The sequence below is a fragment of the Rhopilema esculentum genome, chromosome 10 (genome assembly GCF_057945365.1).
Source record: "Rhopilema esculentum isolate cy_ngs chromosome 10, ASM5794536v1, whole genome shotgun sequence".
NCBI lineage: Eukaryota > Metazoa > Cnidaria > Scyphozoa > Rhizostomeae > Rhizostomatidae > Rhopilema > Rhopilema esculentum.
In genome coordinates, this window is record NC_142824.1 from 6,120,187 (window position 1) to 6,242,019 (window position 121,833).

General features: G+C 36.5%; 8 protein-coding genes and 1 long non-coding RNA gene across 13 annotated transcripts; 5 read left to right on the top strand and 4 right to left on the bottom strand.

The window, feature by feature from the left end:
* Positions 1-208: 208 nt before the first annotated feature.
* On the top strand, positions 209-17,809 carry LOC135690107 (tektin-1). The gene is made up of 8 exons (XM_065207582.2): positions 209-819; positions 4,486-4,556; positions 7,274-7,417; positions 7,864-8,086; positions 8,371-13,108; positions 16,666-16,743; positions 16,985-17,116; positions 17,517-17,809. Exons 1-5 carry the CDS (start codon positions 403-405, stop codon positions 8,863-8,865), a joined length of 1,350 nt encoding a protein of 449 aa, XP_065063654.1. The 5' UTR covers positions 209-402; the 3' UTR covers positions 8,866-13,108; positions 16,666-16,743; positions 16,985-17,116; positions 17,517-17,809.
* On the bottom strand, positions 9,386-12,905 carry LOC135690191 (zinc finger matrin-type protein 5). 2 transcript variants are annotated; one of them, XM_089110939.1, is made up of 4 exons: positions 12,771-12,905; positions 11,688-11,750; positions 11,153-11,239; positions 9,386-10,071 (listed from the first exon to the last, which is right to left on the bottom strand). In XM_089110939.1, the coding sequence occupies exons 1-4, from the start codon at positions 12,895-12,897 to the stop codon at positions 9,875-9,877; spliced, it is 474 nt and encodes a 157-aa protein (XP_088967065.1). In that variant the 5' UTR covers positions 12,898-12,905; the 3' UTR covers positions 9,386-9,874. The 2 variants fall into 2 exon arrangements, with proteins under 2 accessions (XP_088967065.1, XP_065063743.2); XM_065207671.2 differs by having other exon boundaries at positions 9,386-10,074.
* A 577-nt stretch (positions 17,810-18,386) lies between the features above and the next one.
* On the top strand, positions 18,387-19,959 carry LOC135690118 (protein arginine N-methyltransferase 2-like). Its single transcript, XM_065207591.2, has one exon. It carries the CDS (start codon positions 18,664-18,666, stop codon positions 19,957-19,959), a length of 1,296 nt encoding a protein of 431 aa, XP_065063663.2. The 5' UTR covers positions 18,387-18,663.
* A 436-nt stretch (positions 19,960-20,395) lies between these two features.
* On the bottom strand, positions 20,396-28,108 carry LOC135690100 (uncharacterized). Its single transcript, XM_065207569.2, has 9 exons — positions 27,859-28,108; positions 25,912-25,993; positions 25,023-25,154; positions 24,427-24,532; positions 24,188-24,245; positions 23,533-23,699; positions 22,860-23,023; positions 22,510-22,552; positions 20,396-22,260 (listed from the first exon to the last, which is right to left on the bottom strand). The coding sequence occupies exons 1-9, from the start codon at positions 27,993-27,995 to the stop codon at positions 21,671-21,673; spliced, it is 1,479 nt and encodes a 492-aa protein (XP_065063641.1). The 5' UTR covers positions 27,996-28,108; the 3' UTR covers positions 20,396-21,670.
* A 36-nt stretch (positions 28,109-28,144) lies between these two features.
* LOC135690150 (UBX domain-containing protein 1) lies at positions 28,145-39,574 on the top strand. The gene is made up of 13 exons (XM_065207632.2): positions 28,145-28,242; positions 29,393-29,451; positions 30,175-30,228; positions 30,497-30,573; positions 30,965-31,055; positions 31,788-31,824; positions 31,971-32,065; positions 32,501-32,555; positions 33,792-33,856; positions 34,234-34,305; positions 36,138-36,192; positions 38,645-38,761; positions 39,196-39,574. The coding sequence occupies exons 1-13, from the start codon at positions 28,171-28,173 to the stop codon at positions 39,415-39,417; spliced, it is 1,071 nt and encodes a 356-aa protein (XP_065063704.2). The 5' UTR covers positions 28,145-28,170; the 3' UTR covers positions 39,418-39,574.
* A 2,367-nt stretch (positions 39,575-41,941) lies between these two features.
* Positions 41,942-66,367, top strand: LOC135684590 (serine/threonine-protein phosphatase 2A 56 kDa regulatory subunit epsilon isoform). Of its 4 annotated transcripts, XM_065200233.2 has the most exons (15): positions 41,942-42,257; positions 47,069-47,141; positions 49,028-49,214; positions 54,738-54,934; positions 56,785-56,886; positions 57,459-57,551; positions 59,453-59,583; positions 60,244-60,303; positions 61,896-62,004; positions 62,921-62,974; positions 63,305-63,355; positions 63,912-64,031; positions 64,442-64,569; positions 64,978-65,079; positions 65,410-66,367. In XM_065200233.2, the coding sequence occupies exons 3-15, from the start codon at positions 49,049-49,051 to the stop codon at positions 65,567-65,569; spliced, it is 1,473 nt and encodes a 490-aa protein (XP_065056305.1). In that variant the 5' UTR covers positions 41,942-42,257; positions 47,069-47,141; positions 49,028-49,048; the 3' UTR covers positions 65,570-66,367. The 4 variants fall into 4 exon arrangements, with proteins under 4 accessions (XP_065056305.1, XP_065056297.1, XP_065056311.1 ...); XM_065200225.2 differs by lacking the exon at positions 47,069-47,141; XM_065200239.2 differs by lacking the exon at positions 47,069-47,141 and having other exon boundaries at positions 41,960-42,073.
* Positions 66,368-72,311: 5,944 nt separating this feature from the next.
* Positions 72,312-89,866, top strand: LOC135684582 (uncharacterized). The gene is made up of 13 exons (XM_065200212.2): positions 72,312-73,819; positions 78,888-79,209; positions 81,380-82,448; positions 82,697-83,295; positions 83,590-83,639; positions 84,851-84,937; positions 85,347-85,450; positions 85,620-85,695; positions 86,226-86,314; positions 86,778-86,888; positions 87,371-87,522; positions 87,953-88,141; positions 88,520-89,866. Exons 1-13 carry the CDS (start codon positions 72,577-72,579, stop codon positions 88,626-88,628), a joined length of 4,200 nt encoding a protein of 1,399 aa, XP_065056284.2. The 5' UTR covers positions 72,312-72,576; the 3' UTR covers positions 88,629-89,866.
* Positions 88,905-94,310, bottom strand: LOC148959255 (uncharacterized). The gene is made up of 2 exons (XR_016144118.1): positions 94,116-94,310; positions 88,905-93,249 (listed from the first exon to the last, which is right to left on the bottom strand). It is a non-coding gene; the product is annotated as an uncharacterized LOC148959255 (long non-coding RNA).
* Positions 94,311-110,684: 16,374 nt separating this feature from the next.
* LOC148959256 (uncharacterized) lies at positions 110,685-114,960 on the bottom strand. Its single transcript, XM_089110856.1, has 4 exons — positions 114,921-114,960; positions 114,543-114,620; positions 114,291-114,400; positions 110,685-113,905 (listed from the first exon to the last, which is right to left on the bottom strand). The coding sequence occupies exons 1-4, from the start codon at positions 114,958-114,960 to the stop codon at positions 112,973-112,975; spliced, it is 1,161 nt and encodes a 386-aa protein (XP_088966982.1). The 3' UTR covers positions 110,685-112,972.
* Between the last annotated feature and the right edge of the window lie 6,873 nt (positions 114,961-121,833).

Sequence of the window (121,833 nt, forward strand, 5' to 3'; positions counted from 1 at the left end):
TGTTGATACTTTGTGAAACTTTCATTACATCACTAATCCTGTGGGTGTTCATAAGGAATTCTATTACAAGTTGTCAGCTTTTCAAATAGTCTCGACATTTTATCTCCGTTTCTAAAACATGAAAAATTAATAAGCTACGCGGGATATTAAGCATGAATATTTCATAACTCACAACAGTTTCACCAGAAAGCCGAAACTTTTTGCTCCACCAAAAACAGTACAGCGGCGCGATGACGTTTAGTCGATTGTCTTACTAGTTGCTAGGTTACTCACTACAAAAGAACACGCATACAAGTGCCACAAAATCATGAGCCGAAACACAATCACATGTAAGGTGTTTGGGTAGAATATCTCTTGCGAGAGGTGATAAATGTTGACAAAGTTAATGTGTTTCTCGCGATAATGCAGACAGAAATTGTCCAAATTGGGACGAAATTAAACCCACAGGAATGGAAGGCCTCAAACTACGCGCACTATTTCAATTCTAAAAAGGAGCTCGAGCAGTCGAAGCTTCTTAGGGATGCGACCCTTCATCTGTGCGGGAAGGCAGCAGAAAGATCCCGAAGTAATCAACTGAATGTCACAAGGAAACTCGATTCAAGGCTTCAAAATGTTTCATCATGGAAGAGTAATGTTGACAAAGAGAAGCTTGCAGTTGCTAACGAGATGCAAGCGCTTCGGTATCACATCAGCCTTTTGAAAAATGCACTGAATGCCACAGAAATACCCCTGGAAATTCCGAAGAAGGCGCTGGCTGTCAGGAGAAAAAGAACAGGTAGCGATCTGGTCAGGGATCAAGTGGAAATCGAACTTTATAAGGTCAGATAACAATATTATTTGCTTGTTATTTTAGCTTGTGTTTTCTATTCACCCTGATAGTTTCAGTTGCTGGCCAGTTTTCTAACTCCATTGCTTGGTAATAATAGATTATTTCTATGTTGTTGGAACTGATTTTTTCTCAATGAGGTGTTGTTTTTTCTAGACTCCGTGTTAGACCTTACTTCATCTTGTCACCAGAGCCCTTATTATCCTACTACTTTGCTTTATTTTGGCTACTGGTTATTTTGGCTTTATTTTTTAGTTTAGAGTTTACTAACGCTAAAATTATAAGTACTTTGTCGAAGTGAAAAGTAGAATACATTTAAAACAAATTTTATAATGATTTGATCACTGAACACACAACTTCCTTCCAACTGTGAGCCATTTTTGATTAGAGATGGCCTGTTGTTAACAGACAATAAAGAGGTCGTTGTCAATGACGCGGTAACTAGGAGCATTCAATATGGCCGGGCAGTTGTATTCATCGAGACAATCAGCCGTAACCGGAAAACAAACAAAGTAATGCTTAGCCATTTCCCGCAATTTGTGGCATTATAAATATTTTCGTAAGGTTCCTGTTTACAAAAATACAAGGGCAACATTTCGTCGCGATGATTGCTTTCTAGTCTCAATGCTTGGGCCTATTTACAAATTTTCACAAGCGAAACTTAGATGACAATCGAGAATGTTTATTGCCTTTCCAAACTTTGTGAAAATTTCTTTACAAATTAGTATCAAAAAGCTGTTTTTTCGTGAACGTTTTGAAATCGGTTATTTTTTTCATCTAATGTTGCAATTGTGTCAAAACATTGCTGATCTGCGACTATCTTAGAAAAATTCATTTCTTAAAATCCTTTTGTCGTTCCAGTGAGCTAACAATGCTGTTCGAGACGGGGATTTAACAATTTAATTTTTTTGCTAGCTATAAGGTTACTGTCTATGCTTCAGTTAAAGAACTGTATCAAAGGGGAAGATGCAAGCAATGTCCTTGTGGTCTCTCAAGTATAAAAGTTGTTTCCCGTTTGCTCTAAAAATGAATGTGCTTAAAGAAATACTGGGCAAAAGCAAAATCAGTAGAGTTAAAAGGGCTCGGTTTAAGCTATCGAATTTAAGAAACATTAAATATTTAAGCTTGGAGTGGTTTAATTACCAAGGAATGAATTGCAGCTTTTGCCCCCTTATGAAAAAATTGCTGAAAGCCTTATGTTGACACATGAGTCAGATGTTGAAACAAAGCCCAAGTCATTCTGATTTCGCCCCCGCAAAGTTGACCTTTACCAAAAGCGAGTGTTTATCGCGCCCACTGTGGCTACATAATCACGTAAATTCCTGTTTCTCAAAGGAAACGGGTGTTTCTAGTGGCAATTCATCTTTTTGTGGTGGTCAATTTTACTTTAATCATGATTTTCGTGGTGATAGTTTCGTATAATCAGCTTTATGCTAAAAGCAAGATCAAGAAAAAACCTCGACTTGCAAGCACCACTCGTGTATACGATCAGATAGATACAGCGACTTTCATTAAACATTCATGGGCCATCATCCCATCATGTTGTTACTACAAAAATGTCAAAAGTTTGGATTTTTTAAGTCTTCATAACCTGTTGAATCGGTCTTTTTGTCGAAAAGTCTCGGACCGGACAATGTCAATTTTAGCAGCTATTAATCTTATATTTTTAGTAAAAACATAAGATTCGATTAATATAAATTAGAGCAGAATTAATTCATTTAATATAAAGCAAGGTGATAAACCAAAAAGAAAGTCTAAATAATTTTTTAATTCCTGGGACATTATTGAGTTTTGTTTCAGGATGTTCCAAGAAAATTCCCGTTATGGGACCAGCGATAGCTGAATTCCTCAAAACGGTTGAATAATTCTGCGTTAAAACCTCCGAAACTTTGCATTTGTTCTTCCTGACTGTGCTTTCATACCATTTTTCTTTTACAAAAACAATCTTAGAGGAACATGAACCTAGAAATTGCCCAAGCATATTAAGAGCAAGCTAAGGCCAGAAATAAATTTTCTTGAGCGCAATCATAAAAATTACAAAAACCGAATGTTTTGATGTCAGCCCAATAAATGGAAAAAGTTTCTGTTATAAGTTGCATATTTTTTTAACATTTTTTTAGTCATATTTCGTTGACGCTGGTTTGTTCGTTGGATGTCCGTGTTCGGTAGAACTATTGATTGGATCTCAGTGCTTGGTTGAGGAATAATCGTTGTCATGGATTCCCGACAACCATACGGTTGTGGATTAAAGATGACAGAGAAAGATGACTCTTTCTCGTTGTTACTTTGGTTCTTTTAATTTGTTGTAAAAACCTACAATGTAGTGCCCAGGACACGTCAGGCTCAAAGGCCGGGACGTTCGAAAGAAATATTTGATTGAAATTATGTAGAGCCAGTAAAAGCGTCAGTTCAGCCCACAGAGAACTCAATTTTTTGGATTTAGAGGGCTAAAGAGAGGAAACTGAAGATTGTATTGTGTTGTATTATATCGTTTTGTATCGTATTGTATTGTATTTTATTATATTGTACTGTATTGTATATTATTTAATGTCAGTTTTTACAAAAGTGAATATACACTAATTAAGACTAACATCAAGCAATTTCAAGGACTGCATAAGACAGAATATTTACTGCAAAACGAGCCTGCGCACTTGTTTTCAAGGAACCAAATTTTGATCAAGTTCTTAAATTGTCTAGTATTTTGTGTTGTCTTAAATGGATTCTGGGAGTGAATTCCAGATTTTAATACCATTATTGGTAGTTCTGGCTTTTGGAATGTCAAGGGAATTTTTGAGTTGAAGTTTTTGACCTGTTGTTTTGGGTACAAAATAGTCTTTCACGAAAACAGGATTAAGGTTGTTAGGTGTTTTATAAACTTCGAGCGCTAAAATTCTAACTGATTGGACATGTATGGTAGTTTCTTTTGAGTTAGCAAGTAAATCTTTGTATGAAGATGAGCTGGATGTCTTATTTGTTGATGACAAAGGAGACCGAGAAGTTAAAAATGGTTTTGTATTGGATGTATAGTAATACTCGAACAGTATCAATTAATTTTTATTGTTATTTTGAAAGTCCATTGGTTTTAAACGTTATTTTTCTAGCGTTTGAAATTTCGGTAAGGAAAAATTTCGCCTTCAAAAAAATCAGCAAGGAAAAATTGGATTAATTTTTGGTTGCCCTGCTTCACTGAAAATAAATCCCACCGAAATTTTTAGAACCTTATGTATGTCACTATCTCTCTCCTCGTTGAACTTTTCCTCTAACATATTCTTTATAAACAGCAGTGGTGGATTTAAGGGGGCAGCTAGGGGCAGTTGCCCCTCCCTGGCCGAGTTGAAGTCTGGCGCCCCTTTTAAGGAAATTTTGTGCCCCTTTTGAAGAATGAGAATCAGGTGCAAAAGTTTCTGAGACTTAAAGGTTAATTTACTTCAAGGATTATCTCAGAGTATGCAACAATTATTTTGAAAATTTCTTTACAGAGTGAATAGAGAGCCTTCTGTCAGTAGTTAGGGTCTGAAATTGTTGTATACGGTTTACACTCGTCACCAATCTCGGAAAATTTTCAACGCCCCCACTTCCAACTACCCCTCCTTCGAAATTGCTCTGGATCCGCCCCTGATAAACAGTATTCATTGATAAGTGCGTGTTTACTTCTTTAGGAGATCGAGTTGATAAGCAGTGTTCAAGAGTCATTAAGACGCACAATAGAGCAAGCAATGAATCAATTCAGGTAGGATTTCCTTTATCTAATAATTTGTTTAAATCAGATAACTCGTTGCATGAAATCACAATTCAAGTTGGTTTTTAAATGGATAAAAGAGGCTACTGTTTCTTCTCATCCATCAATAGCAACACAACGGCTTCTGTTTCTTTCTGCAATCCCCCTTTGAATGACGATTTAACATCGTGTTCTCACTCACCCAAATTGATCTAAAAGCATGTTTATTACATCAATACCGTAGAAGTTTGACATTGCTGGTAGGACATCAGCCCCCTCAACGATAGAAATGGTTCTGATGCCTTTTCTCTTTACAAAAATAAATTGGGCTATATCTCAGGCCCTCCTGCTTGAAAGTTCAAAGTCTTGCACATAAAATTCTTAAATGATATTTCATATCATTTTATGAAGTAGCTCCATACAACAGGCAGGCAGTCAAATGTCCCTTTTTCCTCTCTCAAGCTTTTTTCGAAGGTGGTGCGGCGAAATGTTTTCGCTGTGCTTCAAAATGTCTTTGCTAAAAGCAGTGGTTTCTAAAGGACTTAATTGCTTTTAAATGGGGAGTAAAGGTCAGGGGTTGTACCAATCAAAAATTTGCGGGGTAGAAAGTGGGGGATCAGGAGACTTGAAAAAAATTTTTTTAGTGGCAACGCCCTTATTAATTGCTGGAAATGCCTTTCTGTAAAGAAATCGCTATGAAGATTGCATTGAAACAGTTATTTCGTCCTAGGCTTTAAAATCAACACATCGTCTATCGAAAATCTAATTAAAGCATGATTTAATGCTTTTTGCGTGAAACTATGAATAAGCGATAGGTTGCATGACTCAGCAACACATTCCATTCCTAGCTATTTTTTCATCGATTATGAACGAATTTAAAAATCTGGCTGAAAAAAGTGGGATGAAATGTGCACTTGAGTGCCATCCTTCAGGCAGGGCGTTGCAAACGAAAGGTTCTCTATTTCCCACATGTCAAGATCCTGATTTTAACTTTTACTGAGAAGCAACAAATTGCAGGTTGCGAAGAGGGACTGCCCCTACTTCAGCACGCCCCTAAACATGAGGAATTATTTAGTTTTTGAAATGGGGTAAGAGCAAGGATCGCAGAGCATATTGCAGATCGAGAGGGGCTAAAACGTTTTGGGGGGGCTAAACATGCTAAAAACCAAGAGCAGGGCGATTTTTGGTATGATTTTAAGTACATTTTTGAGATTATTTGTGGGGGTTAAAGCCCCCGTAGCCTCCCCGCTTCCGCGGTCCCTGGGTAAGAGATTGTTAACCGAATTTTGCAGTGAACCTTAAATGAATGAATGCAATGAGAGTAAAACAGTCATTAGCGTTCTTGCAATGTGCATTAATATCTTTGCACGGTTATATCGATTATTTGACTTTCATGCAAACACTATGGTAGCAAGAAAGCTAAAAGGCAAATAGTATTCAAAACCTCAATTAGCAGGTAGCTTTATCGGTAATAAATGTTTGGCTAATGACGCCATTTTATTGGTTGACAGCGTTTGAAAAAGAAGATTTGTTGTGGCCTGAATCCGACATTTCTAGTAGCTAAGATTTACATAGCTTACTGGAAGGTTTGACATCCAAGAATACTCTTAACGAAAGCACATACCGTGAAAGCTCTATTAAGCCCCCCCTCTTATTTAAGCACCCTCCTTGTTAAGCCCCCTTATATAACAAAAACTTACAATAAGCTCCCCTCTCCAGTAAGCCCTCCTCTTAAGCCCCCGAACAAAGAAAGACAACATTTGCATTGATTGGATCTGTTGACGGGTGTGATGACGATGAATTGATCTTGGTGACTCCGAGGATAATAAGGAAATTATAATTGATTGATTTTATAAAAAATTTCGAAGCTGATAGCAAAGTTTTTGTGAACATTTGTATGACATTATCATAACAAGAACATAGGGGCATTTATAACATTTTTGCAATGAATTATTAATAAGCTCTCCCTCTCTAAAAGGTCCTCCTCTCCTTAAGCCCCCTCTAGGACTGAAAAAATAAATAAGCCCCCCTGGGGGCTTAATAGAGCTTTTATCGTAATCTTGCAGTCTGATGACAAGAACCCGATTTTCTTTGCATCTAATAATCTTCTGGAGATTGTTTTAATTTTCGGTTCTCACTGTTTGAAAGAAATAGAGAAACAATAAAACTGTCTCTTTATTCAGTCATTATTAGTTCAAAAATTGATTTGGTTTATTAATACTCGTTACAATGGTAGTACAGCTAAAGAGCAGGCCATGTAGGGCTACTTATCCAAACTACAATGTCTATTGTTAACTCTAAAGCTCCGGCTGTTTAAGAAGCCCAAATGTCCCACTTTTAATATGAGAGAGCCAAATTCTGATCATAATCTTAGTCCATGTTATGTTCATACTCTTGGTAATGTACCGAAAAGCTCCATTGCTGAGTTGCCATAATGCTGTTTTCGCTGACGCTTTGGACAGTCGATGGAAATAACAGGGCCGAAAATATTTGTGACGTCAGTCAGAAGTGATCCGATAGCGCGGTTGAAAAACAATTAAACTAAATGATAAATTTACAATTACTTACAATTACGGTAAGAGATATCAAAAAATAGTATATTCGTTCCCACGGGCTTGATAACATCGTACTCTGAAATTAATGATAATCTTTTAAGAATTCTGATAAGGTCAAGCCTTGTCAACCGTGTTCATCCTTTACCACGCATTCACTATATTCTGTTGTTTCAGGGACCTTGAATCTTGCCTGAAGCGCCTCCACAAGGACAGTACTGACAAGAGATCTGCTATGTACAAAGATAATACCGCTTACAACTTGACCAACATGTCTGAGTTCTTGGGATACCATAAACACGCAGTAGAGTATGACCCCAAGTGCGTTTGATATTTCATATTCTATTTACTTCAATTTGCTTAACTTATTCTTCATATGATGATAGCACCCACATTTGATGTTCTACCCAACAAAATGTGTACAAGACGAAGATCAAGACAAGAAGTTACAAATTTTGATTGTTGGGATGCATTTAATGAATTAAAAGCCTATGGGCGAATTCAAAACAATTTCATGTTAGTTTTTGATATCAGAACAATTTTAGAGCTATTGCCAGTGCATAGTTTTTGCCTGTATGCTGGTTGACAACATTGGTAAAACTCGGTTGCTCACGTCATAATTTCATGTTGACATCATCAATTAAATTCTGGCTTAATAATCTTATGGAAAATAAGCAGTTATAACTTTATCTGATTGTTAACAGTAACTGTTCATTTAACATGCTTTTGTTTCTGAAATATATAAACGTTCATTTTGTTGAAACAAGTGCTGTAAGTCCAACTGAATGGGAAGCATATTCGGAGAACAACATTGCAAAGGCCCGCAGTTCAAGATCATTATCAGAGAATTTGCGTAAGAAGATTCAAGATTTGCTTGGAAAAGCGTTTCAGCAATTGAATGACCAGAATGCCAAAGTTCAGCTTGCATTTGGAAAGAGGATAACTGAGACTACAAATGCTAAGAGGCAGCTTGAGATGCAGCACAGGAAGGCATGCTTTTCATATTTGAGCAATAATTTCGTTAATCTATTACTGAATTGAAATTTATAGGTTGTACTGAAGGCGCTCCTTCAGATATTCAAAGAAACTCTGATTTTTAATTAAGCGAGCTAGAGACCAAAGTCGAGCTGCAAAGTGCTAATCCAGTTTACAGTACCACAAAATTGGCCCTTTGCAAAAGTTCTTCTTTTAAGTATTGTGTATGAATAAGTTTTAACGTTGCTGAATGCTGTTGATATGTATTGTATTCTAAGGATACAATTGCACTTTTGTAGATACTTGGAGAAATTGAGAATATGCATGATAGCTTGGAAATGTTGGAGAAACAGATGGCCGATCTCCAGACACACATGAAGGTCAACAATACAAGGCTTGAGCACCGAACATGGCGTCCGAACATCGAGCTATGCAGGGATAACCCTAAACACACCCTCGTTTCTGAATATCATTACATTGCTGGTGACATCTCAGCAGTAAGAAGGAGGTTGAGTGATACACGTATGGCCCTTGAGCGCTTAAACAACCGCAAATGGGAGTTGGAGCAGGAAATAAACGTGAAAACGTTCACCTTGTTCATTGATAAAGATCAATGTGGGAAGCTTCGAAAGCAAATGGATTGGCGCCCTTTTATGCAGCGGCAGACAGGAACTTTGATGAGCATACAGGATAGACCATTGTCATCCCCAGTCAGGTATTCACCAAAAAAGCTTTCCATTGACAGCTTGCCTGCCTCACGGCTTAGTGCAAGGGGACCACTTCTTACCTATTGAACAACAACGTTACAACTGAAGTAGTTGGTTAGGTACTTGCATTAAAAAAGAAACGTTGCAATCTTAACCATTCAAATGACACAAAAAATATCTTATGATAAGCATCATTTTAGCATGTCAGCTTTGAATAATAGAAGAAGGCTGGAGAAAACAGTCTTGCTTTGGCATAGGGCAAGATTGTCTATCACTCTCCTTCTTGATCTCACATCATTGCGATCTTCTTCTTAACCCTAACCTTTCTAGTTGATCAACGTTAACTTTTCATAATTGTTTTACTTAACTTCTTATAATTCTTATGTCTTAATCAATATGCCCTTGAACGAGTACGAGTAAACCTTTGTCGAACCAACTGCTTGTCAGTTCCTTTTTTCTGCTCAATATAGCTGCAATTATAGACACTTAATCTATCGCTGTCACGTAGTTTGATTGTGTTATATATAGACGGGTCCAGCCGTCCTTAATCATCACTGCCGATGCAGTGATGTTACCATTCGATTGATAAACAGTAAATAACCAACTGTACAATTAAGACATTAAGTTTTATTTTCACGTTTTACATGGAATAAAATTTTTCATTTTAAGCATGATTTAGCCTTACAATCATTATTCATTTCAGTCCTGGTGTCTTCATTCGCTTTACATACTGCCTTCTGATTGTCACATTTCCTAATTGTCGTTTGAAAGCAGAACAGCAGAAACCCAGGATCTTGTAAACTCATAGACAAATACATAGACAAAAAATAGCTTGATTATTGTTAAAAGCTGACTTTATCAACAAAAGGGATATACCAGACGTGTTCTGCTTTTTACAATGTTTCAATCAAATAAGGAACATGGCCAAATTGATGCTCTACCATAGCTTTGATGAAGTCTCAGTAAGTCTTTGGACGTAATGAATCTGGGCGATTATTCATCTCAAGTATTGCCCTCTTCAAAAACACTAAGAGGTATTTGACTCAAGATGTCCTCTAAATAGCCAGTAACACAACCTCAAGGACAGTAATGACAGTTAGACACCCCATTCAGCAGCCCTCCTTCTTTCATTTGCTCCAGGTGGAGGTGGGCAAAGTGAGGGTGGCAACTGACTCTGTGGCGGGAATCCCCGTGGAAGCCAGTACTTGACAAACGTATTTGAGGCCTTTGTTTCTCTTTCCGGGTGCTTTTTTCGCCATTCAGAAAGCCATATCTCAACATCAAAGTTGCTTACTTCTAAAAGGAAAGGCAGGTTGTAAAGAATATTCCTGTCAGAAAAATGATACCATTATTCTTTAAAATGTCATTCAAATTTGAAAACATGAAAATGGACTTCATTCAATCATTTAGCTGAAAATGATGAATTGCAATCCTGATGAGACAAGGCGGGGGTATCTTAATTTTTTTTCTAATCTGTTGTTCAAGCAATAAGATAGATTTCAAAATCCAATATTTTATTACTACTTGACAGAGTATTGGTATCATTTCATCCAAAAATGGGCTTATCAAGAAAATAAAATGTTCATTCAAGTTTGTTTTAAAATTATAACTACACCTGTTCCAGATTCTTTAGCACAAGCTTAAAATCCAGGATTAATTTAAAAATCTTAATATTCAATTAGGTACCTAAACAGGAAAAGTTGGCAACTGTATTAATGTTTTATCGCAGTAAACATGATGGTTAACCCACCCTCAAATATCTCCCTTCTTTGTTTATGGAGTACATTCTATGAAAGGCCTTCAACCTTCGCTAAATGCAATTATAGGCAAAATGTGTATGTTTCTGTTTATAGATGTATGAGCTCAGTGGTAAGGGTCGCTGAATACAGATCCAAGGGTCTGTAGTTCAAGTCTCTGAGTTGACCAAACTTTCTCTCAGAAGGAGGAGAGTTGCCGGCTCTCTGAAGCCACATCGGGAGGTATGCGGGGTCACATCAAGAGAAAGGACCAGGACATTGCTTGATAAGCATACCTTTCGCTGTGTTCTAAAACTACCTTTAGAAGCTAGGTAGCAAACAATACAATTATGAGCTCTTTATTGCTAAAAAGTCAAACTTAAAGGCATTGAGGCATTATAAAGGAAAGGGTATACCCAGATACACTGAGTCATGATTTTTGTGCTGTAATGCTATTGGTGGGCCTGTCACTGATCACATGGAGTTGCCTTGTACTATTCTAAAAAGAGTTTTGGTCAAAAGTAAGTTATCAACATGGATGCTAACATCACAAGAAACCACAGTGACCATGCCAAAAGCAAATGATCCCTATAGAGAAGGACAAACGATGACATAATGCCTTTAAGATTAGTACTCACCTCTTTGGTTTTGACTTGGTGTATGTGCTTTCAAGAACTCTGGATTTACATGTGAAAACTGGCAACCATCACCAAACTTGCAATTTCCTGAAAAAACAACCTGTCAGTTAAGTGGAACACACAGCTATCAAAAGAATATTAACCTCAAAATTTAAAAATAAAGTTAAATATTTATTGAGAAAAACAACAGATTGGCAAAAGCATTTTGAGTGAGTGATGATTGTGTCAAATTTGTAGATTTTAGAATGGTGTGAATGATTTTAGAATGATTTTAGATTTAGTGCATTGGAGAGGAAACAGATAGTGGAAGCAGATGACATGAGGAAAAAACGATTTAGTTGATAATTATGTCAAAAAATAGCCAGTTTTTTGATATAAAAAATCATTGACAAATTATGGCTCATAGCAAAGCAAATATTATAAGACAACAAAAGCTGCCTCGGTAGGAAAAAATCCACTTTAAAATACTTTTGCAAGTGCATATGCATGGGTTCCACCTGTGTCTTAGAGAGACACGCAATAAATAATTACCTACCATATTGAAAAAAATTTTTGCATGGCTTTTTCAGAGCTTCTTCGGCTAAAAGAGTTGCTGCATCTAAAATAGAAAAATAAACATGTTAAAAGCAAAACAGATGACTATACACATTATTTACATAAAGATGACATAAAACTTTCATAAAGATGAGTAAATGGACAGCTTTTAGTGGCATTTCATAACTGATAAGAATTCAATAAATCGAAATGGTTTAACACTGATAGATTTAAATTGACTAATTAATGTCAGTTTGTCAATCTGAACAACAAGCCCATTGTGTATTCCATGTCAACTCTAGATCAAACATTTTTCGAAGCTTTTGCAACTCCATGCTAAGCCAGCCTTAAGTCTATACTCTGTTGAATGTTTCTGAATATGTTCCTTGTGGGGTTGTTAAAGAATTTTTTGCAATGTACACTCTGAATTTAGTGATATAGGTTAGATGCACTAAAAAAGACAATTCAGACCTTTCATTCTGACAATCTGCACACAAATCTCTATCCAGTTTTCACTAACATTTAATTAAATTTATCAGAGAACTTACTTCAAACATACACATACAGTCTTCCTGCTTGCTTTATATATTTTCATAGAAAACTAAACATTACAAGCCATATTTAAAATTCCTAGACTCAATAAAAAATATATAAATTCTGAAAAAACACTTGGGTTTTCTATTAAAAACATTTTCAAAAATTGACGAAAATATTACTGAAATTGTAATCAATATTGCATGAAGTCTGCTTAATTTCTCTTTTTGTAAGAAGTTGAAGATACTTTTGATCATTTATCTCAAAGTCTCAATTTTCTCAAAAAAAACCATATTTTTCCTTTCCCTGACTGCGAGATTAGGATCATTTGTCAATTTTTGGCACACCAGTTTGCTAAGGTTTGCGGTGAATTTTTGCCATCTTTATTAACAACTGTCAACAACGTAAATGGTTTGCTTCCTTCCACTGTTTTGAATGTGCAGAAGAAATAGTCTGCACTCTGTATGCAGTAAAAATTGAACTGAATTGATACCTTTCGTGCAGAGACATGAAAAATTGCCGAGAAATTTTTCAAATTAGGTCTGCTCACCTTTGAAAGAATCATAATGTAATTTTCTAAGCCGTTGATGTTGTATTGACTTGAGATGCCTCTTTCTTGTTGGTAAGGTGTCTGCAAATGCGCGATTGCAATATTCACAGAAATACCTCCTTCCCATTTTCTTCTTCTTTACAATAACCTCTCGAAATAAGAGATATCTCTCATTATTGTTTTTAACAAAAAAAAGCTATGTAGTGATCGTCATTTTAGAATGGCCTCCTTTGGGAAACTCTCGTTCGCGTCCAACCTCCATGTTAGAGGACTAGCTGATAAAACTTCGTCAAACAAGTTGGCTGTCTTCCTTCTAAAGTATCTAATTCAATTCAGAGGTTTGTATTAAAAATCAATGAGATTTTTCATATGCAATATTCTATCAGAAGTTCTGAAATTTGTTGTCGAGTTTCCACGACCATGGCATGCATGTAACACCAAATATGATAAGGCCAGCCTACTTTTTTTCTCAGTGTTGATTTCATTTCATTTTATCACCAATCAGCCCTAAATGCAGTAGACAATTTAAAAGACAGACATAAACGGCGTATTGTAATCAGCGAAACGCAATACTGCGAATTACAGCGAAATACTGCGAAACATAAAAAAATGTGGTAAAATAAAACAACAAAGTACGCCAAAATTCTCAAACTATATCATAAATATTCACTTCCACCAATCCAGTGCGGAAGACAGACCAGCCAGCAGCATGCAGAAAATGCACTACGGACTAACAACACAGAGGTGGCACCAGAAATCTTCCGACAGAGGGGCTGGAGCTTCCGACAGGGGGGCTAAAATGACTAAAATAAGCAGTTTTCGTACGTTATTTTGTCAAATTTGCTCCGACAACACCCTAAAATTTCCTCCGATGGGGGGGCTAGATGCTTCCGACGGAGGGGATGTAGCCCCCCTAGCCCTCCCCTGGCGCCACTACTGTAACAACATTTTGTTGATTATCACTTTTGTCCCGCCTAAAATTGAAAAGTGTACACAAAAAAAAATAAAACACCAGTTTGTTCACCTGTTGGGGGTTTCCGTACATTAGAATACCTTAAATTCATCACTACAAACTATTAAAGAGGACGGTCTCCGCATTCACAGAAGAATTATTTCAAAATTTTGCTGATTATCACTTTTTTCCAACCTAACATTGAAAAGTTTGAGAGAGAAAAAAATACCAGTGTGTTCACCCTTTTGGGTTTTTTGTACATTAGAATACCATATATGCGTCACTACAAACTATTAAAGAGGATGGTCTCCGTGTTCAGGGAAGAATTATTTCAAAGTTTTGCTAAAGCCTAGCTCAATGAATATAAGTTAAAAAAGTACCATTGCAGCTTTGAATGAAAATCTATAGTAGAACTAGTGACATGTATGAACAGTGAAGTGGTATTGTTCCAAGGGTCATTCCATTTCAAAGTGGGCAAATGTTCTCATTTTGTAACCCAAAGTCTCAGAGTTTGTTATTTTTGGTGGAGAAGTGGAAAATCATGCATTAAACACACATACAAAATTTTAGTTCAAAATATTTTGTCATTTTAAAAAAAGAGCACTTTAAATTTTTGCTGATTCTAAGCATTTTTTCCAATGTCTGCCATCTTGAATTTAAGCCTGATGCTAAATATTCTCGGACTTGAGCAATTTGTATCTTCACATTTGGCAAAAATGGATAACAGAATTGGAACCTTGATGTTGAAATTAGTCTGTGCCAAAAATTTCAAATTGGTTTCAATTGAATTTGTTGCTGTAGTGAAATTTTTTCACCACACCTGAGTTGCTGTAGTGACATTTTTTTTGCACCAAAGAACTGAAAAAACTTCTGCCACAAAGCTTTTGTGGCTATTGCAAACAATGCCAATCAACCCTTAAGACTGATGCAGTATACACTAAATTACCAATAGTTATTTACCACAGATATATTTACCACATAATAAATTGCAACAGATGTTTTGATCCATAGACCAAAGCGTTTGATTTTGCGTGCACATAGCGCCTTAGCCTTCCAGTATGGATCTCATGGCAGCTGCACTCCTGAGAAATTTTATAGAATTATGAAAGCACTCTTGCACACTTGAGTGATGAGCATGGTTTGGGTGTGGCTTGTTTCTGGGTTTGGCTCAGATTTTTAGGTTTTTAAAAGACCTCAAAATGGTTTTTTAAATTTGTTCACAAAAGAGACTGAAACAAGTATGTCATTCTAAATTGAGGGATCCTCTTGAGATAAGGGCTGCTTAGAAGTTTCTCAGCCCTAAGGCAAAACTGAAAGATGTGGCCCTGAGAGCGAAAGAGAGCAGAAAATTTTTGTGACTATTGCCTCAAATTTAGCTTAAAATACACTTCAGAATAATTCTTGCAGTCATTTCTTGCAACCCTTTATAACAATTTACCATTTTTAGGCCCTTTTGGCCTCCCTGTCCTCCTCTTGGTGACCCAGGTTGAGATTATCAAGGTTTTTGACTTATCATGTTTTTTGCCTTTTTAAAAATTATTTTGAAAAAAAACTAATGCTAAAATAAACTTAACAGCAACTAATGGTAGTTGTAAGAAAACTTAATTTCAACTTTCAATCATAGATTTTCCTTGTGTAGGAAAATTGATATAAACTGGGCAAATGCCAAAAGAAACATGGGCAGACTTGATTATCACTGGGAAGTTAGGTGCACACTCAAATGTGCACACTTATCACAAGTGGACCCTTGCTTTCCAGGATAATAGCTTATGCACTCTCTAGATCTCATCAAAAACCTTCGTGAAATCCAGAGCGGTTAGTCTGTTGAAGTTATAGCAAAAAGATCCTTCAGCCAAGGCCAAAGAGTAATTAAACAAGGGTGTAGCATGTTTTGTATGTTTTGATTTTAGAGGCAGGCAGTGAGTGTAATATAGCAAATCCAAGAGTGTTGGAAGATGTTAGGGGCCCTTTAGGTATTAGAAGGGAAAAAGTTGTTATCTTCCAGGTGGTGTCTCACTCTTCTATGCACCATAAAGGAAATTTATGTCAAGCGGGCCACCTCAGACAAAAAAATGGATGATGTGTTATTAGTCTTCATAGGCATGGAATGCAGCATAGATTAAAGAATTGGGGGTGTCACACCCTCACACCCCCTGCTGGCCACGCCTCTGGCTCTATGAATAGAAAATGTTTGCTTTCATTATATGGTCTTCTTTTTCTATTCTCCCACTTCAGATTTACAAATACATTGTTCCATTCATTTCAAATTTAAAGTAAGCATAAAATTCTACACCATATAATATTCAATATGATGAACTAATAGATGGAAGCCAATAGAAAGGACAGTAGCAGAAACTGACCTAAGTAGAATGCATTGTTAATTGTTAATAATGTCTATCCAATTGTTAATTGGATAAAAATAAGAAAATTTGTAGGCAGAGGTATTTATTTAGGAGGAGCACATGGTGGCAGCCTCATTGTGGCAGCCTCCTGGTGACTGCAACCTTGTGGCAGAAAAACATACAATTAACAGTCACCTCAATTAGATCCTAAAGTGGGCAAGAGCAATGCCTTAGAGACAATAAATCTTCTAGCAAAACTGTTGACTTCAAGACTCTGTAAAGATCTAAAAAACATTTCTTGGGTACCAGAGCTTTCGACTTATTCCAGGCCTGCTTGTGCCTTTGCAAGAAAGGTTAGGATAAGGCTTCAATTGTCAAATGCTCCTCAAAATTAATGCATCATTTGCAAGTGTTGTTTTCTTGCTTTTCTCACATGAATTTAAAGTCTGCATATTAAGGACCCATGTTATGTGCATAGTTTATAGTCTTATATTTTTTGGGATTTAAGGTCTTTTGTGATGCTTGGGAATATTAACAACTTACGTTTAATTATTTAGTGTGTTCATGCATGGAAATTTAATCTCTTTTTTATTTATGTCAGGGCACAATGTCTCACAAATACAGTGAAGTTTCCCAAAGAATTCAGACAACAGAAGCAGCCCAGATTACACATCCACATGTAATTTTTAGTTTTCCATGTAATTTTTTCCATGAATTTTATTTGTACAGTTTTGCATACTGAATAATCAATGATGCAAGTTAATGTTTTGTTTAATTCTGAGGATTGAAGATGTTTTTCATTGAAGAAGAGAATTAAAAATTGGAGCAATTTTTTATATAACATAATTATGTTGTTTCTTCTGCAGAATCTTTTTCATAAAATAGTTTATTCTAATGCAACATTTTGAATTTTTTTATAGAAGTCTACAACTACTGTTAAAGAGCCAAAAATAATCAAATATACAGGTGGAGTAACATCAGCTAGTGGCGAAAGAGGTGGACTTATCTTTGATAGGCCAAATGAAGTTAGACGATTTCAAAAAATCTTTCAGGTATGTAGAGCCTAAAGTTAGACAATTTACCTCCTTATTAAGGTTAAGGCTAAAATTGGAAAGGTCTGTCACTGATCTGATTCTTATATCTGGTAAATGCTTTCCCATCTTTGCATACTGATCGAAGAAATAATTTTGAGTGCCTTTACTAAAATGCCTTCTAACTTCTACAAACACTTGAATTTTAGGGCCCTTCAATCTTTCAATAAGGGTCCATCAGATTCACTTGAATGATGTTCTTCCTTCATCTCAGCACCCTTGCAGCTCCTAAAAGCCTCATTTGATTTAGCATTTCATGTAAATATGTTTCTATAATATTGCTCTTCATAATTCTATAATTTTGAGCAATCCATCAAATGATTAAAACATGAAATAGTCAGTGCTATTTGTCTTTTTGTAGGTGCCAAATTCATTGCCCGTGTTTCTAAAAAAAGGCAGAAGTGATGAGCTCATTTACAAAGGTCTCATGACATCATCATTGGTTGGATTAGTCATTGCATCTTTTGGATTCTACAAAATGGCGATGCCTTCAAAACCCAATTAAGTCTATTTATATTGGAGAAAATGTCTTCCCTTCAAGAGAATGTTTGAAAATGACTGGAAAACCCATTGCTTAATGACTTGTAGATAAATCATATGTGAATGCATGGAATTCGTTTGTTAGTACATGTTATTGGTTCTGCCTTGTTTTGATTTTGAGTTTTTGTCCAAACATGTGTCCTCCTAAATATCATAATTGCAAATGGCTTATTGTGTAACTAGCTTCAATACTGTTACACAATCAATAGTTCGGGAAGCCTGAAAAATAGTTAACTCTGAGAGAAAATCTAAATAAAACAAAGATTTTTAATCTAGGCTTTTAAAGGGGGTAGGATTCGACTAGGTAGGGTAGCAAGTGCCATAGAAGTTGAAAATCAAAATCAATATCTGCAGCCCAGCTACTTCTTCCACAAGGGGCACTTAGGTCATTAATTGATTGGTTGTTTTTGTTCATACTTTTGTTCCAAAATTTTAGATTTACTTGATTAGGTTAGCCATTTAATTTCAGATAGTAGAGGCAAAGTTGTTGAAGAGACCGCTAATTTTGCATATATAATGTGCCTCCATATCTTCAAAAGCATATATCCAGATCTTGGTTTTAAGATGCTAGCCAGAAAGACTATGTAAGGGAGGCTTCTTGTTACTTTGTTTTTTGAGACGCAATCAATAGTAGTTGCTCACAATTTTCGTTCCCCTTAAATTATTTTTCATAAGAGGTGTCATTTGTTAGATGTTTTCTTAAAATGGAAGTAAAAGTGCTGCGGAGGAGCAAGGGAGCGAACGATCGCAAGGTCACATGGTGGTTAGGTCCTGCCAGTTTCAGTTCAAGGAAAAGAGCAATTACCTGCTTTTAATTAGAAGAGGAAGTAAAATGGGCCTTCAAGTTCAGGTAACCTCAAACGTTTATTTTTCATTGCTCGATAATTCGCAATAAAAAGCATGGCTTTAGAACTTTGTAAAATTATGCTATGTGCGAATTATTTTCGATGACACACTTGGCATGAATAATGGAGGCCGGTGAAACGAATAAAGAAATTGAGCAAATTCTCCATCCAAAAAAAGTCATTCTTAATGGACAGACAGTAGAAGCATTGAATGACTGTTTCCAGGCTTGTGCAGTGTATGATTACAGTCCAAAATCTGATGTAGAATTGGACTTGATTCGTGGAGATGTTCTAAAGATCCACGAGAAGACGTCCGAAGACTGGTGGTGGGGTGAAAAAGATGGTGCCTTTGGTTACATACCCGTTAACCATATATCAACAAATTTTTGCAAAAGTGGTACCGAAGATTGGCAAGATGAACATTATTATGAAATTTATAGCAATATTCCACTTCAACTTGAAATGCTTTCTGATAAACCAAGAACATTATCTTATTTGAAGGCTATAGAGGAAAACAAAAACTTTATAAATGGAAAATCAGTGATGGATGTTGGGTGTGGAACAGGCATTCTGAGTCTATTTCTTGCAAAACATGGTAATGCTGCCAAGGTTTTTGCAGTGGAGGCAAGTGGTGCAAGTAGAATTGCAGAGAGCGTTGTTGAATTTAATGGGTATCATAATAAAATACAAGTACTAGGGAAAAGAGTAGAGGATATTGAAACTTCTGAAAAAATGGATTTGATAATTTCAGAATGGATGGGAACTCTGTTGTTGTCAGAGTTTATGATAGATTCCGTAATCAATGCCAGAGATAAGTTTCTGAAACCTGAAGGAAAGATTTGGCCATCAACAGCTTCATTATATTTTGCCCCATGCTCTTCAAATGAAGAATTCCAATCAAAAGTTACCTTTTGGAATGATGTCTATGGGTTTGACTTTTCAGAAGTAAAACAAATAGCATTAGAGCAACTTACAAAAAAACCTCTTCATAACAACATCACAAATAAACAAAATTTGTTAGCAAATCCTGAAAAAATTGCTGAATTGAACATGTACACTGTGGCAGTGGAAGATATAGAGAATATTGTGTCCCACTTCACTTTTAAAGTGGAAAGTCCAGGTTTATTTGACAGCTTTTGCACCTGGTTTTGTGTTGAATTTGAAAACTTTTCAAAACCTGGTGAAAAGAATATTGTTCTAGACACTAGTCCAGATGCTGAGATCACACATTGGAAACACCCTTTACTTCTTCTTGATGAAACAACTAATGTTGTTAATGGTGATGTGATATCTGGGACTATTCAACTGAAGAGAAATGAAAAACTGCGAAGACACATGTCTTTAAAATTGAATGTTGTGATAACAAGGTCTTCAGAAGTTTTAACCCAGTTTGAAAAAGAATTCAAATGCTGGGAATGAATTTAGGTTTTTCAAAATATTTGAATTATAACTGCATCCCCAGGTGGGATATAGCCAAAATTTTGACCGGTTTTGTGGTGCTTTACCCCATTACAACTCTGTCTGTTATTGGTACATAAATATTGCTACAAGTCGCTAATAAGGTTAGCAACTTTTAGAAGTGATTATTTTGCCCACACTTTATCTAAAATGTCACAATTTTACTCCGTTCAGCATGGCCTTTGATCCTCTTCTTGCAACTTAGATTCTAATTTTCATGACTTTTTCCGAGAAAGAAAGTCTAGTCCTTCAATACAAAACCTCAGATTCTGATTTGCATCTGTATTTCATTTTGTATCATTTTGTTTCAAAGCGGTCAAATTTTGTGTGTGGACTTTCGAGCTATGGATATTGATACGAATATGATTTTTAGCCACCGGTTTTTTTGCATAAAGGAAACTTATGGGCACTGGTTTTCACAGGTTTTCAGAAAACAATAGCCACAGGTTTCAATATTGGCGCATAGATAGCATACTCCAGACTGTCACTTCGAGTGGCCACTAATTTCCCCAATTTTGAATTCCTTGGATACTTTGGGATAAAAGATGAATTAGGAAGTTGGGAATTCTGTTGGAATCTTGTGGGGGTTCAATTCAGTATGTAAACAGAAGAACTGTAGTCAGTCAGGGAGAAATGCAGCAATTGTTGCAATTGAAAATTTAGATAAAAAATTCAAGATTTACAGAAAAACATAGCTCTTAAAACTTGACCGCTTTTTGGAACCTGTGCAACCGGTCTAGATCTCTAAAATCAAATGTTATCAAAAAGACAAGATAGACAAGGCAAATAGACAACCTTTTTTCTAAAGCAGCAAGTCATTGATAACATCAAATTGTCTACTGACTTTCTTTAAAATTTACTCTAGCAACAAAACAAAAGACTATAAGCTTGCATCATGTCCAAGCTTTTTTTAAGTAATACTAACATGGCATCTAAGAACATGTAGCATCAATATCCTTTGATTTACAAATATCTGTTTTTTGCTTAAGATGTTGATTAGATTTGTATTTTCCGTTTGTATTTGAGATATCTATACCACAATATAACTTTTAGATAGTTTCCCAGGTTTCATATGATTAACATTTTTGTTTTTAATCATTTTAAAAGATTCAAGAAGCTTTTGATTTAAAAAATCATTTTATTCAATTTTTATCTCTCAATGGTATACTTTTGGAGGGACATAATTTATATCTAACTTATATAAATTGCATGATTAATAGTTCAATCTAAATTTTGTTCAATTCGGAATGTGTTGTAGACTTTTCTAGCAAGTTTTGTCTCAGTACCTCAAAATAAACCTTCGCATATAAATATCATATTTATTGACATTGGTTCTCAGTTTTAATTACGAAACAAAAATTCACTTATTAAAAAAATTACAGAATTTAACTTAATGTTAATCATCCACCTTGAAAGAATTCCTTAAAAATCATAGCATTTCTTATAATACATAACATAATAACATATGGGAAAGTTCTGTGAAAGAGTCGGCCATTGGAATAGGAAAGAAAGCTCTTAAAATAAGCTACTCTTAAGCTCTATTTGTTAATGACTCCAAACAGCAGAATTATACTTGTTGTCATGTGTATAGCTTTTTGAAAGCAGAATCATTTTGAACTCAATTTTAATGTCAAATAAGAGCGAGCTTTATAAGACACAGAAAATGCTTGGCTCACTTCATCCAGCCAGGGCCTATTCCTGGCTGCTGTGTCTGCCATTGGTTTGCTGTTGGTAACTGTGTGGTCATATATGAGTGGAATTGCTGTTGTTGAGGTGGCTGTTGGGGCTGTGCCATGTTGTACGCATAATGTCCTTGATCAATTCCCATGGGAATCTGATCTCTAGGGGGCATTACTTGCCCATGTGGGGGTAATGCCTGACCAGGTGTCCCATGTGGATGAGGCTGTGAAGGGGGTACTCCCTGTGCTGATGGCATACCATGGTTATGTACTGGCATACCATGAGGATACAGGCTACTCAATGTCTGTGGATTTTGTATCATAGGGACAGGATTTAAAATTTGTTGACTGGTATTTGGCTGTTTTGGAGTGATGTCTGGTACCATTGGAACACCATCTTTCACCTGGGGTGCAACAGTTTCATATCCTTGTTGAAAAAAATGTCCATGACTTTGAACACTATTTACGGTTGGCACAATTGGCTTTGGGGTTGATTGTGGAGGCTGAGGAGGATTTGATAGAGCTTTGACAACCATAGGTGGGCTTACATTTTCCACTTGCAATGGCTTCATCATTGGGGAGTCTAGGCAAAGTAAGGAAATCATCAGCAGTTCCAAAGAAGGTTCATGAAATATGGACAAAATACAATTGTAACAATAACAAAAGAGAAGCAGTGCTTAGATTGGTGATATTACAAACCCCAATGCTTAAGTAGCAATCAAACTCAGAGAGTTTGAAACACCTACTCTCTTTAACTGTGGGCCTGAGCATTGGAATGTAGGTCTAGCACAATACAAATATCATGCAATGTCATAAGATTTATCAGATTTACCTTTAGCTTTTTGTCCATCACCCAGTGAAGAAGACTGGCTTCTCTGAATAGGGGAAATGAAGATATCATGAAAATAAACAAAAAGACATGACAGAAATATGTTTTATCAAAAGGCTGTTGCGTTGGAAGCAGCAGAAGTTACCAAAATTTCCTTTCATTTGTATTTTGATTTTTACTAGATAGGTTATGTATTAAAATTTCACGAAATTCATACAGTGAAAAGAAGCTCATAAAAATCAAATATAATCTTTGAATAGAAGAAGTATCTACAAAGCACACTTTCAAGATTTATCATGTTAAACTCTAAGGATCTGATTTATGTTAGAAATAAGCATAAATATGAACCATACTTTCTTTTTTGATGGTGGGCTGCCAGTAACTTGGGGACTTCCACTTGGGGTATAACCTGGGCTTTCTGTAACACTGCCATCTTTTGACCTAGCAACACTACCTTCCCTTGATTTTGACTTTTGCCGACTTGAATCATATAAGTCCATCATTTCATTGCAAATATCTAAAATGTATTCAGAATATAGATGAAAATTTTTTCACACATGAAGGAATTTTATTGCATCATATATCCTTTCACTAAAACTGAAGAAAATTGTAGTAATAACAATAAGTATAACCACAAAGCAATGATTAAGATAAAGAATAAATTTTCAATGTAGTTTTTATCATCAAATTTTAGTCTTTGGCAAGTTTACTCGAAGAATCTCAAATTTGCGCCACATTTATATCCCTGTCAAGATTATTTTTTCTAAATATGAGATCTCTTGTTTAACTGAAACTAGTTTTATTGTACTTTCTGTTGTTCCTTCTTTCACAAATGTGCAAATCATGAGAAACTTTGTAGGTCTGGAAGATATGTTCTGCTTCATTTTGAAGTAGTTTCTGTGCATGATAGCATGGCAGATTTTGATTAGCTCTGTAGAAAACTGTTTTGTTCGAAATGCATGATAAAATTGAAGTAGTCTAATATGGTGCTAAGCTTATCTGAATTTACAATTATGGAACTATTACCATCTAGCACTGACTGTTCAACATCTGGTAAAAAAAGTCTCCACCAATCTTGTCTTGGGACAGGAGTGAAATTCTGCATATTTTGTTTTGAGAGTTTTGCAGCTAAATGAAACATTGCTAATGCTACTACTGATGGTTTGTAATGCAAGCAGATGCAAGTTGACAGGCTAAAATAAAGAAAACAATACCTAAGTACAAGAGGGTCCTGTAATTAAACCAGGTCTCAATTTTACCCTTCCAACCTCAGGTGCAGTGATTCTAATCACACAGGATTTCACCTTTTACAGAGCTCAAATGCAATCTTTCAAAAGGCAAAAATTGGTCCCTAGAACACATATTTGTATGATTTTTGTTAAAAATTATAACACTAGCTTGCTTATAACACATAAATTAAAGTCACAAGAAGTTTTAATTAGCATCCTTGTTTAAATCTGACTTAACTTATACTTGCTAAAAAAATTCAAAATAAACAAAGACTTGAAATATTTGAAAAGATTAAATATTCAAAACACTAATTTCATGTAGTATAAGAAAATAGAGAGCAACTTATCAAGACTGTAGCCTCTTGTTTCATTAGATTCACTGGTTAAGACCACTTCATATAAGAATCTAAACAAACTATAACCAGCCAATAGAAAATAGCAAATGGATCAACCTGTCATTGATGAATATCCACGCCTTTTGAACAAGTTCATTTATCCTTTCTTTGTCACCTAGAGTAAGAATAGTGAATACTTTTTCAATAAATAAATATTAAAATACTAATGACACCAAAATGGAACAAATGGGGAATATTTTTAAATTCATATTGATGCAAAAATGAAACTCTTTGATACTTGATATATTTTCTAAAAAGTACTTAGATTAATAACAAGATTCAATACAATACAGTACCTTTTAAGTCCTTGCCATATTTAATCAGATATTGATAAGGATGATCCACTTGCAAATCAAATTTGATCGTTTGCAATAATATTCTCTCTAACATCATCACCTCTTCCTGGAAAAAGAATTCACTCATGTTGCTAAACTTTTACCAAAACCTGCATTCCATCATTTGTTTACAACCTTCCCATTTCTACTTGTGTAAGTATAAACACAAAATAGATGGTAGTACATAAACTTTCAAGGTGGAAATAGAGCAAAACAAAAAACTCATGCAATAATTTGCTTAAATTAACAAAATTCTCTAAAAATGGCTGAATATATGTGGATGCACCTAATCCATGCATCATTTAATTTTCATTTAAAGTTCCTAGATCATAAAAAATCCTAGAAGTATAAATTAGGCTTATTAAGAATGAAAATAAATGCTATCAAATCAAGGCAAGAGTTTATTGCAACTTTCACCTTTTTATGTGCTGATGAAATATTATTTGAATGTGATAAAGTATGTACAAAATATGAAAAATTGGTTTACATGAAATTGCCAAACATAAATAAATACTTCATAATAATTCCAATCTAAATATTTTTGGCTCGATACATACCCTGGGGTTCTCCCCGAAAGCTTCCCATTGTTGGTCTGCCAGCATAGCTCTGCACATCTTCAGTACATCTTTACACTTTTTAGGGGTTTCTTCAACTTTTCCCGCCAAAAACAAGCAAGCAGTGCCAGTGACCTTAAAAATTTTGACTTGCAATGTAAAAGAATTAAAAAAAAACAGCTTAAGAAAGTTTTTGAGAAAAAATTTGAATAAAGTCGTTTTTCTGATTGAACTGAAATTGCTCAACTCCTTTAATTGAGAATGCTTTTTGGTGCAGAGTTCTCAAATAGGTTCCAAAAGAGAACATTTGAGGATTTCATAAATATCTTTCTATCAGCAATAGAGCCCATTGTTATACCTTTGTCAAGGGTTGTTAAGAGGTATAGGGCTTGGGTGCACTAGCACTTGAAACATGACAAAAGCATGAAAAACGTTATCCCTGTTGTCTTCTAACAATAGGTGTTAATCTGCTATGTAACATTTCTAGTGCACCTGGCAAAATTGTTACCAAGCAAAAGTTGAAAAGTTTTTAAAAAAATTTTCTTTTCCTTGAAGAGAACATCACTGCCAAAAGTCCTAAAATACTACAGAAATATCAAATTTTCTCATTTCAAATAAGTATCCTAAAAATGTAGCTAGCATAATATAAGAACTACATCAATATTGCTTCAGAGAAAAGGGCAGAAGTGACAGTATCTAAGTAAAAGGAGTAAAGGTACAAAAGAAAACCACTATGTGTTCAAACAACTTTCAGAACTTAGGAATTTAACAACAGAAAGAAAGTGACTGTACTTTTTCAGATATTGAAGCCTAGAATTGATATGATATTAAATAATTTCATTAAAAATTGTCTTGATTTTTGACCATCTAGTTGAATCAAAATGAATCTTACCCATCTTGAAAAATTCTTAAAAGACTGATTCATATAGAATCTGTGGAAAAATACAATTCCAGTAGCCATTGTTAGATATCTCCTGTTCAGTGTGTCAAAGAAATAATACAGTCACAACAAATGAACTTTAAAGAGAATCAATAACCCTTGTGCACTGTTCTTTATCTTCTATCTTTCCATTTTGGGATCTATGTAACCCTTACAAAATATATATCAAGCAATTAAACAACAAAAATTGCTGGTCCATGCCAGAAATATCTGTCTTAACATACTGGTATCTCTCAGGGGGCTTCTCAAACTCATAAACACCCTTTATATACCCCTCCCTTTTGGCACAGGCCAGTCTGCTAAGTATGGCAGATGCATGTGTTGAGATAGCACAATAAATTTACAAAGGGTCTATTGTAAAAAAGGCTTGTACTTGCATGCCATAATTGGTATAAAGAGAACATGAAATAGATAATTGAATGACTTTAAATATGCAAGATTTCATCAAAAACTATCATACTTTCCCAAATTGTGGGGCACATAGGGACGACAAAGATAGAAACAGGGATAATTTCTAATAAAAAAAGGGTCATCTGCCAAAAAAGAAGCCAGTCTGCAATACTGTGAAACTGTATACACATCATTGTTCCGATTGTTAGACAATGCACATTTAAATAGAGGGCTTGGTTTTTACAAATGCTGTCTGAAAGGGCGTGGGACCAGTATTTGACAATTTATATACTGAAATATTTTAAGGTAACGGTAAACATTTTCTGGATAAAAACATCAATTCTTCGTTTATTTCACATTCAAGTAGCTGACCTTCCAAGGCACACAATGTTACCAAATTTGAAACAAACAGACATTTTGAAAATGGAAAAATCCCATGTAAACGAAGGTTTCCATAATTTCTTTATCAAAATTTTAAGTTGAGGTCTGAAAATCGCTTGACCTGTTAAGCTGTTTATCGTTGCTTTGTGATTGTGGTCCCATGTCTCCTTTAAAATATTGCATGGCACATCCATGTATCCCATGTAGGGCTGTGTTTATTTAAACAGGCTTATTGAGCTTAAAGCTTCAAGTGACTTGACTTGGATTACAATGTGGTTTACAAGTGTACCTTGCAAGTGCAATCAGTACAATCCCGTTTTCTCCGGACTTACAATTCCTCTACCTACAGATATGAAAAAGCTGTTTTGTACCCAAGGGACCAATCGAATGGCTCAAAAATTTGCACATGGCCAGGACAGATGTAGTGTGTCTCAAAACTTTTGTATTTGCGCTGGTCCATCTTTTATAGCCAAATACGGCTATGAGAGGGAAGAAAAATTGTTTGCCAATTTTTGGAAGGGTATAGTTTCAAGGGGATGAGGAATTTAACAAATTTGAGACACGATTTGGTAGCTTAGGATCTGTGCTTTCTGCTGATATAAGTCAGATTTTGATACCTCAAATGCAAGGGTACAAAATAGCTTTTGAAGGTGGTACACTAATTTAAGCAATAAATTTTGCCTGAAAATTATAATTTTACAATATTTGCCAATTATTTTGATATAGTTTGAGTCACTACATTCTTGTGCATCAAATGATGTATAGTTTAATCTGACTTCGTTAATAGTTTGGCTTTTAGGGAGAGAAAACCAAATATTGTGTCAAAAACGTTTACCGTAACCTTAACTTCAACACATCACACCACGCACCAATATCACAAAGTTTAGTGCACACAAACTCGATTTCCCCTTGAAAAGGCTATACTTTAAAGGCCAGGCAAGTTAGGAACAAAGAAGAATTAAGCTTATTAGAAAAAGGCTTTGGTGCCTCCAATTCCTCTAATCAGACTCAGAATAGTTGCTTGTTTATCGACAAAAAAAAGACGCACAGCTTAATTTTTCTCAGGATGGGTCCAAGTTGTCAGTTCACATGTGGAAAAAGTGCGGAAATGCTATTTTAAAAGGATACAGTCCCAGTTTGTTGCCAAGCTCCATTATAAAGCGCGCTCCTTCCTTTCTGTAGCGTAATTCCGTTTCGAATTCAACTCCATCTGCCCTAGACGGAGTTTTCGAATCAGTGAATTCTTTACTGTAATACCAATGCATTGTTTTCAATCCTAAAAGACCTAAAATTGATTTAATGTACGGCGATGCAACCGTCTATGGATGCAATGCAACCATTGCATGTGTACAATCACAATACAAAATAGTAGGGCCTAGGGCCATGATGTTATGATCTCGTAATGGTTCGGTATTGAGACTGAATTGAGGCTCTTCTAAAATGCTTTTCTGTTGGTGTTCCTTTTTTAGAGTGAAAGTACAAGTAGAAAGTGAGTTTTTGTCAAGACCAAAGGTGAGATTAAATAGTCACATTTCACAACAAGGCACGGCAGATCAGACCAAAAAATAGATGCAATTATAACCAGGGAATAACCTTTCAACATTGTGCATCATATATTGTTTCCAAAACTGCGATGTGTAATATTGCTATCAATTTGTTAATGCAAACATATATTTATTTTAGTCAGTGGCGGATTCAAAGGTGGGGGGGGGACAACTAGGGGCAGTTGCCCCTCCCTCAACGAGTTGAAGCAAGTCTGGCGCCCCATTTTTTTGGAAATTATGCGCCCCTTTTGAAGAACGAGGATCAAGTGAAAAAGTTTCTGAGACCGATAAGTTAATTTGCTTCAAGGATTACCTCAAAGTTATGTTGTTTATTCCGAAAATGGATCTGAAATTGTTGTATACAGCGAACTCTCGTCACCAACTTTTGCAAATTTTTTAGGTCCCCCACTACCAACTGCCCCTCCTTCAAATTTGCTCTGGATCCGCCCCTGATTTTAGTTTAAGTTTTGTTTTGGAAACATGAATTAAAATACCTCATTGTTAATTACAAGGTTATGCAAGCCATGTACCTTCAAAACGGTGTTTTCACTTGTTTGTTTGCATACAAAAAACTTAGCAAGGTCTTGATGGAATTTTTTTGTTTGCAAAAGATGTTCAAGCCATGTTGCTTTCATAATATAATCTAATCAAATAAATATATGTCAATGATTACATTTTATACAATAAGTGAATGTGCAAGGTTCAGTTTTCATCATTCATCAATCATTCCTAAATACAATTCTACATAATACACTACACCTAAATGCATACAGAAATACCACACTACACAAAAATAAATTAAAATTAAAGACTATAGTAAAAGAACTTTACATGATTGTATTTAAGATTGATTGATTTAGGAGGAGCTCTCTAAACAGGTTAACTAATCAAGAGAGAGCTCTTTCCTCAAGAATGCTCTTTCCTCAATGGTTTGCTTGTTAAAGAGAGAAGTGCAATATTTGATATCTTAACCCTAAAATTTTGGAATGTGGAAATTTTTCTATCAGCATCACCATCACAGTCTTTGGATTTAGTGAGATCCTCAATGCTTAAATTGATGAGGCATGAAGCTAAATGATAGGTTGTACCACATCTTAATGTTCATTTTTCTAATCTAGATGGCAGCGAGTGAAAATCTAAATTTTCTAATGGAAATGGGTTTTTCAAAAGAAAGAGCGTAAGTGTATAAATTCTGCAGTCTTTTGATGGATCTACCTCCATTTGTAATAAAAGAATGATTCAATCAATGGCTCATAGTTGCCAACTTTTGAAGTATGTTCAAGTGAGACTTGGGGTATCCAGTATCGACTCTGTGGCAAAATCCTACGCAGGAAATCTTTTTTCATTAGGCTTCTCAGATTTCCTTGAATTGAAGAGATTCTGGGTTTAAAGAACAAGTATAAATTACTATCCCCAGTACCTAATTGTTAACAAGTACCCCTCACCTTAAAGGAAAGGCTAACCTAGAAGCAAACTTTTGTTTCTAAAAGGAGAAAATCTAGCAAATTATTATACTTTGCTATAACATTGGCTGAAGGTGTAGACCTGTGAGATTTTGAACAGCATCTGTGAGAATGCAAGATGATTTTGAAATCTGTGAGTTTAGACCTGACACTCTGAATGGGAGAAACTAAAGTGACACACAAGAAGTTCTAGCAAGGAGACTCTTACATCATCTGTTTGAACTGCTCAGTTTTTTGAATATATCACAGGAAAATGTAGTAGTCACAATATATATATTCGGGGATAATAAAACACGTAAGTGTGGAAGGATGTTTAAAATATCTTTTACTGCAAAATTTTCAGATAATGTGAATTAAGTTAAACGATTTTGAGCACATCTATATAACAGTATTTTTCAGACTAGCATTCTTTACATGGAATCCAATTATGTTTTTAGAGAAGCAGCTGAAGCAGCAACTACAGGTCAAGGACTACAGGCTGCAATCAATTGGTAATAAGCATACACATAAACAACTTATTTTGCATATTTCTATCAAACTGCATTATTTGTGGGAACTTGTTTATAAAATTGTCTTTGATCTGTGAATGTTTAGCCGGCAATTGCAGAAAAACTGAGTTAGAATACTTCATGATCAAGATGTCAGAATTTAAGTTTTTTATCCATTTTAATCTTTGCCGTTTTTGGTATAGGGCTGCTTAAGAGATCTCTTTTGGCCTTGATGAAATTTTTTGTCAAATCTAACTTGCATTTATTCTAGGTTGCTGGCTAATCCAGAACAAGGATCAGCTGGACAAGCTGTTGGTGGTGACACTGATCAAATAGACAAAACTGAAGGTGAGTAGCTTCTGAAAAGTAGCGTTCTGAAAAGATTTGAATGTGATACTTAAAGGTAATGTGTCCAGCTTAAGCTAGCAACTCTTCAAGGGTTTTCAGAAACGTGATTTTTCATGTCATCGCCCCAGTTACTAGGATTGTTCTATTTATCTACACTGCTGCAAGCAAGGCTAGCTTTTTATGTGAGCAGTTTTGCATCACAAGAATACTGACCAATCGCAAGCCATTATTTTGATGTTGCTTGACAAGTTGGGTATACGCAGCCCTTTTATATGGACACATTACCTTTAATTGGGAAGGAGGTGTAACCATCCACATACCTGAATTCATCCCTAACTTAGATGAAAGCAATTTAATGATATTTTCAACATCAATTTTTATCATTTTATAGAGAACCAGAGTAGTAAGCCTAGCGACAGTTCTGAAGGAGCCACTGCTCAAATTGACGCCCCAATGCAAGCTTTGTCATTAGTTTGTGAAGAGTAAGTAAATAGTTCTTTTCAATTCATTGCATCATCAATGTATCAATCAATAAGCCTTCAGCATTGAATAGCATTGAACAGGATCATTTAATTTGTCAATATATAAGATTAGCTTAGATAGCTCCATACTAATGGTTTGTTTATATAAATTGGAGTATATTCATCACCTGCTTTTGCATCAAGCCTTAGCCAACTTTGCTTGATGCTTCAATTATTATTTCAGCTTGGTTTTTAGTGCTTTTCTCTTATGTTCTCATAAAGATGTAATCTTGTAATGAGTAAGGCTAAACAAGATTCTGCCAAGCCATGTCATAGAGACCATAAGATCTATGCTGCACAACTAACACAAAAATGGAGTGTTTATAGGATTAAGAGAAGCTCATCAATATTGTTTATCTTGAAAAATGGCTTTTTATATCTTATTACTGTGTTATCATATCTATATAGTTTAGGTAACTATCTGGCTCTGGCATTAGCTTTTATCGTTATAAAATTCTAGTTTTCTGAATGTGTCTAAATGTTTAGATTAGATGCTCATTTCCAGACTGCCAATGTAATGTTTATTTTCATTTCTAATCTGTGTTAATTCTAATGCCAAGACTTGATGAGCAATTTGTTAACAGAAACATGCACTTCTTCAGTAATATTATATGCAAAATGGCTTCAATAAGTAGGTCATCTTCTGATATTCTGTTTTATTTTATTGTATTTTAATCGATAAATTTGTTTTAGATGCGGAAAACAACTAAAATCTGAACTTGATGCCCAGGTTAGTAGCAAGCAGGAATGCTAAAAATTGCTTCTGCCCAATTTGCTGGCTTAATTCTCATTTGTACCTGTTTTTAGGCATCAGCTTTTTGCCATAGACGCTAGTCATTTTTTAATCAACAAAGTCTGTTCTATCTGTAAATGTAGGCACACGCAGCAAGGACTGGGCACCAGCAATTTGCTGAGTCATCTGAAGCAGTACGACCGCTTACAGAAGAAGAAAAGCAGCAGCAAGTTGAACAGTGAGTAATAGTCTCATGTGTGAAATACAGCTTTAATTTGAACGAACTCAGGCTAGCTGATAAGACCAAATTTGCTTCTCAGCAAATCACAAATTTGGTATCGATACCAAAAAGGGGAAACACCACCAATGAACTTTTATAAGAATTTTGAATATCAACAAACTGTTTCTAACTTGTAATTATATGCAAAATGAATTTAAATTGATCAACTTTCAAAGAAAAGATAGTCTTGACCTCTCTGCAATAAAGTTTTGCCGAGTAGCAAGAGCATGGTAGTTCTAGGCAATGTTCTAGGCTATGTAATTTTCATGAAATCTGTCAGTTTGCCCCCTTCACGTTTTCTTTTTATATAACAGTAGTTCCTACAACCCTCACTAAATCTCTTATTAACTAATTCAATGGGTACCCTTCGTGATAACTTTATCGTTTCTTTAGGTTACAAAAGAAATTGGCAGAAAGAAGAAGAGAAAGAGAGGAAGCTGAAAAGGAGGTATGGTTTGCGTTTTTCAAACTTTAAACAAAGTTAACAGTAGTGATGGCATTTCATATCATTTTTCCATTTTTCTTATCGCTTTTCATCTTCCACTTGTATGTACCTGTTACTTTTAAGTGCTTCATTTGTTAGACTTGATACACCAAAGTATTGAAACTGTTAAGCAGAGGCAGTTCACATCCAGTTTTCCTCCCTTAACTCTCGAACATTTCGCGCTGAAAGTGATTCTTTATTCTAGATAAAAAGACATTATAAAAATCTTTAGCTAAAATTTTTTTAACAAACCCCATTCTAATAAGCCTCCCTTTGTAACCTCAAAATAAAGAAAAGAAGGACATTTTTTGACCTTTGTCTTGATTCCTTAATTACCCCTTTTTCTAATAAGCCTGCTTTGCAGTCTCAAAAATTAAAAAAACGCTCCCAGAGGTTATCGAATCCGTTCGCAATTTTTTATACTCGTTTCTTTTTCTTGTAAAACTAGCCTAAAATTTTTTTGTTCATTTTGTTGCTAAATATTTCGTAATAATATTTCTTAAATACAATATGCTAAAAAGCCACTTTTTAGAGACACAAAAGTGTTACTGGAGATAACGTGAAATAGATCATCTTATAAGTCACAAAATGCTCTCCTTTCTAATAACCTACAATGCCTGCCAGAATTCTTGGTACAGTTTTCAAGGCAAAATTCTATTATTCCCCTCCCTCTTTTAAAAATGTTGGTTTACTACTAAACGATGTAGGAGATTAGGAAGCACGTTTTTCCTGTGACTTGTATGACGTATTAACTAGCAATATTGTTCAGGGGGAGGGGGGTGGTGAGGGGGTTGCGGAAGTTGAAATATTCGGGAAAAGAATTGAAAAAATGAAAATATGGCTCAAATTGTTTGGTGCTCTAAGTACTTTTGGCAGGCATGGTGTTGTTTGTCAGTTAAACAGGAAGTAGGTGCCTAGTCGTCGAGAAGAATCATGTTCAACCTATCTTTGAAAGAAGAAATTTCGAAGGGTGATCAGTTCTATGGTTTTTTAGTTTTTCGATCATCTCAGGGCTCAGTTTCTTATAGATAAAGGGTGTATATTGCTATGTTGCTTTGTATCCTAAACAAGACTATTAACTGTATTTGTCACTGTGGAGAGGATATTAGACAAATCTATGATAAGATGCATCAATTTTATGATTTTCAATCAAGACGTTATTTTCATTTGTTTATGTGATATTTATTTTGTTTCTTTAAGGAAGCCAAAAAACGTGAAAAAATCAGAAGAAAGATGGGAAAAGAAATTACAGAAGCAAAGCAAAAGTTAGTTTTATTGCAGGAGAAATTTCGAAATTTTCAAATTTTGATAGAGTGTTCTTTATGATCAGCTTTGTATTTCTTTCTAGTTAAAATTTTAGAGTCAACATTTTGCTCAAAAACCACGAGTCGCACCTTCCACATAAGTATCTTCAATCATCTGCTGATTATATCTTTGAATTGACCTTTATGCTATTGCCCTGTCTGTCTGCCAGAAAAATTATGCAGATAGATGAAGATATTGCATGTTGTATTCTATTTTTTCTCAGTATTTTACCAAATTTCCACATTGCTTGGGAAAAGAATATCAGAACTTTTATCTTCTATTTTGAACTTCTTAGTATCCTTTGCATTTAGTTTTAATTAGTTGATTTTGTTATTAGGCATGAATATCAAGAAATTCAAAAACTGGCAGATGAGCGCCGTCGTGAAAAGCAAGAAGATAGACTGTACCGGTATGGGATTTATACGTTACGCAGAAATTGTTCTTATTTATGTGGCCTGTGGCGTTTGGTATTTGTCGTTTCTCATAAGGTATTCTGGCTGAATAAGTTAGATTTAAACTTTTAAGTATCGTCATATGTCATTCAAAAGTGTAAGAAATATCAACTTCATTTCCCATTAAACTTTGATGTGAAGGGATGTCCTTGATAAGTTCTGGTTGACACCATCTATGTTGAAATTTCCAAATGAAAGCCTCGTAACTGATTGTTGCCCAAGCAACATAATCGATCTATCTTGTAGTCTTGTTTTGTATTTTTTTTCTTTTTTTCCGGTGTGTTTACCATCGATAAACACCAAGGTATAGCTTGAGAAATCTAAACTTTTATTTCCTTTATATTTTTAATCAACGAATGATGCTACTATTTGTGATCCTTTGCGATGCTTTGTAGATGATTTGTTTTTCCTTCACAAAATTTACAACGCCTGTTTTTCAAGGAAGAAATTCGATTTTTGATAAGAGCAAAACGCTTTATTGTCCATAAAGATATGCAACCTTGTTCCAACCATTATGTCACAGCCAATAGTATAGTTCTGAAGCGGTCAAATGAGGTGCTTTGTTGTCAAAAAGTTTTCAGTTGATTAAATATGCCACGTTGTCTTCGTTTTTGACCTAAGAATTGCATGCTGCTTTTCCTTTTTTCTTGGTTGTTATTGTACGTGATCTTTATCCTGGAAATATTTAATTTTTATGCGCTGTTAAACACATGGCTGCAATGCAAAATTTTAATTGAGGATTTTAATTTTCAAACAATCTTTTGGTGGTATAAAACTTGAAAATGGCTTTGAAAAAGCAAACATTTGAGTAAACTAAAGCTTTTCGTCTGACACTCTTCAGAGTTTAAAACGTCAGAACATAGATCGAAAATTCTACGCTAGGAAATATATATTCCCAGTTGTAGATCGAAATAGGTCAATCAGAAATGCGAGCACATGAATGTTGAGGTTGACCAATCAGTGCCGCTTGCTTATTGCGAATGTTTACTCAAGTGTTTGCTTTTTTCAAAGCGATTTTAATTTTAGAAATTTTTTATCATAATAAGCCGGACGTTATGTAATTTAAAACTCGACACGACCACCATCAAACGTATTTTTGTCTTACGAGAACAAGACAAACTGGAACACAAACATGTTGACACGTTACGCTACTTTTAAGAAGGCTTAGGCCAGGTCCAAAGTCGTGCGTCTAATGTTCGTAATTCGTGAATTTTCCAATTATATCAGCACGACAAGCTGCCTGATGATTGCATTAAGCGTGAAACTTGGAATAGCAACTTCGAAGCATCCTGTTCTTTACATCAGAGTGTTTACAGCTCTGTCTACACTGCATCAAGCACTTTATGATAGATCGGTTAGCAGCATCTCAACAGGCATTAAATTAGGTGTAAATCCACGTTCATATTAACTGAAAAAGATTATTTATATTTGAAAGCATTGCCTAATAATAGAAAGGCATTCAAAACTGTAAATTGAAACTTGCATACGAAGACATGATATGGTCTAATTTCATATATACTGGTTTTCAGATTTTAGCTTTTTGAAGTTTTTTACTTTCTCTGTGTGAATCATTGGGTGCACAGGTTTGAATGTAACCATCGTTATATAAATTTGAAAAAATAGCTGAAAATGTGTCAATTATTATGTTGTTTTAGATCTAAGAATCTAAGTCACTAAATTTGATGATTCTTTGTTCTGGTATACTTATAGTATTTTCCACTTCTTTCAAAAAAAAGGTGAATTTTTTCTATGAAGCTTGTGACTTGTTATCAATTCATTTGATCTTTAGGCAAAAATTAAAGCAGAAAATTGCACAAGATAGAGCAAATTTAAAAGCAGCACAGGTAAGGAAACATGAATATTTGTTACCAATATTGAAGAAAGAATCGAAAAAACACGAATTACCTTTCCCAAAGATTGTCTAGTTTTGTGCGACAAAGAACGGAGCCATTCACTTTGATATAGGAGACTTGTGAATAACAATGGGCTGCCACAATTTTGTGCTTTAACATTTTTTGAAATATATCACCTAAATTTTAATTTCGTCCATCATTTATAAAATTTGAAGATGGCACGAGGTAGCATTCGTTTCAACAAAATCTCAAAACTGGAAACAACGAAATGAATCGAAACAACAAAATATTTCCGCTATTTTGTGCCATCTTATATTTTGCGGTGCCAAAATCGTATTTATGAAATTATATGACCTTTTTATAAACAGAGATGAGAGCCAAAAAGTACCAGAAATTAAATCATGTTTGATAGCGTTGTTTAAGGAGACAAGATCTAACTAAGTTTATGGATTTGAAACAGTGGCGGAAATTGAGCATTTGGTCTGGGGGGCAAAGACACTTAATAAACCGAGAAAAACGTTGCTCACATTTCTAGCAGAGATGTAGTCGTAAAATTTAAACGGAGGGGGGGGGGGGTGGGGGGCTCTAAGAAATTTCTAAGTTGTTCATGTCATGTGATAATTGCAATTTGAACATGACGAGGGTCGATGTTTTTCCGATCATGGGTTGAGCAGCCTGGTACATTGATTGTTTGAGCGGACAGCTAAGATCAGAACATTGATACCATGGAAAGAGCTGGGGGAAACTTCATTGCAAGTGCCAAGGGAAATGTTTATATTGCTCAATGGTTTATTGAAAGCCGCCACCATGGTTGGCAGCGAGAAAATATTTGAAATATGACATTCTAAATATGGCCAGAAAATGCATGAATATTTATAGCATCGATAAGAAAGACCTTTTTTTAAAATTAATGACCCATCGGTTGGATTTTGAATTGACACATTTTTGGTTGTCATAGGCTCCTATCTGCTAAGCCTCCTCCCTGCTGAGCGTTTTGGCCATTCTTGGTGTAGAAAAAATCAATAGCAGGGATTGTTTTGATTGACATACTCACTTGTCTCCTCGCCAATAAGGGAAACGTGATTGTCAAATCAAAAGCTAAGAAGAGTTAGCCTGCATTCCAGACCCCTAACTTCGGGTTTGCCCGCGGGACTGCCAAGGTTTGCCGTCGAAAATTTTAGCCATAAGCAAAGAAAGATCGTTTCAACCAAAACCATATTAAATTTACCGACATAGTCGCAGATTTGCCGACAAATTCTTACCTTGGGGGCGATTGCCCCCCACACCCCCAAAAAATTCCGCCACTGATTTGAAATGCTGTTTGAAGTGAACTTCCTCCTTCTTACCACGGCAAGAAAAGCTAGTAATCATGCTACGAAATGAATAAATCATGTTTTGTCCATAGTGTCATTTTGCGAGAAGAAGGACAGCTTGTCAGTATTATCTAGACCTACCCCAAGTTATTTTTCATTGTATTTGAATTTGTTTCATGTTTCGGATATTTCGTGTTTCGGACATGTTTCGGATAATTGGCAGAGCCCGGTCGTCCTTCCATCTAGCAGTTTTGGAGTCAATCTACATAAAAACGAAAAAGCCGCCATTGTGTAGACAAAAGGAGTTCGTTTTCTCTCTTGGACTCCATTGGTAATTTTTCTTTAGGCTCGCGGCACTGATTGGTCAACTATACCGGTCTTGTGCTTGCGTTTTTCTGATTGGCTTATTTCGATCCACAACTGGGTATATATTTTTCCATCGTGTTTTTTTTCGGAACCTATTCTGACGTTTTTGCTCTGAGGAGTGTCAGACGAAAAAGCTTTTAGTATGTCGTAAAATGTTTGCTTTTTTCAAAGCCATTTTCAAATTCTGTACCGCAAAAAAATTGTTCGTATTTGAATTTATTTTTCCAAATTCCATTGAAGAAGCACTGGGACGAAACACGTACTCAAATAGCAACGCAGTCTCGCTATCCTTCCAGCGGAATCCCATCAACTGTCTCTCAGTTTTCAGGATTGTTTTCGCAATTTTATGCAATAGTTATGGAGAACACATTTATAACTGTACACAGCTTCGATCAGGTCATCAACAAATTTAATCTCGTGCATTTTACGTATGAGTTTATAAAAGCACACTGCATTGTGGACTAGAAAAGCAAAGATATGCAGGCGTATGAGCAAGCGGAGCGTCATAGTGTAACTGCTAGTGCTACCTCAAATATCACTCCGAAGTAAAAGTTACTCCGCTCCGATAGCAATCCGGTATACTGTAACTCTTGCCTAGGACATTAAAACGTTGTTTTAAAAGCATGCCTACAGCTGCCAAATTTCTTTTGACTGCTTATCAATTCTTTTAAATATAAAAACGGGAATAAAATTTATTCATTTTTTCAAAGCTTCTTAGCTGGTTGATATCCAAACACTGATAATTTTACTATATCAATTTCCAGGCGACGGGTGGATCTACGTCACAAGGCACAACTGCTCCTCCACAGGCTGTTGCTACCCCTCCTGTGCATGAAACAGTTGCGAACGAGGGCAAAGAATATGATACCTGCAGAATACAAGTAAATATATTCATTTTGTAAATTTCGTTATTGTAGATTTATTCATTATTGATATATTCTGGAACTCAGGCTATATAATTGTTGCTTAGAAGCTTTTGTTTAATTGCTCTTTTTCCGCTTTTATTTCGATGTCAATCCCTTTGTCCATTTGTTATATTGTAAACGTTTTATTAACCAAGGAAAGTTAAAGTTGAAGTTGACCAGGAAACAACCTACCATTCCCGAGCATTATAAATATTTTGCAGATTTTAAGTATGTATTTTTCCTGGAATTTCAAGCTTGTTTGTGTTTACTCCATATACTCATATCTGGAAATGTTAAGATTCTGTGTATTTTGAAAGTTGGATTTTTCTGTTTATGTTCTTAGTACCTCATAAAAACACCATATTTTTTCACAAATTGCTGTATTCATATGTCGCTTTTATCTTTATCAGTTTCGTTTCCCAAATGGCTCAACAAAGACTGCGAATTTCAAGCCAACAGACATGCTGTCGGAACTTTGTGAATATGCGAATGTCAATGGCTACCATGGTGATACTCCGTTGCTCCTGATGACAACTTTCCCAAGGAAAACTTTCGCCCCTTCCGAAATGTCGAAGACTTTGAAAGAGTTAGGGCTTGTCCCATCGTCAGTTATTGTTGTTGAAAAAAGCTAATTTCACATGTAATGTTAGCAGGTGAATTTTCAGGCTCATGCTTTGAACAATTGAGCCTTTTTGAAATATTTAACCGATTCTAAGTGCCTTCGTTCGGAAGTTCTTTTGCCTACTGTAAACGTGAACCATTTTGAAATAATTCGATAAAGAATGTTCCCACTTGCATTTTTCTTTTTGTCGCCTCTTTTTGTCCATTGTTGATGAGCTTGGTTTTCCCATGTTCTCTGTTTTTTCTAAGCACGGGAAATTGGTATTATTGGGTGGCTTTAATTTAAAATATTTGTTATTCCTCTCTTTTTAGAATGGTTTCTTGGACAGTCCTAAGTACTTTCCGTATGCTGATAATAGGGTCCTTTGCATAAGAACCCGATTAGCAACATACGCTATCTTGTTTCCTTCGATGTCCAGTAACATACGTTCGAAATAAGAACTAAGGGGAAAAACATTGTGGAAAATTCTAATTGATAGCCCTTTTATTTTGATACTAGAAGGTTTCGTTTCGTTATGGTTCTTTCTCAGCTCTGCACCAATATTCTAAGAAAGTAGGTACACGGGTGTAGAGAGTTAGACGAACTTAAAAGAATTCTAATCCGTATGAAATCTGAGCACTCTCTACCCTTGTACCTATTTTCTTTCAATATTGGTGCAGAGCTGAGCAATAGCCATTATGAAACTAAAATTTCTGGTATCAAAATATGTAGGACTATCTATTTTCAGTCAAAATTGTCCGCAATACAAGCAGAAAAAAACCACGAAAAATGGTTCTTCTAGCTTGGCCGATGAATTCAATTTGGGCCAATTGGGGGCCATGGGCGTCGTCGGGGGGAGCGTAAACATGTCAACCCTAGTTTCCCCAGATATAGAGTTTTTTAAGTTATGGAGATCCCTTTAAAGTTATGAAGAGGGGTGGGGCTGATTTAGGGGTGGTGTACCCATTTAGGGGTGGTGTACCCATTTAGTACTGTATTATCCAGACAAAACATTTTTACTGTTCGCACGGGCTCAAAAATTAATCAATTTTGTAGAGAAGTGTCAGGAAACTTACTGGTAAATTCTTTTGTGTGCACAGCACTCATGGGCACAGCACTCATGGGGCTCACAGACATTTTCCGAGGACAGTCATGACGAAATTTCTCAAAACTTGTAAAAAGATTCCTTATGCCAAAAGATAGCCAATGTTCAAGGTACCTACAGAAGATCGAAATGAAATGACAGATTCGAAGGAATTAGTAGAAGTTGAGAATTATCTTTCGAATGCCCTTTTACTCAAGCCTGCCCCCTTGCCCCTTGGTCGTTCCGGCGTCGCTGGTGTTTCTAACGAGTAGGTACTTCAGGTTTCTTTATAAGGGCCATACTGTTAGAACACGGTTCCCATTCATTGCAGGACATCACATGACAATTGCATCATTGTGCTGCGATTGCATCAGCTTCTGTAAACTGTATTATTCTTTAATTTATGTAAAGGGTGGTTTTATAGTTAGGTTTAGTCTTGCCGTATGATTGCCGAACTGTGTGTGTTTTTGACAAGAAAGTTAGGTCGGGCCTAATTTTCTCATGAAATAAGTTCGATGAAATATTTACTTCATTTTGATTCAGATGACATAGTCTTATAATCATTTTTTACTGTAGCATCTTTCACTTGTGTCATAGTGAATCCAAAGATATGTTAGAAATCGCATTTTCTAGCCTTAGGAGTAACTGGAATCCTCCACATATTGGCTAGAACCGACTCTTTCCATTATTTGTTACCCCGACACCCCCCTTATTTGCCCCCTGACTGTAAGTTGTACTATATGTATGTTTTGAGCTTGTTTAGTTGCCCCAAAGTACTGTAGAAGTTTAGCAAAACAAAGGAATATATTCTATCTGGCGCTTTGGATCCCCTTCCAAGGTGCCAAATGAACACAACAGTCACAAAGAGAACAAAACCCTCATTCTACCACATGGTAGGGGTAACTCTTGGAATTTCCCCAAACATGTTCTTGACACATTTTTATTTAGTTTATATGCTTGGATCGGCTTTGAAGAGTCAGTCAATTTCGTATGTGAGTCGGTCCAACTTGTCCTGACACCCTCATGAAAAATTGTTATATTTGGGGCCCTGTGCTCAAGTGGTGGTCAATCTATCCTTGACATACAAGGTTAAAAAATATAAGAGCATTACCAGACTGCCAATTTTTTTTCAGAAAAAGACAATAATGTTAGTTACGAAGGGCGCCATTTTGCTGCTGGCCCCTCCAGGCGAAAAAGGCCAGTCCCCACAGGACCTTGGAAACTGACGCCAGTGAAGACTTTTAACAGGGATTGTAGCTTCACTTATTCAATAAACCATCTGATTTGTTTTTTTAATCAATTAACAACTTGCTCAATTATTAGATTGTCTTATAAATGAATATTTAATATTTTCACACCTTGACAAACGTTCTTTGTAAATTGGCCAGTTTACCAAGGGCGTTTTCAGGGGTAAGACAATCTCGCCCCAGTCCTCTGATGGTGATCAGCCCAATTGTTCTGGGCATGCGTAGTTTTGTTACAATCGAGACTGGAGGAACCCGTTGATTTATTTGTATAATCGGGACAAATAATGTTAAAATATGAGTAGTTTTGCTTGCAATTTCCGGCCTCTGCATTGAGTAAGCAGAGATTTCGCTGCAAGGTAACGTGTTCATGACTTTCAACTAGCTACCTGACTAGAAATATTGTGGAAACGATGCTTGAGTTGCTATAAATTCAAAGTCATTTGAGAGCAGTTGGGCAGGAGATTGGCCTAGCAGTTCGGTGACCAGCTTGGCTACAAGTCGCCACAATAGTGAATACACCGGGTAATGGAACTTAAAGAGGTATTTAGCAATAGTTTATTACCAAATTTATGGAGTTAAGACAGCCACGGGGGATTCAGGATAGAAAAGGTCATTAAATATATGGCAAGGGTCACTGTTTGTATGTCGCTACCGCTACCACTTCAAGTTTCAACGTTTTGAACGAAATCTGATCTGGGCTTTCATGAGAGATACCGCTGGGAGGTTTTTCAAACCGCCCCTTACTTGTAATTCTGTAAGTTGCGTTTGATTTGTTTAGCAGTTCTCTTTCAATATTTGTCAATTTCATTAAAATATATCGTGTAGAATTATACACATATCGCGACCTCTACAAGGAGTAAAAGGCAATGCAATCTTTGTTTATATTTTCGATGGAATGAGATTTTCACAATGTCCTAGCGGAAACAACAGGCGGCTAGATCATCGTCCATTATTGTAGGAAAACAACGGCAGTTTAACCGTGAGTTATCGCCTTGCAGTGCGAGTGTATTCATTTGCACTTCCTATAGCTATCTATCGTTTAGTGATTGGTGAGGCGAGGCAACATGAGGCCCCTCTCTTGAGTAGAACCGTATTAACCTCTTCATAAGTAAATCCACAGTGCAAAAGTAAAATGCAGCACACTATATTTTAAAGCCAATGAAACATGTAGTTTACATCCTTTTCCTGAATACTTTTAAGGCTCCTCTCTTATTGCTCCTCTATAGCAAGATTGTTGTCTGACTCGTATTCTGTTGATAAATTAGGAGCTTGGTTGAAAATAATATAGTGATAGCATACAACTGATTCACATAATTTGGGAGAAGGCCGAGTAACAGTAGAATTCCTAAAGTATAGCAAATATTGGTATGCAGAACTCTGCACACTTATATGCAAAGGACAGTATGGTCCTAAGATGGTTCAAATGTATAAGCTCACAAGAGGATTAACTTTTTGTTATAAGAGTTGTTTAATTTTAACAGAAGCTTGATGTTCTTATTTTTTGGATAGTTTGGGGCTTGGGTGCTTTTAATATTGTACTTATTTCAACATTGATAGTTCATAGATTTTATATGTTTAAGTTTTCTGCAACTACTTATAATATTTGTTTGTATGACCACCAAATAACATTCATGACACACCATGGGTGATCAACTTTAACACAATAAAAAAGTTTCAACACACACTGTTATTTCTTCTAATTATGTAAAAATCTGAGGCTAGCATGTTCTAACTTTGTTCTTATTTTTGTCATGTCAAGGCCCAGTGTTCTTATATTGAGTGTTGTTATAAAAAAAGGGTAAATGTGAAACTGGAAGTTGCAACTAAAGACAGCCCTGTTGCGCACATCAAACAATTACTGACTTTTGTTGACCCTTAATGTAATTTGTAATTGTTTCCATGTAACTAATTCTATTCCCTTTATGCACTTTTTTACCTGAAGCTGAAATACTCAATTCTGAGGCTTCATTTTATACATCTACAATATTAGAGCTTGTTCTTTACATGGTTCTAAGGAGGTGAGCACTGTTGCCAAAGTTGTAAATTTTCCTACCATGCATAGTTTTTATCTTCAAAGCAACAATCTCCAAGATTTTCTTCTGTTTCATAATAGCAATCACTAAAAACTCAAATTCCTCTACTAAACTGTGTATGAATGTGAAACATGTCTCATTGTTTCTTTTTTGCCATGTTTTTCTTGCAAAAATTCCCATCATATTCTTCACCAGAGCTGCAAGAATCAGTAAAATAGATGGTAACAATGCAAAGTAATAAGGAACAATAAATGATGAATGCAATATAACTTGAAGAGCTAAAGAATTAAAAAAGTTATAAAATATGTAAAAAACTAATGTCTTATCCTGACATACAGGGCTTCATCAGAGTTTACAAAGATCAAATATGAATGATTTTCCAGATGGAGAACTATGTTTGTTTCTATTTTATTAATATACCTGCTCCATTCTGAGCAACCACACTTCCAGCTCCAGGTGTTTGTTTTCTTTAATTAATTCTAATATGCAGCATGATCCTTATCAATCACATTAGGCTACCAATTTGGAAGTGAATAGCTTATTTAGCTGCTGCTGATTTGTGAGTTTGTAGGTTTTCATCATGATCTGGTCAAAACCAGCCTTTTGCAGAAACCTCCCATTAAAATAGTAGATGCTGTCAATTGAAAGGTTAAATTTTTCATTGGACATCAGTGCAAAAATGGAAAAGTTTAGCATTTAGTCTACAGACAAAATACCAAAGTTTACATCAATTCTATTTATATTTGTAAGATTCAAAGAGAGTATTTAGCAGGTTGTGTCATTTGAGTCAGATAAGTCCTGGCACACCAGAGTTTCCTATACCTCATTTCAAAAAGTACTTGCCTTGTTTGAATGGTATGTCTGAAGTACTTGTCCTCTGCTAATGCCTAGATTGACATTTTGGCAAGGAATTCTTATTTTCAAGTGATTAGAAGCAAGCTATTGAAAGGACTTCCAGTTTGATAGCCTTGTTTTTTAGTAACTGGAAATGCAACTATGGGGAACTTGCTAGTTGTACTATGAAAACAAAGTGTGGAGGCAAAATTAATGAAGCAAAGTTTGAGCAAGCTAGATATATTTGAATTTGGCTTTGTAAAAGAAAACACTTCACAATATACTAAGGCTTGTCTTTTGAAACTCTGCAAAGTGTAAAAGACCAAATTACATAGATCTAAAACTTTAAGCTAAGAAATATTAAAGTATATATAAACCCAGATGGGGATCAAAATAGGCCAGTCAGAAGCTCAAGAAAGTGTCGCTAATGGTTACCCAATCAGTATATTTATTTACAAGAGAATTGCAAAATGCGCAAAAACAGAAACGGTGGCGGCTTGAAGGAAAATAAAATATGGATACGACCACCATGATGAGCTCTCCTGGGGTCTTCATTTTAGGCAAAATAGGCCACTATAGGCAAGTTTTAAGCAAAATAAGCAAATGGGACAACCTGTACATGCAACGTATGCAAAACTTAATGATTTTATTGTAAATTTGTGTTGAAAACTTATTAAAAATTGTTGATTTATGATGTATATTTTGTAAATAATCAACAAGTTATGGTATTGTAGCTTAAAATGATATATATTCGATTTAAAATAAGATTACAAACAAACAAACTATTACCAACAATGCCCAGCTATGAACTGCATGATAATGAATATTGTCAGTGCTGATGAGTACAAGTCAGACACTACTTCAGCCAAATAAAATTCCAGCATTAATTGATCAAATAGCACTTGCCTCATTCAGTCAGTGTGTGACTGTCAATAAAGAATGAAAGGAGAAGGGGTGTGATATTTTGAACAGGATAATCTTAGTAATAGTAATCTTGTATTTCATTATTTTATATTTTAAGTAGTCCTCAACTCATAGTGTAAAGAGAGGTGTTCAGTGCAAGAAGAAAGTGCTTTCTTCTAAAAATTTGGAGTTGAGTTAGCTTTTACCTTCCATTCAGCTTACAGTGTCTGTTTTATCACAGAGTCAATAATTTCTTAGGAACATTGTTAATTTAAGGTCAAAACAAACTTTTCCAAAGCAACCTTTGAACTTGCTGTCAATCTTCATATAAGTTCTTGATTCAGTGGTTGGCTGTTATTGATGAGCTATATTGTTGCAGAGTTTATGCTGCCCTTGAACATAGAATCACCAAAGATAGCATTTCTGGTTTGCACCATAAGCATTTTCCTATTTGTTTTCCATTGGGCATCAGCCAGTAGATCAGAAAGATATAAACAATTGGGGTTTCAAATGTGCAGATAGGCAGCTTCTGCTCACAAGTCTCCTAATACAGTCGCTTCTTCTTTCATTAGATGTGTAGCTTTGTGCCATCATATCTTAAAAAAGCTCTGCTTAGAATACAAAATTAAACTGAATTTATGCACTCAGTTGTGAAAACAAAGATCAATAGGAAAAGTGTAAAACAATTTGTAAAATTGGTTCTGTTTCCCAGAAATAGTTAGCAAACTTTGGTAGTGTAAACTTAGATATGGGCTTTACTGGTAGATTATGAACATGGTTTTGCTTAAGGTCCTAATCTTCTTCTGTTTGCGTAAAAGGAGTAAGTTTAAGTACTTGCTGCCTAGTCTTCCTTATCCATTGAACAAAGATATATTGGAGCTAAATGATAAGATTCCTTTTTGGCTGTACATCTGATAAGACAATGTTGAAGACTTTTAAATGCAACTGGTGTATGTGCCAGGTATTCAAGACATGTGTAAGAGCTGGTTTTTAAAGACTTTTTTCACATTCTTTTTGACATTGTTGATACGTGTGTTTTGAAACATCTGCTTGTTGAGCTCATAAAAGCAGCATATGCATGCCTTCTGTTGGAATTTCTGTGAAGAAAATTATTTTAAAAATGTTTGTGCTGTAGTATTTTTTAGAACTTTCACTTTGTGAACAGGTAAAATATTTATTTTGAAAAAATTACATGGCATAATTTTTGTGCAAGTTTTTCTGATTAAAAGCATAGCTACCTAAAGCTTTCGTTGAACTAGGTTTAAAAAGTGTTTTGGATGAATCTATACTTTGTTCTTGTTGGTCTCCTTTGTTTTCGACAATGATGTTTATGTTGTATATGTCCCCCATAATTTGCACAAAGAGATTGTGTCATTAATCTAAATGTATTTATTTCATTCTATTCAATTCTTGACACTATTCAGCAATAACATCAAGAATTGAAAGCACGTTCTCCTTTCATTAAAACAAATCAATCGAACATTTCCTGATAGAAAAAAGGGATCAATTTATTTTGCAAGGAATCTATGCCAGGATTCTCGTTACTACCAGGTGTCTTTAATTTACCTTCTACCTGTTTAGGCCCTTCAAAATCCCTAGAAGAGCAGCTGTTGGGAGTATTAGGACCTGCAGCCTTCTTGTTCAGGATTTTAAAGTACGTTTATACGAAATGCCATACGGAGTTGTGTTTAGTTAGGTGAATTAAGTTATATTTTATCATATAGAAGACAAGAAAAATTTTCTATCAGCAAACAATGTATAAAATGGAGGAAACTTGCATTAGTTCAACATTCTTTCCTAATTGCGTAGTACGATTGCACTGAAATGATTTCTAGGACATTAGTTTTGAGGGGTATATTTCTTACTTTGTTTTATTAAGTTCTTTGGCTATTTGATCCGCGTTGTATGCAGTAAGATGGTTTATGTTGTATGGTCATCCACCATTTTCGAACTTTTTCCCTTAAAAACTGTTCTTTGAAAGAACTTCTGCAGGAAAAATCAACCCCGATGACTGGGAATACATTAACAAACCGATGCTTTATCTTCAGACAACTATAAACTAATTCTTATGTCTTGGATTTTATCCGCTAAGCCAAATTGAATTTTTGTTCTATCTGTTGGTTTTAATTTGAAACAAAGGTGATATAGAATTCAGAAAAATTAAGACCGTCATTGTTTGAGTATTAGCCAAATATCTTTATAGTACGAATGTTGAGCTGCGGCTTTTACTGTTTGACTAACTGTCATGAAAATTGAATTATCGATTTCTTTATCATGCAGTAAAACCTTCTGTGACCCTGTCAGACATTGAAGTCAGGTTTGCAATCAAAAATCCACTGTTGCCCAATATCGATTAACAGTTCACTAGCAAATATTTGTACGATGAATTTCAATTCAGGCATGGAAAACCTCAAAGATCGATTTATGCACCTGCGTACATTGAGTCTTGCTTGGTTTAGATGTGCTGCTTGATTTGAAATGGTAACAGGGTCTTTACTCATGATAGAGAGCAGCAACATCTATAATGGACTGCCTCGCTAATTGCCAGGCTTTATCCTGTTAAGGTAGTGTAAAGTTGCTCAGGCGAAAGAAGTGGCTTGCTGTCGTAATGATATGTAGCTTAAGGACCATGCTAGATCAATCGAAGCAAATAACACGAAGGAAGACCCCCGTGGCTTTGACTATGTTAACCCAGATCATTAATGAGGAGTAGGAATAATAATTGCAATCAGCGTAAGTAGAATTTGAAGCTTTACATTGGCAAAATCGAAACGGTTAACCATTTTGATTTTCGTTCAGTCAGCATACTTAAATGTTCTGGTTCCTTTTTGTGTTTTACACGAATTAAAATTGCAAATTATTCTTTTTGAACATGCAGTTTGTCCAAAATTCGACCGATAACATAGGTATAACCTTTATGGCCAAATGTGTCATATTCTGATGAATGTTATGCGATAAAGATGTTGCAATCTGTTCTAAATTTGCTCCACTTTCGCATGCTATCTTGCAATTTACCAAACCCCAGGATTGCTCCCTTAAATCGTAGTTTATATAATTTATCATTTTCTTTGAATAGTCTTTGTTAATCCATGGCACTTTTGACCCTAGATCTGTGTTTTGAGGAAGAAATACTCGGTGTTTTTATTAGTTTGTATGTCCCTCAGTTTGCTAACTACACTGGTATTCGTCTACAGTTTAGGCCCGCCATACTTCCTACTCAATATGAGTTTGAAGATAATGGTTGATAGTAATGGGAAACTTTGATACTTGCCTCTTTTGTTCGTCCATGAAATTTTATGGAGACAGTGGCTCAGAAAGTGATTTAGTCAAGTTGGTCATGGAATTCGTGGACAGAATGCACCTCGCACACCTTTTACACGGAGGCACCGTCTATCTTACCACATGATTACAAGGGCCATTCTTGTGAAACGCATTATTCCATGATTAATAATACAAGGTTGTTCGTCTACGAACACTTACATACAAGGTTTGATAAAAGCTTTTTCATAGGTGCTGTAGCATTGGTATCTTTTCTTTTAGATTAAACATAAAGGAGGAATCATGCCAGCACACGGGGGATCTTCAGGCCAAACCAAGGATACTTTGGATCCTTTTACAAGGAAGACATCAGTTAAAAAGATAATGAAAGGACAGAAGAAGCAACAGGGTTCATCACGCTTCAGGACAAAAGGCACACAAGAACTCGTACCACTCTCACTGCTTAAAGGTTTGTGCCTTCTTTGTTCAAAGCGTACAGTAAGTCTTATTTAATTGATCAAAGTCATCTTGAGTTGTAATCTAGGCTCCTAGCCTTTATGGCACTAATGTTTCGATTAGTGGAAATAGCAATTGGTACCCTGGCCGGCAAAGTCATTTGATTGAGATATTCACGGTACCGAAGATGCGGGCTGGAACCTAATATTGGGAGACTCAGCTCTTGTCTGCCTAGCAGAAAATGAATATCCGGTAGCAACACTGATGATGCTTCATTCAGCAAAAAAAGTACATTTTTTACTCTACCCATCGCGTTGCTGGCCCCAGAGCACTGGCCTCGCACACAAACCCTTCATCTATTTACACCCCGCTTTTATCTTACCGATTTTAACGGCTTTTTGATAGCATGATTATTTGAAAGATGGCCATGACGTCCTTTCGAATTCGCAAACATAAGTTATGAGGTTTGGTCGTTATGAAGCAATGATTAACTTGTTTGTCGATCCAGATATCCTTTCTGAACTTAGTATATTTCCCTGGGAATATTCCATCTGTTTCTATCATTCACTTTCTTTGCTATGTGCTATGTTTCTAACCCGTCTGAACTTGAACCTAGTAAGGTGTCGTCTTTTTCCAAACTGCGTGAAAGGCTGACTGTATATAAATGGACTGTAGGGACATATAACGTAACGTCATCTTCGACAAATTTCGATGATCATTGGAATCCTCATCGATTGGATTATACCATAAACTTATGTTTTCCAATCGGTAACGTGAGAATAATTCTCAACGGTTGCCTGACGAGACACGAGAAAACCTATGCAGTTTTCCAGAATGCTTCACGTTATCCGAAATATTTACAAACTATGACAAGCCCACAGCCGAGAGTTTTAAGTGAGGTCTTAGGAAGTAGAAAGAATTCTTAGGCTCCATCTGCATACTTTTTTAGTTGAGGTGTTTGACTAACTATTGAAAAAATAATGAAGAAATTTCATTATAAAATGTCATTTTATGTAACTAAACATGTGTTACGTAATATTTACGTTTGATTAATCGGATTCACGGTTCTAGCTCGAAGCATTTGTTTACAATTGCACCTAGGTTATTTTGCTGTTTGCAGTTAAAAACATAATTTGTAACCTTGCTTAACCACTGACATATGCAACACCTGCATTTAGCCGTCAAGAGGTCTGAAACTCTTGTTGCTGATCTCACCGCAAAGCTGCTAATTTCCGTGCAATTTTCAATGAAAAACTCTTCAATGGAATATTCCATTTGAACTTTCATTATTTGGCTTACCAATTATCATCCAAATTTCTGTATAAGCCTGTATGTGTAAGCCTGTAATATGTAGGCAAAACGCAACCAGAATCTTGATTTAAAATACATTCTGTCAACTGAAAAAATACCAGTTTTGCGAATAAACGAGTTTTGGTAGCAACATAACTCGATACAGGACCCCTTATCTATCTTTTTTTTCTTTAATTTGAAATTGGCGTTGGCATACTTTGCGAGCTAATTAAGTCCAACTATTAACAAATTCAAACTGCAATAATACATAATTAAATAGTCTGAGTATACAATATTATGATACGTCAGTATATAAAAAGTTGATAAAACTATTCTGCAACAACATATAGTTTTGAAACTTTATTTATCCTGCATTTTGAATGAAGATTTTGCATACCCTACGTCGCAATCTCGGCAAATCCAATTTCGTTTTTCTCCTTTTAGAAGCTATCAATGTTTCAGCGTTTTTCAGGCCTTCTGGTAATGAGGACCATGCTTTTTTATCTATGTCCCTCTGTCCTAAGTGTGAATTGGTTTGAATTTTTCTTAAAAACAATTTTTCATAAAAACAGGAGTCAGGCTGTTTTTTGTCATATAGATTTTTTTTTCATTGGCGACTGTACGTTCTTCTGATAAATGGTAACGGAGCAAGCAATTTTCTTAATTCCTTTGTTCTGTTTTAGCATTTCCCAAATAATTTGTGACAGGCTCTTTATAGCCTCCAAATTTAAATAGATGACACTTATATTCGTTCATCTTTATGTGGTTTCTGGGGCTGATAAGATTTTTATAGGATGTTTTCAATCACGTTATTACATAATAAAAAGCTCTATCTTCTGCATAATTACATATCTCGGTACCATTCATCCGGAAGAGTAGATCGTTTATAAATGTGTCAAACAAAAGAGGTCCAAAGACCGATCCTTGTGATACTTCTATTTTTGTTTAATGTGCTGAAGGCCTCAAATTACTTTTACCCTTTGTCTTTGATGTGCCAGAAAGATATAAATTTTAAGTACAGCACGTAATTTTTTATCAGTATTTCATGAGCTTTTGATAGGTCTACCAATAGAGCATCGGCATATCCTCCTTGGTCTGAAGCTTTACGAACCGCACAGCTCTACGAACCGCACAGCTCTACGAACCGCATTAGGTCGTTTTGGGTAGTATATCTTCTCTGCTATATAAAGTTTCTTCCTTAAGAAATATTCTTTTTTCTTGATGTACACTGTTGTAGCTTTTTATACCATTTTCGTATGTTTTTAGTAATCAGATTCAGTGTCTTTTTCAGCCATTTAGCGTTGGCCTATTCAAATTTCACATATGTTTTCGGGGAACAGTTTTTGAAACCTATATGAGATCTAACAGTACTAGCAGCCCTGGACAGGATCCTTCACAAGGTCAAACATAATTCAGCATTCAATACAGATGGAAAACCGGCCCTTAGATTGTGTCACTGAACATACACACAGATCATCAAACTGTTTGCAATTTTTCTTTCAGAGGATTGTATTGTTGTTCCACGTCGCTAACGTCAATCGTCCCTGTTTTTACTTGTTTTATTGTGCAGTCTTTAATGTATGATTGGAATAATTTTGCATATTTTATGCCCCTGCTGGTGTCCATTCACCATGTGCAGCGTTTTTTCGATTGACGGTTAATTTCGTTGGCTTTGCGTTTCTTTAGATTTTTTGTGAAGACTATTTTACTTCATCAGGTTTCTGCTGAATTTTAATATTCCACCAACATACTGACTTTGAAATGCTCCAAACAAAGGGAAAACTTCCAAAACCTGCTCGAAATAGAATGAATCAAGAGTTTTATAATCTGATGTATCAAATGCAGCAATTTCCTTTTCCGAGTAGCTATAGGCGAGCTCATTTTTACCCTTTTATAATCGGGTTCTTAATCCCAGGCCTCGATACAAGTGTATTGTCAAAAGCTGTTGCAAATATTAAATTATCTTCTATAGCCTGCTTTTCAAAAAGTGGTTTAACTTTCCGCAACTTGAATCCTTTGAACAAGTGATTATGAAAATGGATAAACTGCATTAATATTGGGATTTTAAAGCAAGTCGAGGGGTTAAGGCAGTTTATTGCCTTTGTAGCGGTGTCCCCGCGAGTTCCTGCATATGCGTAAGCATTTTATGCTCCCCCCTCCCTTCCCCCCAAATGATAAACACGGATGAACCGAAAAAGTATCCTTGAATGAACCCTAAAATGTTCTTCTGTTAGCCTTGAATAATGTTTATAAAGCAGCATTATACACTGCCGCAAGGAAATAACTTCATTACATTTGTAGGAATCAGAGATGGACATCCAGCAGTCATTTTCATACGGATTGATCTTCCAATGTAACATAACTGTGGGTGTGGCTCAAAGCTTATAATATGCGAAACTGAAATCTTCTTTCCTAGTCACTTGGTTGCAGCAGACATCCACAGTTGCTTGTTGCCAGTCAGGCTTTGAGGCTTTTAATTATGAATAGGAGGTGGAGTTTTATCCCGGATCTGATGCATTTGTCTTTGTGGTTGAGGCGAAAACCACGTAGGGAAGCAGGCCAATGAATACAAAGCGTTTTCGCTAAATTCGTGTCACAAGGAAATTGTCCCCATAAGCTCAACGATGTTGTTATAGCAACCATCATCCTTGAAATATTTCTGTTTTTGTAACAGATGTACCGGCTGTTGAACATTTGCATAAATTCTGTGGCAATTTGTCATCTCAGATTCAGGGGTGCAGTAGGTTGCGGTAGGTTACTATAGCCCCCCCCCCCCCCCAAAGCAGCATATTTTTTGGAAAATTGTTCAACTTCATCGAAATTCGTAGAGAAATTTTTTCTTGACTCCTGTCCCCAGAAAAAATTAAAGTGGCGAATTCTACATATTAGCTCAATCTTATATATATAGTCCCTTCAGCCAAGACTCACTGAATCGACAGGGAGTGGTTTATGTTTAAAACTTAAGGAGTATTTAATCTTGCTTGTTTAGGGCAGGTACAATTATTTTTTTTGAATTCTTTGTTCTCGAGTTTATCGGGAACAAAATTTGGCAACACATGATGGTTAGCAGATGTTACCATACAGAAATAGTGGTTTGAGCCTGATTCGTCTTAGACGTTGTTAATAATTCGTGCAACAGTTTTCGTTCATTGCAAGAATGCAGGCTTTGCCATTCGCCTACTCTTCGACGCTTAGCCATGGACTAATCATTCTGTATTATGAACAAATTTTTGTCATGTAAATGCCTACAAAACTGTGAGTACCCTGCTCGGATAATCGTCCATTAGGCTTTACTGCCTGCCTTTGAATTATATATGTTTTCAATTTTCTTAGAAAGGTTTTAGGTACCTGCCGATGCCCTGTTGCATGATCCTCTCTATGCAGCACTTTGTAGGCAATTTTCAGGCAGATTTACTCATTTAGATGCATTTATTCTGTTCATATGAAATGAATGATTTGAATAGTTTTTTAGCTAAAGAGATGATCAATAAGGCGCTTTGCGAATAGTTTATTTTCGAGATATCCTCTATCTTTTTATATAGCTGTCCTATTCACCAGCAATTTTGTAAATTATATCTCGTGTATTTGTAGGTCTGTCTGTTTCATCTACAACCTGATCTGACTTTTTTATTCATCTGTTTTGGGCTGCTCCTCTCGCCAATTCCTCGAAGGCCGTAGTCGTCATTTATAGCTTAAAAGGATCGTTTGAATAACTGCCGTATTTGCTATTTTAAATGCTCATAGAATTCCCTATCGGTGGCTTAATGGTGAATTCACGTACAATTAGCTTTGCTATAATTAACAGTTCTCAAATCGTGTGTTTGTTAGCAGGTTGATCTCTTTGATAACCATTGGCCTTGACAGGCAGTAGCTTGTCGATCTGATCCCTTGATTTAAACATTCCGTCAGCTGTCTAATTCAAACATCTTTATCAATTGAAATCCAGTTGTTGTCAGTTCATCAGCAACCCCTCTTGGTTTGCCTTGCGTTCAGGTATGGCCTGTCACAATATCTTCTTTAGACATATCAGAATTTAGGCAAGCTGCCTTCCCACTACCAGGACGCTTCCATTTGTTTCGTAAGCACGTTTTGTTTTGTCTATAGAAACTTTAAATCAACCTTCAAATCCTTGGGCAAAATGCTATATTCTACTTTGTAGTTTCCAGGGATAGGGATGGTGTTGACATGTAGATTATTTGCCTTTTCCGTTCAACTTTCTTAACTTCATTTTCCTTACTGTTCTCAGATGCAAGTCCACAAGAGCAGCAGGAACTGTTTATCAAAAAACTCATACAATGTTCGACAGTCTTTGATTTTATGGATCCTATGAGTGACCTGAGAGGAAAGGAAGTAAAGAGAGCCACGTTGAATGAGCTCGTCGACTACATAACATCAGAAAGAGGCGTTCTAACAGAGGCTGCCTATCCAGAAGTTGTAAGAATGGTAAGTGAAGCAACCTTTTTAGTTTTGCGTTAACATCAATCCACTGAAAATTGTGGTTTTTGTGGAAGTTTTGATTGCCTCTTCTTTGCTTTCATCTTTCTGCCAGTGAAAGCCAGGCTGGCTGAATAAGGGGGGAAGGGGAGCTAATGGCTCTTGGGTCCAGCACCTTCGAGGGGGGGAGGGCGTATAAATGTGAAAGAATTGACCTACTTTAAATGAGGACATTAATTGTATGTGAGATGAAAAATATCTTTCTAGGTGTACTGTTTCTAAGTAGCTACAGTCTTTGCAGCCCCACCAAATTATGCTTTCAGTATGCTATGTTTCCTTCTTTTTCGCCAAATTTTGCGGCACAATAGGATTTTCTGACTTCGACTCATTTTCAAGCCAAATTTGAAGGTTCATCTGAGATAACTGGACAATATATGTTAAGAAAGGGCCCAGCACAAGGTCAAGTCATAGCAGTACCTTTAGCATCGCTGTCCACCACCAAGATGTAAATAAGACAATAGATTTTTTATTTGTTTGTTCTAATATCTTTTAGTAAAAGTTATTGAATGGACGACGAAAAAGTACACTTTGTAAGTTTTAAAAATGGAGGACGGGAAAGAGGTCGATTCCATTCTCTACAGCCTTTATGCATTGTTGATGCCCCACCCCTATTTCTACAAAGTCGTTCATATTGAAGTTTAGCCACCCATTCGCTCTTGGAATTTCTTTTCTTTGTTGCACACAATAGCTTTGTCAGTTTCCTAGCTTTAAGCACGATACCTCTAGAAGCCAGAGTTGCTCACGAAGTGTTCTTTAATGAGTTTTTCTTGCTTGGCGCTAAAACGTAGGTTGACCTTATCAGCTAATATCGTGTTTGTATTCGGCTCTCGCGAGTCAGGAACATTGTTAAGTGACGTAAGAGCATTGTTGGGTGAAGAACATAGAAGGAGTCAGTGCCCACCGCTATTAGAAATTGTGTTTCACCTACATCATATTTTAGAAATATTCGACATTTGAAGTTTGGTGCTTCAATTTTCTGTAATGGGGGGTCCTTGGGGGGGGACGGGGGTTCCTGGGGCTTTCATCCATACCGCCTCCCCAGCTGTTGCAATTTGATGCAAAGCAAAAATAGCATCCACAAAAAATTATCGCAGATTGATGTAAAAAATTATTTTCACTATACGTAAGAGGACTAAAATACCTTCTTAAAATGAAGACTTTTCAACTCGACTTGCAACAAAGCTGCTCCTCGTATGTTATTCATTCTCTTCATCTCAATGTTGTCGTTTTTGCTTCAAACCGTTTGAAAATATTTTTAGAAGCTGTGTAGGCCTTAGAATTAATCTGTCTAAAACCTTTAAGAAAATGTTAACAGAGAATTAAGCATTGCTACCCCAAAACTGTTCCTGTGTTCCCACCATCTCTATTGACCATCCTAAAAACCTAAAATTTTTATCATCTCTATGAGCCTCGTTATAGATGGGGCCATTATAGGTAAGTTCAGTGGTGCAGTGAAGAATTTAACTAGGAGCCTCTGTATTTTTTATATATGTCATAAAGGGTGGGGGGGCATTCAAGTATTTTTCATACGTATCTAAGTAGGTTTTAATTGTTTTTGAAGCGCTTGATGCCTTGCTGTTACACCTTAGCTCCCTCTTGTTAACAGCTGTCACTGACGTTGTGACAGAGTGTCTTTTTTATTCTGTCCTGTGCGAAAACATTAAAATTGAACTTCCGTATATTACGAAATTAGCGTCGTTTCTATATCAATATAGATGGATACATGCATGCATTTTTTGTTTTCATCAAACCATAGTCTGGGTGCTGCAACTGTACTAAAAGTCTTACTCTTTCCACAGGTACATAACAATATTTTCCGTACTTTACCCCCGTCTGACAATCCAGACTTTGACCCAGAAGAAGATGAGCCGGCATTAGAAGCATCATGGCCACATCTTCAAGTAAGTTTTTTCCTCTGCTGCAATTTCTTCTGCGTAAGATTTATTCTTTCACCTTTGTGATGTTTCAGTGGGGAAGTCCTAAGTTTTTAACAGATTCAGTGTCAATATGATATCAAGTTTCCTCTACCACACAAGGAAGAATACATGTTGTTATCTTGCTTCGATGTTGTTGCTTTGCTCTTAAACCAAAACTTTAATTGTCATGGGGACGTTTGTAGCCATACATGAAGGAAATGTTAGCCTTAAAATGTGTCAAGGCGCCTTAATGGACCGACACACGTCAGTTCTTATGGCCTTAAGGCTATCTATTGGTGAGTTATGTTTGAAGACAATTTGCTACTTACTTTACCTTGGGACTTTTAACTACGTCAGCAAGCATGATTTAGGATATATACCCATGACATTTTCTGTCCTTTTTTGGGAATGTTCCACAAATCATTGGCCACAAATCTAATCTAATTGAAAAGAGAGAATTTGCTTTGTCTTAGTAAGCAAAACGTAAGACTAGTCGCCTCTATATTGAGGTCCATCTGATATGAAATATATTTGATATTATCCCAATTTGATTTCAGTTGGTTTATGAGTTTTTCCTGCGAGTTCTGGAATCACCTGAATTTCAGCCGACCATTGCTAAAAAGTACATCGATCAAAAATTTGTTCTCCAGGTATGCCTGCTGTGTTTATGTTTATTATATGCTTAAAACTGTGCTAGATGACGATTGGGTACAATGACTTAATCCATCTTTGCACGATGCTTTTTAACCTCAGATCAGCCCGGCTTCAAGCCAACTTCAATTCAGAATTTAATTGGCCCCGTGTAAATCGAACTTGGGTCGGACCTGGGTTGAGATGGCGGACGTGTTTGCATTGAGAACCAACAAGACAGGATAGCGGGGTTATATGTAGAAAGTGTTTCTTTTGAGAATATCAGTACCCGAGGGGCAAATCACTCTACAAAAATATCGTACACCTTTTGTGAAAATCTTATTGTTTTAGCTGAAAATCCCCAGAAATCCTTTTGTTTTTGGGAAAATCTCGTACGCTATTTGCAAGAGTGAATTGCCCCTCGTCAGTACCTGTTGCCTTTGCATTCGTACAAAATGCTAGATTTTCATGAATAAACAAAACCTGCTGCGAAAAATTACTGCCAGAGAACGATTCCAACACTGTTTAACAGTGCGACGCAGAATTGTGAAGGCAACTTTGACGAATGTTGTTGTTAGGGCTCTTTGCCATCCCTTTCCTATCGAGAGGAGCATTTGGTGCAAAACAAGGAGCGTAAACTGGTGGGATAGTGATGTTTTGCTTAGTTTTGCTAATTCAAGACATAAATTTATGATCAAGACAGCAACTTTAAACTTCATTTGTAAATAGCTTGAGCCCTAGCTTGAGATGTTATATAAGGTTACTTTTTTCGCATTGACATGTAAATTATTGCCAGTATAAATGTGTGTATGTATGGCTTATAGCAGCGTCCAGAATCACAACCAATATGAAAGTAGGGTGCATGCGCTGAAGGTTGATGAAACCTCAGTTAACCCCAACTCGATTTACTCGACACGCAACCTAGGTTCAACCTGGGCTCAACTCCACCCTCAATTTGGATTGGGTTGGGGGATACAATAAAACAGCATGTCCCTTCCAGCATTAGAAACCATACTCTTCCCCCAAAGGAAACAGCTCCTTCGGTCTAACAGATAAAAAATAGCTAAAACATGCGATTCAGCTATCAGGCAGTATTTACTGGAAAACCCAAATTATGAAAAACTATAATGGCGACATGTTTCGAATTATTGATAAAACCAAATCAACTTTCCATCTAGCAGTTTTTAGAATCTTTATTCCTAAACATGACAAATCGCGATTGTGTAGACAGAAGGACTTTGTTTTCACCTTAGGACTTCATTTATAGTATTTTAAATAGGCAAGCGGCACTGATTGGGCAACCTCAGCAATCATTTGCCTCAACTGGGTATATATTTTTCCTAGCGTAGAGTTTTCGATCTATGTTCTGACGTCTTTTAGATTTATACTCTGAAAATTGTCAGACGAAAAGTTTTAGTGAGTTTCAAAATGTTTGCTTTTCCAAAGTCATTTTTAATTGTTTTCCCCCAAAAAGATGAGTTGGATTGTCCTAACCCAGGTTCAACCCAGGTTCAACCCAGGTTCAACCCAGATTCAACCCAGGTTAGACTTAGTTACATAAGGAAAATGGGTTGAGCCCGGGTTAAAAACTGACGTGTAAAAAGAGCTTTAGTTTTTTCTGCTCTGTCATGTTGCATAAGACTTGATAAGCTTTACTTTTCTTGGGTCGCCTATAACCCAAATTTAGCTGAAGGTTGCATTATTTAAGAATACATTGTTTTTGTTGGCAGCGCTTAGATGCAGCTACCAGGGCCCCAAAATTTTGATGGCTCGGTATGACACCAAGGTCACTGCATGCATATGTTGATAAAACTTATGATGCACGTGGCATCCTTGTGTCTATCCGTATCGAGCTTATTTGCATTCCAGTAACATGTAGGCAATGACATTTCTGCTCTCTAACATCTGATTTTTTTTACAGTTATTGGAGCTTTTCGACAGCGAAGATCCACGAGAACGAGAATTTCTCAAAACTGTCCTTCATAGAATCTATGGAAAGTTTCTTGGCCTAAGGGCTTACATCAGGAAGCAAATCAACCATATTTTTCTCAAGTGAGTATCAAACGAAAATCCTTTGTCGTCTTTTGTTTGTATTTTGTCTCGCGCGACGCTCGACCTGATACAAAGACGTACCAGTGGGGCCTGCCCGTCTTGAAAATGAATACTAGAAAAAAAGGGGAAAATGCATAATTATTAGGGTCGGGGGGCGTATGAATCCCACCTCGTTTAGTTCTAGGTATGGAAAATAATATACATCAAAACACGCCAAGGTTTAATTTTTCAATTATTTTCCATAACTAGAACCCAATTTTTTTCGATATTTATACGAGACTTCAAAGAGGCTCGTAATGTGTTGATTAAGAAGAACTGAACCGAGAAATGATCGATTGTACGTACACAAATGATCAATATTTAAAATCAAAATTGGCTGAAATGCTATTACCAAAGTTACTATCATAAATTGTCTTATAAAACGTCCTAAAGTGCGAGAAATTTGCCCATCCTGCAGCTTTGTTTATGGCTGTAAACGATAGACCAATGCTTCATGCCTTAATGGCTGTTAGCGAAAGACCAAACTGAAAGACGATTATTATCTACGTATAAGTGAAATTAGGCTACTTTTAGGAAAACTCGCTGACTTTTTTAGCAGTGTATTGGTAAATTGATTGACGTTTTCTCTTTTTTCGTTAATGTTCAATTACGTCACTCTAGGTTCATTTATGAAACAGAACACTTCAATGGAGTTGGAGAGTTACTCGAGATTCTTGGAAGGTAAACTTTTCACATTTAGAACGCAATTAAATCCGATGATAGGGTCATGATGTGATGCTACAGGTTTAGATCAATGCAATTCTGCATGATTTTCGCCCGTGGGACAGCGTCTTTTCCATTGAGGACTATTGATCAAAAGGGCCTAAACTATCGGTTTGAATTATTTTGGCAGTTTTGTATTCTGTTATAGCCGGTTTCAGTTCAATGGCTTATCATTGCGGATATATAATTCCTTGTCTAGCCTTACGTCTGCATTCCAATCATGATGTTCCCCGTTGCCTAAGATTACCAAGTCTGTAAACATCATTACTGCTGACCGCTACTGAACTTTAAGTTTTGGTTCTGCAAAAGCACTAGTCGTTCGCAATAGCGATTTTGGATGCTATGCCCAAAATAAATGCATAATCAATGGTAATGCCATAAAACAGGTGTCAGCTCAGCGGAAATCAATTGGCATTAGCCAAGCCCATATTTTTTGCAGCTGCTTTGATTGATGCATTCATTGATTCTTTGGAGAACAATTTCAATCATTTGTACATTGCATTTATAGATGAGTTTAGTGCAGTCTAAATGCAGTCTAACTTTTGTTCCTTGCTTTCATGGAAACATTTCTCAGGCATCCGCTGTTAGGTTATTTGTAAGCAATGAGTTCGGCTGTCTCTTTTCTTGTTCTTCGTCCTGGTTCCCCCATGTTAGCCTGTTTTACCAATTTTATACTTAAAGCATCAGGGTTCACTTTTATAAATTCTTGCTATGTTATGAGGCGATTAAGTTCACCCTTTTAATTTCAAGTCTGAAAGCTTAATCCTTGTTACAGTCACAGAGGGGACATTTCCCAGTTAGGGACATTTCCCAGTTAGGGACATTTCCCAGTTAGGGACATTTCCCAGTTAGGGACATTTCCCAGTTAGGGACATTTCCCAGTTAGGGACATTTCCCAGTTAGGGACATTTCCCAGTTAGGGACATTTCCCAGTTAGGGACATTTCCCAGTTAGGGACATTTCCCAGTTAGGGACATTTCCCAGTTAGGGACATTTCCCAGTTAGGGACATTTCCCAGTTACGGATATTTCCCAGTTAGGGACATTTCCCAGTTAGGGACATTTCCCAATCGGCGAAATTTTCCAGTAGGGACATTTCCAAGTAGAGGGACATTTCCCAGAGGGGCATTTCCTAAAGAGGACATTTCTCAGTCCTATTGTCAATGAGCATTAAGTGGGATTAAGGCTACTTTGCACGATCTGTGTCATAACAGGCCTTTTTTAAAGGCAGAAGAAAAGTTGCTGAAAATTGTAAACGTTTTAAAAGCCAATGAATTCAGTCCTATATTTACTACACGTATTTAATTATTGTTAGTTCGAGATAGGTATTTGCCTAGCAACGATTTGGAGCTTAACTTTCCATAATTGAGTACCCTGCAAGACTAGTCCGGATGACCTTCTATTAGATTCTCCTAGCGCCCTTTGTACCACTCATGCGTAATTTTGGAAGCTTTTTGCACATAAGCTACTCATTTTTACTAGTGGTCCAATCCCTGCTTACTAAAGCTTTTTTTTCTGAAATTTTAACGCATATCTTTCTTCTTCTGGCAGCATTATTAATGGTTTTGCTCTCCCACTGAAAGCGGAACACAAGCAGTTTTTACTCAAAGTTCTGATTCCACTGCATAAAGTGAAGTGTTTGTCTCTTTACCACGCTCAGGTAGGAGCTTGATTTGCAGTAGAATATTCTTTTGTCATTGTATTCATTGTCATCATCAGCATCAACAGTATCAGTTATGATCCATTATCATGAATCATCATCACAAATTACTTGATCGATTATCATGAATCATCATCACAAATTACTTGATCGATTATCATGAATCATCATCACAAATTACTTGATCGATTATCATGAATCATCATCACAAATTACTTGATCGATTATCATGAATCATCATCACAAATTACTTGATCGATTATCATGAATCATCATCACAAATTACTTGATCTATCATCCAGGCCATCACCATAATCTCCATCTGCATCAACCAACAGCATCTACATTAAAGCTATGAGTTGTATGATGCGAAAATAAGTCTACTTAGAAATGCACAAATGAGTGATGGATACTGTAAAGTATTTTATACAAATGTAACTCTTTTGGTATGTCCGGATAAGTACCCTGTTTATTACCGATTTTAGCAACTTTGTATGATGATACCTTGCCATTTCAAGGTTCATTTTAGATCCATGCCAGCAAGAAAAACTTTTCAGAAAAACAACTATTCATTCATTATAAGCAACGACAAAGCAATTTATTTTTCTCATTTTCATCTGTGCCACACCATGTCAATTGCACCGTTATGATTGTCGATTCTTTGGTCAAAATTGTAGATTGTCGTCATGAAGTGGGCTACTCACGTAATAGCAACATTAAAAAAGCATAAGCTGCCTGAACATGTGCATGGATATCCTTTTTCCATCTTATCCTACGTTCTCTACATTTCTAATGAGATCAATACGCAGGTGTCTTTTGGAAATAAGCTGTTTGTTGAACTGTGCTCTCTCTGCTATCATTTTAGTAGCTATTTAACATTTCCTCCATTAAGATTAACCGAACGTTTTCCTTTTAGCTCGCCTACTGTGTAGTGCAATTTTTGGAGAAAGATGCGAGCCTTACAGAGCAGGTAATCCCCTATAAAAGATGCACATTTGATTCTCATATGTCCAGTCGAAAAAATATTACAAGATCCTCGCAAGCTTGAAGCATTATACTCTATAGGGCTCGTAGATTCACACAGCACTGGCAGCAAGATATTACAGGAGAGAGCGATGTGTTTTAGATGGCTTTTGATTCATTCTTGGGATGCGTTATCTGTTCTTTGTTTGTGTCAGTGTTTTTGTCCTCTCATTCATTACTTCTGAAGCTGAATACATTCGCTCGTTTATTATTTATACGCTCGCCCACCTTGATTCTGAAACCATTGATTTGATCATATTGTTTTGTCCCGCTGTAGGTTGTTCTCGGCTTGCTAAAATTTTGGCCAAAAACAAGTAGTCAGAAGGAGGTAGGCTCATTTTATTACCCTGCTAGGACAATTTCAGTTAATGCTAATAATTTCAGTTACGATTTTTCGCAAACCAGCATGTTTCTATGCCTTGCTATTCATCTGTAAAATTCCACACCTTCTATTTATTCTTGTGACAAGTTCTAAACTTTTTGGTACTGTTTGCTTTAATTTTTTGTGCAATTGAGTAAGTTCTACGGTTTATTCTTTTCAACAAGAAAGTTTGAAATATAAGGTTTTGGTATTTCTTATATTTTTAATATGCAGTGATAAATTAATTTGAATGGGGAACCCAAAAGACCAGTTTTTTGCTGAATTTCAACCCGCCTTTAATTATTTGAAGAAAGAAGAATGACAATAAAGTTTTCAGCTGTTGTAATTTTTACATATATCCTGTTTTTTGTGGGATTTTATAGGATTTTTTAGTTTATCCCTGAAAATGATAGAGATTTGACTAATCTCCAAAAAGGAATCCTAAGTGCTATTTAATAGAGTCTTATTGAAACATTTTGCTAGCCAATACAAACTGCAAAACAGCGATTTTTTAATTTTTCAGGTAATGTTTCTCGGTGAAATAGAAGAAATTTTGGATGCTATAGAGCCTCCGCAGTTCCAGAAAGTAATGGAGTCACTTTTCAGGCAGATTGCCCGCTGTGTTTCTAGCCCCCATTTTCAGGTAAATATCATGGCTACCCATTTCACTTACATTTGCTACATTTTAGAATGCAATTTTCAAGTATGAATGGTCGCTCTCCCCCTCCACCATCTCCTCTAGCTCTCCCACCGCCAATGCCTCTCTCTTTCCCTCCTCCAACTTCTCTGGCTCTCCCTCCCCCAACCTCCCTGTCTCTCCCTCCCCCAACCTCTCTGGCTCTCCCTCCCCCAACCCCTCTCTCTTTCTTTTTCTCTTCCCCCACCTTTCTTGCTTGCCTTCCCCTCCCCTTTTTTACTTTTCTCTCCCCTCGCTTTCTCATCCTGCTCTTTATTTCCCCTCCGATACACATTATTTGCTAAAGCCTGTTCTTATTTAACCTTAATGCAGCCCTTCAAATTTGTGAGCCAGTTTGAATACCTATTGTTTTGTAGGTTGCCGAAAGAGCATTGTACTTTTGGAATAATGAATATGTCGTCAGTTTAATTGAAGAAAATTCAAACACTATTCTCCCAATCATGTTTTCTTGTTTGTATCGAATTTCGAAAGATCATTGGAACCAGTAAGTTGTCTACTTTTTATGTTCCTGTAAATCTTAAACACCCTTGTTTATCTGAAAGTATAAGAAATGAGAGGTGGTTTCAGGATAAAGTCCAATTTCTGCATAATTCTGTGCCTTGTGTATCATATGCTGACCACTGAGTTCTTTATTGTGGAAATGTTGAATACCCTCTTTAGCCCAAGTTTAAGTTTTCGATTGAATGGAAGCTTGTATCAAGTGAAGGGCTAGGTTGAGCCCCAACAATCCCAATAAATCTTGAACAACCCCTTGATTTCGCCCATTTCTCGCTTAAGGCATATAGTAAACGTTTAGATATTTCTTTTATAATCTTTAACTCTAGTCCTTTTCCCCATCTCTTCCATCTGTTTTGATTAGTGGCTCTGCAATTCCAACTTCGATTTGTTTCAGAACCATAGTTGCCCTTGTATATAACGTGTTAAAGTCGTTTATGGAAATGAATAGTAAATTGTTCGATGAGCTCACGTCTTCATACAAAGCGGACAGGCAAAAGTAAGTAGTTAACCTATTCCTTTTATTATTTCGTTGATACTTCCTTCGGAAAGAACGAATCTCATCAGGCTTTCGTTGCATCTCATCTCACTGATGTTAGTCAGGCATTAGATTCTGTTATCTTTTTAAAAAACTCGAAGACCTCTAAGTTGTTTTCGGGTCGTTGTGCAATTACTGCGTGTGCCAATATATTGCTAAGGATATGAGATTCAGGTATTTGCTGTTAAAGTAACCACGGGGTCACATATAACTATTTTTTGTCCAAGAAGTGTTGTGACTGCAATGATTTATATTCCGTAAAGAATTTGAGCAAAGGCTTGTTGTTTTCAGGGAGAAGAAGAAAGAACGTGAACGCGAAGATCTCTGGAAGAAGTTGGATAAGCTTGAATTATCAAAGAAACAAGCAGGCTCGAATACATCTAGTCCCTCGACTGGCAGTAAGGTGGCTGGTGCCAACTCAACGATCGAACCTACATCCTCAAAAGGGTAGTGACTGGGTCCACGTTAGGCCTCACAATTTGTTTTTATAGGGTATCCTATTCATATCTCAACTAAGACATCCGTTGGGAAGCGTAATGGCTGACCTACCAAATAAATTATAACTGTTTTACGTATGGAGTATCTTATTTTTAACAGCAGGAAACGTCCAGCTTTGATCGAAATAGTTCTTTTTGAGGCTTGCATTGAGTCATTGCAGCCTCGCGATGCAGTTACATAGATAGCATGGCAATTAAACAATTGACTGTAATTCGGTAAATGCATCAAATTAACTGCAATAGAATAGAATTTCAGTGAAATAATCAAAAATGGATTCCACAAGTAGGCCAATGCTCTTGAGTTTGGCCGCTTTCTTCGCCCGTCACCCTAGCACATTTGCGCATGCTCATTGGTATATGCCATAACTCGTAACTGATCAAGCTTCGGCAAGGGTTGTCATAGCAACAGCTATTTGTAAATAGGTGCTTATGACATTAATTGAAGACCTCGAGTAATAATTTTTTCTTGTTTGCAGCCTTTTGCCATTTTTCTGGATGTTTATTCGTTAGAACCAATGAAGATTGTTATCGAAAGGCAACCTTTGAAAAAATTTGAAACGTTTTTCTGGACGCAATAGTTTTTCTGTCAATATCACGGATAACAGCTTTTTGAATTTTCAGCCTTGACTTCTGATACTCTGTCATCGGTATTTTAAGCATGAATTTAACGCTTGTATAAGAAATCTCAAGTATTAAGAAATACCATTTGTGAATATGTCTGAGGTTCCGGTCATAAAATGCACTTTTGTGAATCTGATTTGTATCTGACCGAGCATGCTCTTATACAGTATCAAAAAATGGTTGTCAAGATTTCAGATCATGGCAGATTCTATTTGGGATGAAGTACATTCCAACATTTTCGCAATTGCAATAAAAATCTGCAACAGCAATGTTGTTATTTGTACGGTTGATTCCATCGATCCCAAAGGGGTGCCTGCATTGAATCAAGTGCTTTGAATATTGTTAAATTGCAGTGGATTTATTTCAGTACAAAGTTGAAGGGAGAGGCACGAATACCAATTAGAGAGATCGATACAATAGTTACTTGATAATATTCACCTGAAATCTGGCAATGTCGAATTTCATTGTGAAGTTACTTTGGAAAAATTCTGTTTTCGGCTGGCTCGCTAGCTCAAAACAATCCACGAATTATTCCTAGACATTTTTTCCTAATTTCATTCTTGGTCATAAAATAATTTGTTCATAAAATTTTTCTATAATCATAAAATTTTATAGATCTTTTAAATCGTGCATTTCTCAACAACTTGAAAGACTTCGTTTAATTTCGTGAGTATGAACTCTAGCACCAAGGTCAGATTTCTTCAAATGCTTAAGAAGGAACCAACCCTTGGTGGAAACATTTCATTTTGAATTCCAGTTAAAACTACAATTACAAATCTCTCTATTACGTAGGTATCTTGTAACTGGCTAGCCAGTTTTCACAAAAAAATGTTAATAAGAATATTAATAATAATATTATTAACTTTCTAATAAACATTGACTAACGAGAGCTACAACAATAAGAGTCTCGACATAAAATGTATGTCTGGTAAGACTTGTTTCTTTCTTCGTGTACTAACTTGCATCGTTCCCGCCAAATAATGCTGTCACCTATCATAATGAACATTTTTATATCAAATTTAAACTTTTAAGCTAAAGTTACTCTCTTTGAAACTGGCTAGCCTGTTTTCGCGAAATGAAAATAATTCAATCACTGTTGTGAAATAAATATCAAGAAATAAATTCAAAGTTAGGTAGTTACTATGGGTTGGTCAATGTTTTGTTCCAGAGCAGCATACATACATATTATGTTAGGCAAATGAAAATGCTTGAAAGTCCAACGATAATGTAGCATATGTGTTGATGAGCAATAGAAAGGGAGTCAAACATGTAGATGAAAGAGCTGCAGGAGTTGCCAAAAAAGCAAAAAAGATTGACGAACCAAAGGGACTTAAACTGGCGTTTTAAATCTGATAATGATAACGATGATTATGCATATTAACAATAGTCATAGATAAGTTACAGGAAATTGATGACTACTAAAATAAACCGAGAATGTTACTATTCGTTACTAAGCTTTCTAATAATATTTGCAACTGGTAAAAACTATATGTAGTTGAATTATATATTTACAGGGATATTTACATATTGAGATTTTAGTTACAAAAATCAGTTCAAGAACCTACTACGTGCTACATATGGCCTGCATATTCGGCAATTGCATTCATATAATAACAGCAAACACATTAATATTGCTCGGTTGTTTATATTTGTTATTTTCATTGATTTAATGTATGAACAAGAAAGAAGAAATGTAATGTTTCTTATGCTCCTTTGCAATTTCACCAGTGGCTAGGAATCTTTTCATGATGAAAAATTCTGTGTTAGATTTATCCTGCCAGACAGTATGTAAATGGTCCCCAGTCATAATGCTCGTATTTGATTTATCAAGAGAGACAGTGTTTCTAGAAGACAAAATACCTTCTTTCGAAAATGCCTCTTGAGAACCGCACCCCATTTGATAACAGAAGGGCTGCAAACGAGGCAGCATATAAGGACGATGAAGAGTTATGCTCGAAACGTCGTACTAATGATTCATTTATTGTACAAAGTCGTTACTTTATTTTATCAATGTTTGTTCAAAGCATATTATGACGTCTACATGGAGCATATTGTTATCACGTCCACGTTTTCTGATAACATTTGCCAGAAAAAAACAACACTGTTTAAGTGTATGAATAGTCATCCGTAACACTGGCAAGTTTTGAGCGAAAAAGGGATATGCACATAACATTCTTAGCTCTAGATTTATCGATTGATAGTGCACCATTTCACACAATTGTTTGATTCAAAATTTGCATGCTGTTATTGTAGGTCACTTTTCTGTTTTAAGTCCCAAGAAATTGATCTTAATGTTGTCAAAAAACATTGTCGATAATTAAAGAATCGCTTTGTTTCTTAAAAAATTTGTTTCTTTCAAGAAGGAAATCATTTCAACACAAGGCAAGCTTTCAAGCATCCAAGAACAGAAATTGGAATTAAAAGGTGAATTGCCTGTAAGTGTACTCATCGAGAAGTCCCCTGTTCTGCTTAACAATACATGCAAACTTTCTATCGGCCGGAATGAGGGGGGGGGGGGTCAAATAGCCCTCTAATTTCTTTAAAGGAGGGCTTTGCAAACATGCTTTAGCTCTTTATATGGTTACTGCCCTGTTTACCATGAGAGGATATCAGCAAACAAACAATCGTTTCTTTTCTCAGCGTTGTTGGGCTCCTTCTTTCATACTTTATATACTGTCTAACTGCAACCTGACTTGACTTCTAGGGCCTCCTTTTGATTAGAAATTGTCTAGGGCTTCCTCGTTGTTTAGCTACTACACCATGCTTTCTATCAATAGAATGCTGAGGACAAGAAAGCCCAAGGAACGACAAACACGCTGAGCAGTCCTTTGGCTATCTAATCAGATTTTTCTTTTAAAGAAGGATTTTACAATCCATTTGGCCAAAGCCCCAGGCTCGGGTCGTTTGGAGTGTCACCACAAAGCAAGCCAAAGAGAATTCTCAAGACATTTTGTAGCAGGCTGGAATTCAATTCGTTTGAAGAAAGATCTTGGCATTGCAGGCACCTCGAGTTATAATCTTGTTTTTGTCTGAAATTCGAGAGCATACAAGCTGAGGTTAGACAACAATGATATTGATTTGCAGTGGCGTAGCGTGATCTTCCAGACTGAGGGGTGGAGGGTCACGAGTAGTAAAATGTACCGACGAAGGCATAAATGGAGAGAAATTTAGGTGCTATTTCAGCTATCGATAGACGATTTTACCGACAAACCAGAGGATTTTTCTACCAAAGAAAAATTAACCGAAAATCTCATGCAGAACTGGGGTGTGTCACACGCCCACTACACTCCCGCTAGCTACGCCCCTGCAGAGTCAGTCCACCCTATTAGCCCTGCCAAATAAAAAGAGGAGTATCGAGAATCTTTATTCTTTTGGAGAATCCCTCTAAAATATTTTGCAAGTTCAGGGCTATTATTTCGAGTGCCAAGCAGGTGCCAAGACTACCCAGGGTAGATCAAATCCTGATCTTATTCACTTCAACTTTTGATCACCTGCTTTTACTTTGTATTGATGTCAATGAGCAAATATTCCTTCATAAATATGGCTCCAATTTTTTCTTCTTATCTCTATCGGCAATCCTAATCGAGCTAATGAATGAATGTTTCTAATCTCAGTATCTCTCTTGAACATAGAATAGAAAAGTGTCACTTAGAAGTTGAAGAAAAAATATATGCAACCTGCAGGTCAAAAAATTAGACCTGGATCTTGCAGATCAAATTTATTAAGGCTACAAAGAATTGACGTTCACGAAAGGAAATTAACTTTTTCGCTTTGGAGATTAAACTATGAGCTAACTGTCTTTAAAAAATGCAAAATATATTCATATAGAACTTCTATCAAAAAAGGAATCTCCAGTGACAATTAAGTAAAAGACGCAAAATAAGCTGTATAGCAGATGTTTTTAATAGAAGCTCTAAGAAAAAATTTAAGGCTAAAGTGTGATGATAATTTCTTTCCACTAACAACTGTAGCCATCCACAAATCCACACTAATAGCCTCTCGATACTGTAAAGCTGTAGCTAAGAATCGGTTGCTGCACGAAGAGTTCTTTGTATTTATGAGGTATTCAAAATCTCAAGCTCAAAAGTTATTTCGTATAGAAATGGTAATTCTATATCTTCTGTATGATCAGTTAGCTTAGCTGACCAGCAAATCAAAACCAAGAAGAAGGACTTCATAGTTAAACTTCAAAACGAAATCTTTTGCTCCTCAAAGACAATCAACGACTTTAATCTTTCTAAACAGAAAGATGAAAACACAACAATTGTAACTGAGCTTGTAATCTAGTGTAGCACCTAAGGCTTACCATCGATTCAGATTAGATTATGTGTGTCAACTCAAACCCTGAAGTATCTAATGGATTCCAGTTTGATAAAAATGCGTAAGAATATATTTGATATAATGCTGCGTCGTAAGAAATTGCCATCATCTACTCGACAAACGCCCCTGTTAATAAAATGGACCTGAAAACTCCAAAATTGAAGTACACCTTTAATGTATTTTAATTTCAGATATAAAAGCCAAGTAGGAACCATATCTATATAAAGTACGACAGATGCAGGAAGTAGGAAGTGCGACATTTCCGGATATGTATAAGATCGCAACTTTAGACAATATTTCCTGTTAACGTCCAGGAAAAACGAGATATTGATAAAGAAGGTTAAGCTTGAAGTTACAAATTCAAAGAAGATTCGAAAAAGAAGAGTATGATAGATTCTGCTATAGATTAGCATAGTATAGTATAGTATAGCATAGTATAGTATAGTATAGTATAGTATAGTATAGTATAGTATAGTATAGTATAGTATAGTATAGTATAGTATAGTATAGTATAGTATAGTATAGTATAGTATAGTATAGTATAGTATAGTATAGTATAGTATAGTATAGTATAGTATAGTATAGTATAGTATAGTATAGTATAGTATAGTATAGTATAGTATAGTATAGTATAGTATAGTATAGTATAGTATAGTATAGTATAGTATAGTATAGTATAGTATAGTATAGTATAGTATAGTATAGTATAGTATAGTATAGTATAGTATAGTATAGTATAAAGTTTGGTCAGATTTACCTCTATTTGTCGCAAATTCAACTGTTGCCTGAGACCCGCTCTCTTTCTGTGTAAGGAAGGATGTTTGAGGGTATTTCGTGAAACGTGATCGTCGAGCAAGAAAGAGATGATTTTTTAATGTAAGACAAGAAATTCAAATGTCATTCTCGTGATGATTCAGACGCCCTTTACCGCGTTCTTTTAAATGTCAACCACATTACAATAAATTATTTTCTGATTCTTAAACCACACGAGACACGACGTGATTCACATTTTCATTTCAACCTTTATGTGTTGTTCTCAACAACATTTCACTGATAAATATGTATGTATAAATTCATATAATAAAGATAAGTTTATAAATAGTAAGCTCGCAAGGACTTGAGCAAAAGCCTAATGTGCTGTTTTGCCAGCTTTACGTCTATTTACTTCTGTATTCCTGGGTGAAATTGCTGCGTTTTAGCTTCTTATAGCAACTCTTGTGTCAACTCTCCAGCTTATTTGCTAGCTCAGCTTACCCTGCTCAAAACCTCGATGGAAAGATCGAGCGACAACCAGGGGGGTCATGGTAGCAATGCTCACACATTCAACACGTGGTATTTTTCCGCGTTTTCCGCATTACATCCCTAGAGATGATTACATCATGCTACTCCCTAAAAGAAGCTTCTAGTTTTATCCACATGTAGGGGAAAACAATTGCGTTTAGGCTCGAATTTGCTACAAAATGTTTTGCATTGGACTTTGCATTTTATGAAACACTGAAGCGATTTTGTGCACACAATTAATGAGCACTGATTGTATATTTTGAATAAATCTGTAAAAAGGCTGCATTTTGGAGCCATAAATTGCAAGTCTTTTTCTTTGTAACATGACATTATAATGTCATAACTATGTTCAAGACAATGTGACACCATTTACGATAATTGCAAATTGATTTTCAAAACACGCACACCTTTATTGGATCTCAACGTACCCCCTGCGACTTCATTAACAATTCCTAGTGTCTTCACGGTTCGGTAAACATAGCCTGGTGCCTTGTCGGTAATGGGACTAAAGCAGCATTGAACACAGCTAGCTACAAAGACTGTACGTTTGATGTCCTTATTTTTGGCTTAAGTCTAAATCAAACTTGCAGATTTTCATCTTTGCTATTTACAGGGAAAGTTGCCGTTGGAGTTGCTATCTGTAACAATATTTGTAGCATTAATTTGCCGCCTGAGACCAATTCATTGGGCTTGGATTCTGTCGGCCTTGTCGCAGCCTGTTGGAAGAGTGGTTATTTCTATGGAAATTTATTTTGGCAATCAATGGCAGCATATAAATGGATTGTCGGCAGCAATATGTAATTTCGAAGAAGAGCAATCGTTTTATGCTGATGAGTGTTCGAAGTTAGGAAAGGAAAACCAACATTTAAATCGATCAGGCGAAGGAAATAGACCCTCGCTCTGTCTGATCAACTCTATGCAGTTGGGGGATAGATTAATTGTCAACGAAAACTATATTAAAATGGCACAAAATATGGCCAATTTCCAGGCGGGGCTGCACAGCACCGAATCAAGATGGGGTGAATTAAACATGACGAGTGATATGGAGAAAATGTGGTCGGACAAACGCGTCCCTGGAGCGAAAGTGAAAGATGACCACACGACGAACTACCAGCGAACTCATAGTCCCAATGTTGACATTAAAACAAACCACGAGCAGCTAGATAATAGAAACATAAACGATCGAAGTTTGGAAAGAACATCGCGACGAGAAGAAATGGTTCCAAATCTCGATTATTTCATGCACAGTGGATATCCATATCCTAATTTTAATCTGCATACAAGACGGGATAGCCCACCTGATCTAATGGCTGCCGAACGAGCCAAGCAAGCTTTTGCACGTGCAAACGAAGGGTATTTACCTGGGGCTACACGTAACATGCCTCCAGATTTAAGTAAATTTACGCAGGAACAGCGCGAAGCTATCTTTAAGTCTCAAAATTTGGGAATTTCTGTTACCATATCACCCCCAGAACTCACGGAAAGACCTGGTATGTTACCACCTGGAAGTAGGGGTGGGATGCAAAATAAAGGCTTGAGTCCACAATCAGAGATGCAGCACCACAATGAACTTCAAATTGGTGGCAATGTACCGTTTATGGGAATGGAAGAGAAACTGTTGAGAATAGCTGAATCGAATAGTATGCAGCCCGTTGCAAGGCCAGACCTGGCTGCACAAAACGCCGCTATTTATGCCGGTATGGTTCGGATGCCCCCTTCGTCACAAGTTCAAAATTTTCAGAACATGAACATACACCAACAAAACAGTTTGCGATTCAATTCAGAGTTTATGCGTCAGGCGGCAGGATTTCCGTTTGGCATGGATCCACGTTTGTTTGAACATAATAGAGTTTTTCCTTTGTCTGCTTCAAGGGGTGAACATCCTTCGCCAGGGGAGACAAATTCTCAAAATGTTCCAGACGTCAACAATGACCCGGCGTTGAAGAAAGGTCTGCATGGCCACTCGAGACCAATAGCATTAGGTAAGTGAGAGAAAATTTTTTGCTAAATGTTTTCTTCGTGTTTAATACATTGAAGGTTTGTTTATATAAAATGTCTTCAGTAAGATTGTGGAAGGTCTCTTGTCTGGGAGAGAAAAAATACTCTCTTTTTGCACAAGCAATTGTTTTGGATTGTTTGGGTACTGTTAAAACCATAATCAAAATATCTTTAGTTGAATAACAAAGAATTGCACGTGGCGTGGTGTTTGCTAAACCTTAAACATATACTTTATTTCTACCATGTTTTGATATGAATGTTCCTAAAATTGATTATGTTGATGAAATTAATATTTTATGTACACATGAATTTCCTAATTTGGATTGATATGGAGCATCTCATGAATGTACCTAATTAGATAAGCATGACGTAGCATCTTAAAATAACATAAACATTACCTTCAAACTAGAGAACCCTTTGACCTTTCAGCTTTTCTACTTTATTTGAATAAAAGCTGCATTTCAACAAAGTCCTGGTCATGTTTCTGCTTTCAACATTTAAGAGACCTGCTTGGTCTAATGTCAGTTTTGAAACTTTCTTTAGAATTGCAAAATGTTGTTTTCATAGGTTTAAAATCGATTTGACATTCCCTTGCCAGTTTTTTTCCTTCAACCCAATTTGAATTGCAAAAATACACAATTTTGTTCTCGTTATCTAGATATCTCATCACCTCATATCCAATCAGCCCATATGCAAATTTTGCAAAATACTTAACTTCATTCTCCATAATTTTTATTATGGAGAACTGAATTACAATTTTCCATTCATATATTCAAGCTGTTGGCTCAAGGAACAGATGGGAAATTTTTTATGATTTGATGTTTGCTGTGAACATCACAAAGAACTCCTGTTTAAATATTTTTGTTTATAAGCTGGCCTGTATTCTCAGATTGTAAAATTATCATTTAGTCTTAGCTATTTTACACCAATCATGATTGTAGGCCCAAGTTTGCTCTAGACTTCACAATTAAAATTTTTGCACCAAACTGATTTTCCATTGCTGTTGATAACTTGGGAGTTTGCAATACCAAAGGAAATTTAATGTATTTATCATAAGCTTAGGAGACAAATTAGCTCAAAATTTTGGCAGTAAATTAGTTAAAAAGTTCTTCTGATTGGTTTCTGCACAGAAAATAGCCTGTCAGGATAAATCTCAGAGTGGGTGGTACAATATTTTTAAAATTGAAATTACTAGCTTAGTTCTGGCAGCTACAAACCAATGCCAGTGATTATTTGTTGCTCTTGTTCAATTTTTACCTGGGTTATAAATTGTATTTTTTGAGATAAGATAAGTGATTTGAAGAGTACCAGGTACCAAATGATGCCAAAACATCTATCGTTTCCAGGCACTGTTCTCGCCTGCAGTTTCATTCAAAAAGTGGCTTTCTTTCCTATTATTTGATGTAAACTTACATTACTTTGCAAAGCATATTTTATGAATATTTTAGGACATTCTCATTGAAGCAGGTTTTTCTTTCAATGTTTTCCCATGCTTGAGTTTAGCATACAGGCAACTATTCTTTATAACCATCAGACCAGTTACTAGGCCCTTGTGGTTTTTAAAAAACACATGACAAATTTTTTGTACCTGCAATATCCTGAACACTGATGTAGCTAATGCATCAAAATAAATATATATACTAAGTAACTGATCATGCTTTGAATCCTCCATTTTTATTATTTTTTCTTTGGTTTTTACCAGCTGCCACTTTTAAAAAGTTAATGCTTAGTTGTTTGTTTGTTACTCATTCAATACTGTATATAGTTTAAGTGCCAGTGCCAAGGGATGGCAAGTACCTTATGCACAACATGGATCTTGGACAGATGTTGTTGAAATTTTGCACTATCCTTCCCCTAATTAAAATTGACGTTTTTGCTACTCAGATATATACCCTTCAACTTTGAATGGGTAGGGGGTAGGTAATGGACTATATATTCTCAACTAATCTGACCAAGATTATAGCTTTTTATTCTAAGCTATTGAATAAGTATGGCACCATATTTTGATTTAAAAGTCACCTTAATAGTGTATATTCCCTTATATAAGTTTGGAAAAGTGCAGCTTTCATTAAAAATTTGAGAAATTTATCGCATGTTATGCTTAGCCCTATTCAGTTTTTTACATGAATCCCATCAATGCACCCATGAATGAGTCATAAATGCAAGTTAATCCATTTGAGAAACGTATTTATGCGTGAAACAGGCTCGACCACAACTAAACCTCTGGGTTTGTAATGCGGGTGGTTGCTTTTTCTAGGCTGTTGGAAAGATTTTGCTCTGAGCTGTTGTTATTAAAGCTTTCAAATTATCTGTTCTATCATGACAACGAAATTAAAGCTTGTAATTAGCGAGCAATTATGTCATATTCCCAAACTATCATTGCATTATTACTTGCAGAGCATCATTTGCATTACAAAGCATTGCGCGTGCCGATATGGCTACCTGCATTTGCCTCTTTTGTTGGACAAAAGTAGATGTTCGCCCTATTCTTTGCCCGCTGCAAATGACCTCTGAAGTTGCTCAAACGGGCAGGTTTCGCGTGCATAGAAAACAAAAGATGAATGCTGAATAGGAACTAGTGACTTAGCATGTATTTCTCACTTTGAAACCTGTTGCCCTGGGTGCTGTTGAATGACCCATTGAAAAACAAAATTATTTGCCATGTATTCCTCGGCGACAAAATCTTTGGCTATACAAGTCCTTACTTGTGCGTAACCTTAGCTAATTTGTGATAGGCTATCAGTTTTCAATACTGCTTAAGAGAGAAGGAATTTTTGCACATTTCTGCATCCGGCAAGGATAGGGTGCCCTCAGCTCCGAACAGGGCCCAGATCAGCTAGAGATCAAAAGATTTTTAGGGATCTTTGATACAAAGGGGTTATATACTTACCATCGTGTACGCTTTTTAAAACTTTTCGTTGCCAATTGAAAGTAATTGTCTTTTATTGTAAGTACAGATTGAGCTTGTAATAAATTCGTAGTTTACCCTTGCAGTCCCCCCTGTTGTGGTTATACATAGATGATTTAAAAGTTATTTTTATTTTTATATCTGTTTTTGTATAATGATGTCAGGCAAAACATTTTATTTGCTTTCTTTTTAGAATATTTTTCTGACATATAAAGCAAAACGCATCAGAAACATTTATTATAGATTATATTTTTATTTGGTTAAATTGCCTTTCGTGTGCAGCGAGTTCTCTCGTTTACAAGTTGATCCTGACCTTAGCTTAAATGTTAGGCTCCATTGACTGACGTGGAACTTTATCAACGGTCAAGAAAGAAAGAGATTTGCTTTGATCCCCAAGCTTCCAGACAGTGTGGATTCAGCAAAAGAACAAAATTTACGTAAGCTTCTCAGATGAATAGGCCTTGCTCCTCAGGTGCGCTCTAGAATTTCGCCCGCTTATGTGGACATGCAATGAATCGTGCAACGCTTGTTCACTACCGTAGCCTTGCTCGTGATCCATGTCGAACAGCTCGCCAAACAAATGCAACATTGTGCAGTGTTTTATTGCGTTCAACGATTATTCCTGGGTATGGGAAGTTTCACCAGAGAGACTTCACATGATGATTACATATTCAAAAAATAATGAAATCCTATTGAAAAATTTAATATACTACCAAAAAAGTCTAGAATAGTCGTTAAATAATTGCTTGGTAACCAGATCGATTTTTCGTCAGTGCGATTGTTAACCATTTGAACATTAAAAAGTAAACCTTGACTTTAAATTTTGAAACTATCCATGAATGGGGGACCGTATAGCTGCCTCACCCCGCTTTAGCCTCTCAAGGGTAATTAGATTTTCCTGATCCTGCTCCTGATAAATTTTCATGATTATTTTTTGATAGCAGAATCTGTGCGGGTATATTTCAGCGTTGAACAAAAGGTAAAAATTTTGAAAACTGAATTTGAAAACTGTGTCATAGCAAGATAATATCTATATTACCATTGGCCCCAAGATATATTCGCATTCACCCTGGGTACCATAGTCTCGAGAAACCGGGGATAGAGTATTATATGAGACTCTGGCACCCATGGTAATTCGCATTATGACGCTATAACGACTTCACAATCCTGCAGGTCACTCAGTTGATCTTTAATCAGATTGACTGATTAGGTGTGAACCAGGAAGCATATCCATGTTGGTCCGGGCATGAAATACCCTTGAAAATGTTTGGAGTGGTGGGGATACTGTTGGGATAAAGCACGAGACTGGGCATTCAGCCAAGGCAATATGGAATACATGATACAAAAATGAAGGTATATTGGCCAGCGCGTCGGAGCAATGGCGTTTATGGCCCAACGGAAATATGACCCCCCCCCTAAATTTTTGAAAATGCCTTTTAACTTAGAGGTACAGTCTCTAAAAATTTAGAAAGGTGGCCTTTTATTGAGATAACCTTCCCTCTGCCTACTTGTGCCCCTCCGACTTCTCCGATTCCTTGATTTTTGGAGATAGGCAAGTCAAATGTGTACGTATCAGGGATTTTTAAAAAGCTGTCTGTATTCTTTTTTCAGACCTCTTTTCTGCAAGTCATTCCTAGCTCTACTTAGTCACTATTGCCAAGATAAAATAATCGCCTAAAAGTTAACTTCCAGCACAATATAAATCATGTACAAAAATAAATGTAACTTTTACTGAATCTGCTCTAATAGCTCTTGTACCAGCTTGGTTGACATGATTGACTTTTAAATAAAAACATGTAGATGAATTTGCAAAATGGAAAGGATAACCTTTGTGACGTCTTAATTAGGTCATGCGCTCATGCGCCAGTTCAGCATGCCGCCGCTCAGATGTTAGTGCTTCGTTCCAAAGTGTTGCACAGGTAGAAAACACGTGCTTTAATTGATTATTTCAATACCTCACTGTCTTTGGCTAATTCTTCGTCACCTGTTTGGGAACTGCTATTCAGCAATATCCCCGGAGGAATAATCTCGCTATTCTCATAGAAACCACAGAAAACAAAGATTTGTTGGTCACTCGCAATGCGTGACTGCACCGGCTCGTCTTGAATGCTCTGTTTCTAATCTTGTTATTTTCTCCATCTTAGGCCCAAATTTCGTACCTCAGAGTCACATGCCTCTGACTATTGGCCAAGGGACACCTAGTTCCGAAGATGTAGGAGGCGCAAGTCCGGCGGGCAGCAGCCCATATGCAGATCTGGGAACGCCGAGCCCGAAGGCGGACGAGAATGCGCGAATGGGGACGAAGCAAAAAGCAAAATCAAGAGGCGAAGGTAGCAATCAATGTGGTCAATGTGGCAAAGGATTTAGCAGCTCTAGTGCCTTAGCAAAACACAAGCTGATACACAGTGATGAGCGACGCTATGTCTGCCAAATATGCTCTAAAGGATTCAAGCGTCAGGATCATTTGTAAGTCGACATCTTAAATTTGCTTGAAAGATTGCAGTTTGAAAAGTCTTCCATCTGTTCATTGAGGTCATCACTCCTCTATCAAAAGTACGCAGCCGTACTCTTCCTTCCTTGACAATGGACGTTCACGCTGTTTCCTCACTTTGAAATTACATGGTTCTCGAGACAACTTTTTACTACTCTTCTCACTACTCTCCGTATGATAAATTTTTTACAGGCTCAGTTATCTTTCGTCATGTTTTTTTAATTATTTGGAAACAAAATTCGACATATTAATAGTCCTCGTTTACGTTTAGAGTAGTTTAAGACAGAAAGGGGGTAAGGTGGGCCTTCTGGGGGTTGGTATTTGCGAATGGGGGCTGGCATTCGCAACCACATAACCATGCCAAGCACTGAGCGCATCAGCATTCACTCCAAGCTCATGGCACTCCCGAAAATGCCTCCATCCGCTAGAAATTACTGTTAAAACATTGTATTCAATTTGATCATAATAACAAAATTTAATAACTGTTTATTGTGTATCAGTCACATAGGGCGAGATGTGAGGTTGCATTTTTTTTTTGTTTTTGTAGAAAAATTATTCTTCAGATATATTCCCTAATATACAATATCATGGCGTGAAAAGTAGCCCCCATACCACCATGCTATACCTACTTGCCCAAAATACCATTAAAGTCCTATCACCCAAAGGTGAATTGAGCTATACAATAACTGCCACAATGTAACATATTGCGTCATGTTTCATGTCTTGCAGCCTTTTTTATATAGTTCCAGGAACCCAAATTTCAGGGCAATAGTTTATATTTTTTATTCTACATCGACCGATGTACCGCTGTTCTTAAAAGATAACCCCTTAGAGTTACGGAGAAAAGTTACGTTTCTACTGATGCACGGCCCACAGCCATGCACCACTCGCAGCTATGCACGAATCTGTTACAATTTCGTCGATAGAATGCCAAAGTGTGACGTTATTAAAAATCATTTTAATTTTGACCATTTAGCATAGAAAAGCGGCACGAATTACCACTGTTAATGCAAAATTAGTTAAATATGTTCAAAAATTGGGTGTGATATGGTAAATTAATGATTTCATATAAATTTTTTGCCAAATTAGCATGATTTGGTTGGGAAAGAACCCTTGCCCATTTGGCCATACATCAGGCAAGTTGAAGCAAATTTAAACGATTTTGCTTGCACATTTGCATATTTTGTAATGCTCTTTTTAGGGTATGTGATCAAAATTGATTGAAATATGATTGAAAATAATACCCTTTATCTCGCACAGCCATCGTATCTCTTCAACTGTCCTCTTCAAGTAAACAGTAGACTCAGACTTCCATCAAACTGGAGTTGAAACCATCATACCTAGTATGATAAGACCTCTAAGCCGATTTTCTGTAGCTAATCTTGTATGTAAACAGGTGCATTGGCATAATTTTTCGCAAGATCTCGCCATTCTAAGCTATGCTGTCTGTAACAGATTTTGAATTTGTCTTGAGAGTCATCGATCTCCACAAGACCATTCTATCTAGCCACTGTATTTTTTCCTAGACGTTAAATTTTCTCACCCAATTCCTCTGCTTGAAAAATGTTAACAGTTTTTTTGGCGGTACAGAACTTGAAAATGGCTTTGAAAAAGCAAACATTTTACATCATATTGGCTAAAAGCTCTTTCGCCTGACACTCCTTAGAGCATAAAACGTCAGATCCCCTTTCTCAGCTAAGCCTGGTGTGATTAGTCGGAAAAAACTTTTGAACCCTTCTATCCGACACACGTTACTCACCAGCTTCTCTATGGTATTGATCACTAAAACACACACTAACTAGCTATTATTGTCCTGAATATGATGATGGGCTTTAAAACATAGGGGCCATGTAACTTGTTAACCTTTTATATATGATGTAACTCTGCCAATAGACTCTTTTATTCTAAGATTTAGTCTTTTGTGGCTAATTGTAACTCCAAAACCTTAAGTCTGATGTCACACACAACGTTAAGACGTTTTTTCGTAGGTGTTGAAGTTAGCAGTTAGCCTTAAGGTACGAGGCAAATTTGCGATGGGTACTGTTTGGCTTTTTCATTCAGTAGTTTCATATTAATTGCTTTTCTAATGCCAAATGATGATTTATGCGTAAACAAAGTATATAATTCAAAGACGATCTTTTGCAGAAATGGTCATATGATAACTCATCGAGACAAGAAACCTTACGAGTGCCATTTCTCTGACTGTGACAAAAGTTACTCAGACATGCGATCTCTGAAGCGCCATCTTGAAAATCATCACGGTGTACCTGTGTCGTCATCTAGCTCACATCACACCCCAAGTAATTCATCACAATTGGTTTCCATCGCAACATCTTCAAACTTAGTGGAAGATCGCAACAACAACATGAAAGGTATTGCACCACCCGAGAGACCTTCAAGTGCACCAAGCGCCACTCCGGAGGTCAGGACTCGCGCTAGAATCAGAAGTAACAGTTGTGAAGATATTCCAAGCACGCAGACGGATCGGGAAGCTGTGACCGAAAAGGTTTCTGGGGTTGATATAAAAAAGGAGCTCGAAGATGACGTTTTTAAAGAATCATATTCAAAAAGCAACGAATTCGATACATCAGCTAAAGAGTCTTTACCACCTGCCAATGACATGACGAATATCTCTGGTAACCACGTGCAAGGGCAGGCTACCCACGACCCAAATTTGACAAATCTGCGGAATCCTGCACTCCAACAATGGGCAGGCAACCGTTTTGCTCGCCCAAACTTCCAAGGGCCGTGGAACGCTGCCCAGGCGCAGTGGAACAATGCACAGTTGGTCGCTAGCATGGGAATGGCCCAGCAGCGCGCAAATATGCCATTTGTAGTTGGGTACAGGCAGGCCTTTCAGCAGTTATACCAGACAGGCTATTATCCAGGTGGGCCGAATGATCCGAATGCGCAAATGGAGCCAGTTAATAAGAAATCAAAACAAGAGTTGTTAGCTACGTCACAAAATGCTTTTGCCCAGAATGCCTTGCAGATGTTTGCCAGTATGGCAGCACAGAGAACCCCTATTCCAACAGACGTTATGCTACAGCAAGGCCAGATGGGATGTTTTTCTGATAACCAATCAGCACAGAACAAACCAACCAACCCGGCTGCTATTGCAATAGCCGCTGCAAAAGCTGGGTCAATGTTTTGCGCTCCAGGTCAGGATGTAAGGCTATACGGGGCACAGCCGGGGGCTGCACAGTGGCAAGATGTAAGTTTTTTTCTTTGAATTCCTTTAGGAGTGTTAAGTCGCCTGTTTCGTAGCTCCATTTTTTTTAGCTTGAAGTAAAATGAATTCAAGTAGTGTCCATCGTTAGCAGAACGCAATTTTTTTCAATTATACGTTCAAGAATTGCGATCTGTGATATAATTATGTCTTTAATCTATTGATGGAAAACATTGTTAACCTTTAGCTTTTTTCTTTTGCACAAAACATGAATTTATTTTCGACTTCTACAGGTTATAAAAGAAGAGCACGTGACAAACGAATGCGACGCTACTCAGAAGAACTCGAAGACGAATCTCGATCATGGAAAGAATCGTTACAAGAGCAGCGAGGTCGATGTCAAACCCGGTCCATTTTTCGAGCATTCTAAAGCAAGCGGTATTGATGAGTTACACATTGCAGTGAACGAGGAGAGCACGAGTCAGGAGGGAGGCGCAAGTCCCAACAAGATCTCTGTACTAGCAGTAAATGTGACGTCAAACGCTTCTAAAGGTTCGCCTGCTGTGTCACCAAGACGAAAGCAAAAGCCTCATCCAGGCCCAATCATAATCCCAGCATCAGTTAATAACAAAGTGACCCACTCAGTGACATTCACGGGCAGCACAACAAGAGCAGTTTCTCCGGTGCGAATGGAGTACCACAATGCCCCGATATATACCCCACCTCCAATGCTTTCGCCCAGAAGTATTTTCTTCACTGGTACGACCTGTGCAACCCCGAGATCAGCTGCCCCACTCACCCCAGGGCGGCTACTGTTGAGTAGCAGGCGGCTAAGCACCGCAGATGGAGTCAAAGAAGATGTCACTGATGAAACAATGCCTATATTGGAGCCGTAAGTCTATTTGTCTATCGAGATATTGCACAATCTAATTATTTGGTATCGTTAATACTGTGGTATGCCGTATTGAAAGTCTTTGCCAAATGACAAAGTTGCACTATATCGTTACAGTTTTACTGAAGCATAAAGGGATATGTCATCGAGCGAAAACTTGGAGAGGGGTTGTCAGTTTCATTTACTGTTAGAATTACCAATATTGAAGGTTGTTCTCTTTTGATTGTAAGAATAAAATGCTTGTTATTTTTAAGGATCAATACCTTTTGCTATAATAATTTTTTATTGTTCTAGAAAAATTAATGTTGGACCACAATTTCAAGCAGATGTTCCAAAAACAATTGGTGAGTTAGTTTACATATTTTAAAATTCCTATGTTCATATTGTGCGTTTGTTTCATTGATTGGAGAAGTTGGGTATAATTGTTGTAATAAAGGGTAAATGCGTTATTGAAGTCACCTATGGCTTGATTTCATGAGTTCATTGACTGATAAAGAATTACTGTTCACTGGTATGCTGTGATGTGCTCGAGTGTCTTCTGTCAAGCCGATCATAATAAGGAAATTTATTTCATATTTGTGACCGCCTGAATGTAACTTACATGAATTAATAGAAAACCACATTTTCACTTTCAATCACCATAAAGGTGTGCATGCATCCCATATTGGCTTTCTTGATAGCTACAACGAGAGTACGTCGCTTGCTATGAAGTTTTAATCATCTCATGCAGTTCAATTGAATTGATTTGATATCATACCGTCAATTATCTCATGACATCTAATGACATCTCATGTCATGATAGTATTTCCAATTGTCAAAAAAAGTAGATCAAGACTACATCATCTAAACCGACATTTGTTGTGTTTTGTCTCGATAACTTAAGGCCTGTGACGACTGTGTAATAACTCAAGGCAATTATGTTTGTAGTCTAATTCTTGGAAGCAACAAAGCATTGCTTTTGATGCCAAATCCATTATTCCCAATGTTTAATACGATTGATGTAAAATGTCTGAAAGACAGGTGTTTCTTTCTGAAATATCGGCTGCTGTGGGAATCTTGTTAATTTCAAGCTTTGTGGGAATATTGTTAATTTCTTCTTCGTATGGACAGAATGACTTTCCAGGGTCCCTCCTCCCAGAATCTTAAATTTAGGCCTCCATAATAATGCCATTTACATAAAACTTGCATAAAGACTTAAACATTCATTTGGTAGAAAAGCAGATTGGAGAACGAAAAAACTTTTTTTTAAACAGCTTCCCCTTCACCACTTTCCTCGTATGTTTTGTTTTATTCTTTTGAAGCATAGTTGTTAAAGAAATTGAAAATTAGCAAATATAGCCTATTTGCTATTTGACATTATTAACGAGAACCTTTGTTCACCGATTTGATTAAATCTAGACTCTTGCCTCGTCGACTAAATTGCTTGCCTTTAAATGTAGCTGCTTGTATTCTTATCAGTATTCCCATTGTTTCCATTTATTGTGCCCTACCATTTCATTTATCAGCTACTTCGTTAGATATCTCTAGTCAATGCATTTTCTGTTATGATTTTCAGAGCCAAGAGAAAACGCTCAAAAAGACGAGCATAGAGCCACGCTGATGTGGGCTCCGTTGAAGGAGGACAAAAATAAAAAGAAAGAAGGTATATTTTAGTCTTTCATCCTCAAAATGTTTTTGTGTTGCTGCTACTGCTGCCACAATAACTAATGCAGTTATGAATCCTTTAGCTATGACTGGCAATACATTTTAATCCAAATTTACAAATAATGAAAAGACAAAGGGACATTCAGCATGAAACTTTAATGTATATTTTAATGCCTTTTTTATTCGTAATACATCTGTTTTGAAACAAAATTCAAAAATTGAAGTTGCGGAACAATAGATTGAAACGAAGAAATGTCATAAAATCGTTTAGGTCCTTAATCACCATCACTGAACGAAACCATCGCCATGTTTTTAAATTGTTTGTCAGTGAAGCTAAATATCCTTGGCCTAATTATATAATGGTCCGAAACTTTGGCAAGCTTTGACAAGTATAATTTTTCTTGCAGTTGAAAACTATCTCGATATGGCCTGTTCAACGGCGTTATTTGGTGGTTCTTCAAACAAAGAATACGCTGCGCATATTCTTCATCGGACGCGTGGGAGCATTAAGGTAAGGCTGGCTATTCACGTCTCCTTTGATCACATGTTTGCCGAATGGCTGTTAAGAACTTAAGTTATTACGTGATGTTTCCTCGCAAAAACTAAAACCGTTGATTTTAAAAAACCATTTCCAACTCAAACCGCTAGACATCTAAAAACATGAATTTTCTACCTTTTAGGAGGCTGTGCGGCTGTTATTATCTCGACGACACATATTACGAGCAGATGATCCGAATGCGGACTATCATTACACCGGTTGGTTTAATTAATTTGCCAGAGTAATGTTTTTTCAAGATACAATTTTGGATTCTGTAAAAGCCTGGATGGCTTTTTCAAAATTTTCACCCTCTGTCTCGCCAAAAGAAGGCTATGCTAGCAAGCTCTTTTATCTTTAATCTGATAAATTCTTATGTTTAGTCACACAATATCTGCAAGAACATAATTTGTTTAAAAGTTTCTGCAACGCTTGTGTGATTAAAAGTTCTTTAAAAGATTTACTAAAAAGAAATGCATCAAAAGGGTTTCCTTTGATATTCATGCTGCAGAGCCAAGTTTCATTGTTCCCTTTTTATTGAACCTCTCAATAACTTTTCGTTTCTGTCTTTTTTCTCCATGCCCCCATCTTTATTTATATTGCCTTTATAAATCTTTCTTACCTTCCTTCCCCATTGGCCACTTTTTCGCATTTCGAACCAATACCCTTCAGTAAATGGGGTATCCATCCGACAAATAAGTCATGAAATACCCGTCAATCTCATTAAAACTGAATACTTTTCTCTCTGCAGGCTCAACTAGATGGTTCGCCAAAGAGAGATTAAAATTCCGCGAAGCATACAGAACCAAAGGAAAAAACTTCAACCTGATACAAAAAGAGGTATATTAGTCATATTTTTTTTTATTTGCTCGTACTGTTTTGTTAACTAGGACGGTTTCTAGAATAACAATAAAGGATGTGTCGACCACCTATTTTTTTATGGGTAACCTCTATGAAAAATTTTGCAAATTAGAATATTACACAAGTTGTCCATGTTTATTTCGTTATTTGCCCTTACTTTCATTTGCATCATTTAATAGTTAGGAAAATTCAGAGACATCTAATTTTCAAGCATGACAAGTCAATTTCATTTTTCTGTGCATCTCTACATTAACTTCTGTGTTGAATGTACTGCTGCAGCCGAACAAATTTTGTTGGATTTATCAATTGAAGTCGGACACGCAAATTGTAAATGTTTGTTTTGATTTACTGACCAGCTTTGCTTATCCTCGTCTCGTCGTAGTTACTTACCATTCATCTGTTGAAAGATTCTTGCGAAATGTTCCCCCCTTTTTTTTATCAGATTGGCACAAAAAGCGTCAAACAATGTGTCGAATTCTATTATCTATGGAAGGCAACTAATCGTGAAGGCTTCAGGGCGAGAACAAGATATGTTGAAGTTGAATCTGAACAGGTGATTGCTTTGAGTTTTATCGTAGAGAAACTGCAATTTTGGTCTGTGTAGTAATTGACCATTAACAACGATGACTACTTTTTCGTGTCTCGATTGATTAAATCAATGTTGTTTTCGTTCCAAGTAGTGACCCACGTTATGCTCTGTAAGGTCATCAGAATTCTGATAATCAGACATTGATGATAAGATTGCCGTTTTCTCACTTGCTTTTCCTTCTTTGATTGCTTTCAGCCTCAATGCTTTCTTTTTCTGGTTTCATTGCTAGCAGAATCGTTAAAATGTTCTAGCCGTATCGAGTCTACAACATACTTATGTATCAGCTGTACTGGAATATTAGTAAGGCTTAATTTGGTTTGCCATGTCAAGTGACTAAGAACTAGCATTGCCTTATGCTATATAGGTTTTTTTTTGTTAAAGGCAAGTATTGTAAACAGAAGAAGCGTAACTGAAAGTGGTTTAATTCGTCGTGTTGTTCGTTTCAGGATGAGGAAGAAACCTCAACACCATCCGTTTTCGAAACCTCGCAACTGACGGGCCTAACCGAAGCTAGTTTTCAGTGTGATTACCCACAATGCAACGCTCGATTTCCTTCGAGGCAGGCCTTAAACGGCCACATTCGAGTCCACGGAGGAAGGTGCGTCATGTGATTAAGATTTCAATTTTGCTACTATCGTTATATTCTGTTTTATCAAAGATTCCCTTGAAAGCCTACTCTGATCTATTAGTTTGGAAATTTAAGCTGGATTTTATATTTTGAGAACATTTAAACTCAATGCATGCTAAATTGTTCACATCGAAAAGAAAAGAGATTTGAAATTTTCTTTGAAGGGGGGACGATGAGTTGTTACTTGACTTCATTTTTATTCAGCTGAATATGAATGTTTGAACCAGAATCCAATGATCCTTCTCAAGAAAAGTTTTATCAATATCTTGGAAAGATGTGTCCATTGTGCAGAAGTAAAATTAAGTGGTCTTGTGTTTTGATGTAAACAATTTGTGGTGAATCGTATTAAAAGCTCTGTTAGTCCAACTCTTCATAATTTTTTGCCTTTTTCTCTCTTTAGCTTTGGAAAACCTCTCGAAGTAAGACGCACAAAAACAAAACCCCCGGTCATTATCACTCCTTCGTTGCACCGAAATTCATCAGTTACTCCGCAGAAACGAAAACCGTCTCCATCACCCGCGTCGCAGCAAAGTACTGGCGCGCCGTCAGATGGAGTGCCTCTGCAGTTTGCGTGTAAAGTTTGTGGAAGGTGAGTTGGAAGTTTTGTTCAATTTTTTTGGTTTGCCAACATGCGATGATCATGTATAATTTGGAGTGTTTGAAGTAACTATCCCTCCGACATTTCCTAGTTAAATTTGTCCTGATACTTGTTATTCAAATTTTGGATTAACAAATAGAAAAATCTGGAAAGCTAACCTTCCCTCAATTGTGATTTCTATCGAAGTTAGAAACAGCGTGAACGGTCACGCAGTTTCAGTTTATTTCAAAAGACCGTTATTGCCGGCAAATCATTGCGGTTGCTTATTCGTTGAGTCTCTTCGGTTATTTTTTAAGTTCTTTTGAATTGTATATTGTGTATGCTTGCTTTAGGACTTCTGTATCTGTAACCTCATTCGTTATTTTTCAGGGTGTTCAGTAAAGTCAAAAGTCGTTCGGCACACATGAAGACACACGTCCCTAAAAAACCCGACGAACACAAGCGTATTAATCCCCCGGCCCTAGTGGCCAATGCGTAATTGTTACGGCATCCGCTATGTCAAACGTTTATTTACCCCTGTTGTAATAAATAATTTTGCGATAACATTGTATATATTTTTAGAGGGTAATTTATTCTTTACCGAAGAAAGAGTTACTATCTTCAAACCGTTGGTTTGGGAGGCTTAATGGGACAAATAGAAAATTTAGCATGGGATAAAGCTTTGAAATTGTCTGTCACTTGGTATTTTTGTATGCATGCAGTTGAAACCGTTAGTAACTACTACTCAATAGTCTTACATGTTTAGGGCAGCTAGTTCTAATTTTTGCTAAATACTTTGTTTTGGATGAAGTTAAGGCTATCAACGTAGGGTAGTTTTTTCTGTGTTTATTCTTAACCATGGTGCGCAATAGTTAAGCTATGAAGATGGAGATAGTTATGAGATAAGTTAAAGAGTTGAACTGCTTCATGGGGCCGATAACTGAACGTTAGGTTGCATATTAACCGTGAATCTGGAATTTGGTACCTCCCCATGTTTATCAACTCATGGATAAAAGATACCAGTCCTCAGGGTTGGGATTACATGCCAATAGCCCTCTTGCAGTGTTGCCTTGTTAAAACGTTTGTAGGAATTTTGAAAATTTGAGCAAAATTTTGAAATTTGGAGCTGTCAAATTCAGATGCAAGGTAAACTTTGATATGAAAGTGCCATGCTGAAGTCTGTTGTTTACGTAATAAAAGTTATCATGTAGTTTCTATTTATGTCAAATCGATGACACTTATTTTTGTGCCTAGTTGTTGACAGTGTAATCAGATTGTTTTAGAGAAAGTAAATTTGTAAATAATACCCAACAGGTATGTCTTAATTTAAGTTTATCTTGTAAGGTTATCAGAAATCTAGGCAAAAATTGCTGTTGTTATAAAATGAACAAGACCACAAACAAGGGTCTGTTGCAGTGCAGTCTCGTTCTTTCATGTATACTTTTCGTAGGCCAATTTTACCGGTTTCACTATCACTGTTGATTTGTTCCATTGCACATTTCTGCCTCCTGATTCTTTCTCGAAATTTGTACTGATGATTTTGTTATAGGCAACCAGTTTTCTTTAGTCTAAGGTATTCGGTAGCGGCGCACCCATTTTGCTGAGACTTGTGTTTTCTGTTACGACAGGGTATTAGAGATTTAGAACAAATTTGATGCAACAGATCTTTGTTGAAGTATCATTTGTGCAATTGTGTAAACCTCTGTTTTGGTAAATATTTGCAATTAAGGGTTTAGACATGTGTGCTGTTTTCTCCGGAATCTTTCTGATTTGTTTACTATGTGTTGCATGATAACGTTGTATACAGCGTGGGCGTCAGCTAGGACAACAGAGATGTAATTGTTATAATGTACCAGATGTACTCCTGTTCAAAGAATGCCTCTCTCGTATGCTAGAAAGCGACATAAAATTGCCTTGAGAATTCCCTATTGACACATACATAATTTTATATTGGAGAAACATTTCTACAGAGTCGCTCTAATATGTTTGCATTGATAACTGAATCAGCCTTTGACTGATATCCTGGATCTGGACATGTTGGGTTTCATAGGCGTAAACTCAGGGGGGCTCTGGGGCTTCAGCCTCTCCTGACGAAAACCAAGGGGGGCTGAGCCCCCCTGGAAAATATGGAAGTGCTTTACCAATTTTTAGCTTATTTTGTTATATTATTGGTTTGACGCATAAGATTTGTTGCATTAGATAATTGCGTTAATGAAAAATGCAAGGAAAAATTACCTTTAAGCCCTTAGCTAATCCACTTTCTATCCTGTGACATCAGCAGCTGCCATTAGGAATTGTCATAAATTTGTTGAGCCCCCCCTGAAAAAAATTCAAGTCTACGCCTATGTTGGGTTTAGTGTTGGCACTACTCTAGCTCACATCATGTGACTGTGACCTGTCGCTTTGTACGAATAACGCTGGGACGCTTATGGTGCTGCTGTAAATAGTTCATTAATATGCGAGCCGTCAAGATATGCTCAAAACATTTTGCTCCCTGAGTCAGATACGAACCCCAACATTTACTTGCTACAAAATTTAAGAGACGTGGTGCAATTGTAAATTGTCAACTCTGACCTGGGTAAATGAAGTAAAGAAGTCTTATCCTGTCAAATAACTAATGAGCTTCTTTTAGTTACAAATGACTTTTTGTTATCGAACCTATCTTGTTTTTTGAGATACATTTCTTTAGATTTCTCTCATATATATTGTCCTGTCCTATATGATTTGAGCTTGGCCCTCGCATCTTTGTGTCTGTAAAGTTTGGATCATTTGGTACATTGGATGATCAGTTGCCTTATTTTGCTGTTTCTGTTCGGCTGTTTCTAATTTAAGGTTCTGTGCCTCACTCGTAATTTTTCCTATTGCTATCTGAAACTTAATTTCTTAATTTTTCTTGACGCCTCGCTTAAAATTTCATTTTCTTAGATTTGAATTTTTGAAGCATTAGGGTTTTTTTTCTAACCAGTTCTGAAACTTTTACAGCAAATTGATTGTATTTGTATTTGTTACTACTTAACTTCCGATGACAGTTTTTAAGACACTGAGATGTTTATTGAGCCGTGTCCTGGTCCTTACACTCGATTTGACCAATCTCATGATTTCTTCGCCTTGAATTACAGAGATTAGAGAAGAGAGCTAGTGACTATTTCACGACCCTTGGATCTGTAGTCTGTGACCCTGACCACTAGCAGACTACATGGAGAATATTGGCGTTAGCTTGATTCGAATATTGGCGTTAGAAAGTTTGGCGGGTGAATCGATTTTGAACATGGCAGCAACTTTCACGAAAAAACCGTTTTCAGCTACGAGGGTCTCCCAAGGGGGGGGGGGGGTACTTGTTTCTGTGTTCCCTTTGCCTAGAGAAAAATTTAAGTTGTTCCCCTGTTCCTGTACCATTTGTTGCCATGTTCCCTTGTTCCCGAGAACCCCTGGGAGACCCTCAGCTATGCGGCCTTTGATTCAACAGTTTTGGTTCCCACATCATAGTTACTTCAGGTTCGTGGTTTAATTTATGTTTTAAGCTCTTCCTTAAACATATTACTCCATTTTTGGGTAGGTCGAACAGTGTTTCTAAAACTTGCTTCAGTGCATCTTGCTTAAAAAGATGCTTGAGTTGAACTTTTTTTACTTTGGTTGGTCGAGAGTTCAAATCAGAACACATGAAGACCAATATGCTTGCCTCTATATCTAGGCCTATGATCAATTACTTTTATTTATATTTTAAAATTGCTAGTAAACATTTTTGCAAAGGGGTGACGAAAAACAGGCGTAAGGACATTTATCCACAGTTTGCTATGAAACAATCGACATGTCGCAGGCTCGATCATAGTAATAATTATCTAGGGCACAATGTTGCTACCAGGGGACCAACAATAATAAAAGAATCTTGGGTTGACATGCTCCCATTGGTTAAAAGAGTAAGGGTAAAGACACCAAACATATTCAAATGCCCGTGAAAAATTACGCACTTTTTTCCATTCTTCTAAACAACTTAGGAACACAATTCAATGGAGATGACGACAAAGCATTGATTTCAAAGTTGCCAGCGTTGACGAGGTACACTGTACGGCACAAGTTAGTAGATATAAGCCAGATAAACAGAAGCATCAAATAAGCAAGAAACATGAGAAAAATTTGAAAGAAGCAAAAGTCTAATAAAGGATGTTAACCCAGAAAGGTAATTACAAACAAAATTCAACATAGTTTATAAGCTATTCCAGCAATCTATATTTCGTGTTTGGTTCATAATCAGTACAAAAAAGGCAGAAGCTTATATTACACCGAGGGGCAAATCACTCTTAAAAATGGCGTACGAGATTAATAATCACTAGTGATTGATTTGTGATTAAATCAATTTTGTGTGTGATTAATTTGATTTTTATTGATTAAAGTGATAAATTTTCGATCAATTTGTGATTAATCATAGATTCCAAAATGCGCTCAGATAATTTCATGCGCAATAAACGTCGTTTGAACGCATGACAGTAAACTAATTCATAAGCTAAATCAAACAACAATATTTCATAAATTAAATGCCAACCTATCATGCCAGTTTAGCAAGATTTTGAAACATACTTGATGAAATTGAAAAAGAAAAAAATAGAAGTTCAGCACAGGGGCGGATCCAGAAAAGATTTGCAAAAGAATAGAAAAGGTGCGCAAGTTTGATAATATTGACAACTAAAAACAAGAGTTATCTTTTCTGAAGAGCAGCACAAGCAAAATATTGAATCAATGTGATATTAAACCAAGGTTTTCTTCTTCGTGGATGCAGGGGTGACAATAGCCTGAAGTGAAAAACAGTGAAAAGTTGTTGAACACCTTGTAAAAGACATCAAGGCAAATGCATGTGCTCTGTTGTGTGGGCCGTCTACTTTCGTCATAAGAATTTGAATATGCATCAAAAGAGTTATCTTTCCTGAACATTAGCATTAGCAACATGGCAGCAAATAGCCTGGGATGAACAACAGTGAGCAGTTGTTGAGCACCTTGTGAAAGACATAAAGGCAAATACGTACTTTCTGTTTTTTGGGCTGCTACTTTCGTCATAAGAATTTGATTATGCATAAAAAAAGCTATCTTTCCTGACCATTAACATTAGCAACATGGATACAAATAGCCTGGAATGAAAAAAACAGTGAACAGTTGTTGAACACTTTGTGAAAGACATCAAAGCAAATCCATGTGCTCTGTTCCCTGCCCATCGCAAGTAATATCGCTATTGAAAAATAAAACTGTCATTCATGAAACTTTAACCGATAGAAAAAATTACAAGTTCCAAAAAATATGGAACTTGATTTTCAAGCCTTTTTTAGGAAAATGTAAAAATATGACATAAATCATTTCCCATAACTGTAACAGTTGCAGCTACAACAGCAGAAGCTGTTTGGATCTGCCCATGCATTTAGAAATGACTGCTATCAGGCGTGGTTTTCGGTCAGATCAACTTCAGTGTCCTTTGGCAACAAAAACAGCAATGGTTGTTTCAGTGACCCTGGTATCAAAACAAGGCCTTTATTTTTGCTACATCGCAGGGTACCTAGACAATCTTGGTGTTGTTTTGTTAATGTTCTCAAGCGTGTGATTTGCAGATTTTCGGATGTGTTCATGAAATGTTTGAAAAAGTGTGAAAGAGAAATTCTGAATATTGCATTTTTCAATAACATATGCGGATAGACGTGGTCAAAGATTCTAATATAGATTCATTTTTCAATTAACTTCTGTAATTAATGCTATATTTTGTGATTAATTTGATTGTTTTAATAATACGATTAATTTGTGATTAAAGTGTGATTATTCTCGAGAGCGTACATGATTTTAGGCAGCGACTTGCCCCTCGTATCACACTATAAAGTAAAAAGTGCTGTGTTTTCCCTTTTTGTAATACAGTGTATTTACATATGGTTTAATTTGTTAAGGAAGACATACCTATAACAAATTCTAACATAAAATTCCATCAAAACATGAACAAAGCAAATGGTCATACCTTCAGGCCATTGAAACATTCCAGGACAGGAACCCATGCTGTGTTTCTTTCTTCTATCGGAGTATATATCTCACTCTGAACGACGACTAAAAGTTTGAGATTATCAACTCGAATTTAAAAAGAGTCAATGTAGTTACCGTAGCCACTGAACTGACGAATGCTCAGTGGATTGTTGCTCCTTTTATAGGCGTTAATCAATGTGACGTCACAATCAACTTGCTAATCTACGGCGAGATGAAACTGAGGCCCTTCATAACAATCAATTGACGTCATAAACAACAAGATGGTAGTCTGGATATAAAGCCTCAAAACGAGGCTCGCCTGCTTCAATTGTTTATGTTCCATCACTATATTTTCCTTATTTTGAGATAATCAGATAGTCCTGTTGGTTGTATACTGATCGATATTTTGTGGCCTTTGCTTTGTGTTTTCAAGCTGTGCTTCTTTCACTCCTTTCTATCAATGGTCTAGAATTAATTACTTCTTCGATGCCATATTTTATGACGTATCATGGTTCAAGCGCTTTACAGTGTTTCTCCGGACAAAATGTGAATTTAATTTTCATATATAGCATCGAAATTCCTTCCTAATAGCTATCTAGAACAGCATTTGACTAGTCAATCATATGCAAAAGCATTCGTTGCACACGAGTATGTTGTTTAGCAGCACAAATAGTACCAATGACTTTTTTCATGCAATCTTTAGTATGCCTTCTATGCTTACATCAACTTTCTTGTGTGGAGTTTAGGGTAATTCTCGTCCCGATAACCGGCCTCATTTGCAAAGACGCCTTTGTAAAGACACCTTTGTATCATCTTCGATCTGTTTATGATATTCCTACTCGGTGACAAATTACCTTTGCAGATAAAATTAAAAACCCATTTGATTTTTATTCCTGAAACACATTTCTGATAGAATTGCAACAAAGCTCGTGCAAGTTAAAACCTTTTTTTGCGTGCCAAAAAATTTCCTCGATACTCGTAGACGACAATATGTTTTGTTTTGTATCCATTCAACATCCACTTAAAACCTCTGTTTAGAAAAAAGAAATGAGAGGAAAATACGAAAAACGACAATGATTTAAAGTTTTTCACACTTTTTATTCACATCAACCTTAATGTACATCGCAGATAAATATTCTATAACCAAGTAAACATTATGTTGTTTTGTATCACAGTGACAGATGTCCTGTATTCAGGGGCTCAAATGCAAATTTTTTTTAGGGGGGTGTTCTTTGAAGGGACCGAGTTTTCGCCACGACAGACCGATTTTTGCGATATAGATATTGTCGGGGCTGCTCTCCAGGGCCGTCGTGAGGCAGCCCTTGTTGAGGAGGCGGTGGGGGGGGGGGGGGGAGGTGGGGTGGATAACAAATTTGCCCGATTGAAATATGATTGCTTGAAATGATATAGTTGCTGTCACGAACCTTTGCAATATTATTTGTGAATCTAACTCTGTATATAATTCGCCACATATATTTTTATATGATAAAAACCAACTTTCCTAATAGTTTTGTAAAATCTTTATATCGGAACGGGTAAAGGCTATAGTTACTACCCGAGGCGGCACCGTGGTTGCCGCCGAAGGGGAAAGAAATTTTTCAAATTTTCATGCTTCCAGTTCCCTGGAAAATGCAATTTTTAAGCAAATTTAACTAAAGCAGTCCTCCTAACCCTATTGAAAATTCTTACTTGCAAACAAATTGAACAGCAGTTAGAAACAACTGGTACAATTTCGCTATGGTCTTGAAAAATACCATGTTGTCAGTTACTTATAGGTAACAAGCAACGCTGGTTGTCAATTTAGATCACTCTTTCCATCTTAGCCTTTTGAATGTTCAAAAAAATCTGGGTTTTATTGTGAATTGCAGTTCGAGAAATTTTAGGGGAAATGGAAATAAGGCACAATTTTACCTAAAGAGGGCATGGATTTTAAGATTTAATGCCAACAAGAATATCATATTTAATTTAACCAACGGAGCAACTACCTTTGCTTGATCCTTTATTGATTTTATAACAGGAAGGTCTCTGAAATACCTAAAGAGTTTCTTCCACGGAGCGGATTTTACCTGAAATTTCCAATTGAGATACTATTGAGGGAATGTGACTGCTGCTCTCGCATTCCCTTTGAAATTTGCGAATCCAACGCCGCGCATAGCACGGAAACAAGATAAAGCATGTACATATGGCGAGAAAGTTATTGTTGTCGGTGACAGCTATAGTTTTTTTCCCAAAGCAGCGCTGGTTGGGACCGGACTGGACCGATTCTGTCCCCTGTCATTTTTCGGAGATAAGCTCTTCCTAGAAAATGCGCCCACTATATGCCTTACTTTACTGCAATACAGCATGATACCAGCAGAATTTGGACCAGCTTTGGGTGTGATAGACAGAAATACTAAACAGATGGTTAGATCGGGACCGAATTTATTGCTATCAACTTTCAACTGGGACCGGGTGGTGAAATTATTGGGGGAGGGGTGTGAAACCCCCCACACCCCCCTCATTTGCGCCCCTGCCTGTATTGATAGAAGGCTGGAAGACGTAGCCAACCAAACCTGTAGTTAACTTGGATGCTAAAATCTAACTTAGCTAAACAGTTTTGAAGCATTTAAGTGCCGATATTTCCCTATATGCACTCACACTGTCATCCTTCTCATTCAAAGGAATATTGACAACATTTCCATGCACAAAAACAGGAAACAGAAACTTGGCACCCAACCTAGCTCTTATAGTACAAATTCTTTTGGCAATATGTGCCTTCTTGTCTGCATAATACTCAATCAAGTGGTATGCCACTGCCAATTCAGAGTTGCGTTCAACTTCAAAAGGGAAGATTTGCCCGTTAACGACCATTGGAATTTTGACTGTAGGATTGGGATCAAGTGGCCCAACGTCTACTGGTGTAAGATCTCCGTCATCAAATAAGCTAGATTTGGCATAATCTGGGCCGTTGTTTTGTGGAAATCTAGGAAATTCCATTGACACTTTGAGATGTAATGGAAGATCATTTAATGTGTTCTTAGCATAACTGTCCATGCTTGGCAGTTCTTGTTGATCTTTTTCGTCTTCGTACATGCTTGTGCTTTCATCTTCTTCGGAACACGTGGACACCTCTCCGTGACACGTATCGTCTTGAGCTAAACATGACGACTCTGCGCTATACACTGAATCTTCATATCCTGAATCTAGTTGGTAGTAGGAGTCGAGCGGATCGTCATCCATGGCTGTAAATTTCTCAATCTTCTGGCGAAAATGTTCGATGACATTGAGCACGCTGTCAGGTGTGCTCTTTGGATACGACAGTGGATCTACGACGTTGCCACTGCAAGGGACAACATAGGGTAAAGGGTGCCTCTTTGCACCATATGCGTGACTGGTTTGATCTTTTGCTGCCAATGAATTGATCCGGCTTTGTGCATGATGCATTTGCTGATTGGCTTTGAAATGAAAATTTCCACTTGAGTTTGTGGATTGTGGCAATTTTTCTCTTTTATTGTTGTCTTTAGCTCTGAAAATGAGCTGCAGAAACAAGATATATCTTTTATTATTCGATATTTACGTAAGGTGCATGCTAAATGTGTGAAAAAAAAGTTTGATACTATTTCATCTTCACTTTTCAGCAAGTAACCAATTTATTGTTACCAAGGAACCATCGAGAACTGCAGGCAGATAATTGCCCATTCCTTACATTGGCCATTGAATTCTACGTTTTTGTGATAAATCATTTACCCCACAGTTCATTAAAAGTCTTGTTCTTTGACTATAAGGAGAACTGACTTAGCTTGTTTCGGCCATTTTACAAAAATATCTCATGTTCAATCAATATGGTCTATTTTGTAAAATTGGTTCAAACCGAGTTGAGAACAGCAAACAAACGCAGATTACTTTATGCAGAACAGAATGACTCACCCTAGATGTGGTTTCTTTTGCAAGAGTTATCTTCTCGTCGACTGATGAAGACCGTTCTAAAATGCAAAGAGTAAATTTATCAGTGTTCAATTTGTGTGTCGAATAACTAACAATGTATCGAAAATGTACATTAATAAACGATAATTCTATCAAAGTCATCTTCATGCAATAAGAGTTGAATTGTGATAACGTAAAATAGTTAATCAAGAAAAAACAAAAAAATGATGTTTGAGATACTCATCCATCTCTCACCTTTTCGAATGCTTTTGCTTTTTCGAAATATTTTGTCAATCTGTTAAGTGTCGACGACATTCGGTTGGTTTGTGAGGCTAAAAATGAGGACATAGTTCTACTAACACCGACAGAAAACGTAAATTTTTAGATCAATTATGTTTGAGAATTGTTACTTTTAATCTTCAATTAAAATTGCTTGCAATACGAAAATAATTTTATAAATGAGATAAATATTTTAATTAGCTGCTGTTTCCTCAGGTTTGTGTAATATTTAACAGGAACCACTTGATGTTTCACGCTTGTAAAGTAGTATATGCTTGTCTGAGACAAGAATCATTCATCAAAGATATCTTGCTTTGAAGCAGCATAAACTTAAATCGCAATAAACGATACAAACCTTCATTAGGCCTCTGGAACTTCGAAAGACAGCAACCCATGCTGTGTTTGTTTCTTCTCTTTCGGAGAATATATCTCACTGTGAACGACGACCAAAAGTTCGAGATTTTCAACTCAACTTTAAAAAGAGCCACTGCAGTTACCGTATACACTGAACTGACGAATGCTTAGTTGATTTATGCTCTTTTTATAGTCGTTAATCAATGTGACGTCACAATCAATTTGCTACTCTTCGGCGAGATGAAACTGAGGCTCTTCATAACAATCAATTCACGTCATAAACAACAAGATGATAGTCTGGATACAAAGCCTCAAAACGAGGATCGCTTGCTTGAAATTTTTATGTTCCATCACTATATTTTCCTTATTTTGAGATAATCAGATAGTTCTGTTGGTTGTATACTGCTCGATAATTTGTGGCCTTTGGTTTGTGTTTTCAAGCTGCGTTTCTTTCACTCCTTTCTATCAATGGTCTAGAATTAATTACTTCTTCGATGCCATATTTTATGACGTATCATGGTTCAAGCGCTTTACAGTGTTTCTCCGGACAAAATGTGAATTTAATTCTCATGTATAGCATCGAAATTCCTTCCTTATAGCTATCTAGAACAGCATTTGACTAGTCAATCATATGAAAAAGCATTTGTTGCACACGAGTGTGTTGTTTAGCAGTACAAAAAGTACCAATGACTTTTTTCATGCAATCTTTAGTATGCCTGCTATACTTATAGCCTGCTTTATATTTTCACGATTAGAAACAGAAGATACGCCAGGGTACACTTCATGCACGCCGAAGGTCCACCGGGTCATTTGTTCGGATACGCAGAAAATATGATCAGTTATTAAACCTGTAAATATTGTACGGCAGACAAAGAAAACTGATCATAGAGAAATATTGTAAAGTGTTTATGCAGCGAAATTTTATGTTCATCCTTTTTTTAAGAGTTATATTTTTCTATCTTTTCCGATACGTTTGACACCAATATTGTCATAATTTGACCAGCAAAAGTGTGTTTAATCAGAGTTTGAAATTAGTTGGTGCTTGCGAAAATCAAGGCCAGTTTGTGACGTCACAGTGATGAGTCGGGTCGACAGCAATCAGGAAACTGCGGTTGTACAGAATAAGTTCTAGTGAGGGAGATATGAAGAAGAATTGTGCAAATTGTGATACAAGCACCAAAATTTCAGAAAACATCAAGTTTGATACGCTAAAAAAGATGTGATATAGACCCAAATCATATCTTGCCCATAAGATCTATTTTTAGACTAGAGTACTCCGGTCAAGACCCCTAATTGTACCTTTGGTCATAAACGGGGAACGCCAAGCCATAGAAAGTTGAAATTCACAATAAAAAGACAGTTTAACTAGACAAAAAAGATGTGATATAGACCCGATTCATGATTTGCCCCTAAATTCTATTTTTAGACTGGGGTACTCTGGTCAAGATCCCTAATTGTACCTTTGGTCATAAACGGGGAACGCCAGGCCATAGAAAATTGAAATTCACAATATAAAGGCAGTTTGACATGCAGAACAAGATTGGATATCGAACCAAATCATATCTTGCTATTTTATAACTGGGGTACACTGATTCAGACCCATAATTCTATCATTGGCGACAAACGGAGAACAGAAATTCTCAAGATAAAGGCAGTTTGTTACACTAATAAAGATGTGACATAGTTCCTATTGATATCTTGCACTCTAAAAATAGAACAAGGGGAGCAATTTTCAGGGGGTGGTCTATATCCTATCTTTTTAAGCGTATCAAACTGCCCCTTATTGCAAAGTGTCATGCTATTATACCAAAGTGAGACTGAGATACGATAATACCGTCAATAAAGGTCTAGGGCAAAGTACCCCAGTCTAAAAATAGAAAAGGGGGCAAATTCAAGTTGGGGTCTTTATTCTTTCATTTTTAGCGTATCAGACTGTCACTTGTTACAAAGTTTCATGTTATTGTACTTACTTACAGCAGAGATATCGTAATATCGCCGCTAGAGTCTTGGGGCAAAGTACCCCAGCTAAAAATAGCTGAAGGGGGCAATTTTCAGTTCGGGTCCCTATCCTATCTTTTTCAGCGTATCAAACTGTCCATTAATGCAAAGTTTCATGCTAGTATCACAATTTGCACAATTCGACCTAATTAGTGATTTAACAGGCCTGACTAAATGGTTTCGCCTCGACTCATCACTGTGACGTCACAGCGGGAAATAAAATTTCGCAACACAACTGCAAAATATGCATACTTTGACACTCAATAGAATAAGAACCATTTAACTAATCTGAATTTTGTTTTTTGTATAAGAACAAGGGCGAAGGATTCTATAGATTTCTTTTAAAATGGAATGGTAAATTTCGCTGCATAGGCACTTTAACTATCTACATGGCTTTGTCCAGTCTCTACAATCTCAGCGGACTTTCCCTTTCTGTCTGCCATCCAGGGCCGCCGAGAGGTTTTGGAGGCCCGAGGGGGAACTGAAAGGACGAAGCCTCTTGCGAGCGAAGCAAGCAACAAAATTGTAACCACGCCCTTACAAATAGCTTAAATTTATTTATTCGTTCATAACGATTTAATTTTTAAGTGTATTTTTTTACTTCTATAATTAATTCCATGTTAAAACGGAGTTCATTGCTTTATGATGCCCCCAAAACCTCAAGCCCCGAGAGGGGCAATTTACCACCTCCATCTTTGTAGTTTTGCCGTTTTTCGTTGCCTATAGGACTCTAAGGTCAAGGTAAACGATAAATAATGGTCTCTAACTAATATATTTGTCAAAAAACACCATTTTCTATCAGCAAAAATTTGATAAAAAAGTAAGGCTATAGGCTTAAAAAAATGATTCAAAATTTACTGCAGAAATTGAGTTTTTTATGTCGTTTTTCGTTGCCTATTGGACACTAAGGTAAAGGGTAAACGATAAATCTCTGTCTCTAACTAATATATTTGTCAAAAAAACACCATTTTCTATCAGCAAAAATTTGGTCAAAAAGTAAGGCTATAGGCTTACAAAATAGGTTGAAAATTTACTGCAGAAATTGAGTTTCTTAATGTGGTTTTTCGTTGCCTGTTGGACACTAAGGTAAAGGGTAAACGATAAATCTCTGTCTCTAGCTAAAATATTTGTCAAAAAAACACAATTTTCTATCAGCAAAAATTTGGTCAAAAAGTAAGGCTATAGGCTTACAAAATAGGTTGAAAATTTACTGCAGAAATTGAGTTTCTTTATGTCGTTTTTCGTTGCCTGTTGGACACTAAGGTAAAGGGTAAACGATAAATCTCTGTCTCTAACTAAAATATTTGTCAAAAAAACACAATTTTCTATCAGCAAAAATTTGGTCAAAAAGTAAGGCTATAGGCTTACAAAATAGGTTGAAAATTTACTGCAGAAATTGAGTTTCTTAATGTGGTTTTTCGTTGCCTGTTGGACACTAAGGTAAAGGGTAAACGATAAATCTCTGTCTCTAACTAATATATTTGTCAAAAAAAAACTATTTTCTATCAGCAAAAACTTGGTCAAAAAGTAAGGCTATACGCTTACAAAAATAGTTGAAAATTTCCTTTTCCCAGTGCCAGCTCACTTTTGAAAAGCAGCCCGTCATCTTCCATATTCGAAGTCAATTTGCTCTTGAAAATGTGAACGGCCTTAAGAACATTGAATTCTTTGCTTCGCATTACAGATGGGAGGAGGTTGAGCAGGTCCACGACCTTTGAGTTCAGCTGGTTTCTGTTTGCAAGTCGCGACTTCAGCTCAGTTGTAATACTGACAAGGAATGGGACAGTTGAACATCAACTTATTGTGCCGTCTTCACTGCTTGCTAATACCAGTCCGCGAAAGTTCCTCTACAATCGCTCGTTCCATGCAAAAGTCCTCTATGACCCTGTAAATTTTATGGACCATGGGACAGGCTTGAAAGATGTGTTGGTTTCTTTCTTGTAGCTTTTTTACAAATGGTCGTAGAGGTTTTTGAGTCCCAGAACCATTCTTCTTCAAACCAATGCATAGCGCATCATAAAACACGATGTAGAGTTGGGGTTTCAACGTAGGCTCTATTACAACAACATGATAACGTTCGACCCAACAAATACGTGAAAATCTGACTAAATCATTTACCTGTATTTCTGCGAGATCCATTACATCGGTGGAATCTGTCATTTATGACCATTCTTTTTAGCGTGATGACGAAAATATTCCAGCAATTTCCCAAGAAAAAGGGCACTTTCCCCTTTTGAGAAAAAGTGCAGGGGTCCAGTTCCCCAGGACCCCCTGTAGTTGTGGGCCTGTCAATTTAGCAGTGGTCTATCGAAGAACTGACTATGTATCAAAGATGTACATTAAAAAAAGATATTTCCATTCTAGTCATATTCGTACAATAATAATGGAACTTTACCGAGAATCACCCGCTTTACCGAGAAAAAAACCAGATAAGTGACAAATGATATATTCATCCATCTCACCTTTTCGAATGGCTTTGCTTCTTCGAAATATTTTGGATATTCTGTTAAGCGTCGACGACATTCGTTTGGTTGGTGAGGCTAAAAATGAGGACATAACTTTACTAACACCAACATAAAGACGTAAATTTTTGATCAAATGTGATTGAAAGTTCTAATTTAAAAATTTCTATGTACATTGCATATAATACGAAAATAATTGTGTAAATAAGATGCATGTTTTTAGCAGCTCTATCCTTTGATTAGTGTAATATTAAACAGGAACCACTTGATGTTTCACGCTTGTAATGTAGTTTATGTTTGTCTGAGACAAGAATCATTAATAAAAGATATCTTGCTTTGAGCCAGGAATAAACTTAAATCACAATAAACGACACAAACCTTCATTAGGCCTCTGGAACTTCGAAAGACAGCAACCCATGCTGTGTTTGTTTCTTCTCTCGAAAAATATATCTCACTCTGAACGACGACTAAAAGTTTGAGATTTTCAACTCAACCTTAAAAAGAGTCAATGCAGTTACCGTAGCCACTGAACTGACGAATGCTCAGTTAATTGTTGCTTCTTTTATAGGCTTTAATCAATGTGACGTCACAATCAACTTGATACTCTACGGCGAGATGAAACTAAGGCTCTTCATAACAATCAATTGACGTTATAAACAACAAGATGGTAGTCTGGATATAAACCCTCAAAACGAGGCTAACCTTCTTGAAATGTTTATGATCCAGCACTAAATTTTCCTTATTATGAGATAATCAGATAGTTCTGTTGGTTTTATACTGCTTGATTATTTGTGGCTTTGGTTTGTGTTTTCAAGTTTTTCTTCTTGCACTCATTTGTATCAATGGTCTAGAAAAATCACTTCTTCGATGCCATATTTATTGACGTATCGTGGTTTAAGCGCTTTACAGTGTTTCTCAGGACCAAATGTGAATTTAATTCTCATGTAAAGCATCGAAATTCCTTCCTAAAAACTATCTAGAACAGCATTTGACTAGTCAATCATATGAAAAAGCATTCGTTGCACACGAGTGTGTTGTTTAGCAGTACAAAAAGTACCAATGACTTTTTCATGCAATCTTTGGTATGCCTTCTATACTTACATCAATTTTTTTGTGAGGAGTTTAGGGTAATTCTCGTCCCGATAACCGGCCTCATTTGCAAAGACGCCATTGTAAAGACACCCTTGTATCATCTTCGATCTGTTTACGATATTCCTACTCGGTGAAAAATTACCTTTGCAGATAAAATTAAAAACCCATTTGAGATATAATGATTTTTATTCCTAAAACACATTGCTGATAGAATTGCAACAAAGCTCGTGCAAGTTAAAACCTTTTTTTGCGTGCCAAAAGATTTCTCCGATACTCGTAGACGACAGTAGGTTTGGTTTTGTATATATTCAACTTCTGTTTAAAACTTGCGTTTAATAAAAAGAAATGAGAGGAAAATACGAAAAACGACAATGATTTAAAGTTTTTCACACTTTTGATTCAGATCAACCTTATTGTACATCGCAGATGAATATTCTGTAACCAAGTAAACATTATGTTGTTTTGTATCACAGTGACAGATGTCCTGTATTGATAGAAGGTTGGAAGACGTAGCCAACCAAACCTGTAGTTAACTTGGATGCTAAAATCTAACTTAGTTAAGCAGTTTTGAAGCATTTAAATGCCGATATTTCCCTATATGCCCTCACATTGTCATCCTTCTCACTCAAAGGAATATTGACAACATTTCCATGCACAAAAACAGGAAACAAAAACTTGGCACCCAACCTAGCTCTGATAGTACAAATTCTTTTGGCAATGTGTGCCTTCTTGTCTGCATAATACTCAATCAAGTGGTATGCCACTGCCAACTCAGAGTTGCGTTCAACTTCAAGAGGGAAGATTTGCCCGTTAACGACCATTGGAATTTTGACTGTAGGATTGGGATCAAGTGTCCCAACGTCTACTGGTGTAAGATCTCCGTCATCAAATAAGCTAGATTTGGCATAATCTGGGCCGTTGTTTTGTGGAAATCTAGGAAATTCCATTGACACTTTGAGATGTAATGGAAGATCATTTAATGAGTTTTTAGCATAACTGTCCTTGCTTGGCAGTTCTTGTTGATCTTCTTCGTCTTCGTTCATGCTTGTGCTTTCATCTTCTTCGGAACACATGGACACCTCTCCGTGACACGTATCGTCTTGAGCTAAGCATGACGACTCTGCGCTATACACTGAATCTTCATATCCTGAATCTTGTTGGTAGTAGGAGTCGAGCGGATCGTCATCCATGGCTGCAAATTTCTCAATCTTCTGGCGAAAATGTTCGATGACATTTAGCACGCTGTCAGGTTTGCTCTTTGGATACGACTGTGGATCTACGACGTTGCCACTGCAAGGGACAACATAGGGTAAAGGGTGCCTCTTTGCACCATACGCGTGACTGGTTTGATCTCTTGCTGCCAATGAATTGATCCGGCTATATGCATGATGCATTTGCTGATTGGCTTTGAAATGGAAATTTCCACTTGAGTTTGTGGATTGTGGCAATTTTTCTCTTTTATTGTTGTCTTTAGCTCTGAAAATGACCTGCAGAATTAAGATATATCTTTTACTATTCGATGTGTGATGTTTAGCTAAATGTGTGAAAAGTAAGTTTGATACTATTTCGTCTTCACTTTTCGGCAAGTGACCAATTTATTGTTACCACGGAACCAACGAGACCTGCAGGCAAATAATTGCCCATTCCTTACATTGGCCATTGAATTCTACGTTTTTGTGATAAATCATTTACCCCACAGTTCATTAAAAGTCTTGTTCTCGGACTATAAGGAGAACTGTCTAAGCTTGTTTCGGCCATTTTACAAAAATATCTCATGTTCAATCAATATGGTCGATTTTGTAAAATTGGTTCAAACCGAGTTGAGAACAGCAAACAAACGCAGATTACTTTATGCAGAACAGAATGACTCACCCTAGATGTCTTTCCTTTTGGAAGAGTTATCTGCTCGTCGATCGATGGAGACCCTTCTAAAATGAAAAGGGTAGATTTAGCAGTGTTCAATCGGTCTATCGAAGAACTGACTATGTATCAAAGATGTACATTTGAAAAAGATAATTCCATTCTAGTCATATTCGTACAATAAGAATGGAACTTTGATAGAATCACCCGCTTTAGCCGAGAAAAAGACCAAATATGTGACAAATGATATATTCATCCATCTCACCTTTTCGAATGCCTTTGCTTCTTCGAAATATTTTGGATATTCTGTTAAGCGTCAACGACATTCGTTTGGTTGGTGAGGCTAAAAATGAGGATATAGCTGTACTAACACCAACATAAAGACGTAAATTTTTGATCAAATCTGATTGAAAATTCTAATTTAAAAATTTCTATGTACATTGCATATAATACGAAGATAATTTTGTAAATAAAATGCTTGTTTTCAGCAGCTCTATCCCTTGATTAATGTGATTTGAAACAGGAACCACTTGATGATTCAAGCTTGTAAAGTAGTTTATGCTTGTCTGAGACAAGAATAATTTATAAAAGATATCTTGCTTTGAGCCAGCATAAATATAATTCGCAATAAACGATACAAACCTTCATTAGGCCTCTGGAACTTCGAAAGACAGCAACCCATGCTGTGTTTGTTTCTTCTCTTTCGGAGAATATATCTCACTGTGAACGACGACCAAAAGTTCGAGATTTTCAACTCAACTTTAAAAAGAGCCACTGCAGTTACCGTAGCCACTGAACTGACGAATGCTTAGTTGATTTATGCTCTTTTTATAGTCGTTAATCAATGTGACGTCACAATCAATTTGCTACTCTTCGGCGAGATGAAACTGAGGCTCTTCATAACAATCAATTCACGTCATAAACAACAAGATGATAGTCTGGATACAAAGCCTCAAAACGAGGCTCACCTTCTTGAAATGTTTATGATCCAGCACTATATTTTCCTTATTATGAGATAATCAGATAGTTCTATTGGTTATGTAGTGCTCGATAATTTGTTGCTTTGGTTTGTGTTTTCAAGCTGCGTTTCTTTCACTCCTTTCTATCAATGGTCTAGAATTAATTACTTCTTCGATGCCATATTTTATGACGTATCATGGTTCAAGCGCTTTACAGTGTTTCTCCGGACAAAATGTGAATTTAATTCTCATGTATAGCATCGAAATTCCTTCCTTATAGCTATCTAGAACAGCATTTGACTAGTCAATCATATGAAAAAGCATTTGTTGCACACGAGTGTGTTGTTTAGCAGTACAAAAAGTACCAATGACTTTTTTCATGCAATCTTTAGTATGCCTGCTATACTTATAGCCTGCTTTATATTTTCACGATTAGAAACAGAAGATACGCCAGGGTACACTTCATGCACGCCGAAGGTCCACCGGGTCATTTGTTCGGATACGCAGAAAATATGATCAGTTATTAAACCTGTAAATATTTTACGGCAGACAAAGAAAACTGATCATAGAGAAATATTGTAAAGTGTTTATGCAGCGAAATTTTATGTTCATCCTTTTTTTAAGAGTTATATTTTTCTATCTTTTCCGATACGTTTGACACCAATATTGTCATAATTTGACCAGCAAAAGTGTGTTTAATCAGAGTTTGAAATTAGTTGGTGCTTGCGAAAATCAAGGCCAGTTTGTGACGTCACAGTGATGAGTCGGGTCGACAGCAATCAGGAAACTGCGGTTGTACAGAATAAGTTCTAGTGAGGGAGATATGAAGAAGAATTGTGCAAATTGTGATACAAGCACCAAAATTTCAGAAAACATCAAGTTTGATACGCTAAAAAAGATGTGATATAGACCCAAATCATATCTTGCCCATAAGATCTATTTTTAGACTAGAGTACTCCGGTCAAGACCCTTAATTGTACCTTTGGTCATAAACGGGGAACGCCAAGCCATAGAAAGTTGAAATTCACAATAAAAAGACAGTTTAACTAGACAAAAAAGATGTGATATAGACCCGATTCATGATTTGCCCCTAAATTCTATTTTTAGACTGGGGTACTCTGGTCAAGATCCCTAATTGTACCTTTGGTCATAAACGGGGAACGCCAGGCCATAGAAAATTGAAATTCACAATATAAAGGCAGTTTGACATGCAGAACAAGATTGGATATCGAACCAAATCATATCTTGCTATTTTATAACTGGGGTACACTGATTCAGACCCATAATTCTATCATTGGCGACAAACGGAGAACAGAAATTCTCAAGATAAAGGCAGTTTATTACACTAATAAAGATGTGACATAGTTCCTATTGATATCTTGCACTCTAAAAATAGAACAAGGGGAGCAATTTTCAGGGGGTGGTCTATATCCTATCTTTTTAAGCGTATCAAACTGCCCCTTATTGCAAAGTGTCATGCTATTATACCAAAGTGAGACTGAGATACGATAATACCGTCAATAAAGGTCTAGGGCAAAGTACCCCAGTCTAAAAATAGAAAAGGGGGCAAATTCAAGTTGGGGTCTTTATTCTTTCATTTTTAGCGTATCAGACTGTCACTTGTTACAAAGTTTCATGTTATTGTACTTACTTACAGCAGAGATATCGTAATATCGCCGCTAGAGTCTTGGGGCAAAGTACCCCAGCTAAAAATAGCTGAAGGGGGCAATTTTCAGTTCGGGTCCCTATCCTATCTTTTTCAGCGTATCAAACTGTCCATTAATGCAAAGTTTCATGCTAGTATCACAATTTGCACAATTCGACCTAATTAGTGATTTAACAGGCCTGACTAAATGGTTTCGCCTCGACTCATCACTGTGACGTCACAGCGGGAAATAAAATTTCGCAACACAACTGCAAAATATGCATACTTTGACACTCAATAGAATAAGAACCATTTAACTAATCTGAATTTTGTTTTTTGTATAAGAACAAGGGCGAAGGATTCTATAGATTTCTTTTAAAATGGAATGGTAAATTTCGCTGCATAGGCACTTTAACTATCTACATGGCTTTGTCCAGTCTCTACAATCTCAGCGGACTTTCCCTTTCTGTCTGCCATCCAGGGCCGCCGAGAGGTTTTGGAGGCCCGAGGGGGAACTGAAAGGACGAAGCCTCTTGCGAGCGAAGCAAGCAACAAAATTGTAACCACGCCCTTACAAATAGCTTAAATTTATTTATTCGTTCATAACGATTTAATTTTTAAGTGTATTTTTTTACTTCTATAATTAATTCCATGTTAAAACGGAGTTCATTGCTTTATGATGCCCCCAAAACCTCAAGCCCCGAGAGGGGCAATTTACCACCTCCATCTTTGTAGTTTTGCCGTTTTTCGTTGCCTATAGGACTCTAAGGTCAAGGTAAACGATAAATAATGGTCTCTAACTAATATATTTGTCAAAAAACACCATTTTCTATCAGCAAAAATTTGATAAAAAAGTAAGGCTATAGGCTTAAAAAAATGATTCAAAATTTAATGCAGAAATTGAGTTTTTTATGTCGTTTTTCGTTGCCTATTGGACACTAAGGTAAAGGGTAAACGATAAATCTCTGTCTCTAACTAATATATTTGTCAAAAAAACACCATTTTCTATCAGCAAAAATTTGGTCAAAAAGTAAGGCTATAGGCTTACAAAATAGGTTGAAAATTTACTGCAGAAATTGAGTTTCTTAATGTGGTTTTTCGTTGCCTGTTGGACACTAAGGTAAAGGGTAAACGATAAATCTCTGTCTCTAGCTAAAATATTTGTCAAAAAAACACAATTTTCTATCAGCAAAAATTTGGTCAAAAAGTAAGGCTATAGGCTTACAAAATAGGTTGAAAATTTACTGCAGAAATTGAGTTTCTTTATGTCGTTTTTCGTTGCCTGTTGGACACTAAGGTAAAGGGTAAACGATAAATCTCTGTCTCTAACTAAAATATTTGTCAAAAAAACACAATTTTCTATCAGCAAAAATTTGGTCAAAAAGTAAGGCTATAGGCTTACAAAATAGGTTGAAAATTTACTGCAGAAATTGAGTTTCTTAATGTGGTTTTTCGTTGCCTGTTGGACACTAAGGTAAAGGGTAAACGATAAATCTCTGTCCCTAACTAAAATATTTGTCAAAAAAACACAATTTTCTATCAGCAAAAATTTGGTCAAAAAGTAAGGCTATAGGCTTACAAAATAGGTTGAAAATTTACTGCAGAAATTGAGTTTCTTAATGTCGTTTTTCGTTGCCTGTTGGACACTAAGGTAAAAGGTAAACGATAAGTCATGGTCTCAATCTATTATATTTGTCAAAAAAAAACTATTTTCTATCAGCAAAAACTTGGTCAAAAAGTAAGGCTATACGCTTACAAAAATAGTTGAAAATTTCCTTTTCCCAGTGCCAGCTCACTTTTGAAAAGCAGCCCGTCATCTTCCATATTCGAAGTCAATTTGCTCTTGAAAATGTGAACGGCCTTAAGAACATTGAATTCTTTGCTTCGCATTACAGATGGGAGGAGGTTGAGCAGGTCCACGACCTTTGAGTTCAGCTGGTTTCTGTTTGCAAAACGCGACTTCAGCTCAGTTGTAATACTGACAAGGAATGGGACAGTTGAACATCAACTTATTGTGCCGTCTTCACTGCTTGCTAATACCAGTCCGCGAAAGTTCCTCTACAATCGCTCGTTCCATGCATAAGTCCTCTATGACCCTGTAAATTTTATGGACCATGGGACAGGCTTGAAAGATGTGTTGGTTTCTTTCTTGTAGCTTTTTTACAAATGGTCGTAGAGGTTTTTGAGTCCCAGAACCATTCTTCTTCAAACCAATGCATAGCGCATCATAAAACACGATGTAGAGTTGGGGTTTCAACGTAGGCTCTATTACTACAACATGATAACGTTCGACCCAACAAATACGTGAAAATCTGACTAAATCATTTACCTGTATTTCTGCGAGATCCATTACATCGGTGGAATCTGTCATTTATGACCATTCTTTTTAGCGTGATGACGAAAATATTCCAGCAATTTCCCAAGAAAAAGGGCACTTTCCCCTTTTGAGAAAAAGTGCAGAGGTCCAGTTCCCCAGGACCCCCTGTAGTTGCGGGCCTGTCAATTTAGCAGTGGTCTATCGAAGAACTGACTATGTATCAAAGATGTACATTAAAAAAAGATATTTCCATTCTAGTCATATTCGTACAATAATAATGGAACTTTACCGAGAATCACCCGCTTTACCGAGAAAAAAACCAGATAAGTGACAAATGATATATTCATCCATCTCACCTTTTCGAATGGCTTTGCTTCTTGGAAATATTTTGGATATTCTGTTAAGCGTCGACGACATTCGTTTGGTTGGTGAGGCTAAAAATGAGGACATAACTTTACTAACACCAACATAAAGACGTAAATTTTTGATCAAATGTGATTGAAAGTTCTAATTTAAAAATTTCTATGTACATTGCATATAATACGAAAATAATTGTGTAAATAAGATGCATGTTTTTAGCAGCTCTATCCCTTGATTAGTGTAATATTAAACAGGAACCACTTGATGTTTCACGCTTGTAATGTAGTTTATGTTTGTCTGAGACAAGAATCATTAATAAAAGATATCTTGCTTTGAGCCAGGAATAAACTTAAATCACAATAAACGACACAAACCTTCATTAGGCCTCTGGAACTTTGAAAGACAGCAACCCATGCTGTGTTTGATTCTTCTCTCGAAAAATATATCTCGCTCTGAACGACGTCTAAAAGTTTGAGATTTTCAACTCAACCTTAAAAAGAGTCAATGCAGTTACCGTAGCCACTGAACTGACGAATGCTCAGTTAATTGTTGCTCCTTTTATAGGCTTTAATCAATGTGACGTCACAATCAACTTGATACTCTACGGCGCATAACAATCAATTGACGTCATAAACAACAAGATGGTAGTTTGGATATAAAGCCTCAAAACGAGGCTCGCCTGCTTGAAATGTTTATGATCCAGCACTATATTTTCCTTATTATGAGATAATCAGATAGTTCTATTGGTTATGTAGTGCTCGATAATTTGTTGCTTTGGTTTGTGTTTTCAAGCTGTGTTTCTTTCACTCATTTGTATCAATGGTCTAGAAAAATCACTTCTTCGATGCCATATTTATTGACGTATCGTGGTTTAAGCGCTTTACAGTGTTTCTCAGGACAAAATGTGAATTTAATTCTTATGTATAGCATCGAAATTCCTTCCTTATAGCTATCTAGAACAGCATTTGACTAGTCAATCATATGAAAAAGCATTCGTTGCACACGAGTGTCTTGTTTAGCAGTACAAATAGTACCAATGACTTTTTTCATGCAATCTTTAGTATGCCTTCTATGCTTACATCAACTTTTTTGTGTGGAGTTTAGGGTAATTCTCGTCCCGACAACCGGCCTCATTTGCAAAGACGCCATTGTAAAGACACCTTTGTATCATCTTCGATCTGTTTATGATATTTCTACTCGGTGAAAAATTACCTTTGCAGATCAAATTAAAAAGCCATTTGAGATATCATGATTTTTATTCCTGAAACACATTGCTGATAGAATTGCAACGAAGCTCGTGCAAGTTAAAACCTTTTTTGCGTGCAAAAAGATTACTTCGATACTCACAGATGACAGTAGGTTTGGTTTTGTATATATTCAACTTCTGTTTACAACTTGTGTTTAAAAAAAAGAAATGAGAGGAAAATACGAAAAACGACAATGATTTAAAGTTTTTCACACTTTTGATTCAGATCAACCTTATTGTACATCGCAGATGAATATTCTGTAACCAAGTAAACATTATGTTGTTTTGTATCACAGTGACAGATGTCCTGTATTGATAGAAGGTTGGAAGACGTAGCCAACCAAACCTGTAGTTAACTTGGATGCTAAAATCTAACTTAGTTAAGCAGTTTTGAAGCATTTAAATGCCGATATTTCCCTATATGCCCTCACATTGTCATCCTTCTCACTCAAAGGAATATTGACAACATTTCCATGCACAAAAACAGGAAACAAAAACTTGGCACCCAACCTAGCTCTGATAGTACAAATTCTTTTGGCAATGTGTGCCTTCTTGTCTGCATAATACTCAATCAAGTGGTATGCCACTGCCAATTCAGAGTTGCGTTCAACTTCAAGAGGGAAGATTTGCCCGTTAACGACCATTGGAATTTTGACTGTAGGATTGGGATCAAGTGGCCCAACGTCTACTGGTGTAAGATCTCCGTCATCAAATAAGCTAGATTTGGCATACTCTGGGCCGTTGTTTTGTGGAAATCTAGGAAATTCCATTGACACTTTGAGATGTAATGGAAGATCATTTAATGTTGTGTTCTTAGCATAACTGTCCTTGCTTGGCAGTTCTTGTTGATCTTCTTCGTCTTCGTACATGCTTGTGCTTTCATCTTCTTCGGAACACGTGGACACCTCTCCGTGACACGTATCGTCTTGAGCTAAACATGACGACTCTGGGCTATACACTGAATCTTCATATCCTGAATCTTGTTGGTAGTAGGAGTCGAGCGGATCGTCATCCATGGCTGCAAATTTTTCAATCTTCTGGCGAAAATGTTCGATGACATTTAGCACGCTGTCAGGTGTGCTCTTTGGATACGACTGTGGATCTACGACGTTGCCTCTGCAAGGGACAAGATAGGGTAATGGGTGGCTCTTTGCACCATATGCGTGACTGGTTTGATCTTTTGCTGCCAATGAGTTGATCCGGCTATGTGCATGATGCATTTGCTGATTCGCTTTGAAATGGAAATTTCCACTTGAGTTTGTGGATTGTGGCAATTTTTCTCTTTTATTGTTGTCTTTAGCTCTGAAAATGACCTGCAGAATTAAGATATATCTTTTACTATTCGATGTGTGATGTTTAGCTAAATGTGTGAAAAGTAAGTTTGATACTATTTCATCTTCACTTTTCAGCAAGTGACCAATTTATTGTTACCACGAAACCAACGAGACCTGCAGGCAAATAATTGCCCATTCCTTACATTGGCCATTGAATTCTACGTTTTTGTGATAAATCATTTACCCCACAAATCATTAAAAGTCTTGTTCTCTGACTATAAGGAGAACTGACTTAGCTTGTTTCGGCCATTTCACAACAATATCTCATGTTCAATCAATATGGTCGATTTTGTAAAATTAGTTGGAACCGAGTTGAGAACAGCAAACAAATGCATATTACTTTATGCAGAACAGAATGACTCACCCTAGATGTGTTTTCTTTTGGAAGAGTTATCTGATCGTCGATCGATGGAGACCCTTCTAAAATGAAAAGGGTAAATTTAGCAGTGTTCAATTGGTCTATCAAAGAACTGACTATATATCAAAGATGTACATTATAAAAGATAATTCCATTCTAGTCATGTTCGTACAATAAGAATGGAACTTTACCGAGAATCACCCGCTTTACGGAGAAAAAAACCAAATATATGACAAATGATATATTCATCCATCTCACCTTTTCGAATGGCTTTGATTCTTCGAAATATTTTGGATATTCTGTTAAGCGTGGACGACATTCGTTTGGTTGGTGAGGCTAAAAATGAGGACATAACTCTACTAACACCAGCATAAAGACGTAAATTTTTGATCAAATGTGATTGAAAGTTCTAATTTAAAAATTTCTATGTACATTGCATATAATACGAAAATAATTGTGTAAATCAGATGCATGTTTTTAGCAGCTCTATCCCTTGATTAGTGTAATATTAAACAGGACCCACTTGATGTTTCACGCTTGTAATGTAGTTTATGTTTGTCTGAGACAAGAATCATTAATAAAAGATATCTTGCTTTGAGCCAGGAATAAACTTAAATCACAATAAACGATACAAACCTTCATTAGGCCTCTGGAACTTCGAAAGACAGCAACCCATGCTGTGTTTGTTTCTTCTCTCGGAAAATATATCTCACTCTGAACGACGACTAAAAGTTTGAGATTTTCAAATCAACTTTAAAAAGAGTCAATGCAGTTACCGTAGCCACTGAACTGACGAATGCTCAGTTGATTGTTGCTCCTTTTATAGGCGTTAATCAATGTAACGTCACAATCAACATGATACTCCACGGCTAGATGAAACTGAGGCTCTTCATAACAATCAATTGACGTCATAAACAACAAGATGGTAGTCTGGATATAAAGCCTCAAAACGAGGCTCGCCTGCTTGAAATGTTTATGATCCAGCACTATATTTTCCTTATTATGAGATAATCAGATAGTTCTATTGGTTATGTAGTGCTCGATAATTTGTTGCTTTGGTTTGTGTTTTCAAGCTGTGTTTCTTCCACTCATTTGTATCAATGGTCTAGAATTAATCACTTCTTCGATGCCATATTTATTGACGTATCGTGGTTTAAGCGCTTTACAGTGTTTCTCAGGACAAAATGTGAATTTAATTCTTATGTATAGCATCGAAATTCCTTCCTTATAGCTATCTAGAACAGCATTTGACTAATCAATCATATGAAAAAGCATTCGTTGCACACGAGAGTGTTGTTTAGCAGTACAAAAAGTACCAATGACTTTTTTCATGCAATCTTTAGTATGCCTTCTATACTTTCAACCATTTTTTTGTGAGGACCAGTTTTGGGTAATTCTCGTCCCGATAACCGGCCTCATTTGCAAAGACACCATTGTAAAGACAGCTTTGTATCATCTTCGATCTGTTTATGATATTCCTACTCGGTGAAAAATTACCTTTGCAGATCAAATTAAAATGCCATTTGAGATATCGTGATTTTTATTCCTGAAACACATTGCTGATAGAATTGCAACGAAGCTCGTGCAAGTTAAAACCTTTTTGCGTGCAAAAAGATTACTTCGATACTCACAGACGACAGTAGGTTTGGTTTTGTATATATTCAACTTCTGTTTAAAACTTGTGTTTAAAAAAAAGAAATGAGAGGTGAATACGAAAAACGACAATGATTTAAAGTTTTTCACACTTTTGATTCAGATCAACCTTATTGTACATCGCAGATGAATATTCTGTAACCAAGTAAACATTATGTTGTTTTGTATCACAGTGACAGATGTCCTGTATTGATAGAAGGTTGGAAGACGTAGCCAACCAAACCTGTAGTTAACTTGGATGCTAAAATCTAACTTAGTTAAGCAGTTTTGAAGCATTTAAATGCCGATATTTCCCTATATGCCCTCACATTGTCATCCTTCTCACTCAAAGGAATATTGACAACATTTCCATGCACAAAAACAGGAAACAAAAACTTGGCACCCAACCTAGCTCTGATAGTACAAATTCTTTTGGCAATGTGTGCCTTCTTGTCTGCATAATACTCAATCAAGTGGTATGCCACTGCCAATTCAGAGTTGCGTTCAACTTCAAGAGAGAAGATTTGCCCGTTAACGACCATTGGAATTTTGACTGTAGGATTGGGATCAAGTGGCCCAACGTCTACTGGTGTAAGATCTCCATCATCAAATAAGCTAGATTTGGCATAATCTGGGCCGTTGTTTTGTGGAAATCTAGGAAATTCCATTGACACTTTGAGATGTAATGGAAGATCATTTAATGTTGTGTTCTTAGCATAACTGTCCTTGCTTGGCAGTTCTTGTTGATCTTCTTCGTCTTCGTACATGCTTGTGCTTTCATCTTCTTCGGAACACGTGGACACCTCTCCGTGACACGTATCGTCTTTAGCTAAACATGACGACTCTGCGCTATACACTGAATCTTCATATCCTGAATCTTGTTGGTAGTAGGAGTCGAGCGGATCGTCATCCATGGCTGCAAATTTCTCAATCTTCTGGCGAAAATGTTCGATGACATTGAGCACGCTGTCAGGTGTGCTCTTTGGATACGACTGTGGATCTACGACGTTGCCACTGCAAGGGACAAGATAGGGTAAAGGGTGCCTCTTTGCACCATATGCGTGACTGGTTTGATCTCTTGCTGCCAATGAATTGATCCGGCTATATGCATGATGCATTTGCTGATTGGCTTTAAAATGGAAATTTCCACTTGAGTTTGTGGATTGTGGCAATTTTTCTCTTTTATTGTTGTCTTTAGCTCTGAAAATGACCTGCAGAATTAAGATATATCTTTTACTATTCGATGTGTGATGTTTAGCTAAATGTGTGAAAAGTAAGTTTGATACTATTTCATCTTCACTTTTCAGCAAGTGACCAATTTATTGTTACCACGAAACCAACGAGACCTGCAGGCAAATAATTGCCCATTCCTTACATTGGTCATTGAATTCTACGTTTTTGTGATAAATCATTTACCCCACAGTTCATTAAAAGTCTTGTTCTTTGACTATAAGGAGAACTGACTTAGCTTGTTTCGGCCATTTCACAACAATATCTCATGTTCAATCAATATGGTCGATTTTGTAAAATTGTTTTGAACCGAGTTGAGAACAGCAAACAAACGCAGATTACTTTATGCAGAACAGAATGACTCACCCTAGATGTATTTTCTTTTGGAAGAGTTATCTGATCGTCGATCGATGGAGACCCTTCTAAAATGAAAAGGGTAAATTTAGCAGTGTTCAATTGGTCTATCGAAGAACTGACTATATATCAAAGATGTACATTATAAAAGATAATTCCATTCTAGTCATGTTCGTACAATAAGAATGGAACTTTACCGAGAATCACCCGCTTTACGGAGAAAAAAACCAAATATGTGACAAATGATATATTCATCCATCTCACCTTTTCGAATGGCTTTGATTCTTCGAAATATTTTGGATATTCTGTTAAGCGTGGACGACATTCGTTTGGTTGGTGAGGCTAAAAATGAGGACATAACTCTACTAACACCAGCATAAAGACGTAAATTTTTGATCAAATGTGATTGAAAGTTCTAATTTAAAAATTTCTATGTACATTGCATATAATACGAAAATAATTGTGTAAATCAGATGCATGTTTTTAGCAGCTCTATCCCTTGATTAGTGTAATATTAAACAGGACCCACTTGATGTTTCACGCTTGTAATGTAGTTTATGTTTGTCTGAGACAAGAATCATTAATAAAAGATATCTTGCTTTGAGCCAGGAATAAACTTAAATCACAATAAACGATACAAACCTTCATTAGGCCTCTGGAACTTCGAAAGACAGCAACCCATGCTGTGTTTGTTTCTTCTCTCGGAAAATATATCTCACTCTGAACGACGACTAAAAGTTTGAGATTTTCAACTCAACTTTAAAAAGAGTCAATGCAGTTACCGTAGCCACTGAACTGACGAATGCTCAGTTGATTGTTGCTCCTTTTATAGGCGTTAATCAATGTAACGTCACAATCAACATGATACTCCACGGCTAGATGAAACTGAGGCTCTTCATAACAATCAATTGACGTCATAAACAACAAGATGGTAGTCTGGATATAAAGCCTCAAAAGGAGGCTCACCTTCTTGAAATGTTTATGATCCAGCACTATATTTTCCTTATTATGAGATAATCAGATAGTTCTATTGGTTATGTAGTGCTCGATAATTTGTTGCTTTGGTTTGTGTTTTCAAGCTGTGTTTCTTCCACTCATTTGTATCAATGGTCTAGAATTAATCACTTCTTCGATGCCATATTTATTGACGTATCGTGGTTTAAGCGCTTTACAGTGTTTCTCAGGACAAAATGTGAATTTAATTCTTATGTATAGCATCGAAATTCCTTCCTTATAGCTATCTAGAACAGCATTTGACTAGTCAATCATATGAAAAAGCATTCGTTGCACACGAGAGTGTTGTTTAGCAGTACAAATAGTACCAATGACTTTTTTCATGCAATCTTTAGTATGCCTTCTATACTTACATATACTTTCTCGTGTGGAGTTTAGAGTAATGCTCGTCCCGATAACCGGCCTCATTTGCAAAGACACCATTGTAAAGACAGCTTTGTATCATCTTCGATCTGTTTATGATATTCCTAATCGGTGAAAAATTACCTTTGCAGATCAAATTAAAAAGCCATTTGAGATATCATGATTTTTATTCCTGAAACACATTGCTGATAGAATTGCAACGAAGCTCGTGCAAGTTAAAACCTTTTTTGCGTGCAAAAAGATTACTTCGATACTCACAGATGACAGTAGGTTTGGTTTTTTATATATTCAACTTCTGTTTACAACTTGTGTTTAAAAAAAAGAAATGAGAGGAAAATACGAAAAACGACAATGATTTAAAGTTTTTCACACTTTTGATTCAGATCAACCTTATTGTACATCGCAGATGAATATTCTGTAACCAAGTAAACATTATGTTGTTTTGTATCACAGTGACAGATGTCCTGTATTGATAGAAGGTTGGAAGACGTAGCGAACCAAACCTGTAGTTAACTTGGATGCTAAAATCTAACTTAGTTAAGCAGTTTTGAAGCATTTAAATGCCGATATTTCCCTATATGCCCTCACATTGTCATCCTTCTCACTCAAAGGAATATTGACAACATTTCCATGCACAAAAACAGGAAACAAAAACTTGGCACCCAACCTAGCTCTGATAGTACAAATTCTTTTGGCAATGTGTGCCTTCTTGTCTGCATAATACTCAATCAAGTGGTATGCCACTGCCAATTCAGAGTTGCGTTCAACTTCAAGAGGGAAGATTTGCCCGTTAACGACCATTGGAATTTTGACTGTAGGATTGGGATCAAGTGGCCCAACGTCTACTGGTGTAAGATCTCCGTCATCAAATAAGCTAGATTTGGCATACTCTGGGCCGTTGTTTTGTGGAAATCTAGGAAATTCCATTGACACTTTGAGATGTAATGGAAGATCATTTAATGTTGTGTTCTTAGCATAACTGTCCTTGCTTGGCAGTTCTTGTTGATCTTCTTCGTCTTCGTACATGCTTGTGCTTTCATCTTCTTCGGAACACGTGGACACCTCTCCGTGACACGTATCGTCTTTAGCTAAACATGACGACTCTGGGCTATACACTGAATCTTCATATCCTGAATCTTGTTGGTAGTAGGAGTCGAGCGGATCGTCATCCATGGCTGCAAATTTTTCAATCTTCTGGCGAAAATGTTCGATGACATTTAGCACGCTGTCAGGTGTGCTCTTTGGATACGACTGTGGATCTACGACGTTGCCTCTGCAAGGGACAAGATAGGGTAATGGGTGGCTCTTTGCACCATATGCGTGACTGGTTTGATCTTTTGCTGCCAATGAGTTGATCCGGCTATGTGCATGATGCATTTGCTGATTCGCTTTGAAATGGAAATTTCCACTTGAGTTTGTGGATTGTGGCAATTTTTCTCTTTTATTGTTGTCTTTAGCTCTGAAAATGACCTGCAGAATTAAGATATATCTTTTACTATTCGATGTGTGATGTTTAGCTAAATGTGTGAAAAGTAAGTTTGATACTATTTCATCTTCACTTTTCAGCAAGTGACCAATTTATTGTTACCACGAAACCAACGAGACCTGCAGGCAAATAATTGCCCATTCCTTACATTGGCCATTGAATTCTACGTTTTTGTGATAAATCATTTACCCCACAAATCATTAAAAGTCTTGTTCTCTGACTATAAGGAGAACTGACTTAGCTTGTTTCGGCCATTTCACAACAATATCTCATGTTCAATCAATATGGTCGATTTTGTAAAATTAGTTGGAACCGAGTTGAGAACAGCAAACAAATGCATATTACTTTATGCAGAACAGAATGACTCACCCTAGATGTGTTTTCTTTTGGAAGAGTTATCTGATCGTCGATCGATGGAGACCCTTCTAAAATGAAAAGGGTAAATTTAGCAGTGTTCAATTGGTCTATCGAAGAACTGACTATATATCAAAGATGTACATTATAAAAGATAATTCCATTCTAGTCATGTTCGTACAATAAGAATGGAACTTTACCGAGAATCACCCGCTTTACGGAGAAAAAAACCAAATATATGACAAATGATATATTCATCCATCTCACCTTTTCGAATGGCTTTGATTCTTCGAAATATTTTGGATATTCTGTTAAGCGTGGACGACATTCGTTTGGTTGGTGAGGCTAAAAATGAGGACATAACTCTACTAACACCAGCATAAAGACGTAAATTTTTGATCAAATGTGATTGAAAGTTCTAATTTAAAAATTTCTATGTACATTGCATATAATACGAAAATAATTGTGTAAATCAGATGCATGTTTTTAGCAGCTCTATCCCTTGATTAGTGTAATATTAAACAGGACCCACTTGATGTTTCACGCTTGTAATGTAGTTTATGTTTGTCTGAGACAAGAATCATTAATAAAAGATATCTTGCTTTGAGCCAGGAATAAACTTAAATCACAATAAACGATACAAACCTTCATTAGGCCTCTGGAACTTCGAAAGACAGCAACCCATGCTGTGTTTGTTTCTTCTCTCGGAAAATATATCTCACTCTGAACGACGACTAAAAGTTTGAGATTTTCAAATCAACTTTAAAAAGAGTCAATGCAGTTACCGTAGCCACTGAACTGACGAATGCTCAGTTGATTGTTGCTCCTTTTATAGGCGTTAATCAATGTAACGTCACAATCAACATGATACTCCACGGCTAGATGAAACTGAGGCTCTTCATAACAATCAATTGACGTCATAAACAACAAGATGGTAGTCTGGATATAAAGCCTCAAAAGGAGGCTCACCTTCTTGAAATGTTTATGATCCAGCACTATATTTTCCTTATTATGAGATAATCAGATAGTTCTATTGGTTATGTAGTGCTCGATAATTTGTTGCTTTGGTTTGTGTTTTCAAGCTGTGTTTCTTCCACTCATTTGTATCAATGGTCT

What these genes read in the sequence shown, in the direction of transcription:
- LOC135690107 (XM_065207582.2), top strand. Translation starts at nt 403, where the DNA reads ATGCAGACAGAAATTGTCCAAATTGGGACGAAATTAAACCCACAGGAA. An exon ending in TGGAAATCGAACTTTATAAG is followed by an intron (nt 820 to 4,485) that starts GTCAGATAACAA and finishes TTACTTCTTTAG; the next exon opens with GAGATCGAGTTGATAAGCAG. An exon ending in CAAGCAATGAATCAATTCAG is followed by an intron (nt 4,557 to 7,273) that starts GTAGGATTTCCT and finishes CTGTTGTTTCAG; the next exon opens with GGACCTTGAATCTTGCCTGA.
- LOC135690191 (XM_065207671.2), bottom strand. Translation starts at nt 12,897, where the DNA reads ATGGGAAGGAGGTATTTCTGTGAATATTGCAATCGCGCATTTGCAGAC. An exon ending in CAAAAATTTTTTTCAATATG is followed by an intron (nt 11,240 to 11,687) that starts GTAGGTAATTAT and finishes TTGTTTTTTCAG; the next exon opens with GAAATTGCAAGTTTGGTGAT. An exon ending in ACCAAGTCAAAACCAAAGAG is followed by an intron (nt 10,075 to 11,152) that starts GTGAGTACTAAT and finishes CTTTCCTTTTAG; the next exon opens with AAGTAAGCAACTTTGATGTT.
- LOC135690118 (XM_065207591.2), top strand. Translation starts at nt 18,664, where the DNA reads ATGGAGGCCGGTGAAACGAATAAAGAAATTGAGCAAATTCTCCATCCA.
- LOC135690100 (XM_065207569.2), bottom strand. Translation starts at nt 27,995, where the DNA reads ATGCATTGGTATTACAGTAAAGAATTCACTGATTCGAAAACTCCGTCT. An exon ending in TGGATATTCATCAATGACAG is followed by an intron (nt 23,700 to 24,187) that starts GTTGATCCATTT and finishes TCTTTATTTTAG; the next exon opens with CCTGTCAACTTGCATCTGCT. An exon ending in GCCCACCATCAAAAAAGAAA is followed by an intron (nt 22,553 to 22,859) that starts GTATGGTTCATA and finishes TCCCCTATTCAG; the next exon opens with AGAAGCCAGTCTTCTTCACT.
- LOC135690150 (XM_065207632.2), top strand. Translation starts at nt 28,171, where the DNA reads ATGCTTTTCTGTTGGTGTTCCTTTTTTAGAGTGAAAGTACAAGTAGAA. An exon ending in ATTACAGAAGCAAAGCAAAA is followed by an intron (nt 33,857 to 34,233) that starts GTTAGTTTTATT and finishes TTTTGTTATTAG; the next exon opens with GCATGAATATCAAGAAATTC. An exon ending in CAAGAAGATAGACTGTACCG is followed by an intron (nt 34,306 to 36,137) that starts GTATGGGATTTA and finishes TTTGATCTTTAG; the next exon opens with GCAAAAATTAAAGCAGAAAA.
- LOC135684590 (XM_065200225.2), top strand. An exon ending in CATCATGGCCACATCTTCAA is followed by an intron (nt 56,887 to 57,458) that starts GTAAGTTTTTTC and finishes ATTTGATTTCAG; the next exon opens with TTGGTTTATGAGTTTTTCCT. An exon ending in ATCAACCATATTTTTCTCAA is followed by an intron (nt 59,584 to 60,243) that starts GTGAGTATCAAA and finishes ACGTCACTCTAG; the next exon opens with GTTCATTTATGAAACAGAAC.
- LOC135684582 (XM_065200212.2), top strand. Translation starts at nt 72,577, where the DNA reads ATGGAAATTTATTTTGGCAATCAATGGCAGCATATAAATGGATTGTCG. An exon ending in CTCGAGACCAATAGCATTAG is followed by an intron (nt 73,820 to 78,887) that starts GTAAGTGAGAGA and finishes TCTCCATCTTAG; the next exon opens with GCCCAAATTTCGTACCTCAG. An exon ending in TCAACCTGATACAAAAAGAG is followed by an intron (nt 86,315 to 86,777) that starts GTATATTAGTCA and finishes TTTTTTTATCAG; the next exon opens with ATTGGCACAAAAAGCGTCAA.
- LOC148959256 (XM_089110856.1), bottom strand. Translation starts at nt 114,960, where the DNA reads ATGGGTTGCTGTCTTTCGAAGTTCCAGAGGCCTAATGAAG. An exon ending in GTTCCAGAGGCCTAATGAAG is followed by an intron (nt 114,621 to 114,920) that starts GTTTGTATCGTT and finishes CCTCATTTTTAG; the next exon opens with CCTCACCAACCAAACGAATG. An exon ending in AATCAAAGCCATTCGAAAAG is followed by an intron (nt 114,401 to 114,542) that starts GTGAGATGGATG and finishes TTTGATATATAG; the next exon opens with TCAGTTCTTTGATAGACCAA.